This window comes from Antechinus flavipes, chromosome 3 (assembly GCF_016432865.1).
Source record: "Antechinus flavipes isolate AdamAnt ecotype Samford, QLD, Australia chromosome 3, AdamAnt_v2, whole genome shotgun sequence".
Classification (NCBI taxonomy): domain Eukaryota; kingdom Metazoa; phylum Chordata; class Mammalia; order Dasyuromorphia; family Dasyuridae; genus Antechinus; species Antechinus flavipes.
In genome coordinates, this window is record NC_067400.1 from 114203813 (window position 1) to 114347991 (window position 144179).

At 32.9% G+C, this 144179-nt stretch overlaps 1 long non-coding RNA gene across 2 annotated transcripts; it reads right to left on the reverse strand.

The window, feature by feature from the left end:
• Positions 1–30536: 30536 nt before the first annotated feature.
• On the reverse strand, positions 30537–104930 carry LOC127553300 (uncharacterized). Of its 2 annotated transcripts, none has more exons than XR_007951717.1 (3): positions 104825–104930; positions 33780–33863; positions 30537–33229 (listed from the first exon to the last, which is right to left on the reverse strand). It is a non-coding gene; the product is annotated as an uncharacterized LOC127553300 (long non-coding RNA). The 2 variants fall into 2 exon arrangements; XR_007951716.1 differs by lacking the exon at positions 104825–104930 and adding an exon at positions 39314–39381.
• Between the last annotated feature and the right edge of the window lie 39249 nt (positions 104931–144179).

The following is a 144179-nucleotide window of genomic DNA, read 5'->3' on the forward strand; positions in this document are numbered from 1 at the left end:
ATTCATGAATTCTCTAATCTTTGCATGAGAGTCATATTTAGTTAGTGCCTTTTAGAGGCAAAGTGATAAGGCACAGAAAGAGTAGGACAAGGAGAGTAGGGTTTAAGTCCTTTTTTTGTAAACCTTATTATCAGTATGAACCTCAGCAAGTAAATTAACTTCTCAGTGGCTCAGATAACTCTCTAAGATCTGAACTTACATAGAAATTATAAATCTGCACTAGTGGAGGCACAAAGGATCTTCTAAACTTATCTGGCCTCATTTAATAGCTGTGTGAACTTGAGCGAGTCATTTAACCCTATTTATCTTGTCCCCCCATCTATAAATTGGGCTGGAGAAGGAATAACAAACCAGTCCAATACCTTTGCCAAGAAAACTCCAAATAGGGTCACCAAGAGTTGGGCACAGCTAAACTAATGAATAGCTTATACTAGGTGATTTTTGCCCCTAATATAAAAATTGCTAGTCACAGCTCTGCTTTTTTTTTTTTCTGTGAGAGTTGAGATGACATAGATAGGAATACTAGTTTTAAAAAGAATACTTTTTCTTTTATTTTTTTTCCCTTTGGAACAACATTGTAAAATGCAGTCAGAGGATATTTGGCAGGTCTCTGGAGGGAGGGAATATAGAGACACTCATGAAAAAGGAGAGCAGAAAGAGTGTATATTTATGTTATTTCTATCCTTGGTTATATGACCCCATCACAGTCAGACTGAAGAGTCAACCAGCATGAGTGTGTGAAGGAACAAAGGTTATTTGGGTCCCCCAGCACTCTGTCACAGTCTGGTGCCATCAAAGTCTGCAGTAGGAGATTCAATCTCATCTATGGAAAAAAAAAATCAAGCATTCTTCTTTCCAGCATCCTAATATTATGTCTCTTGTTGACTGTAAGTAACCGTGATAGATATACTATTTGATTTCATTTATTTCATTGGTATAAGATGCATGTTACAAGAGAAGATAAATATTGATTTTCATTGTAAGATTGCCTTCATTCATCCATTTTGCACCACGCAATAATAAAAAAATCACATTTAATAGCAATCTAGATGATTTCTGGCACATCATCAAATTTAATAGTGGTAGCATTACATAATATGGTTAGTACTGTTCTGAAATATAAAGAAAAGTTGTTTTCCATAAATGTCAGTCTTCTCTTTCCTACAAGAGACTTTGTGAACAAGGTCTACAACAACAAAGCTTTGCAGGGTAGGTGACTGAACTGAATCTCCATTGAGTTTCTACTCAACTGCATGGTATTCTGATCCATTAAAACTGAGTTTCCAGATTCAGCTGAAGATAAAACATTCCAAGAGGAACACTTGGTAATGTTGCCTAAAAGCAAGAGCAATTTGAATCCTACATCTGTAAATCATTGTTTGCCTATTTTTTCTCCCCAAATCCCCAAATGATATCATTATCAAATCACAGGTGCTACACCATTTGTTATAGACATACTATCTCTATGTTAAAAGGAAATGCTTTGACATTTGGGTGCTTTGACATTTTATCATTGATATTAATAGTGCTCTACAATTGTCATTCAAGATGCCATTTACTCACAGTCATGGTTATTAATTGCAAATGTTATGTGATCTGTTTGGGATATAAAAGGTTATGTGTTCTTTCTATTTCTCATTTTTTATTAAATCTAAATCATCTTGGGTGCAGCCCCATTGTAAACTAAAATGTGAACTTTAAATAGTATTTTAACCCCAAGGATTTGCATGTCAGAAAGAATCTGATGCCCCTAAAAGAGTAAAGCCTGAGATCTAGTCTCTGTAAGCAAGAGTTCTGTGTTGGCAAATTTCATCTCTGCCTATATGGATTGCAGAAACAAATAAAGGTGAAAATGTTCGTTTACTGGCACAGGGAGTTTTTCACTTGCATGTGTGATTTAATTAAATGCAAATAGAAAGAGCTCTCCTACAGGGCAAGAATATGAATATTTAAAGAGCCTCTTTTCAGTGGAGAATTATTTGACATGATGTATTTCAATGGAGACTGACAAACAGGCTCCAGCTGCAAAAATGATGCTATCTAAAAGTGGACAGAAGCACAATGTTGAAAATAACTGCTTTAGAGAACTTTGTAGCATTATACAAATCCCAAAAGGTTTTTTTCTGAAGTCCACATGGCATACTTTCTTTAGTATTCTTTTCACCCTGCATGCATGAACCTCTTAGATATATTTCATATTCATTCATTTCTTCATATATTGAAAAGCCATATTTATCGCAGACTGCTGGACTTTACTATGTTGGCCTGATAAGTATTTCATTCTAATGTTGAAAAATACAGCAGCATCTCTTACAAACTATGGAAAAAGGCCTGCTTCCAGAGATAAGGGCAGGTATACATAAAGGCTTCAAGTTTCCTCAAGTTTTTATGGGGTGTTTTTTAATCTAGGGCTTGCCCCTGAATAAGATGTATTTTCTGTAATAGTTTGTTCTCTTATCACTGTGAACACTTCTGCCACCAATGTAGATTAGCCTCCCCTATCTTATAAAACCCAGTAAAATTAGTGATTTCACCAAAGTCACACAAATAAGTGTCCAAATTGGTATTTGAACCCATTCCCTCTAATTATAGGGTCAGACCTCTTTCTTTTCTATTATATCACCATTTACCCAATGCCAGACCCAACACATTGGCAACCTTCAGTTCTTGAAGCATAGATACATGGATCAGAAAGAGAAAGAAGTGAGAGGGAAATAGACCTCTGTAGATATGCACAAACAGTATATATTATAGTGTGTGTGTGTGTGTGTGTGTGTGTGTGTGTGTGTGTGTATGGAAAAAAATAACGATTCTATTGAGTTCAAATTCTCTTTTATTACTTATCTGATCTTTGTATAAGTCACTTTTCCTGGGTTTCAGTTACTCTTCTGTTTAGTAAGGTTATAAGATCAGATTGACCTCTGAGGTCCTTTTTAGCAGAAGCTTTATGGTCTATTAAACTTCATTGTCTAACTATATTTTGCAATATACGTAATGTATATTTTAAATACTCTTTCATTGGGAAAAAAGCAGAACCAAATTCCAGATTTCAAAGAGGAGATTTTATGGTTTCACATAGGTCAATGCAATTAGCATAATAACTTAAAAGGAATTTTTATTCCTTTTAAATATCCTTTTTATTCCTTAAAATATCCATTTTAAAATGTCTAACAATCTTAGACATTTAGATTTTGCAATTAGAGTTTGCAATTATATATACATATGTAATTCTTGATATAAATTTCATATAAGTATCAAATAATTTCTCTATGACACTAACATCAAGATATTCTTTAAAAACATGTTTAGACATGAATAAGTATTAAATTTAGAGATAGTATTGAAACATTCTTTTTAAAAATCTATATAAAATTTATTTTTAAGTTTGCATAAAATGTTGTTTTTTTTACTTTTAACTTAGCATAGATGTCAGATTTTCAGGCCTTCCTGGAAGTTATCTAGGTTCTACTGTGGGCAAAATTGGTCACTGAGATGTCTGTAAACTCAGCTCATGATTGATTGATTAGGCTTTGACACATCTAGGTTGATTAAGTAGCTAGGCTATGGTGACTGAACTGTGCTGTCTAGTCTTAGATTGATCTGTTTATGATATGGAGAGTGAGGAAAACAGACAATACAATTTTCTGATAATACATTATCATTTTTGGTTTCTCTCAGCAGAAAAGTCAACATTAAGTTATATGAAAATAGCAATAATAATAATGAAAATTTCTCCTATTGCTTCTTGCAGTATCTAGGAAAAAATATACTTTTCCCCTAACAAATTTCATTGTGTCCTGGATGATTCAGTCAAACTGCATCATTTCACCAAACCAATGGTATTATTATATGATGTCTTATTTTTTAGGATGTCCATTTGTAAATTTAATTACTGAATTATCACATATTTCAATGGTTCCATTCATAAATTGGCTCTATTGTGAATCATTTTACTTCTCTTCAATGACAGAAAGAAAAAAAACTTATCACCACCACATGCTGCTTGAGTAATTTTTCTTCTTTGTTGGCACTGGAGGAGAGGGAATTGTCTAGATTGTCTGTCATTGTTTTCAAACACATTTGAAAACATTACTATTTGTCATTTGCACGAAGACATTTGAAAAGACATTTTCTGGTTTGATAGCTTTCAGCATGGAAAATTTTTATTTAAAAGAAAGGAATGCAGAAACTAACTTTATTGTAGTGTCTGTATCCCTAATGCTTTTCATTTCATATGTATGAGTGAAAATTCATAGAATATTGCCTCTTAAAGAACACTTAACATACTGTGATAAATTCATGGAATTGAAAATAGCAACAGAACCTTCTGTTTCATTACTATAGAATACTACTGGTGAGGAATTTCTATTATTAATGCTAGTTGGCACCTTTTATATAGTTTACTCTTTAAAAGCATTGAAAGATTAAGTGATTTGCAAGGGTCACATAGCCAATATAAGTTAAAGACAACTTTGTCATTAGGGAGTTAATAATTTAGGGAGTACAAAGGACTTTAATTTCCAATCCAACTTCCAAAATTTCTACCCTTTTAAAGATGAGCAAAACTGAGACCTAGAGGAAGTACTAGACTTGCCCAGGCTTATAGAAACTAAAGTGATCAAGGTCAGAAAAATAAGTTGTTACATAGAGGATTATGTTAATTATCTTCATAATTCAAGAGAAAAAATAATATTCTAGGTTTTTTTGTCTGTTTCACTCAAAATCCTCATCATCTCTGCCATCTACTTATCTAGATAATTGCTTTGCTTTCCTATCTCAGTTTTGTATACACAGGCACAAACATAGTCATAGCAGGGGAAAATACTTAAAAATAAGGAAGTGTTTTTTAACATGTTCTCATCAATAAATAACTACTTAGTCATAATATGTCTTGCTTCAAGGTAAATAACCTTGTAAAGAAATATTTTTTCTTTCCCTCACTGATGTCTCTATCAATGTATGTGAGACTATTAGCTTTTTCACCTTGGTTAGGGATACTGATGAGGCTTCTAAGTCATTTAATTTATAGCATGCTCAGCTAGTACATGATATCATCTAATCTCATTTGATAAATTTAGTATTCTTGAAGCTTCTGAAGTTGGCCACTTAATGGAAAGTATATAACTTGAAATTGAGCTGGGGAATGGAATTACAAGCTTCAATTTAATTGCTGGTCCATGTTGGGAGGCTCATCTTCTGGAAATTGTCAAAACATAAGGGAAAAACATCAAGACTATATTGCTTTAAGTTTAACATCCTTAATTTCTGGTGCAAAAACAAAGTATTTTACTTAATAAGACAAGTAGATATAGTTTATGGTAAAATCAAATTCAACCAAACACAGAAAAACAAATTGACATCTGTTGGCTCAAAGTTAAATTCTGAAATGCAATTGTTTCTCATTCTTAAGGATCTTAGTCTGTCTCTGTAGATAACAATATTTTGTCCAAAAAAATTTCTGCTCTGAAAATACATATACTCTTTTTGAGTGGGAAGGGTATTGGATAGGGGAAGCAGAATATAGTATCAGTATACTAGAAGACAGATATTAGAGCAAATTGAAACAGAAATGACTTTGAAAAAGCCTAGATGGGCAAGTAGGTAGCACAGTAGATAGAGCACTAGTCCTGAAATCAGGATGACTGGAGTTCAAATTTGAACACTTCCTACCTGTGTGACCCTGGGCAAGTCACTTAACTCCAATTGCCTCAGAAAAAAAAAAAAAGGAAAGAAAAAAAGCTTAGACTCAGAAAGACTTGAATTCAAATATTAACTCAGATATTTAATAACTTAATAACCTTAGGCCATTTATTTAATCACTACCTCAATTTCTTCATCTTTAAAATAAGGATAAAATAGCACCAATTTCCAGGACAACTTATAGGGTTGAAATGAGATAATGCATGTAAATCACCTTTAAATCTATATTTTAATGCTAGTTTATTTTGTTATTATAAATGAATTTTGAGTAATTAGAGGAAAGGAAAATCATCAGCAACTAATGGGAAGAGGAAAAATATAAATGGCAACACATAAGTTGAACATTTGAAGTAAGTGTTTATGTTCTAGGAGGTAGAAGTTAGGAGGGATAACAGAGAGCTTATATAGATACATGGGATAAAACAAGATGTTATGCTGAATTCTAAAACAAAACAAAACAAAACAAAAAAGGCAGTCAATTTTGCTAGACCGTGGCCAGCAGAGCCATTAACCTGCTTGTCCTTCCCCCTTCCCCTCAAAAATGACTTTATGATGTCCCAGAAATTTTGTCATCTATCACCTACACTACCACAACTTTGAAATGAATCAACTTCCCCTGGTGCACAAAGCTGCTATAAACTCTGCAAGGAGATGTGTTGGTGCAACCTGGAAAAAACCTCATGGGTAGGATCATCCTTGCTTGGGTGAGTAATGGGTGGAAGGAGTGAACGGAATCTCTACTGAAGTCCTGAGTAGCATGTATACTCAATACCCATGTGGGCTATGATAGTTCAATAAACTTTCAATCAATAAATATTTATTAATTTTCTACTATGTGCTAGATAGTATGCTAAATGCTGGTGATAAGTAAAGGGAGAAAAGACAGCCCTTTATATATAATACACACACACACACACACGTAAACGAATTAATAATCTAATAGGAGAGAAAACATGTAACTAAAACTATACAAAGCAAGCAATATTCAGGATAAATTGGAAAAAAATAAAAGAGGGAAGTCATTAGAATTATGTAGAGTTGGGCAGTTTCCTGTAGAATTTCAAGATTTTCATTGGGACTATCCATTATATGCATATTGGTATCTTGTTTTCACATGAATTTATTTTTATCCTGTATCTTTCACCCCACCAGTAGCCCAGAATGCCCTCTTTTATAACAAAGCCTTTTTGCCATTTATCCTTCCTAAGATCTACTACTTCCACCTTCCAAATCCCCCAATTAAGAGATATAACTAGATATACCTGAAAATAAACGAACTTTTTTTTTGTCAAGTGTGGGAAAGATTATGGTGACCTTAGAAAGATTAAGTATAATTACATGTTGAGTCAGAAGAAAGATTGTGTAGAATTGAAAAGTTGTGAGAAGTGAGAAAAGGGAGGCAAGGATTACATTTTTTTTGGTTTCTTTTCTTTTGTTTTTTCCCCAAAGAATGTCTAAAAGAAAGAAGAAATAGAGATAGAGCACAATTGCTTGAGGGGGTGGTAGGTCAACTGAAGGGATTTTTTAAAATGATAATGGAGTTCTGCACTGTCAGTTTTTGACAGATGACCTCTTTTATAGGCTCAACCCTTTATAAACAGCTGGTTTTTAAACTCCCTCTTTACCTTTGTCTACTACCAAGAGAATTCATTTATTTGCAATACTGGAAACAGTAGTATCAAAAACCAAAGTGAGAAAATCAAGAAGAGTCAGGGTTATCTACCTATAAGAAGGAAGAATAGATTTCTTTGCATTAAATAAATTCAAATTGGAGAATAGACCATTTGTTGAGAATCATAGTATATCAGTTTTAAAAAGACCTCAGTGTTGTCCTAAAACAACCTGAACAGAAACCTTCAGAAAGGTATCCCTGACAAGTTGTTATGCATCCCCTTTATGAATATTTCCAGTGATAGGGAATTCCTATGGTAGAGAGAATACTCTGGACTGGGAATGAGAAAAAAACTGGGTTGATATCCCTTTTCAGATATTTGTAATGATTCGAGACAAACTGCTGGACCTTTCTTAACCTCACTATAGTCATCTTAAAAATGGAAATAATACTTGCAGTCTGTACCTCATGGCTGTTTTAAGTTCAAATGAGTTAATTGTAGTAATGGGATAAATGCAATATTATTTTTAGTTCTTAAAATTCTACATCAATTCCAATTATTAAATAATTTTAGTAACAAAAGTTATGATGATAATACTATTATTACCTCCTGAAATAACCCATTCTATGTTTTGGAAATTTTTAAGTTAGAGGAAGTGCCTTCTATTTTTGTGTGTATGATACTTGCTAACTGAATGACCTTAGTCAAGACATTTAACATCTCTGGCTGTTAAGTTTGTTTTTACTTAACAAAAATAATGATATTGGATTAAATTATCTTCTAGATATATATATGCATGACCCAGTCAAAATACTAAATAAATATATAAAAATGCTTTTTTAGAATTTTCTCTCCCAATATGAGTCTAAATCTAAATACTTTCTCTCCAGGACCAAAAAGAAGTTGAATCTTCCCCCCCCAAAAAAATCATAACCTTTCAAATACTTAGAGCAAACTACATTGTCTCTCCTTGGTCCCCCCAGTCTTTTCCAGGCTAAGGATCATTACTTTATTCTATCCTTCCATAACATGAACACTTGGCCCCTTGTTACATCGGTCATTCTGCCTGAAACTAGTATAGTTTAAAAGTGTCCATCCTAAAATTTATTACAGGAACAAAAAAAAAAAGTCCTATGGATTTTATATTTAAAGAGGTAGAGTACAGTAAAACTGTTATCTTCCTTATTCTAGACATTATTTGTATTTATGAGGGCTGAGTTCAAATAGCCTTTATGAATATTAAATCTCCCACTTCCCATGAGAAAATATTAGAACTGAAAAGGAGTTTGGAAGACATTTAATATCACCCATTCATGTCTGACTTCCACAGATGAGTTGCCCAGGGTCACATATATAACTTCATGTTCTCTAATTTTAAACTCTTTCTCCTTTGTCATGCTCTTTCATTGAAATTTGTATGTGCCTAAAGCTCAGAGTACTTTTTTCCACATATATTGTTTTCTGTAATAACTGCAATCTAAAATCAGTCCTCCATCATTTGCTTTATAATTTAAATAGTCTCCTAACTAATCTTTCTGTTTCTAATCCCTAGAGTCAACATCCTTTAATGCAGCTTAAGATCACATTAGCTTTTCCACCTGCCATAATATGCTTCTGACTTTCATTAAGTTTACAATTTGCTAAAAATCACATTTTTTCCAGAAAATTACTATCTATCCCTGGCTACCTTGTGTTATAAATGAGATATCCATTTGATTGTACCCAACAGTAAAATTTTATATGCATCCTAGTTAAATTTTATCATAAATAGATTCAACTAAACAAATGTTTGTTTTGGATCCTGGATGGGAAGAATAAGGGGAAAAAAAAAGATGAAGCGCTCATCATGTGACAGACATTTACTTTATAAATATCTTTCCATTAAATCCTCAAAACAATTCTATGAAGTAATTGCAATTATCATTCTGTATTTACAGTCAAGAACATTAAAGTAAATAGAGATTGTGACTTGCTCACCATCTCACACTAAGTATATGAGACTGGATTTTAAACTGAGTTTTCCTGACTCCAGGCCCAGCACTTTATCTGCTATAGCAGCCTCTAGCTGACTGTTAGCTAGTGTATTACCTGTTCCTCCCAGTCTGATGTCATGTACAAATTGATGAGTATGGCACCTGTGCCTTCACATAAGGCATCAATAAAAATGTTAGCTAGCAAGGGCCAAACACAGATCCCTGGAGTATTCCACTGGAGACCTCCTGCTACATTGACATTGAATCATTAATCATTGAATCATTAATTGTAGTGACTCTGTCTTTGGCTGTTCAACAAGTTCTGAAACCATCTGAATTGATTATTATCTAATTAATCCTTTTCCATATTCTTCCCAAATATTATATTAACTAATTTGCTTTTAAAAATTAGATAAATATAATTAAAATTTGACAAATTTAAGCCAATTCTATACACAACATTCTCATCATCTATTTGTATAGTATACAGTCTTTTTGAAAAAGACATGGAGTCTGGCACAACTTTTTCCTTTTGGAAGCCTTCTGGCTCTTTGTAATCATTGCTTCTGTTTCTAAATTTTTGCCAACTATTTACTTAATGATATGTTCTAAAAATAATTTTCAAAAGTCAAAGTCAAACTCAGTGATGTTGTCCACAGACTCTGATTTTCTCTCTTTTTTAATTGCAAAAATCAAGATGTTTGCCTTCCTTCAGTTTTATAGCATTTTCCATATTCTCATTTTCCATGATCTTTGGAATGTCAATGATAGGGATCCAGCAATCACATCTGCCAGTTCTTTCAGGGCCAAGAGATGTAGCTCAACCAGGCCAAATGATGTAAATTCATCAATTGTAACTAAGTGCTTTTTATTATCTCCTAAATTATCTTGAATTATCAACTCTTGTTAAGCATTTTTATTTTGTAATTTCCAGCGCTAAGATGATTGGGAGAGAAAATAGAACTAAGGTGTTGTACAGCTCTAACTATTCTGTATACTCGTTGATGATTTTTTTCATCCACCTCCAAGAAGCAGTCCTAAGCCTTTTTTGATACTGCTTTTTCTTCAAATATAGCTAAAACTAAACAAAATAAAAGACCATTTTTGTTGTCCTTAGCTTCCCATGCCAGCTGCAGTTCATTCTGTGATTTGATTCTGACAATTCTATTTTTATATCACCTTGTCATGGTCATATTGTTTTACTTGGTTTTGCTTTTATCTTTTAGTATATATATATGTTTAAAACAAAGTTGGATGCTAGCTCCCAATGCATCCGTGTTAATTCTCTGACAAATATTTTTTTTTTCCTGTAATCAAAATTGTTGTTCAAAATTTAATTCACAAAGTTCTTCCATTCTTTTTGGGCTGACTTCCCCAGAAGTATTTTAGGCAATGTAATCATATTTATATTTATTCAGAAACTTTTGAAATCTACTATTCCAAAATCCCAGCTTTATTTTGGATTGTTATTACATTTTCTTTCCTTCTGTATCACAAATTCTAGGAGAGAATGATGACTTACTACTGTATGTTTCTATCATTTTTACCCCGTATAACGACTCTCTTCTTGTTAGTGACAATCAGATGCAGAATAAAATCTTTTCTTTTTGTTGCCTTCTCTTTTTGAAGAATTAAATTATCACCAAGAAAAGTCAAAAAATTATTACCCTTCTCAATATATGTGAACAACCCTCAAACAAAAGAAAAAGTAATTGAAACCTTTGAAAAACTTACACTATGAAATTAGGTTATGGGCTTCTAAAACTGAGGTTTGACTTGTAGCTTTTTTTTGTTTTTGTTTGCCACATCTAAAATAAGCAAAATCAATTAGGTCCAATCAACTCATTTAAATTTCTAGAATTAAACAATGTAACTAAAGCATTCCTAAGCAGGTCTTACCTCTTTAATTCTTAGATAATGTGTTTTTTTTTTTTTCCTTTCTAATGATGGGAAATTGTCAACAGTGAAGTCTTTTGTTTCATTTCCAATGTCATCTAGAAAGGAGAACCCTTGAAGAGTGAACTGAGCAGCTGTTGCCTGGCAGGGAGGTAAGTCAATGACTGGGCGCATGACAGTTTCAAATTTGTATAGAATTTAATAGCAAAAAAGCAGTTTACTGGAAAATGATAGTCTTCATGCCCATTGATTTTCAGTTATCAGTATAAAGTGCCTTTGTAACTTAAGACAAGTCAGCTATTTAAAAAAAATATTTTAATCAAAATATATTTCTGACTTTTCATAATAACAACTCTATAATAAAGGATAGAAAATATGGAATTTACTTTGATAGTTTTTGAATGACATGAAACAAATTAAATTCATTAATCATTGATCTCATATAAATTTTACCTTAAAAAACAAAATTAGGTTTCCTCTTTAAGCCTAATTTTAGAGATGAGATTAATTTCTTTTTAGGAAAAAAAGTCAAGCATAAAATATATTTTGAAGACTTCTATTATATGTTTATAACAATTTACATTCTCATTTCTATGTTAATTTAATGTCAAGGTCAAGGCTGATCAACATTAGAAAGAAAATTAAATGCAAAATGAAACTCACTTCCTTAGAAATGTTTTTCTTTGCCCATAAATAAATGTTCATTTCTAATATACAGTTTAGAAAGAGAATTATAAAAGATTCAAAGAATTGTTGGATAGGATTAGTAAAACATAGAGATCCTACCTTGTATGGTTACATTTTGGAAAACGTGACCTACATGAACTTCAAATGCCTTACATTAAATAAATGAGAAATTGTATTTTTCTGTTCTTTTTGGTCCAGTTTAACCACACATCTATGATCACATGACCTTTAGAAATTATGAAAAATATGAGAGGTACCTAGAATTTGAAAAGGGCCCAAAGACTCTTTTTTTCTCAGAAAGGAAGAAAAGTTTTTCCTGAAATGAAATAGGTCAGTAAACTTGACTTGAATTCTTAACAAAATTCTGAAATGTATTATTAAAAGTAGAGTCAGCAAGCATCTAGAAAAGGAGCAGTGATAATAAGTCTCTAAATCTGTCAAGAATCGGTCATATCAGACTAATCTCATTCCCTTTCTTGAAAGTCTTGGGTGGGTCATTAAAAAAAAAAAAAACTATAACATTTACCTAGATGCTAGCAAAGAATAATACATTTTTCCATACAAAAATAAAAGGAAAGTATTGGCTTCAAATAAAATAAATGGGTTTGTTTAATTAAAATATAATTATTAATTTATTCTTTTTAATTGCTTCATTTTATTTTTTATTAAACATCAATCCAAAAATTAGGTTTGCTTTTCAATGACATATTTAAATAAGTAAATTTCAACATTCCCAGGTTATTGAGCTGATTTTCATATGACATGAATTTGAGGCTATTTCCAATCTTGATTTCCTTCCTCTAGTTTCTCTTTACATTATTGTTTTTTCTTTCTTAAAATGTAATGCACCAAACTGAACTTAGAATTCTAAATGAGATCCAAGGTGCAATAAAATTATTATATCCTTCTTCCTGGAACTATGCTTTTCAACACAATCCAAGATCACATTAGCTATTTTTTGGTTGACACCTTGTATTGTTGAATCATATTGAGTTTATAACATTAAAATCTCCAGATCTAAAAAAATTAAAAATCATTTTTGTCTATCCATGGTTTAGGGACAGCTAAGTGCTGTGGTAGATAAAGCACCCAGTCTAGAGTAAGGAAGACCTGAATTCAAATCTGCTCCTCAGAAACTCTGTGACCCTGAGCAATACATGCTTGCCTCAGTTTTCTCATATAAAATGAGCTAAGGAAGGAAATGATAAACCACTCCAGAAGAAAATTCCAAAAAAGGGTCAGAAAGAGTCAGATACTGAAAAATCCCTAAAAACTCTAATGTCTCTCCCATTTTCTAATTGCGAAGTTGAATTTTTAACACCAAATTTTATACCTTTCTCTATTAAAATTTGTCTTAATCATTTTGAGTCAATGGTTTATAGAGGTAGAGAATTATGGTTTATAGAGGTAGAGATAAAATGGAAAAGAATTCCAAGCATGGAGAGATCATCTCTGCAAAGGTACACAGCTAAGTCAGAATGTCAAAGACCAAACAGAAAATAATCAGTTATCTGGAATGAAAAGTTCATGAAAGTAAGTGATTTGAAATTGGTCTGAAAAAAATAGATCAGAGCCACATTTGAAATGCCTTAAATGTCAAAAATATACATTTTAGCCTCACAGCAATAGAAAACTACTAATTCTTTTTTTGAGTAGGGAGATGGTTTGGCCAGAGTTTTGTTTTAGAAATATATATTTGGCAGTTTGGGGTATTGATTGGAAGATGGAAAGACTAGAAATAAGGCTCTTATTGGATATTATTTTAATAATCTAAGTGACAAATATTTAGAGCCTAAATTAAAGTTGAGGCTATGTGGATGAAGAGAAGAGAAGGAATCTGAATGACATTTTGCAGCTACTGTTAACAAGAATGTCACTAATTGGATATGATTTAGTAAGTAAGAAGGAAGTTATTCCTAATAACTGAGATTTTATCCTGAATGACTGAAAGGAAGATGGCATAAGAGATATCGAAATTAGGAACTACCATGGGTTGTTAGGGAATGGGTAAAAGCTCATTAAGATGATTTTAGTCATACAGCATTTTAGAGATTTTTGAAACAACCAGATGGAGATGTCTAGCAGATATCTCCATAATGTAAGATTGCTAGGGCCGGATGTTTAGATTTTGGAATCATCTGTATATATATGATAATTAAACCAATGGAAAGTTGCCTTCATCAAATAGTCAACAAACACTTTTCCTCTTCCTCTCTCTCCTTTATAAATTGAATTTTCATCTTCCAGCAAATGTACATATCTTCCTTTGGAACACAAATACTGCCTTTCTGATAGCATACAGCTTTCTCCTTTTCTTATATCTTATGATATTTATTTTTTAACAGTAACTATTAAAAGGTCTTTTTTTTCCCTCTGTGTGACACTCTACTACCATTTAATGCAATAACATAGTTTTGAATATCTTTTTAGTTTTTGTTTTGTTTTGTTTTTCTCTGATCTTATGTTTCTTTTTCACATTGAAGTATCATTTCCATTTTTTAAAAGCAACCCTTCATAGTTCATGACAACTTAGATATAGAGAAGCGTTCTCTAAGCCTCCTCAGAGGGCTTTTCTGCCTGTTGGGAGACCTGTGTGCTTTTTGAGATGGAAAAGAAGTCACTTGTTTTTGGCAATAAGTAAATAAAGAGACAAGCAAATAAATGGATAGATAATTAAGTAGATGGATAGATAAATTAATGAATAGATGGATGCATGAAAAACAAGAAAATATATACGTAAATAGATGAACCAAGAAAGAAAAAACGAATGAATAAATATTGCATACTAAATACTATATGCATTACAAAATTTCCCCCTTTCCTCCATATTTATAAAAAGTTTTGTAGTCTTGTTTTTAGACTCTTCTATGTGATTACCACTCATCACTTCATCAGGTAGGCAGTCTCTTTTTAACACTCCTTAAAAATTTAATAGCAACACATAACAAACTGTTCCTCAAGTTCTTCCCAATTTATTTTCCCCAAATGCCACTCCTGTACTTTTTCACAATCCTGAAGGCCTGCAAATTTCTTTAACTATTTCATTGTTTTGATTCATCTCATATTATTATTTTTCAATCTCTTCTGCTATGTGGGGTACCTCCTGGAGAATGTAAAAGCAAAATATATTTATCTGTAAAATACACCTATAGCATTACCTAATTAAGGGCAGCTAAGTGGTACAGTAAATAGAACACTGCAATTGGAATCAGAAAGGTTCATTTTCCTAGGTTTCAAATTTAGCCTTAGATACTTATTAACTGTGTGACCTTGGCCATGTCACTTAACCTTCTTTGCCTCTGTTTCCTCATCTATAAAATGAATTAGAGAAAGAGATGGCAAACCACTTCAATCTTTGCCAAGAAAACCTCAAATGGGTCGAGAAGAGTTGGACATAACTGAAAAGGCTGAACAACAACAAATTATTTAATTGATGAATTTCAAGTACTTTGTGCATATAGTATATATGTGTGTATGGTATATGTGTATATATTAATATAGTAAGTTGGTGACTTAAATCCATGCCTCATCAAGTTGCTTATCAACTTCCTCAGTATTTTTTTATTAAAAAACACGTTTTTTTCTAATATTGTTTAATACAGATTTATACCACACTGATTTGGGGAATCTATCATCTGATCCAGATTACAACACATTTATATCTGCCCATTTTATCTGATGCTCATGAGGGTCCTTCCAAAAGTTTGCCATTAGGGAGCCTATCATTATTCTATTCTATCATTATTTCCATAATTTAAAACAATAAGGTTAACTGACTCTTAATATAGAATTATTTTCCCCAACCATTTCTACTCCACTTTTCAGATTTTTTAAACTTGCTCTTCCTAGCACAAGACACTCTGTTTCCTGATTCCTGTATTTTCATTTATTGGTTCCCAAAACTCAAATGATCTTTATCTTCATTTCTGCTTCCTGGCATCCCAGGTTTTGTATGTCTCAGCTAAAATACTTCTACAAGAAGTGTGTTTCAATGCCCCTTTATCTTAGTGCCTTCCCTTTAAGATTACCTCTAATTTATTCTGTTTATATCTTGTTTATATATAGCTTTTTACATGTCATCTCCTATTTTAAACTGCTAGCTTCTTGATGTTACTAGTTTTTTTTTTAATTTTTAAATTTTTTTTGCCTTTTTTTTGAATGCCTGGCATTTAGTATAATGCCTGGCAAAGAGAAGATGCTTCAAAATGGGATGAAATGTAGAGACTTGAAATAATTGCAGTTCTGCAAAACTACAGTTTATTTTGTGAGGCTGAAATAAACTTTGATAATGTCAATATTAGAGGGGTAATAGTATGTAAAGCACTTCATAGTTTAAAGCACTTTCACAGACTTTGTCACAATCTCCAATATAATACTCTTATCATAACAAGAATCTTTATTCCCACTTTGTAGATAAGAAGACTGAGAGTTAGAAAATGAAGGGTTAGAGGAACTGCACATGATTAACACATATTGAGTTGCTTGCCGTCTAGGAGAGAGAGTGGGGGAAGGAAGGGAAGCAATTTCAAACATAATGTTGAACATGGGTGAATGTTGAGGATTATCCATCCATGTGTTTTGGAAAAAAAAAAAAAAAGCCTAAAAATAAATAAATAAATGAACGAATAAATAAATAAATAGATAGATAGATAAATGAATGAATAAGAAAAAATATAAGGAAAAAAGAAAAAGAAAGAAAATGAAGGATTATAAAACTTGCAAAAAGTCTTAAAGGTTAGCATTGGGAGTAGCTGGTCATTCTATAGTACTTGTTTATTCTGAGCCCTCTCCAGACTTCTAAAATCTGGACAATGAGGGGCCTGAGATGAAAGAAGTTAACTGACTTAACTCTATATAACTAAGATTCCTAGTCCCCCATTTGTAACTCATTTATTTTGAAATATTTTCAAAATTCAAGCCACATACTTCTTTACATTTGAATAGAGTATAAGAAAATAATTATTTCACATTGTAATGGAATTATTCATGGAGTCTATCATTGAGATGGTGATAAATTTGCTATGTTTAATAGACAGGGAGGCATGAAGTTCATAAGTCAATTTTGAGAAGATTCTGTAAGCATCTAGGCAAATATAATGAGACAAAATTTATTTCACTTTACTTCCAAACAGAGACCTGCCTCTTGTCTCAGAAAGGTCTAATTCTTCATGAGAGATAGCCAACAGGAAAGTGAAGGTGAAGAAAAAGGAGCTTTAAGGTCACTAAGAAATAGCAGATAGAAATTCCTGAAGTTTCTTTGTGGATGCACTTCTGTCTTTACAAAGATTTATCTTCCCTTCAAAGAATTGGATATTTCTTCCTGACAGTAGTCCCTCAAAAGGTTACAGAATAATTCTCATAAAATCTCTAGAGAATGGGAAAAAATATAAGAATATTTTCCTATATTCTTCAGGCATTGATAGGGAGGGTTATTACTATTTTCTTTAATGCAAAGAGGATACCTAGATCCCATAAATAGGAACTGTTTTATCCAGAAAATAACACAATTTTATAAAAAAGCATAATTGTACTAATAGAGCAGATTTTGGTAGAAAATAAAATAATAAATATGTATGATTTTTGATAAAAACAACAATAAATATGTATTTTCAAGCTATGAAAATTGTAGTTAATTGATAAAATAAGGAAAGGAAATTCATGAAGCATATTCTGAAAGGTCAAATTTTTTTTTTTTAAATCAAGGTCCTTTGTATTTTCTATGCATATTTATGTTAACCTCAGGAAAAAAAATTAAGCAAGGGGATTTGGAGTGGCCCTACTTTTGGACAGAGAGTAGATTAGGATGGCTTTATTTATAATATTTAAATGTAACCTTTATTTCCCTCTTGACTCCAGACATCTTATCGTTTGGAGGAAAGGGAGGGGTGCAAAATATTAGCCCTTATATTTAAAAAGTGAGTGACATTTATTTCTATTGTCTTATTGTACCTTTGCCTAAGGAATTTTTTGCAAACAAAATTTTGAAATGCATGACTAGAGAGCTTCATCTACTTAGATGACTTTGACAAGATTAGAGGATAAGAGCATCTAGAAATGTATTTATTCAAGGACTGATTACCAATAGCTGACATTGTGCATGGAAGTATTAGCACAAAAGATGAGCTACAATAATACATTAATCTTATGCAAAGTCACATATAAAATATATTCCTTGCTGTTTCAAAAAAATTATATGTATTCATCTCAATAATCCTAGGATCTTGCATTGCTTTAACTGACTTCTCAAATTTTAAGCTTTATTATATACGCCCTAATCTTTTGAATAGCCAGTTTCAAGTATTCCTCATACGGGTGCTCTTTGGAAAGATCAAAATGAGTGATGGGTGAAATTTAAAGTATTCTAACAATTGGTTGGTTTACAGAAACAGATGAAAATGTGCATGATTATTCAAATTTGACTATACTCCTTTGGTTCATAATGATGGGTTATAAATATCTCATGAACTGTATTTCAAGGTTTCCTCTTTAATGAAGTTCCATTTAAATTAGGAACATGGTTAGAACTCTCCTTAGAACTAAGAATTGAATTCCCTCACCTGTCATTCTCCTTTTTAAAAAAGAGGGAGAAAAGTTTGAAAAATTAATCAAAGGTGAGAGTTAACATATCTTATCTGAACCCTGACAAATGAACCCTTTATTCTGTAGAAATTCACATCCTATAGAAAAATAAAAACTTACAAATCAGCCCTTCATATATTGTCAGACTAATATGTTGCTTTTTTGTTTAATCAGTAAAATAATGCATTGTTGATATGCAAATGAGTTTCTTCTCACCTCTATATTCTCACCCTTCTAGTCGTTGCAATGTTAAATGATATGTGGTTTGTTTTTATAAAAATAAGATTTGTGAGTGTGAACAGGTAAATTATGATTCAAGTGAAACCATCAATGGCATTTTTAATGATACTTTGCTAATACAACATTAAGTTGTTCACTTCCAGAAAAAGTGGGTTTCTCGCTTACTACCTTCTCTTACCAGCTGTCCTGTCTCCCACTCTTCCCATTAGTAAACTGATGACATAAGGAATATACTCATCAAGACCTGTTTTGCCTGATTATTAATCACTGCCTATTCTGACTCCTGGGACACTAAAACTAAGCCGACATTTGCAAGATGAAGTGGAGAATGGAAGCAATTACTTGAATAATTATAATAGTTCAAGGAGAAGAGGGGAAAAAAAAAAAACAACAACACATGCACACTTTGACCACAAGCTGTGGCTGACACATAAGTGTACAGCTGAATTAAACCGGACAGAAAACCTGATCAAGTTTGGCAAGGTTCACCAAAAAAAAAAAAAAAAAAGAAGGAGAAGAAGAAGAAGCTTCTTGAACAGGGAACACACACACACACACACACACACACACACACACACACACACACAAAATCCCACTGACTATGCATTTGACATCAGACAGCTTTTGGAGACACCTAGAGGCAGAGTGTAATTTCATGTCTCCTTATTATATATCAACCTGATGATAGGTAAATATTTTGAATAAATAAATATGGTATGTGAAATGCAAAATATGTTGTTTTAAAAAACAAAATGAATTTTCTTCAAAAGTGCTAGAGAGGACAAAACATCATTTTAGTGAATTTTTTATACTGAAAAAGTTGGTCATATCAAATGCCAATGCATGTACCTTTGTGACTAGGAAATGAGAATAAAGATCTGGAAAAATTAAAAAAAATATATGATCAAAAAGGTAATCAAAGTAATTGCCTTCAGCATCCTTTCTTCCATTTGTATTATTGGAAATTTAGACTCAGTGGAGGACTTCCTGCATCATATTGATTTTTAAAAGTCCCTCCATATTTTCTCCCTCTAGACTATAAAGAGGAAACTCCATAACTATATTTTTTGATTATTTGAAATCCAATTTCCTAACATCTCAGATATATACTGTTGTTAGCTAGTGTTGTAGTCCTTAGCTATTATAAACTTAAGATGGCATGATTTCATTTTTTTCAAAGGTTTCTTTTACTTTTACAATTAAAGCTGAGAATATCTTCTTAGTCTGAATTAGACTTTGAATAGAATAATTTCCTTAGTGTTTACCTTCCAAGAAATGAAGTTACCAAGAAGATAAATCAAAAATTTTTGTGATGTTCATTTTCTTTAAATGAAACAACTGATCAGCCGAAATATAGTAAATGAAATAACATTGAAACAGGAAGAAAAAGATTCAAAATCATGGGGGAAAAAATAGGAAACTTAATGGCTACTAGTCTTCCTTCTTTGCCTTTTTCTCATGCATGCAACACTTATCTATTTAGCATCCTTCTCTTCTTACTCCTCATGCCTATTAAGTTTTATCAGTCTTTTCCTCCTCCTATTCTTTCCATTTTTTTCTACTATATAATAGTGATGTTTTTATAAAACCCAAATCTGGTTCATAAAAATCACTATTAGACTAAAGAAAATATTTATCTAAAGGTGCATAATAAGGTCCCTTTATGAAATGTGTTTGGTATATTAAAGTATGTATATTTTAGTTGGACAAATTCAATTTATACAAAAAGTATCATCACAAAAAATTACATAAGTATAAACAAATCCTTCATGTCTCTGCTCTAGATGGGTATCAATGGGAAGAAGTTTTTTTTGCTGTTTTAACTTCTCACTGAAAAAAAAATCACTCAAAAGAAGTGGGAAGATATAAAAGAGGAATGAGGAGTAAAAGAGATAATGAGGAGTATTTCCCCATAGTCTTCTACTCCTCCATCCTCACTTATATATTCCTATTCTTTTGTGCCATCCATATTTTGGTTTTATAATAGTGTCATTTAAAGACCTGTTTTTGACACATACTTAGTCTGTGACTTTGGACATTGTACTTAATCTCGCATTGCTCCTGGGCTTAGGCACTTTTCCTACTTAAGAAAAATGTGCAGAGAATGTAGTACCTATATTGACATAAGGTAGAAATTCCCTTTCCAGAAGTAGTGCACTGGTGGACATTTAATAACTGTCTTTCTATGGATGGAGAAGGGGAAAAACTCCAAACACTTAATACAAAGCTTTGTTTGTGATTTTGTTATGTTTTTGTTTCCCTGACCTATGATTTCATGGGCTTGTGAACCTTCTAGTCTTAAAGCACTTTCTATTAATATAGATGAGCAGTTCTCTCGAAGATAATAGTTTTAGACTAGAATCTGGAATGCTATGAGGATAAGTAACTTGCCCGGAATTACCCAGCCACCTACCTGGGTTGAAGCCAATTTGTTTTTATGCAAGGCCATCTCTACTCACTGTGCTTCAATATTTATCTTGTGCATGAACAAAAGTGCATAGAAAACTTCTCATTTATATTATCCAATGCTTAAAATTAACATGGGAACCCTCAAAAGAAATATTACCTATTTCCCTTTTTCTCAGGGTTTATTATTGATGATTAAATTACCTGTAGTGTACTTTTGACAGCCTAGTTGATATAAATACACAAAAAAGAAATGGAAAAACGCCATATACTTCAGTGTAACTATCCATTTATGCCACAAGGTTTTGGTTATTTGGGGCAAAAATAGTGTTTATTTTTGTTGTTGTTGCTTTGTTTGTAATGCCATAATTTTCTCCAAATTTATTTATTTTTATAAATTAAAAAATATATACTACAAAGATATGTTATATATATGTTTTATGGTAGACAATGAGTGTGCATACAAGAAAGGAAAGAAAAATACTCAGAAGAAATTATAATCATGATTTTCAGGGTCCCAATTTGTATAAGGTTTTGAAAAAGATATCATATGTGATTTTCTGTTTATATACTTATTAATTTGTTATGCTCAAGGAAGATAGAGTACGTTTTCAATAAGAATAAAGATCATTCATTTAAAATGATCAGGAGGCATTGACATGTGGAAGTAACCAGGTATCATATTGACTGTTTACAGTGAACATTTACAGCATAATTACACCCCAACTTAAATTCACAATAAGCATTTATGTTGCAGGTTCCCTCTCTGTGTAAAAAGCTAATTAAGTGGAGTATGTTATTTCATGTTCCACATTCAATCCATTTATTTCCCTGTCCCTTGGGGCTTCTAATTTCCTGAGTTGGAATTTTCATTCATCATGTATGATCGTTTTATGTGATGTAGCAAAGTGCCACTTCACTCCATTGTTGGGGTCTGGTGTCTTAAGACATTTGATTGGTTCTGTGCTTCTAAATAAATAAAGGAAGCCTGCTATCTCTCAAGATCACTCATAAAACTGTATTCTTTTAAAGGGAATTCATCCTATAAATCTGTTCAAATCCAATGCAAACATTTATTTGGTTTCAACAAATTGATAACAGTGAATTGTCAATATTAGAGAACAATTCAAATATGCACTTATTAGTAAATGGCAGTATTTTTTGAGTGCTCACTTCTAAAATTTATGTTCCATTCATATAATTCAATAAATGAAATACTCAAAGTATCGTTATCTAGCATCCCAAAATTACCTGGGGAGTTCTTAATAAAGTCAAAATGACAAAAAGGAATCTCCCCCTGAGGTTCACCTGGAGTGTTTAAAGGGAATGCTTTGATCTTATTTTCTATTCCCTCATTTTGGATAGATAGCACTCAAATATATGTTAAGGGATCAAACTTAGAACAAGACACATAGTACAAGTCTTGTCAAGAACCATATCTATACTTTAGGCAATCTATAACTCACACATATAAATAATTGGATAAAAGTACTTTAGCCAAAGTACCACAGAAACTACCATTATTAAAGAACCAAAGAGATCATCTGTTGCCTTTGGGCCATATAAATCTGGGCTTTCAGTTATAATGACAGTATGAAAGAAATTATTAGGGGTTTGGGAAGACCCGGACATTTCTAATTATTGTTTAAGAAAGGTTCAATGTGGTTATGAGAACACATTGACAGTTACCTCAGGGGGCTCTAAGTCATTCTGGTCAAGTGGCTGCTGTACAAGTTCTCTCCCATTAGCACTTTAAAAGAAGTTAAAAACCTAGCCAAAGGAAAGGAAAGCTTCTCAGAGATATCTAATAGAGTTCAGTTCCATCAGCCATTGGAAAGAGTAGTAAAGTGAGAATACCCTGAACAAATAACTCATTGGCACATAGGCTACTACACCTTAGTTGCCTGATTTTCCTACTGAAATATGAACCTTAACTTAAGCTCTCAAATGGATTATTCATTATAACACAAGAGGCTAAGAATTTCAGTGCAGTTTCTGAAGTTAAACTGAGAGTTTAAAATATTATTCATTGTATTGAAGGGAATAATAAAAATGAAACTTATCTGGTCCTTGGATAATAATGAATTAAACCCTAGTATGCTCTATTTCCTTTAGAAAATTCAAATATTAACTATCTATCTTTCTTCTTCAATCTATGGATCAGGTAAAGGAAAATAACTTTTGAGATCTTCAAATAGTGAAATAAGAATTGGAATGACTGACTGAAAGCTTTTTATAATAATGCTGAGAAACTTCTGAAAAGTTCCTCCACAGTAAAACAAGATCTTCCAGAACTTTTGGTAGTGTCAACACTTCCTGGAAATATAAATGAGGTGAATGATGAACATATATGAGGAAACCAGTTCCCATATTCTGCCCTTCCTACCAAAATTAGCCTTCCCCACCCCTTCCATTTACAAAATTGCAATGCATCTGGATACTCTCTATTGAGACTATAAATATGTTAAAACGGCACTCTGAATTCTCAATATAATAAAGATAACCCATTATGATTATAATCCATTTATATAGCATAAATAAAATTTCAGAGATTTCTAGAGAAGGAGAATTATATGAAACCATTAATAAGAGTATAGATCAGTTAAGAAATTCATTTTTTTTTACAATTAAAAGATCATTATTAACATTTGAGAAAATGGTTTCAGTTGGATGATTGACATAGAAACAAGGTTATAATGTGTTTAGAAGAGTGATAGAAGAAATACTGGCAGTAAGTACTGAGGCTTTTAATAGGCATTGGCTAATAAAACAAAGAGAGAGGTAGAGTGATTGCTAACAGGCAGGATAGAATTTAATGAGATTTTTTTTTCTTTAGTTAGTTTGGAGCTAAAGAGAAGGAAAATGCCAGGGAGAGATTGAAAATTAGAGAGACAGGGGATATGATAATGTGGGCAGACTTCTATGCATATTATGTCAGAACAACAGGGAGCTCACTGTTAAATGACCTTTAGTTAGATATCAAATAATGTCTTCCAATCAAAAATGGAGAAAGTGTGAGCTTTATCATTGTAACTTCTACTTGTGAATCATCCAAATTGCTTATTTTACCAAACTTCTGTATGAATTCTAATTCTGAAACATAAATATGTGACATTGGCCTAGTCGGTTGAGCTCTATGAACTTGTTTCCTTACTAAAAAGGAGGAGGTGGAGCTCTGATTTCCCTTCTAGTTTGAGATCTATGATTCCATGGTCCTTGCAAAGATAGCATCTAACTGTTCTCTGTAACTGAAGAATCATCAACTTGTGTTGAGACAGAGTGTGACAAAGACCAGATTGGAGCAGCATTGCCCCCTCCTGTCCATCGGCTATGTCAATAAAGTAATATGAAGATAAAATGAGAAAATGAGAAACGGAACTTTATAGAACTTATATAGAATATATATATATATATATATATATATATACACATATATATATACACATATATATGCATATGCATATATATGTATATAATTTAATCAATTTTACACAGTTTTACTATTATACATTCTACAGTACTTCCTATTTTTGAACTTTCATATTTGGAAATATAAAACTATCGAATAATAGTATAGATCAATTTAGAAATCCTATTTCTAAGCTTATTTGAGTATAAGGGAAATGAAACATCTGAAATACAAAAGATCTACCTTTACTACTCAGCATTTTACAGAAAAGTATTAAATATACTCCAGTAATTTCTGAATATTTCATTGAGTCTGTAGTTTTCCTCATTATGAGAGATTTGGACGAAATTGACAAATGAATGAACTGAAAGATCTATTTTTTATCATGTGTAAGGCACTGGGCCAAGATATATAGGTACAAATGCAAATATTTACATGAAACCTAAGGTTGTTTCCATCATATTATAATATGATCTTGTGGATGTGGGTTTCTATGTAGACCCTCTAATAATTCCACTCTGCATTGTAGTTCATTCTTGCCTCCTTTTTATCAGGACTTTGGACAGTACCTAGCACATAGTAAGTACTAAATAAATTGCTGATTGACTTCCACCATTTTATGTGTATTCATAAAAATTTGTGCAAAAGGGTTCAACTCAAAGTGTTTTGAGTCAGTTTTCCTCTTGTTTTCTTGACATTGCATAGGAAGATTCCATTTAACTAGGAATGCTGCCCATCAGTTATTCCTTACTATCACTAAAGACAAATATAAACAAAAATTCTGCTGGGCATATTCAATAAACATGAATAAATAGAATTTAGTGTCTGGGATGATGGTACCAAATATCTAAAAGAAAGCTAAAGATTTCAATTAAAAATCTGGTTGTTTGATATTTCAAAGCTGCCCAGCAGACAGTAAAAGAGTAGTAAAGAACTAGTTGATGAAAACATGATTTAAATGTGTTACCTGAGAATTCTTCATGCACTGCAAATTATTGCTATTTCAAAGGTATTTCAGAGCTTTGAATCTCAATTGTGGTCTTTGAAATCAGGGGATGTTGCCAGTTTTAATAATAATAGTATAAAGATAGCTTTCCTTTAACTAACTCATTACAAAAAAAAGAAAAATCAATTGTAAAATAAATTGTACTTTACAATGTCATTCACTGTAGTAGTTACAGTATTGCTTTCTGTATATAGAAACATTGATGATTCATCATCTCTTTCTAGGTTATATACATCTAATTCCTTATTCATCATTTCCTAAGGTTCTATTGAGTTTCAGCAGGATCAAGGCACTTCACAATTATTGTTTTTTTCCCTTAATATGCAAGCAAAAGAGAACTGTCTATACTGTCAGTTAAGCCTAATAAGTTGGTAATTCTTAGAAATTCTATAAAATAAGCCAGCCATGATATTTTTTTCTAAAATTATTTCCACTTCTACTCAAGGAGGGTTTAGATAATCTTTTGGAAATGACTCAGAAAATTTCAGAAAGAAAATAGCTTTCTTTTTACTTCATGGATTGTCTGCTTTACAAGCAAAGTTGTCTTAGAGCTTAGATTATATATTTATATCTAAAATTAGACACCATTATTTTCTTTTGCTGCATAGCTAATATGCAAATGTTTTGCATGGATAAATTTGTATAATTTATATCAAATTGCTAAACTTCTCAAGGAGGAGGAAGTGGAAAGACACACACACACACACACACAGACACACACACACAGAGAGAAAGAGAGAGAGAGAGAGAGAGAATTCAGAGCTCACAACTTTATTTTTTCTGAGGCAATGGAGGTTAATAATAAATAATAAATAATAATAAAATGAGGAAACAAAAATAATAAAATTAAACTTTGTTATATAGTCAATTTGGAATGAAGTTCCCAGGGTACTAACGCCAACATTTATGCTAACTAATATTTTATCAATAATTTAGATAAAATATATAGTTGATATGCTTGTCAAATTTGCACAAAGACACAAAGACAGAAAATAATAACTAATCAAAATTCCCATATACCTTGATATTTAATAATGTAAGGCAAATTTTGTTGGCAGACATTTCATTAAGATCAACACAGTCATCTCCTCAAAAAAAATGTATTTCATAATTATAATTGGGAAGCAATGGTTAACAAATTCTACTGAAAAATATCTGAGATTTTTATTAGAATTGATATTTATTAATAAAATGATATGACATCTAAAAAAACATTAGTATCTTCTTAGGATGCATTAAAATAGGTATGGTATTAATTAGGGAGATGATAGCTCTTTTTTGTTCTGCTAGAACTGTATTTAGAACACTGTGATCAGTATTGACTGCTATATTAAATGACATTGTCAGATTGGTGAACATCCATAAGAATGAAGTTAAAATGATGAAAACCTTTGAATCATGTCACCTAAGAATCAATGAAGAGGACTTCTGAAATTTTGTCTGGAGAATGGACAACATGGAATAGTTGGAATGTTAGCTGACTTCAGGTATCAAAAAGGCAACCATGTGAAAAAAAAAAAAAAAGGCATGAGACTTATTCTGACTGGCCCTGGAGAGAATTAGGAATGATAGAATTACAAAGAGAAAAATTTAGGTTAATGGAAGAAAAAAAGGTATTAATAATTAAAGCTCTTCAGAAATATATATATATATATATTGCCTGAGACCATAGTGGATTTTTCCTCAGTGAATGTTTCTTTTCTTTTTTCTTTATTTACTATTTTATTTTTTCCCAGTTACATGCTAAAATAATTTTTAGCATTCATTTTTAAAACTTTGAGTTCTTATGTTCAAAGAGTTATCAAACTGTGCATACCTTTTGATCTAGCAGTGTTTCTATTGGGTTTATATCCCAAAGAGATAATAAAGGAGGGAAAGGAACCCACATGTGTAAAAATATTTCTGGCAGCCCTTTTTGTACTAGCAAGAAACTGGAAACTGAGTGGATGCCCATCAGTTGGTGAATGGCTGAATAAATTATGGTATATAAATATTATGGAATATTATTGTTCTGTTAGAAACGACCAGCAGGGTGATGTCAAGAAGGCTTGGAGAGACCTACATGAACTGATGCTAAGTGAAGTGAGTAGAACCAGGGATCATTGTACACAGCAACAACAAGATTATATGACAATCAGTTCTAATGAACGTGACTCTTTGCAACAATGAGATGACTGATGCCAGTTCCAATGATCTTGTAATGAAGAGAGTCATCTACCCTTAGAGAGAGGATTGTGGGGACTGAATGTGGATCACAACATAACATTCTCACTCTGTTGTTGTTCGCTTGCATTTGTTTTCTTACTCATTTACTTTCTTTTATTTATCTGCTTTTTCTTGTGTAGCAGAGAATTGTATATTATGTTTATACATATTGGATTTAACATATTTTAACACATTTAACATAAAAAAAAACTTTGAGTTTTAAGTTTTCGCCTTTCCCCCCCTTCCCAGACCACTTTCATTATGAAGGCAAGCAGTTTGATGTAGTTTACCAAGTGTAGTCATGTAAAAGAAAACATATGTCAAAAAAAAGTTTAAAAGCTTCAAGAAAAATAAAGTTAAAAATATTCCTTAATCTAAAAATCAGACACCTTCAGTTGTTTCTCTGGGGATGGATACCATTTTTCATCATTAGTCCTTTAGAGTTATCTTGGATCATTTGTACTGCTGAGAAAACAAGTCATTCATAGCTAATCATCATACCGTATTTCTGTTATTTAATCTATATAACATTTCACTTTGCATTAACTCATGTGAATATTTCCAGGTTTTTTTGTGAGAGCAAACTGCTCCCATTTCTTTTAACACAATAGTGTTCCATCATAATTTCACAATTTTTAAGCTGTTCCCCAATAGAAGGCATCTTCACAATTTCTAATTTTTTGACTCCAAAAAAAGAGCTGATATAAGAATTTTTGTATACATAGAGCCTTTTTCTTTTGTTTTCTCTTTGGGAATATAGTCTTAGTAGTGATATTGCTGGGTCAAAGCTTATGGCTGATTTGATAGCCCTTTGGGCATAGTTGCCAATTGCTTTACAAAATGATTGAATCAGTTCACAATAGTGTATTAATGCTTCATTTTTTTTTTCACATCCAGCATTTGCCATTTTCCTTTTTATACCTATTAGTCAATCCAATAGCTATGAGGTAGGAAAATTGTTTTCATGTTCATTTCTCTAATCAATAACAACTTAGAGAATTTTTTCATATGACTATATTAGCTTTGATTACTTCATTTGAAAACTGTTACAATTTTTACTTATCAATTGGTGTATAGAAACCATTTTTTTATAAATTTGATTCTGTTCTCTATATTTCAGAAATAAGGTGTTTAAAAGAAATTTGCTTATTTTTGTTAACTATGTTTCTTTTCATCCTATTTTTCTGCTAGGAAATATTTTATTTTCTCTCTCCTTTTACCTTGCCTATACTCAAAAATGTTTTGCTTCTGACTTCTGCCTCTTCAAGTCTGCTCTCCCTTCTATAATCACCATTTTCTTTTCCTCTTCACCTAAATTTTTCCTGTAGGGCAAGATAGATTTCTCTACTCAAAGTCAAATAAGTGAAACTGAGCCAATTTTACTCACCCACCATCCCTTACCTTCCTCCTTTACCTCTCCAATCTAAAAGTTTTTCACCTTTTTTATATGAGGTGATTTACCCTCATTCTACATCTCCCTTTCCCTTTTTTCCAGTACATTCTTCTTTTTCAATCATTAAGTTTATTTTTAATATTCAGCTTACTCCTGTGACCTCTGCCAAATATATTCTAACTGCCCCAATAAAGGGAAAGTTATTATGAGTTACAAGTATCATTTGCTCATGTAAGTGTCTAAAAAGTTTAACTTTATTGAGGTCCTTATAATTTCCATTTTCTATTTACCTTTTTGTGCTTCTCTTGAGTCTTGTATTTGAAAGACAAATTTTCTATTCAGCTATGGTCTTTCTTGTAACAAAAATATTTGAAAATTCTTTATTTCATTGAATTTCCATTTGCTCCCAAAGGATTACACTCAGTTTTTCTGAGAAGGTGATTCTTGGATATAATTCTCACTCCTTTGCTCTTTGGAATATCATATCCTTATCCTACACCCTATAATCTTTCAGTGTGGAAGCTGCTAAATCTGGTGTTTTCGTGACTATGGTTCCATGATACTGGGATTGTTTCTTTCTGACTATTTGCAATGTTGTCTCCTTGACTGTAAGCTCAGGAATTTGGCTATAAGATTCCTGGGAGTTTTTATTTGGGGCTCTTGTTAAAGAGGTGATTAGTTGATTCTTTCAATTTTTATTTTACCCTCTGGCTCTAGAATATCAGCACAGTTTTTCTTCATAATTTCTTGAAAGATTATGTCTAGATTTTTTTTTTTTGATCATGACTTTCAGTTAATCCAGTATTTTAAATTATCTCTCTTGGATCTACTATCCAAGTCATTTTTCCAATGAGATATTTACATTGTCTTTTATTTTCTTTTTTTTTATATAGTTACTTGATTTTTCACAACGTCATTAGCTTCTGTTTGCTTAAATCTAATTTTTAAGGAATTATTTTCTTCATTGAACTTTTGTACTTTCTGTCCAATTTGACCAATTTTACTTTTTAAACAATTCTTTTCTTCAATGAATTTTTGTGCCTCTCTTTCCATTTTGTCAATTATGCTTTTTAAAGCATTCTTCTGCTCATAGTCAGGATCTATTAAATTTACTGACATATGGTGTTATGCTTCTAGGAAAAGTAAATGACACTAACCTGGAATGACTGACTTGTTCTTAATGAAGTCATGTATTTTCACTGGCTATCCTTATACCTGGAATTAACTCCCTTTTTATGTTATACATATATTTTGGCCTATTTATTCCTTTCTTTTCCTTCTTAATCTCTCTTGATAAAAAATCTCATGCAATCTCATAAATGTTATAATTTGTTTGTATACAGTTTTTGTATGTTGTTTAACAGAAACTAATTTTTCTCTATTTTCTAGGCCCAATACTTAGGAACAAACAAGATCTATTCTTTTTTTTTTTTTTTTAATTTTTTATTTAATAATTACATTATATTGACACTCGTTTCTGTTCCGATTTTTTTCCCCTCCCTCCCTCCACCCCCTCCCCTAGATGGCAAGCAGTCCTTTATATGTTGGATATGTTGCAGTATATCCTAGATACAATATATGTTTGCAGAACCGAACAGTTCTCTTGTTGCGTAGGGAGAATTGGATTCAGAAGGTATAAATAATCCGGGAAGAAAAACAAAAATGCAGATAGTTTACATTCGTTTCCCAGTGTTCTTTCTTTGGGTGTAGCTGCTTTTGTCCGTCATTTATCAATTGAAACTCAGGTCTCTTTGTCAAAGAAATCCACTTCCATCAAAATATGTCCTCATACAATATCGTTGTCGAAGTGTATAATGATCTCCTGGTTCTGCTCATTTCACTTAGCATCAGTTCATGTAAGTCTCGCCAGTCCTCTCTGTATTCATCCTGCTGGTCATTTCTTACAGAACAATAATATTCCATAACATTCATATACCACAATTTACCCAGCCATTCTCCAATTGATGGGCATCCATTCATTTTCCAGTTTCTAGCCACTACAAACAGGGCTGCTACAAACATTTTGGCACATACAGGTCCCTTTCCCTTCTTTAGTATTTCTTTGGGATATAAGCCCAATAGAAACACTGCTGGATCAAAGGGTATGCACAATTTGATAATTTTTTGGGCATAATTCCAGATTGCTCTCCAGAATGGTTGGATTCGTTCACAACTCCACCAACAATGCATTAGTGTCCCAGTTTTCCCGCATCCCCTCCAACATTCATCATTATTTTTTCCTGTCATCTTAGCCAATCTGACAGGTGTGTAGTGGTATCTCAGAGTTGTCTTAATTTGCATTTCTCTGATCAATAATGATTTGGAACACTCTTTCATATGAGTGGTAATAGTTTCAATCTCATCCTCTGAAAATTGTCTGTTCATATCCTTTGACCATTTATCAATTGGAGAATGGCTTGATTTCTTATAAATTTGAGTCAGTTCTCTATATATTTTGGAAATGAGGCCTTTATCAGAACCTTTAACTGTGAAAATGTTTTCCCAGTTTGTTGCTTCCCTTCTAATCTAAACAAGATCTATTCTTATTGAATGTTTATTATTATATTCTTTAACTTCACTATACTTTTCTAAATATTGAATGTTTATTGAATATTCATTATTGAATTTTTTATTGAATGTTAACTTGACTAAACTTTTCTAAATATTCAAAAAAAAAAAAAACTTCCTTCTTCTAACATGTTGTGTCAAACAGAATTCAAATACATTGTCTAATCATTTGCAATCTCCTTCCAATTCTTTCTTTCCCCTCTGCACTCTCTCTCTGTCTCTCTGGGTCTCTGGGTCTCTCCCTCCCTCTCCTTCCTTTCCCTCTCTCTATCTCTCTATCTCTCTGTCTCTGTCTGTCTGTCTCTTTCTCTCTCTCTCTGTTTATGTGTCTCTTTGTTTATCTGTAGGTCTTTTGTCTATCTCTCTCCCTGTCTCTGCCTGTCTCCCCTGTGTGTGTCTTTATTTCTCTCTCTCTGTCTCTCTCTATCTGCCTCTGTTACTGTCTTTGTCTCTTTTTCTTTTTCTCTGTCTCTGTATTTCTGCCTCTCTCTGTTTCTCTCTTTGTGTCTGTCTATTTCTCTGTGTGTGTGTGTATCTGTCTAGGTCTTTCTGTCTCTTTCTCATTCTTTGTCGCTCCTTATGCCTGTCTGTTACTCCCCCTCTCTCCCTATCTCTCTCTAGATAGATATAAATTAATATTATCTATGTGCATGATAAAACACAAATGTAAAACAGAGAGACAAAGTATATATCAATAGATACATTGCCCTTTCTATTAAAATGTAAGATCGAAGATCCTATAAAATCAGTTTTTAAAGAGTGGTCCAGGAGAATAAGAACATCACATAAAGGCCTTTGGCTTTACCAATTTTAAAAATATGGTAATCATTAAAAATGCAGCAATAGGCAGAAAATATTCAGGGAAAGTGAGATTATAAAGGATGAAAAAAATAGTGTCTGGTGCCAGAGACAAGAGGATGTATTTGAGCCAATCATTCATGCAGTTTCAGAGTAAAAATACATTAAGGGAAAATATTCAAATTAATTTTCAAAGTTGGGGGGAGCCAAGTTCTACTAGAGGGGTTTAGAGATAGCAACAAGTCTCTGATTCTAGATTGGAATAATTAGAAAATGAGATTATTAAAATTAGAATATTAGAAAATTTAGAAATTAGAAAAAAATAGAAAAATGCCTTTTCATTCTTCCTTTGAACACATTTGCATAAAAGTGACACCAAATTAAATAAATAACAAGAAATAAAAAGTCACAAATGGAAAATTAGAACATCCTTTAATATGTGTGTGGAAGAGATAAAACACTATTTTTATCTTGAATAACCATAAATAAAAATTCAAAAAGGGAAAGTTAGAACATCCTTTAATATGTGTGTGAAAGAGGTAAAAAACTTCTTTTATATCAATAATAGTAGAAGTTTTAATTGGGTGTCTGTATGCATATGAAATTCAGCTTGGGATCCACTTCTTTCTTGTCTTATTGCTGTTTCTCCAAATCATGGCCCAGATCACAGTAGTATGGTATCCAAAATTCAGGACCAAGGATCATCAATCACAATTCATCTTATCTTATGGATAGCTTTAAGGAAGATATCTGTATCTTTGAAAGGATAAAGGAAAAAGTCAGTGAAGAAGAAGGAGACATGAAAGACATTCAAAAGAGAGAAAGAGAACAGGACTTATCTTTTGCACATTTTATCAAACAACAAGGGGGGAAAGTCTCCAGTGGAGTCTGAAATAAGTTTGCAACAAGCATGGCCATGCAGGACACATTGATTGCAGCTGAAACTAGTGGTGCAGCCTGTATAACAATAATACATGGTAGCAGTATTTCAAAGCAGTTATTGTATGAAGGGCAGCCATATGCGAAGTATACAGAAGAAAATCAGTAGGGTTCCACTGAAGCAAAACTTGAGGGAAACAAACAAACAAAACTAACACTGATTTTGTTATCACTGGGGAATTGAGCTGGGCAGAATGAGTTCTTGTGGAGAAGCCTTCTTCCTAAGCAAGGAGCAAAAACAAATTGCAAGTATCAATACTATAATCATACAGCAAAAGTCATAATCAGTGTGCAAACAATGGTATTTAGGCCTCCATATGTCAATGTGTTTTTGATAAAATGAGCTTATTCTCCGTTTTTCTCTTACCTTCCCTCTCTTCATTTGTTTCAAATTACTATTATTTTTCACTTTGATTTCAACAGCCATCAATAGATACACATAATTCATTACCTAAAAAAGAACAAAAGAATCATAAGAGAAACTGTAATATTATTATATGTAGAATATAAGAAGTATATATAAAAATCTGTTAGTATGTGTAAAATATGCATGTATATGTATGCAAACATATGTGTATTCACATACATGTATGTGTGTATGCCCATCTAATCTATTCAAACAGCAATCTATTTATATGAAATATGAAGTAACTAGATGACTCAGTATATAGAGTACTGGTACTGGAATCAGGAAGACCCAACTTCAAATCTGGTCTTGGATACTTGCTAGCTAGAAAACCATAGACAAATTACTTAGCACTATTTACCTCAGTTTCTTCATCTATAAAAAAAGTTGGAGAAGAAAATGGCAAACCCCAACAATATTTTTTACCAAGAAAATCCCAGATTAAATCACAGTCAGATATCGTTGAAATTATTGACTGAACAACAATAAAAATAACAATAACAATAAAGAAAATAGCCCTAAGAATTTATATTACTATTAATAGAATTTATCTATGGATTGGGGACATTCGTTTTCAGACAATTATTGTTGTCTGTTTTGCTTAATTTTCTGCTTCTCTTCTAATCTTGGCTACATTGGTTTTATTTGTATAAAAGCATTTTTGTTTATTTATTCATAAGGGGTTAATTATTTGGGGCTATGGAAGAATTTGTGATGTAATAGCATCTCTTAGACAAATATCAATAAAACCATAAAACAGGAAAATAAAGGCAGTCATCATTTGTATCATTTTCATTGTATATTACAACTTGTCATCTGCATTTGAAGTATTTGAAGATAATACAGCTTTCAAATGAACAGGATTCCCTGATGTACTCCTACATGTTTTTGTATAAATGCACAAGAAAACCTGACTCACAAACCTAGAAAACCCCACTCTTACCAGCTTCTTCCAATGTATGATTTAACATTTGTTCCTTGAGATCTTCAATATTAACCACTCAAAGCAAAGCAAAAGTAAAGACTTCATTTTATCCTAGTGTTACCTATCACCTCTTCATCTCATTTTCATCACTGATACATGTGTATAAAAAGGTGAATGATGTGAAATTGTGAATTTGCTATATTTGTTTATAATAACAGTCATGAGATGAATGCAAGAAAACCTAAAAAAGGCATTTATTAATATCTTACTATGATAGGCACAAGATTACAGATTTGAGTATGAAGGACCTCTGATACTGATTAGTCCAAAGCCATCTTAAAAACCAATCTTCCACAGAATTCTATTGGATACCTACTATTACTGGATATGCCTTGAATAAAGATCCATCAAAGGAAAATAAGAAAGAACAATTAGGTATAATGAGAACAGGGAAAGATTAGTATCACAAAATCCTACTAGTCAAGTATATGTGATTACTGAAATAATGTCAAGAAAAAGAGAGCAATCCAATAGTCAATAATTATAGTAATCTAGTGTTTGATAAACCCAAAGAGTCATGCTTCTGGGACATGAACTCACTATTTGACAAAAAATTGCTGAGGAAATTGGAAAAAGTATGGCAGAAACTAGGCACTGACCAATCCCTAACACCTATGCTAAGGTGTGGTCAAAATGAGTTCATGATTTAAACATGAAGGATCATATTATAAGAAAATTAGGAGAACAAGGGGTAGTTTACCACTTAGATATGTGAAAAGTGAATTTAGGGACAAAGAAAACCTAGAGAAATGCAATATGGATAATTTTGATTATATTAAGTTAAAAAGTTTTTGTAAAAACAAAATCAATGTAGTCAAGATTAGAAGAAAAGCAGAAAATTGGTGAAAAAATTTTACATCCAAAGTTTCTGGTAAAGGTTTCATTTCTAAAATATATAGAGAATTGACTCAAATTGATAAGAATTCAAGTCATTCTCCAATTGATAAATGGTCAAAGGATATGAACAGACAATTTTTATATGAAGAAATTAAAGTCATTTCTAGTCATATAAAAAATGCTCTGAAGCTTTTAGAATTAGAATTCTAATTAGAATTATGCAATTCTAGACTATACTCTCTACCTGTCTCCAACTAGATCATTTGGTGAATCAGTTCAACTATAAACCATCTTCTTTTGAGTCCCTTGATCCCTTTATTATATTGCCATCTTGCCCTGCCAAACCTCAGCCTTGGATTACTCCCATCTGTAATGGCTTTGTTTTTATAGGTGTGCTGCTGAACCAAACTGGAGAAAATCCAATTAGATTTTGCAATTAGAAAATTAGAAATTTTCTAAGAAAAATGCAAATTAAGCCAACACTGAGGTACCACTTCACACCTTTCTAATTGTTTATAATGACAAGAAAAGATAATGAATATTGGAGGAGTTGTGGAAAAACTGGGACACTAATACTTTTTTGGTGAAGTTGTGAACTGATCCTTCCATTCTGTATAGCAATTACGAACTGTGTCTAAAGGCCTTTAAAATTGTGTAAACCCTTTAATCCAGCAGTGTCTGCACTGAGCCTATATTTCAAAGGGATCATAATAAAGGGAAAAGAACTCGCATATGCAAAAATGTTTGTAACAGCCCTTTTTGTAGTAGCAAGGAATTAAAAACAGAAGGGGTGCCTACCAGCTGTGTAATGGCTGAATAAATTGTGGTATATGAATATAATGGAATATTATTATTCTAAAAAAACGATCAGCGGACTGATTTCAAAAAGGCCTGGAGAGACTTACATGAACTGATGCTAAGTAAAGTGAGTAGAACCAAAAAAACATTGTATATAGCAATAATAAAATTATGTAATGATCAGATGTGAAGGGTTTGACTCTTTTCAGCAATAAGTTGATTTAAACCAGTTCCATTAGACTTGTGATGGAGATAGCCATCTGCATTTTGGATCACAACATGGTATTTTCACCTTTGTTGTTGTGGCTTGCTTGTTTTTTTTTTGTTTGTTTGTTTGTTTGTTTGTTTTTTATCTTTTTTCCATTTTTCCTTCCTTTTAATTTGATTTTTCTTGTGCAGCATAATAGATGTGGAAATATGTTTAGAAAAATTGCAGCTGTTTAACTTGTATTGAATTGCTTGCTGTCTAGAGGAGGTGGAAGGAAAAGAGAGAGAGAGGGAGGAAGGGAGGGAGGGAGAAAAATTTGGAACACAAGTTTTTGCAAGGGTAAATGTTGAAAACTATCTTTGCATGTAGTTTAAAAATGAAAAGCTATTGTTATTTTAAAAAAGGAAAATAGAGCATTGTCACAGAACAATGTCACAGGTTACAAAGAGGTCAAGAAGAATGAAAAAGATTGAAAATAGTCCATTAGATTTTACAATAAAATCATTATAAGTAATTTTGTGGAGAGCAGTTTAATTTGAATGATGATGTCAGAATACTAAGAAATGAGGGAGAGGAAAGGAAGTAGAAACAGCAAAAATAACCTTCTCTCGGAGATTAGATATTTAAAAAAAGAGAGAAAGATAGACAACAGTTAGTAAGGATGGATGAATCAAGTGAGGGCTTTTCCAGGAAATGTTTATAGGCATTAAATGGTAAGTAGGCAATAGATGTAGAAAATTAGATTAAAAAAGGCAATCTATTCCAATCTACTGGAGAAGATAAGATAGAAGGGAATTACTTATGCATATGGAAGGTTTTGTCTTAGCAAGAAAAAGAGATATCTCTTATGTGAGACAAGAGTATAGGAGGAAAAAGGGACACAAGGCATCTAGGTTATTGATGTGAAATGGGAAATAGGGATAAATACAGAGCTTTCAGTGAACAGTCTTGATTTTTTCAGTAACATATGAGGTAAATTTTTCTTCCGAGAAGGTGGGAGAAGCAGGAGCAATGAGAACTTTGAAAAATGATGAAAAGTTTTAGAATAGCCTCTGTGGTAAGTGGGATAATGAATCAATCAAAAAAATTGCCTTGAGGAGGTAAAGATTCAGTTGAGATTATTAAATATACATTTGTAACAGACTCAGTCATCATAATTTAGTGATTTTCTCCAGTTTGGTTCAGCAGCACACCTATAAAAACAAAGCCATTACAGATGGGAGTAATCCAAGGCTGCGGTTTGGCAGGGCAAGATGGCAATATAATAAAGGGATTAAGGGACTCAAAAGAAGACAGTTTACAGTTGAACTGATTCACCAAATGATCTAGTTGGAGACTGGTGGAGAGTACAGCTAGAGCAGGAGTGATAGCTTTTCAAATAACAGGGGAATTGGATATCAAGGAATAAATGAAGAAACAGGATTTGAGATTGAAAGGCAGAGATAGATGGGGGGATATCATATTATAAGAGAATTTAATATTTCATGAATATGAATTTCTTAATAATGATCAAGGATAACTCTATTTTTGTGTGGCTGAGAAAGTGTAGGAGTACATCATCTAAATGTGTAAGAGAAACTGTGAGATTAGGTTTCTTGAGAGACTAGTAGTATGTATGTTGAACTCCCCTAGCTTCAGGGCAGGAATTGAGAGGGAGAGAAAAATTGTGATCCAGTTATTGAATTCATTGAGGAAAGAAAAGGTGCATCCTAGAGCTTGATAATCAGGAGGTACTATAATTTTGCTTGGTAAATATAGATTTATTGAAGCTCAAAGGAGAAGAGACTAATGAGTGAAGGTGGCAGGAGTACCAAGAGTGGCACTGGGTACTGAGAAGAAATCCAACTTACCCACCTCAATCAGTGAGTCAGGGAAAACGACTGAAAGTGCTAATAGAAGAGGAAGGGTATGTCTTTAGGTATGTCGCAGTGAGATTTAGGAGAAGAAAGTGATGTTGAAAAGAAAAAAAAAATTAGAAAAAGATGTGGTGTCTCTGAAGCAAACATTCAAGAGGGCACAGTAAAAATAGGTGGATAACTTTTGGTTGGGACTCTGGATAGGGGAGATTGAATTGATGGAAATGGGAACAAGAGATTAGGTAGTAGGAAATAGGATTTGATTTATGATGGCATGTACAAAACTACTAAGACAGGTAGAGTTTGTCCAGAGCAGTTTGTTAATCTTTGAAGAATGAGTTCAGATAATTTTTTGTCATTCAAAGGTTTGGCTTAAACGAGTTTGGGAGGAATCATAGATATTATTGCTGGGGAGGGGATAAAGGAGAAGAAAGGATGTTACTTCTTACCAAGGCAGGAGACTTAGTATGGTAGAGTCTGTAACTTTAAAGGAAGATGAGTGGTGATCCATGGCATTTCACCTTTCCATGTAGGAAGCTGAATATCTTTTTGCTCATGGATGACAATAGGAGGGTGGTAAGAAGTCAGACAAAAAGCTTCAATTTCTGTGAGTCAGCACAAAATATAACTTGAAATACATTCAAATCTTAGGAAGGAGGCCATCCCCCTTTCTCCCTTGATTTTGGAAATTAAATTGGTCTTTCACCCTCCTTTCTCTTCAATTCTCAAGAAAATTATATGACATTTGTGTGAAAATTCACTGTAGCACTATATATGTTATAGTCATCAAAGCATATTTAAAAATACATACCTGGAAACTTCCAAGAAATAAAATCAATAATTAACTTCTTTCTTTTTATATTTTTATTCCAAAACTCTGTCAAGAAAAAGAAGGGCTAAATTAGAACAAAAACAGCAGGTAGTCCCTTTCCTGTTGGAGCACAGGTGTTATAATACTCAATATGATGAAAAAAAAACTCTATTTGCTGTCCACTTTGACTAAGTTACTAGACTTTTTTGCAGTATAAAGTCTGAAAAAAAAGCTTGACATGTATAGCTACAGATTTAGCCAATTAGACTGAGTCCCATCATTACAGACTCCTGCTTTTGGTCCCAGAGGTAAGGCAATAAGGCAAGAGTCTGAAAGTATCTTGGGGATCATTAAGGATGTAAGCAATGAAGTTTCCAGGAGGATTATTTTTAAGCTGAGTTTACTCAGCTGGAAAGTACTGTTGGAATAGATGATCTCTAATATTCTTCTCAGGTCTAAGAGTATAAGAAGGGAGATCATTAGCATTTCATTATTAAAGTCACTGCAAGAGAAAAAGAAAAAGAGAAACAATTTAACAAATATCAAGAGTCCAGAAGTTGTATTCTTTTATATTTTTGTTTCAGAGTTAGGGTGGGACAGTTTATTTGGGCATTTTTGGTGATAAAAATAATATCAATAATATCTACATTTCTGAAAATAAAGAAGTTTGTATAAACCCATTAAATATTAGCTGTATGAGGAATGGATGCTTTTGTAATATCATTAAAGCTTATAAGGCTTTGACAAGCAGGTGGCTTAATTCGATGGTGAATCTGGGGATGATAACCTTTTACCATTATGAAAACTAGTGCCCCATGGCAGAAGCTAGAGTAACAAGTGTGTGAATATGTCAGAGTTTTTATGTGGGTAATATTTATTGATAACTACCACATTGGAAATTAAAGTTTATACATTTTAAAATATTTCTTTGATAAGCCATTTAAAATAAAATAAACCAGTTGTAGTAACACAACATTTCATCAAAATAACCATATTTTTTCAAAACAAATATTTAGTGAACATGACTTGGTTTTACATATTTTTGCAAATTTCTTTCACATCTAGTTTAATGGAAGATAGGTAAATCCTTACATACGCTTCTGTATTTCGTCTTTTGTAATGTTATTTTGGTTGAAGGATATTTAGCTTTATACAGATAAGTGTATTTCCCAGCTCTGGGCTTTTTCTTTGGCTTTCTCATATGCCTGAAATGTTCTCCCTCCTCTTGTCCTATTAACTTTCCTGCTTCCTTGCAGTGTCAAATAAAATGTCATTTTCTACAGGATGCATAATTCTAGCTTTCTGTTTGTAACTTATTTTTATTTATTCTGCATATGCTACATATTATCGTGTATATATAAAACTATATAGAGGTTTGAACATTGTCTCCTCCATTACATAGTAAGCAATTCGAGTGTAAGGACCATCTTTGCCTCTTTTTGACTTGTATATATGTAATATATAACATATATATTACATATATACCCATGCATATATTCTATATACAAATATATGTCTGTGTGTATAGGATATAAATATATATGTGTGTGTGTGTGTGTGTGTGTGTATCTGTAAATATGATATATGTGTGTGTATATATATATATATGTGTGTATATATATATATATATATATATATATATATATATAGGTATATTGTGTGTGTATGATAGAGAATATTAAATTTTATGTTAGGGAGATCTCAGTTCGAATCTCTCTTAGGCAGTTATTTGGGACATATCTTTAAGGAAGTCACCTAAGGAAATTCCCAAAGACAAAGCTTCAGATGGATTTGGGAATAAATAAGTCTGAGTCTTTCCAAAGTCTTAGTTGCAAAAGAGAATATATGTGTGACTGTTAAAGGAGGGATAAATGATAGACAAAGGACACGTAGCAAGCCGATAAGCATAATTTCTTTTTTTTTTTTCCTTTCTGCACAGAGGAGAACTAGCTCATAGGACATTAGTTTAATCTGTCTGAACATCCTCACAGTTCAATTACCACAATACAGTGTCCCTTTGTTATTCTTGACTATTTGGGAACATCTTCCGGTGTCCTTCAATTTCTGTTTCCCCAGTTTTTCAAAGTTAAGCACTTGTGGGGTGTTCTATTTATTTGTGGTTTTGTTTTGTTCTTTTTTAGCTTTTTTTTTTTTTACTTAGTGCTACATAATATTTAGATTGATAAATTTAAGTTCATTATCTTTAAACAAGATGAAGAAGGATAATAATTTAGCCATCTGTAGAGCATGCACACACGCACCTACTTAGATATATGCAGCTCATGTGGATGGCTTTGATATAATTTCTAACTCCATATCTACTATTTAAAAATGCATCCTCCAGAAAAAAAGATTTATTTATACAAATAGACTGCGAGTAACTCATTCCACTTGCTGTCTTAACTTCTCATCATGCCACAGTAAATCTTAGTATTCTGCAGGGATCCATTTTTCTCTTGCTCTTCCTCATTTACATCAATATACTTTCAAATTCCTGCCGATCTGTTCACGGACTCCAGTTGCAGACAAGACATTTCTTATTTTTGCTGAGAAGAGTGTAAGAAGGATTAATAGAGTCCTGAATTCATGATTAATGTATCCACGCACCAAAAACTGGCTAGAAGTGCAACTTGGCTTTTCAAAAACCACTTATCATTGCACTTGGACAACACGATATTCACATAAATATTTTCAAGCAACATAATATACATGGTTGCTCATGAATTTACAATTTTCTTGGCTATAATCATATGTATCCTTTAAGCAACTGGAGCTTTCTATTTATCTCAGAGGCTCTCTTAACGATCATATTTCATGCATGATAGAGTATTCACCATGTTGCTAAATTGGCACTTTGATTTCCACTTTTATACAGTGCCACAAATGCACATGTTTATGGTATTTTCAGCCTGATATTAGACAGGTAAGTATTCTTATCCACCTGGTTACTGTGGATGCTTAGACTAAAATGTATGACTGAGCTCTTTTCAGGTAACTAAGTATTTTGACTCTTTAATTTTTTTCTCTCAAATACAAAAAAAAAAAAAAAAAAAAAAAAAACTTCAATTATTTCCAGGAAAATACTTCCCAAAAAAAACCAACAAAATTATTTTATTTTACATAGAGCAATAAGATATAATTTGGCTACTTTGGTTTTATTTAACTTTGCGATTATTTCTTGATATTATTATTATTTCTTGTCATTCACATTAGAGAAGGACACTATCTTTCAACAAAATTGCCACAATATAGGGTAATTTGTAACTGCCTACTATCTATTTTTCACATGCCATTTCTATGAGAAGGCATTTAAACCCACAGTTTCTTCAGTTTGATAATATGTGAGACACACATAGACTTTTGCCATAATGTAATTCTCTCTAGAAACAGAACAAAATAAGAGATCTAGGGCCTTCAATTATAAATATATGATGTCATTATACTTTCAGTAAATATAACTATAAGCAAATCCATTGATGGTTAAATCATTCAAGTTGTATTGTGTGGATCTTAGTGCAATCAACTGTTGATTTTTAGTCTTTCACATATGTGCAAATTAGAAATTAAGATAAGTTGTAAAAGACTCATAGAATTTATAAACTGTTAGAATCTTTGTGTTAACTCAATGGAATTGATAGAAACAGTGCTTATGTGCTTGGGTTTACACCTCTGGAGTTCACACCTTTGGGAGAATTCACACATTAGAGCTCACACATTTAAGAGAGTTTACACATTGGCTCACACATTGGAGTTCACAAGTCAGGAGATATCCAAGTTTACACCTCCCACAATCCCCTCTCGGAGGAGGATTCAACCTTTGAGTTTACACCTCTAAAAGAGCATAAAAAGGAGCTGAGTCAGTGGAGTCAGTTCAGTTTGGAAGATTGACAGAGCCAGAAGTGAGTTAGAGATTGAGAAGCTAATAGAGTTGAGCTAGAGGCAAAAGCTGGAAGAGCTAAAAGACAAGCTGCAAGAGCTCTTGGAACTGAGGAGGGAGATAGGCTTCTAAGAAAACTAACCAGGCTATTTTGGAAGAAACAATAAAAGATTGGATTTTAACTCCTGGCTGTATTTGAGGTGATTATTACACGGAACTGAAACTAAAGCTGTCTCCAGAAAACCTCCCCAAGAAACCTGCTTCCCAGAGAACCATCATATTATACAAAAGAAGAGAGCAGTAAAAATTTATTGTTATTAATTAGGCACTAAAAGAGAGGCAAAAGACAGTCCCTACTTTCAAAGTGTTTATAATCTAAAGGGGAAGATATTATGAAAACAAATTTGTTCATATTTATATTTAACATAACTATATCTATGTCTATATAGATCTATATCTATATATGTACATTCTAAGTAGGAAATAATTAAAAGAGGGAAGGCAAGTAGAAATAAGAGCAGTGAGGAAGATTTCTTATAGAAGACAGAATTTTTCTTGAGACTTATAGAAAGCCAGAGAAGTTCGAAATTAGAGAAGAGGAGGAAGATCATTCCAGGCCTGGAGAGACTTACACGAACTGATGCTGAGTGAAATGAGCAGGACCAGGAGATCATTATATACTTCAACAACAATACAACAATACTATATGATGATCAATTCTGATGGGCCTTGCCCTCCTCAGCAATGAGATGAACCAAATCAGTTCCAATGGAGCAGTAATGAACTGAACCAGCTGTACCCAGAGAAAGAACTCTGGGAAATGACTAAGACCCATTACATTGAATTCCCAATCCCTATATTTTTGCCACCTGCATTTTTGATTTCCATCACAGGCTAATTGTACAATATTTCAGAGTCCAATTCTTTTTGTACAGCAAAATAACCGTTTGGTCATGTATAATTATTTTGTATTTAATTTATACTTTAACATATTTAACATGAATTGATCATCCTACCATCTGCGGGAGGGGGCAGGAAGAAGGAGGAGAAAAATTGGAACAAAAGGCTTGACAATTGTCAATGCTGTAAAATTACCCATGCATATAACTTGTAAATAAAAAGCTATTAAATTTTTTTTAATATGCCATGTATCAGGGCATAAAAACCTCACAATCAAATGCAGAAAGGCAGAAAGAGTAAATGCTTTCTTTCCAGATCTTGATGTAATAAAAATTATATTCAATAAAGGGTCAGGGAAAGATAAACTAAAAACCAATTGGAAATTAAATAATCTAATTCTAAAGAATGATTGTGTTAACATTGCAGAAATAATCCATAATTTCATCCAAGAAAATGACAATAATGAGACAACCAACCAAAACTTAAGGGAGGCAGTCAAAGTAGATCTTAGGGGAAATTTCATATCTTTAAATATTTCCTAAATAAAATAGAGATGCATGCAATTAAAAAGCTAGAAATAACAAATTAAAAACTCCTAACTAAATACCAAATTCAAAATTCTGAAACTCAAAGGAGAGATAAATAAAATTGAAACTAGGAAAACAATTGAACTGATTAAGAATACTAAGAACTGGGTTTATGAAAATTAAAAAAAAAAAAAAACTAACAAAAGAGATAAACTTTTGGTTAATTTGTTTAAAAAAGAAAGAAAGAAAAAAATTACCAACCTCCAAAATGACAAGGGTGAACTTACCACCAATGAAAAACAAATTACAGCAATAATTAGGAGCTATTTTGTCCAACTTCAAACAATGACAAAACACTTCTCATACAAATAAAATCAGATCCCAACATGTGGAAAAATATTGATTACTGATGAGTAGGTCAAGTTAATAAAATAAAAATGATAATTGTGCCTAAATTGGCATACTTGTTCAGTGCCATAGCAATCAAACTGTCAAAAATTATTTTATACGGGTAAGAAAATAATAACAAAATTCATCTGGAAGAACAAAAAATTAAGAATAGCATGGAAATTAATGAACAACAACAACAAAAAAAAAAAAAAAAACTGATGACTTAGCAGTATCAGACCTAAAACTCTACTATAATGAAGCAATAATCAAAACTATTTGATACTGGATTAAAAATAGAATGATGGATTAGTGGAATAGATTAAATAAATATGACACAATAATCAGGGTCTATAGTAATCTATTATTTGACAAATCCCTAAACTCCAGCTTCTGGAATGTGAATTCACTATTTCATAAAAATTGCTGGGAAAACTGGAAAATAATATGTCAGAAACTCAACATAGGCCTACATCTCACACCCCATGTCAAAGTAAGGTAAACATGGGTAAATGATTTGGGCATAAAGGGAGATACCTTAAGCAAATTAAGAAAGCAAGGGATAATTTACCTATATGATCTTTAGAGAGGTAGAAATTTATTACCAAAGAAGAACTAGAGAACGTTATTTAAGGCAAAATGGACAAATTTGATTACATTAAGAGGGCTTTTTACAAATGAAAAACAAAAACAAGATTAAAAGGGAAGTACAAAACTAGGAAAAATTTTGGTCTCAATAAAACATATAAAAATGGTGTCAAATTTACAAGAAGTCATTCTCCAATTGAAAATTGGTCAAAGGATATGAACAGATAATTTTTAGATGACAAAATTAAACCATCTATTGTTAAAGAAAAAAAAATGCTCTACATCACAATTGATTAGAGAAATGTAAATTAAAATGACTCTGGGGTACCACCTCACACCTCTCAGATTGGCTAAAATGACAGGAAAAGATAATGATAAATTATAGAGGAGATGTGGGGAAAATTGGCATACTAATGCATTGCTGTTGGAGTTGTGAAATATTCCAATTATTTTGGACAGCATCTTAGAAGTGTGTCCAAAAAAGTATAAAACTGTGTATACTCTTTGACCAGCAGTACCACTACTGTGTCTGTGTCCCAAGAATATCATAAAGGAGGGGAAAGGATCCACATGTGCAAAAAATTCTGTAGCAATACTTTTTGTAGTAGAAAAGATTTGGAAAAGGTGTGGATACTCATCAATTAGGTAATCGCTGAATAAGTTGTGATATATGAAGGTAATGGAATAGTATTGTTCTATAAAATTGATGAATATGCTGATTTTAGAAAAGCCTGTAAAAATTTACATAAACTGATGCTGAGTCAAACAAGCCAAACCAGAAATACGTTTTACACAATAACAGCAAGGATGTGTGGTGATCATTTATGAAAACATGGTTCTTCTCAGTGTTTCAAAGACTCAAGGTAATCCCAATAGACTTTGTAAACTAATTCCATATTCACAAACCTATGAATTCTTTATAAGGTTGTTTCTCTTCTCTTACTAGACCACCAAAAACAACATCACTGGTAGTCAGATAGTCTTTTGATTATATGTCCAGCTCTTACTATGTCAGAACCATTTACCAAATGTTTAGGCATATTGTAAAATCCTTTCAAGATACTTTGATTACACATAATTTTGATACCTATAGCAGGTTCCCCACCTCTTTAATATAGAGTATTACATCATAGAAACTCTGTACATTGTCTTAAGTCCTGCAATCATCCATTACAATACCAAGAGAGATGTTGTACATGCATTTATCACACATTAAACATATTTATATGCCTTTAGCTTCCTGCATGGAGTATCCTGTTTAAACAAAAGATTCAATTATATTAATCTTTTACCACTTTTATGATACTGCTCATAAGTGTGAAATTTTTGCTAAGCATCTTTTGCTCATGTTAGGAAGAAAAATACAATGACTTTCTTGGGAATACAACCTAATAGAATACAGGATAATCAGTTAGGCATTAACATTAATCTCACTTGAAGTATTTTATGTAGGGGGTAGGGAGGGAAAATAAACATTTTTATAGAAGGCAACCTCAAAAAAACCACACACTATAAAACATATACTACAGAATGAATAGAGTAGTAAAACCTTCATTGATTGCCACAGCAATTTAACAGAGTCCCATTTTAGGTTTATCAGGGGATAAGACATATTATATTCTAACACATGTTGTATTAGACTTTTTGATTTAATACAGGTATTATTTGTGGTGAGCTTAAAAAACCTTAGCTTCCTGAATCCATATAATAATAAGTTTTGTAGTAACAAGAATGATGTATTTCAATAGTATCTAGTACCTAGGCCTTGAACACAGAAATTGCTTAATAAATATTTATTGAATTGAGTTTATTTTATTTTTAACACAAGAATTTAGTTTCTTTCACCAGTAGAGATCATATGACTTCCCATCAATTAATGAGTTGACAATCATTTTTAAGTGACTGTCAGTTCTGAACTACAAATAAAAAGACAACAGGTTCTAAGCTCAGGTAGCTTACATACAAGTACCTTATGAGAAAGTCTTTGAATAATTTCCATGTCTTCAAAAGAACCAACACCTAATATTGAACTTTGTGGCTGAGTTTTTCTATTCACACGGCATCATCAGTACTGGATTCCTATCTGAAACCTTTGCTTGGAATGATCTGTCAAAGTGATATCAGTTCTATTTTCTGTTAAAATATGTGAAATAACCTATATTGCAGTTTTCCAAACTAATCTGGGCACAGAACACTTGATTCTTCCCTCCTTTTACTCAGGAAACTATAGCAAAGATCTTATAATAGACACTTGATTGAGTTATATTAAAAAGACTGGTAATTCTGAAATAAAGAGGAAGCCAAAATTTTGAGTTTGTGGTTCTTTTTATTTGTAACATTTCTGACATTCTGCTTGTATTGGGCCCTTTAGAAAACCATGGCAAATCTGCTGTAATTGATAGAAAATATGAGAGATCACTTATATCGCCATGCCTGGTCTCTCTCTTGCCTTTTTTCTTCATCCTGTTACAAATACATGGAATTTTTAATTTAAAAGTTATTAGGACAAACTTCTCACAGAACACCAAAGGGGACACATAGTTCACATCCATTGCAAATCACAAGTTCTGGGCATTAAAGATGGATTGAGAGCAGTATGGAGTGCCTTTAAGAACTACCAGACTAGAAACTGAGTTCCTTTTGCTGAATATACTTCTGTTTTTTGTTGTTGTTGTTGTTGTTGTTGTTTGTTTTTTTGTTTTGTTTTTTGTTTTTTTTTTTCCTGCCATCTGGGAATGAGAGTGTGAGACTGACATCAAACCTTAGTCTAATCTCACTGGGATCACAAACCACTTATTTACCTATCCAGACACCCAAATGAACCGTTGCCTTATTTTCCAATTTCACAGTATTGGAATGATCAGCCAAAAAACCTGAAACTATTCCACATTCAGTCATCAAAGGACATTAAAGATAAGGGTCTTGATCAAATATCTCATAATTTCTACCTCAAGTTTATTGCCTTGAAATGCATATGTTTCTCAGAACTCCTTTTCTATCATGTCCTCTGCAATCACTTATCTGTTGTTCATAAAGTCCACAGTCATAGAAGATCTCATTATGTCATGCTCTTTTCCTCTTGCTTTAATAAGAGAAACTTGTCTTTTTCTAAGACACTGCATTCCTAGACACCTATTTCAGGATGAGTTATCCTATCTCACATAGGATCACATAAGATTTAGGATGAGAAAGAAAACCTTAGAAGTCATTTATTACAAACTCTTTATTCTATGGTTGAGTAACTGAGTCCCAGAGCTAATAAATGACTTGCCTGTGGTTCCCAGATATAAAGGGCAAAGCTAAGATTTGAATCAAGGTCCTCTGACTCCGAATCTAGCACTCTATCCATTATTCGATGATGTTTCCTAATATACTAGATCAGAAAATAAATAGCCATATTTATTTCTTTTCACTTCCAACTTAAATCCTCCTTTATTACCATTAGTCAGCAACATCTGCTCTTTTGAGTTCATCTTCTTATTCTACATCATCTGATGCATTTCCCTTTTATCAATATTTCTCAGTTAATGGGTATACTGTTTTCCTTGAGGAATTCAATATCTGCATCATAATTTTCATTTTTATTCTAATATATGTATATATATATATATATATATATTACATTGTATATATATATATATATGTATGTATGTGTAGATAAACCTTACCTTGAATGCCTGGGTTTCTTTGTTTATTAATCTCTTTAAATTCTAAATCCCTAAAAAATTTAGCATCATCAATTGATTATCTCTCTGTCAGGAAGCAGATAGTATGCTTTATGACTGGTCCTCCAGAATGCTGGATTATTGCTTTCATCAGAATTCTTGTAGTTTTCAAAGTTGCTTGGTTTTATAATATTGTTATATCCTTATTCTGCTAGTTTCACTTTGTCAGTTTATAAAACTTGACAAAATAATATTTTATAATATTAATGTCATGTTATAATTTCTTTGTTTTTCTCACTTTCCTCTGCATTACTTCATACAATTTGTTGCCTGTCTCTATGGCTTCTTTCTGTTTCTGTCTCTGTCTCTCCACTTCCTATTGGTAAATAACATTTCATTCAATTCATATGCCACAGTTTTTGAGTTTTGAGTTTTTCTCCATTTTCTAGGCATTCTCTTACCTTTTGCATATAATTCCAAATTGCTTTCCAGAATTTATAACTTTAGCAATATTGCAATTAATCTGATGGGTATGAGGCAGGTCCTCATAAATGCAAAAGTCAAATCATAAACAAAAGGGCAATTAACTATCAAGGGAGAGTTCATAGCCAGACAAATGTTAGAAAAGACCAAACAAAAGAAAATGACTAATTTTGATTACACAAAATTTATTTTTTTTGCAGAATTAATTGCAAGTAATTTTTTTTTAAATTGGAAAAAAAAATTACAATCATATTTTTTGATTAAGGCCTCATTTCCAAGATATATAAGAAAATTTATCAAATTTTAAAGTTAAGAATAAATCTCTGGATGGTAGTGGTGGAATAAAGACAGCAGCTTGCCCAAACTGTCCTGCAAACTGCTTCAAATGCCTTTAAATAATGACTCTAAACAAATTTTAGAGTCAGAACACTAGGGTAGAGGCTACAGAGCACAGACTGCAGAGTAGGGAGCCTGGGGCAGGGAGCTGGAGTGGGGAGCTAGCGTATTGAGGCTACTGTACATTGACTCCCTCTTGCTTGCAAGTGGGTAGTTTAACAGATTTGCTGTAAGACACCCAAAAGCAAATACAAAAGGTTCACAAAATTGTAAACCGCTGAGCCCTGGAAGAATTACTCAGACTGGGAAGTCAGTCAGAAACACTGGACCCAGAGCAAACTAAAGTAGTGTCACCCTTTTGCCTTAAAATCAAACCTCAACCTTTAAAAATGAGCAAAAAGCAAAAAGAACTCTGACTATAGACAGCTTTTATGGAGAGAGAGAGAGAGAGAACCTGCAGGAGATTCCTAAAGGCAAACCCAGATAAATCCCCAAAGGGTGTTATGAGCTGGTTCCCATTTCACAAAGTTTTCTTGGAAGAATTTTAAAAGGATCTTTAAAGAGAATTAGGAGAAAAATGGGGAAAGGAAATGAGATCTTTGCAAGAGGGTATGGAAAAAGAAAACCAGAAATTATCTGAAGAAAACCCCTTGAAAATTAGATATGATGAAATGGAAAAAAGCACATAACACCTTACAAAAAAAGAAAAATTAGGCAATTGAGAAAAGAGGTACAAAAGTTCACTGAGGAAAATAATACCTTAAAATCAGAATTGAGCTAATGGAAGCTAATTACCTTACAAGAAATCAAGGTAAAATAAATCAAAACCAAAAAAAGTGAACAAGTAGAAAAAAATGCAATATCTCATTGGAAAAATTGACCTGGGATATAGATTCAGGAGAGATAATTTAAAAATTAATGGTCTACCTGAAATTCATTATCAAAAAAAGAGTCTGGACATCATTTTTCAAGGAATTATCCAGAAAAACTGTCCTGATATTCTAAGACCAATGGATAAAATATAAATTGAGGAAATTCACCAATCACCTTCTGCAAGAAATCCCAAGCTAAAAATTCTCAGGCATATTTTAACCAAATTCTGAAACTCCCAGGTCAAGTAGAAAATATTTCAAACATCCAAACAGAAACAATTCAAATATAGTGGAGTCATAGTAAGGATAGTAAGGATAGCACAAGAGTAGCATCTTTTACATTAAAGAACTGGAGGTCTAGGAATATGTTTTTCTGGAGAGCAATGAAACTAAGATTACACCAAGAATCATCGGCAAAGGAAAGGGACACTTTTCAAAAGGATTGCAAACTAAATGACAGCATAAAAACATTTTCCTAGTCAGTAATAGAAATGATAATTTAAAAGACTTTGGAGTTTCTCCTAACAATCTCCAAATTGATTATGGGTGTTTGAAAGAATATGAATATATATGTACATATGTATGTGTGTGTATGTATATATATATATATGTATATATATATATAATTTTGATAAAAGTCATGTTATGAAGGAAAACACAGATCTCTTATTCTAATAAAAAACCCTCAAGAAAAATAAAATTGACAGAGAGAGAGAGAGAGAGAAAGAGAGAGAGAGAGAGAGGAAAGTGAGAGAGACAGAGACAGAGAGTATGATTTAATCTATATTCAGACATGATCAGATCCTTATCTGGATGCAGATAAAATTTTTCATTAGTCCTGCAGATCATTGTGCCGATAGCAAAATCATTTACATTTGATTATCCCAGAACTCTGTATTACTTTGTATACAGTACATTTCACTTTGCTTAAGTTCATGGAGGACTTTCCAGGGATTTTTTGAGAGCTTCCTGTTCATCATTTCCCATAGAACAACAATATTCCATGAATTTATTCACCCGTTCCACAATTGATGGTCATCCTCTCAATTTCTAAGTCTTTTCCTTGGGAAGGAAGTTGTTACAAATATTTTTGTACATTATAGGTTCTTTTCTTTTTTCCTTCTTTTTAAAATCCTTTTTGGTATCCATGCCTAATGTTAATAATAGCCTATTGTTAGGTCACAGGATATAGATAGATTTATAGCCTTTTGAGCATAGATCATATCTTTTCATCATTTATCAACTGGGTAATGGGTCTTATTTTTTTTTAAATAAATTTCCGTCAGTTCTCTCTGCTTGAGAAATGAGGCCTCATCTCTCTGTTCCCCTATCAGGGCTCTCTTCTTCCTAGCAACTTTTTACATTATCCTTAATTAGAATATAATGTCCTTGAAGGCAGGAAGGGATGTTTGCTTTTGTGTAGCATAGTGTCTGACAAGAATGTTAATAAATATTCTATTTATGCCTGTCTGTCTTTATGTCTGTATCTTTCTATCCCTATTATCCACGTTTTTATACTTCTCCATACACACCACCACCAGTAAAATATAGCTGCTTAAAGAAATCTCTTGATTTATTTTGGGATTGTATCCCAACACTGATCCCAGAGTAGTAAGTAGTCATTTAATAAATGTTTGTTGACTTTGACTTTAAATTTTATACACTTTACAATTAAAGTCTCTTGTAACACTTTATTGAAAAATGGACTTCTGTAATTAAAAATCTTTTAAAAATTTTTTTGATCTGATAAACAGAGATAACAAAATTTTGACTTTAAAAATGGGTGCCATCAATGTATATAAAGACAGAATAAGAATATGACTTGAGATTTCAAAAGCTTTGGATGAGATTTACTTCAACTCACGTCAGCAACTTATCTAAAAATTTTAGTCTTAGAGAACACTGAAAAGATGTCTGACTTTCACAGAGTCACAAAGCTAGTAGATATCAAAAGAGTGAACTGGCATATGTATCAAAGTCAGCATATATCAAAGAACCAAATACAGTTCTTTCTTGTTTCAAGACCAACTCCCTACTAACTAGAGAACATTGCACATAAAAATCCTACTATTTATTTTTATTTCTAATAAAAATGTCAAATATTAGTGAAAATTTCAGTCTGCTAACTGAATGTTTTAGTACTTCTTAGGGGAAAAGGGAACATTTTTGACTGAAATACAGTTTTAAATTTTTCAAATAATTTAATTTCAACTAAAATAGCAACATAAAATAAGTACTTATATTTTGATAAAGGGCAGCTAGCTGGCACTGTGGATAGATTGCTGGCCCTGGAGTTAGGAAGACTCCTCTTTCTGAGTTCATCTCTGTCCTGACACACTTGCTAGGTGTGTGACTTTTACCAAATCACTTAATTCTCTTTGCTTCAGTTTCCTTATCTGTAAAATAAACTGGAGAAGCAGATGCCAAATCATTCCAGTGTCTTCACCAAAAACAAAAACAAAACAAACAAACATAATAACAAAACGGAGTCAGGAATACTTGAACATGCCTGAAAAACAATTGAACAACAATTACAACATTTTAACAAAGCCTTAAGTTGGACTTTTAATTTATTTGGAAGGTGTTCAACACTTAATAGCTGTGACTTGCAAATTTCCAAGATTTTCCAGGATTGAGAGAAAACATTAAAAGAAAAAAGTAATATAACCTTAAAAGATAAAAATTTCTAGGGAAGTTATTATATTGACTTGAAATAGGAAAGAAAAATATAATCATAACATTATGGATAGTCCTAATTGTGGCTCCTTGATATGTGAAGTGTTTCTTTCTGGCTACTTGAAATATTTTCTCCTTGATTTGATAATTCTGAAATTTAGCTATGACATTCCTTGAAGTTTTCATTTTAGGGTCTCTTTCTGGAAGTAATGGATGAATTCTTTCAATGGCTATTTTACCCTCTGGTTCTAAGATATCAGAGTAGTTTTCCTTGATGATTTCCTGAAAGATGTTTTGTTGTTGTTGTTGTTGTTGTTGTTTTTTAATCATGGTTTTCAGGAAGTCCAATAATTCTTAGATTATCTCTCCTGGATCTATTTTTCAAGTCACTTGTTTTTGCCAATGAGTAATTTTATACTTTCTTCTATTTTTTTCTTTTTTGTTTTGTTTGATTCATGATGTATTGAGTCATTCACTTCTATTTGTTCAATTCCAATTTTTAGTAAATAATTTTCTTTTCTTAACTTTTTTACCTTCTTTTGTATGTGCCAGTTGAACTTTCAAATTAATTATTTTGTTCATTATTTTTTCATTTCACAAATTCTGTTGTTGGTTTCTTTTTCCATTTTGTCAAATCTATTTTGTAAGAAGCTTTTTTTCAGATAATTTCTGTTTCCTTTTCCAAACTCTCCTGCAAAGTTCCCATTTTCTTTCCTCATTTTTATTCTCTCTTTTAAGATCCCTTTCGAATTCTTCCAAGAGAGACTTGTGATGAGATGGAGACCAACTCATATCATCCTTTGGGGCTTCATCTGGAAATGATTTACCTTTAATGTCCTCAGGGCTTCATCTGGAAATGATTTACCTTTAATGTCTTCAGGGTTTGAAGTCCTTTCTTCGTTGTTTCCATATAAAAGCTCTTTTGTTTATTTGTTCCTTGTATAAGTTGAAGCCTGCTTTTAGGGCAAATGGGGAGATTCTCCTATGCTTCCTCTACAGGCAACAGTGACTTTTTGCTGTCATGGGCCAGTGCTGCTGACTTCCTTCATGTTGGGTGTATATGACCAAGTTCAGGGGATCTCTATTTTCCTTCTTAGTTGCTTTGGAGGTCCCCCAGCTGGTCTGCTGATCCACTGGCTTCTGAACCAGAACAGAGTGTCCAATGCTCCTGTATTTTGTCTAAGAGTCTCCCACTAGACTCCCTGGCATGCAGACACCACATTGCCCTGGGTCCCTGCACTTTGCCTGTGTTCAGCTACTTCCCCCAAACCCAAGTGAAATAGAGCTTTTCTGAAGTTCTTTCAAAATATCTTGTGCTGAAAATTTATTACACTCCAAATATTTGTGGGTTCTGTCACTCCAAAACCAGTTCAAAGGCTTAATCTACTATTGATTGAGGGAAGCCAGGAGGAGTTCAGACTAAGATCTGCCTACTCACCACCATCTTGGTTTCCATTCTGATCATTCTGTAGAGAACAGAACACATCATTTATTTATAGGGTTTCTGGAAAACATTTCAAGAATGAAATTCCCTTATAAGTATTTTTCACTAGTAATGTTTCTCCTTTGTAATTTGATTAACTATAATATATGAATATATCATATTCCACATAAATATGCAGGTACCCACATAAAAGTGAGTATTCCTGTGAAATATTAAAAGTTTCCTAAATGTTACATGTGCAAATATTATTATTATTAATTCCAGCTCCTTTGAACGTTGTCCTTATCTTTTGTTTTACGTCTTGTGCTTTGTGACTTTTCCTTTGTTATTTCTGAATATACCCCTCTAGAGTATCCACTGCTCCTGTCCCCTAGACTGGGAAGCCATAACTTGTCTCAAATCAATTGATGTAGAAATAATTTTGGACAGAATAACCAATATTCCATAACCATAAGTCCCCAACTCCCTCATGAAAAGAGAATGGTGCATTTCTTCCAGTGGATTAGAATTGGTCATTATAATTAGGCAGCATTATCCTTTGATTAACTTTGTTCTCTCAATTTCTTAAAAATTAATTGGTGATTCTTGATAAATAATGTTCATCAGGATCATTTGGGTTTTCATTTTTTACATTTACCTATCAGGGAAAATGCTTTATACAGATGGTACTCATTATCAATATCCTTAAATTTTCTGTTCCTCTTTACTTTGAGGCTTCACTCATTTTTAAATCTTGACTATGGAATTGTGTTTCCTCTTGTATTTTCTGTTTACAGTATAATTTTTTTCTTGTCCTCTAGTTCTTTGGTTATTCTTTTGTAAAAGTACTGTTTGTTTCTTTTGTATTATACTACTTCATGGAAATTGTAATATGCTATTTCTTAATTATATAGTACCTGTCAGAAATTCCAGCCTTCTTTTATGCTGATGGATATTAGCATCTCTTCCCTCTGTCACAACAATGATGAGAGAGCTATTCATTTCCTCAAATTTAGCTTCTTCAAATTTAACTCATTATTTATTATAGCATTTAAAAATATACCTATTAATTTTATCTCATAAGTGACATTGATGTTTTAATAGAAGTTTTGAAATGTTAGAAATGGGATGTTAACATCTGGAATAAAGCAATGCAATAAAGTTAAAAGAACATTGATTAGAAGGTGTAGACAGAATAAGAAAGCAGAAGTTTACTTCTCCTCCTCTAAATGTCTTTCAAGCTAAGTGTACACAGCTGTATGCTGAAAAAAGCACTTGTTTCTTTTCCCACATTATTTTTCTTTCACCACAGAAATTAAAATGAAAATTATGATATATGCTTTTATTCAATGAATATCCAATTAGATTTAACAAATATTTATTTAAGTGCCTACTACAGGGCATTTTGTTAAGAACTGGGCACAAGAAGATAAGGATGAAACAGTCCAGAATCTGAAGGAATAAACATTTTTTAATCATTATCATGAACACTAGTGAAATCCTTCAAGAATGAGCTTCTCGAGAATAGAGCCTGAATTTTTTTAAATCTTCTGTGCTCATCACAGTGCCTGGCACACAATAGGCACTTAATAAATGTTTATTGACAGACTAACTGAACAAATTTAGGTAATAGATACACATTTTGACCCCTTGTCTGTACTCAGAATGGGGCCTATCATAATCACATCAATTGCTTATCTACTCATATCTTACTTAGAATCTGCCTTTTAAAATAGAAAAGGACTAAGATTAAATAATACCATCTATTTCAAATATTTTTAAACTGGAATCTGGGAATTATGAGTGGTGTATGTGTGTGCATACGCATGTATTAATATATACATATATACAGATGTATTTGGGCCCACATATATATGTTGATAATTGTTGTTTAATTATTTATTTGTGTCTAACTACATAACCCCATGGATATTGTCCATAAACTTTTCTTAGCAAAGATATCAGAATAATTTAGCATTTCCTTTTTCAATGTCCCTATTTTGCAGATGATGAGCTAAGCAAATTAAAAATAAGTAACTTTCTCAGGATCACACAGCAAATAAGTGTCTGAGGCAGAATTTGAACTCAGATCTTCCAGATTCCAGCCAGGGTTCCCTATCCAACTATACCACCTAACTGTCCTATCATTTTATTTCAATGTAGTTAATTTTCTGTGTAATTCTATGATTATCATTTTATGCATTCAAAACCACTATTCTACAAAATCCCAGCTAAGGGGACTTCACCAATGTGCTAAATGGATCTATAATAGAAAAAAAAAGAATCTTTGATAAAGTTTAATAGCTTTCATTTTACAGAATAGCCAAGAGTGATTTAGTACCTTCTATAAGGACATATATTTAGTAAATAATATAGCATGTGGGCTCTAACCTAAGTTGACTGACTCCAAATTCAGCACTATTTCAGCTATACCATGCAAACTCTTACCTACATGCGAATTTCAATGATCTAGGAAATCTCTTAGGATAAAACACTGTTATGAAACATGAAAAAGTTGATGCCAAGGGTCTGTTATTTCTGGCTGGCAAAGAATGCCATTCTGCTACAATATTGAAAAAGAAAATGATTCTACCTCAATAACCCCCTTTTTATCCCAGATTATAACATCACTTTAAGAGAAGGTAACTAGCCAGCTATTTTTCTGTCACTTATCCATTTATTCTTCTATTGATTTTATGATTTATGTATTTTTTATTTATCTAACCATTCACATATGTGCTTGTTTATTTGGATTTTTGTTTGTATGTTTGCATGTATATCAAAGCTCTGGTATTTTTCCAGGAAGGATTTTGTTCCCCCAAACCTGTAGATGTGATATGAAGGATATCCTTCATTCTCAAACGTTATTCTAGAAGAACACAAACTTCATTCCTCTAAGTGGAATTTTCAAGGATGGATTAATCGTGAGCTGCACCAATGAAGGAAATGACAAAATTCCAAGTCTTCTGAAGTGTTAAGTAGTGAGTAGTGATGCAAGGCCTGGAATTCATTTAAAATGGCATATCAAATTATCTATTGTGGACTCATACTAATAGAAGTCATTTATATTTTCATAATATTTTATAGGTTAAAATGAAAGTATTCTTATTCCTGCTTTATCAAAGAAGAAACTTCATCAAAGGAAGACTAAGGAATAACATTATTGATCTGCTATAGACATGAGAGTCATGAAGAAATTTGGAATCAATGTAACGGCCTACTCTAGAATTCTATGAACTAATGTAATTGGTAAAAATTGTAATTTATCTAATATTGTCTAACTACAAATTTAGTGAAATACCCAATTATATCCAAATTAAAATCTGCTGATTACATTCATAGAGCCACAAATTCCATAATTATAAATGTTGTGATCATAGAAGTCCAATTATATTTATATTCATGGGATTAGTTATAATGATCATATTTTATGAAATAAAAATCATGACTCAAGGTTTGGAAAAAATGTTTATTTTATGACATCTCATTAAAAGTTGGTTTTATTTGCCTGAAATGGGGATTGTCATTGAATATCCAGAATATATGATTTCTATGTGTGTAGTGTTGTTGACTGATACATATAATACAGTATTGCAAAATGGGGCATAAAATGTTCAAGATAGTTCCTACAAGAAGTATCATGATTTAGAAAAAGTTCTGGATGATAGTCTTACAACAAATTAGAGAAATAGACCAGAGAGAATAAAAGTGAAGAGGAGCTATGAAAAATACTCAGGAACAAGATGACTAGATTTGCTGGTAGAATAAGAAGGAACATATACCTATATTTTAGATAAAAGTTCCTCTACTGCTATACAAGAAATTCATTATGAGTTATTATTTTAGCACTTATAATAGTAATTCCTAATCTTTGTTGTCTATGAAACATCTGCCTTGAATATTCAAGTATGTAATGAGCTAGAGATGAAGCCCTTAACTACTTAAGAAATACTGATATAATTAATGTGTATTTTGAGATACTTATTTTTAAATATAATTATCTACACAGTATGTTATCAATATGAGATTAAAATAAAAGAGTCTTGCATTTAGAAAGAATCTTGGAGATTCAACCTACTCATTTTATGGATAAGGAAACTGAGGTACATAAAAGTAAAGTGACTGAATTTAAAATTTAGTTAAATTTACCACATACTTCTGAATGCCTACTATGTCCTAGGCATATGTGCTAGAGATATGAAGACAAAAATAAACAGTTATTGTGTCTAAGAAGTTCACACACTCTCTTGTATACCAAAAAAGATAGGGGGAAAAGTATTGATCTATAAGAAGGAACCAAGATGGTAGAATAGACGCAGAGATCTAGCTAAATTCTCCAAACATGTCCCCCCAGACAACTTTAGAATAACATTCAAAAATCTAATTCTGGACAAAGGTCAAAGTGAGACAACTTTCCAGCCAAAATCAATTTAAAAGGTCAATAGAAGAGTCTGTGACATTGGGCGGTAGATGGGGAGGAATGGGAGGAGGGAAGGAAGATGTCATGATTGCACATAGTGGCAATAGCAGCAAAAAGATTTGAAAGCAGTAATGACAGAAATAGCAGTAGCATCCAAAGCTTTCAGCCAAGAGACAGTAAGGGATTTAAACAACTGGTCAGAAAGAGATTACAAGGGATTTAGCACTATTTGGTATCTCTATTGCTCATAGCACAGAAAGTAGCCCTTGTATTTGGTCACAAGGGAGTAGGGGCTCTGGTTGCAATATCAGAGCTGAGAAACACTAGTATTTACAAGTGTAAGAGTATAGAGGTCCTTCCTGGAAAAATACAAAAACACTGACTATGGAATCAATGAATACATCTTTGCAGGATCATAGAAATCAGTAAATACTTGCAATTTGCATATCCCCAGAACTAGTTCTGAAAACAGCAGCAAAACAAAATAAAATAATAATAATAATAAAACAAACAAAAACACTGAATCTTGGGACAGTTCCTTGCTACTCCAAAGTAAATAGAGCCCAATTTTTATATAAGATTCAAAGTCAAGAAATAGGCTAGAAAAAAAATGATCAATTAAACAAACAAACAAAAAAACAACTCGATGATAAAGTGTTACTATGATGGCAGAGAAATTCAAAATACAAACTTAGAAGAAGGCAAGACTGTGAAAAAGGTACAAACAAAGCCTCAAATAAATAAAATGAAAACTTGACACATGAACAAGAATTCCTGGAAGAGTTAAATAAAGTTAAAGGGGAGGAAAATGGGGGAAAAATGAGAGTGATACAAAAAATATGAAAAGAGCATTTAACAACTTGGTGAAAGAGTTAGAAAAAATACTGAAGAAAATATTAATTTAAATTCCACAGTTGGCTAATTGTTTAAAATGACTCAAAGATTCGACAAAGATTCCCTCATTCAGAGGGAATTAAAGGGCGGAGGAAGAAGAATAGGCCAAATGGGAAAAGGGGGTATAAAAGCTTGCTGAAGAAAATAATTCCTTAATTGGACAAGTACAAGCTAATAATTCCATGATACACCAAAAAGCAACAAAACAAAATTAAAATTATGAAAAAAATAGAAAAAGTGAAAAACCTGGTCTGAAAGACAAATGTTCTGGAAAATAGGTTGAAGAGAGATAATTGTAAAGTTATAGGAATACATGAACATCATGATCAAAGCAAGATCCAAGATTATACTTCAAGAAATTGTAAAGAAAAGCTACACTAATATCTTGTGTCCGGGGGTAAAATAAAAATTGAAAGAATCTACACAGCTCCTCCTAAAAAAGATACCAAAATTAAAACATTTAGAAATATTATAACTAAATTTCAAAGTTGCTAGATCAAGGAGAAAATAATATAATCTGCCACAAAGAAACAATTCAAATATTGTGGAGCCACAGGCAGGATTACACAAGATTTAGTAACTTTTACATTAAAGGAGAAGATAACTCAGAATATGGTATTCCAAAGGCAAAAAAACTGGGATTACAGTCATTAATAATTTACCCAACAAACACTGAGTATACTTTAAACATAAACAAATACACACGCGTGCACACACATACACACACACACACACACACACACACACACACACACACACACACCAGACACACAGAGATAAAATAAAAGCCTGGAGAAAAATCTAATATGCTTCAGCTGAATTTAACAAGTTGAAGGAAGCCCTCATGAGGGTAGCTAAGTGATCCAGAGAATAAACTATAAGGTCGGGGATCAGAAAGACCTGAGTTCAAATAGAGCTTCAGACACTTATCTGTGTGACCTTGGTCAAGTCAATTAACCCTGTTTGTCTCAGTCTTTTCATCTATAAAAAGAACTAAAAAAAGAAATGGAAAACCAATTAACTTTCAATCTTTGGTAAGAAGACCCCAAGTATAGGTGTGAAGAGCCAGACAAGTGAAAGGACCAAACAAAATAGCAATCATGATCACACACAAAGTAAAAACAAAAATACCCCTAATTAAAAGAGACTATCAGGGGAAATATAGTTTATATGAAGGTACTATAGACAATGAAGGGATATTTTTTTCAATGCAGTAAGTTCTTTAATAGACTTTTCAGTCTATATGTACATATATATAGAACTGTATCAAATTTATATTAAGAGAAGCCTTTTCCTTAAAAGATAAATGATCTATATTGTATTTAACATGTACTTTAATATATGTAACATATGTGGAACTACCTGAAATCTAGGAGAGGGAGTGAAGGGAAGGAGGGGAAAAGTTGGAACAGAAATTTTTGCAAGGGTCAATGTTGAAAAATTACCCATCATTATGTTTTGTCAATAAAAAGCTATAATGAAAAAAAGATAAATGATCAAAACATATAAAGAGGAAGTTTTCAAAAGAAATCAGAGTTATCGCCCGTCATATTTAAAAAGTGCTCTAAATCATTATTAATTAGAGAAATGCAAATTAAAATGACTCTGAAGTAATACCTCACACCTCTTAGAAATAGCAAAACCTAATGTGGATTTAAGAAATAGATGGGGTACTGGCTAAGAAATGGAGTAGTGGATCAATGGAATAGGTTAGATTCATTAAAACACAGAAGTCAATGACCATAGTAATCTAGTGTCTGATAACCCCAAAGAGTCCCAGCTCTTGGATTAGAACTCACTATTTGACAAAAAATTTCCAGGAAACTGAAAAATAATATGGCAGAAATCAGGTACTGACCAATATTTAACACCTTATACCAAGATAAGTCTTAATTTAGATATAAAAGGTGATACTATAAGCACATTAGGAAAGCTAGAAATAGTTTACCTGTCAGAATTGTGGAGGAGTGAAATTTATGGCCCAAAAATACTAAATAACATTATGAAATACAAAATGGAGAATTTCTATTATATTAAATTAAAAAGGGTTTGCACAAACAAAACGAATGCAGTCAAGATTAGAAGGAAACCTGAAAACTGGAGATGGGTGGGAATTTTACAGCCAATGATTCTAATAAGATCTCATTTCTAAAATATATAGAGAACTGACTCAAATTTTTAAGAATACAAGTCATTCCTCAATTGATAAATGGTCAAAGGGTACGAACAGATAATTTTCAGAAGAAGAAATTAAAAGCCAATTGTAGTCAAGTGAAAAAATGCTTTCAATCACTATTGATTAGAGCATTGCAAAGTAAGATAATTCTGAGATGCCACTTCACATCTCTCAAATTGACTAAGATGATAGGAAAAGGTAATGATGAATGTTGAAGGAAATGGGGGAATATGGGACACTAGTACATTGATGGTGGAATTATGAGTTGATCCTACCATTCTGGAGAGCACCTTTGGAGGAGTTATTAAATGACCCAACCATTCTGGAGAACAATTTTGAACTATGCCCAAAGGGGTATCAAATTATGCATATTCTTTGATCCAGCAGTCTCACTACAAGTTCTGTATCCCAAAGAAATAATAAAAATGGGAAAAGGATCTACATGTACAAAAATGTTTGTAACAGCTCTTTTTTATGGTGGCAAGGAACTGAAAACTGAGTGGTTGTCCATCAATTGGAGAATGACTGAATAAGTTATGGTATATGAATGTAATGGAATAATATTTTCCTATAAGATTTGATGAGCAGGCTGATATCAGAAAAGCCTAGAAAGACTTAACACGAACCGATATTGAGTGAATCTAGCAAAACCAAGAGAAATAACACATAATATTATGTGATAATCAACTATGATGGACTTGGCTTTTCTCATCAATGCAGTTTTGCAAGGCAATTCAAATAGACGGGATGAATCCAGAGAAAGAACTACAGATATTGAATATGAATCAAAATATAGTATTTTCAGCTTTTTTGTTTGTTATTTCCTTGCTTTTTCTCTTTCCATTTTTTTTCCTTTTTGGTCTGATTTTTTCTTGCAGAATATGACAAACAAAAGAATTATACATATTTAACATATATCAGTTCAACTTGCTGTCTTAAGATGATTCCCCCCATTGTAAGGAAGGAAGAAAGAAAAAAATTGGAACACAAAGTCTTAAAAATCAATATTGAAAACTATCTTTATATGTATTTGGAAAAATAAAATACTATGAAAAATTTAAAAAGAGAGAGAGTAGATAGATATACTAATGAACCATTAGTGAAGTTGTGACCTAGTTCAACCATTCTGGAAAACAAATTGGAATTACTCCCAAAAGGCTATATACATTTTGATCCAACTATGACTATATATATAAACCAAAGAAAACAAAGGGAAAAAAGAAAAGGACTTATATGTACAAAAATATTTATTTAAGTTCTCTTTGTGTTGGAAAAGAACTGGAAATTGAGGTTTTTGGCCATCAACTTGGGAATGTTTAAATATGTTGTGGTATATGTTTGTGATGGAGTTACTATTGTACTATAAGAAATGATAAGCAGGATAGTTTTCTGAAACTGGGAAAATACAGTGAAGTGAGCAGACTTAGTTATGGACTGTGAATTAAAAATAATATAAAATAAATGTGGAAGGATAAATTAAAGCCAAATTATAAAAAGCTAACAAGAAACTATGAAGGAAAGAGAACAAAAGAAACTATGGGGTCTTTACCTTTTCTAGAACAAGTGATATGAAGAAACATTACTTCAGCAGTTTTCATTTGAGATCCTTCAATTCATCTAGGACAGAAGGGCTCATGGTAATGTGATCAGAATGTGGAGTAAAAGAGTCAAGTGTAATCTAACAAGTCTTCCTTAATAGCATGCAAGAGGGATGCTCTTTGTTCCTCATCTACATTTATCTTACATAGTCTACTCTAGATCCTTCATATTACATTATTTAGCTCTTCCCTTAGACCTCTGAAAAGGTGTTTTTAGTTTGTTTGTTTGTTTTTAAAAAGGACAGTCTTCTAATAAAACTGTATTCAATTCAAGTGAATGTAAAGAAGCTTATTACAAGAGCATTGATTAATAAATGTGTTTTGTGTTTTTGTTATTTGCAGTTTTGTTTTGTTTTGTTTTGTTTTGTTTTTTCTCCATGGCAATCCATAGCATATGGGGGAAAAATCATGAAGGATCTTTCAAGTCCATGCATCCTAGTTCTGTTTCTAAACTGGAAAAATGAATCATAGGAAGTGTGAGGGAATGAGGAAGAGAAGAGAAAGGATATATTTAGTGGTGTTGCTTTATAACTTTTGTGTTACCTAGGTTCTTTACTGACATAAACTTCTCAAGTATTTTCTAATGACTTCTCACATGTCTAGCTTTGTTCCCATTATTGAGGTCATCAGGGAACATTTTATTAGGTACCATTATTTATTCATTGATTAATGATTAATTGATCCAGTTTACCATCAGTAACTCCCTTTGCAACCAGTTCACAAGATTCAAAGAATTAAGAGTTTTATTTAAATGTCTGTGAGAAAAAATAGGACCTCTAGGTTCCAGAAGATGCTGTCTCACATATTCATTTTTTATTTCTCAACTTCTTGAATCCATTCTAGCCTCTCCATGAAGAAATGCTGAACACTATCAGCCAGAGATATCAAGGAGAATCATCCAACAAGTAACACTTTACCTCAAAATTGAATTGTTGTAGAACTCTCTTATCCTGTAATATGAGTATCCAACTCCTTGAAGATGTCAACAAAGATCACTGCTCCAAGTTTTCCACTATATATACAATTCTTCTAAAGCCTTATCTTTTAGGATAGTAAATCCAATATTCAATAGCATTTAATTTTTTTTTCTTCCAGAGAGTCATTAGAATCTCTGATTCTGAACTCTAATTTTACATTTTTTTAAAAATATCTCTTCATATAACTTTGGATGAAGTCACAAAAGTGAGGTTTTTTTCTCTCTAATATCTATTATACCAGGACCAAATGAGAAAAGAAGGAATAATTCCCTCATTCCCATTTTCTGGTGAAGTTACAATTTTCTGTTTGTACTATTAATTATCTGAATATAGCATTGACATGCTGTGACAAAAACTGAATCAAGTGCATATTGCTATCACTACTGTGAATGAAAACAAAAATCAAAGAAATTACAGGAAATGGGATGGATCAATCAGACTTCCTCTCTCAAAATATAATTGCAAGAATTTATGATATTGGGTTCATTGTGATTCAAAGGTACAAGGAATATCATTTTTATAAAACACTTGGGTCATATCATTTTTCAATGTTCTCTAAAATAATAAAGTCAATAAACTATTATTAAATATGGCACATGTGCCAGCATCTGGTATAAAGGAAGAATATATGAATAAATTCAATGAAAAACTTGATCTGATCATTAAAATTGAGTCAAGTAAATCGTTACTCAATTTCAGTTCAAAGTTAGAGTTAAGGAAGAATACAGAAAATTAGGTTGAAATGAAAGAGGTCAATGTCTTTATATCATCAAATTATATATTTTTATATCAAGAAAATAGCAAGGTGCTAAGAGTGTAAGTACCAAAGAATATATGTGTTAATATAATTATTGTAACAAATTGATATTGTTTTTTACCTTTATAGTTTCCTCATGGTAGACAAAAGGTCTTGAACACCTTGAACATTTTAACAACAACAATAACAATTCACCCACCCCATAGAAAACTCATATAACAATTCTGTTTTTAAATTTTGTATTCCTACTTAAATTTCTTTCTCCCTCCCCCCAAATTAGAATCTCTTAGCATAAGATTTTCCCAAAAGAAATAGAATAAGTTTGTGCAGCTATCACCAGTTTATTCATCTTGGTTTTGCTTTCATTTTTTATTTTTGCTTTTTGTAGAAATCTTCTACACGGTCAACTAGACAGGATTTCATTTTGAAATAGTAATAAAACACCAAGGAGAGAATTATAGTAGTATTCTTCTACCTCTTGGGAACTACCCTTAAAGTAAAACCTTAATTGAGCCCATCCTTTGCCATCTAGTTACTGTGAAGTATAAAAACTTCTACCCTAAGGGTAGCCTTGAGACATTCCAAGCTTGTGAAAATGATCCAATCTGTTGCCATGCATTCCTAGTTGCAGATTGACAGAGTCTACCATCTTCCAAGTAATAAAAAAGCACCTAGTTAGCCTTGATAAGTTCAAATCATCAGACTGAGATGAATGAAAGCCCAGGGCACTGGAAAAAAAAAAAAAAACAGGCAGATGTGGTTGTTGAAGGGAGTCAAGACATCTTTGATACATTATGGATAATAGGATAGATCCCACAGAAATGATGTTTTGATTTTCAAATGAGACTAGTAAACTTGAGTTTAATTTTTGAAAAAATCATAGAACATATTATTAAAAAGGTGATTAATAAACATTGAGAAAAGTAAATATTGAATACACAAAGTCAGTACAGATTAATCAAGAACAATATTGAATTATATTTATTTTCATTTCAGAAAAGAAATGGCATTGATAGATCAAAATAATGTTCCAAATATGATTTATATTGATTTTTTTGTGGGGGGCATTTTTTCAAAGTCACTTGTTATGTCAGTGGACAAGGTAGAGATATGTGAACCATATATAATAGTGGGTTTAGAATTTAATGAGAAAATACCAACAATACTTATGAATAGCTTCTTGTCAACTTAGAGGAAGGTTTCTAGTTAAGTTACCTAGTAATTAATCTTAGGACTATTTAACATTTTTCTACTTGTCTAAAGAAATAGCTGGCTTGAATATAGAAATTGCAAATTTTCCAGAGTTGGAATGCTTACCACACAGATGAGATAGCCAGAATCTAAAAACAGATCAAAAATCCTGAATAATGAACCAAAATAAAATTTTATAAGGACAAATCTAATGCCTTAACTTTGGATGAAAAGATCAACTACATAATACAAAATAGAGAAGACACAATAAGAAATTCATTGGGTAAAAAAATCTAGAGATTTTAATACTCTTTCAGATTAATATGAGTCAATAATATAGTAATATGTCACCAAAAATACTAATGTATTGTTTACCTTTATGTAAGAGAAACATGGTACTATTTGATAGTCTTCCTGGATTTTGCAGCTTTGTCAATTCACATTTGGAATACGGAGATCAATTTTTATTGCTTCATCTCTGGATTGATAAGCTTGAGATTGTATAAAAGAGAAGGACAAAGATGGTGAAGGACATCAATTATATGTTATTTGAGAATTAGGCTAACATCATATGGCTATAGTAATATTATACATTTATGATGAGAGGGACCTTAGAGGTAATCTAATCCATTTTATTAGTGATCTAAGGTCCTGTAAATTTCAATGACTTGACCAAGATCACAAAAAAGAAACTCAGCCTGCTTAGTCTGACAAAGAGAGGACTTTTGGGTAGGTGGGGAGGCATATAAGAATTTTCTTTATGTTTTCCAAAGATTATCATGTATAAGAAGAATTAAAAATGTTCTTGTTCAGATTGGGGTGGGGGGGAAGAAAGGTAAAATGAGAATTAGCAGCAATCCCTGCAAACTTTAGAGATGCAAATTTAGGCTTGTTATAACAAAACTTTCTGAGGAATTTGTGTTATTCATAACTTGAATGGACTCATTCATATTGTGGCTAACTGGGTGTTCACTTATTAGGTATATTGTGGAGAAAATAATTAGAAAGATTAATTTAAAGTATATGGTCTCTGATTGCCCTTTCATCTCTGGGATTCTATGTAGTAGTGTTGTTTCAGTTTGGATTTTGGGGGGAGGTTATTTTTTTTTCAGAATTAATTCTCTCTGTGCAATCAGAAAACTTATTGAAAAATCCAAAGCAAATCTAAATTACAAAGGGAAAATAATATGAAGATAGCCTGCAGTGGACTTAATTACACAATCTTTTTTTCTCTTTTTTTTTTTTTTCCTAAAGAAATATACATCTTCATTTGGATAAATGTTGTGAGTAGGATTTTTGGCAGCGCAGTGTCCAGAATAATTAAACAGTCCATGAGAGATTATTACACAGTCTGGCTAAATGGCACAGTATCACCAAGATCAGTGAACATAATTTAAAGCCAATGTAGTCCTTGCTGGGAGTACTGACCTAGGTGATCCATACTGCAATACAGGATGAGGAGCCCCAGCAGCAAATCCAGATCATTAGAGAACTCTTTGTTCTCTTTGGCAAGGTTGTTAGCCATCTCCCAGTAGTCATAGCTGTGCAGAATGTTAGTGATGCTGATATGGTTGGCTGCTGCCTGATGGATTTGATGTGGATTGCTAATTATGGATGATGGGGAAGATGGTGCTAGTGCTTGGGAGACTCCCCTGAGATCCTATTGAGCTGACAGGAACAGGGCTGGGAAACATGGGGGATGGAGTTCCTGTGCTCTTTTCACTGGCACCCCATGGAGATGAGACCTGGACAGCTTAAAATGGATTCTTGAAATTGTCAATTAATGCTTTTGAATACTTTATAGCATGGTCCATTTTGAGGTGAAGCATCCAACAATATATGAGAGCCAGACAATAGTAATATAATGCAGCAAACTGTAAATAATTTGTCCATCTGGAAAAAAAAATTAGTAACTGACAAAAAAGCTCTCTATTATGATGAACTCCACTGAAATAGAGAATGGAGAGGATTTTTTGTTTGTTTTTTATAAGTTTAGTTTAGTATAAGCTTAGTTGAATTTTTTGTTGTTTGTCTTTGATTTTCAAAGATGACCATGAATCAGAGAGGTAATACAACTAAAAGTGAATTGGATTTAAATGAGGAAGGGCTGGGCTAGGTCACCTGCCTCCATTTTCCCTCTAGAGCCATCTGGGTCCAGTGGCAAGATATAGATCAAGACAACTGGAGATGGCCTAGATAAAATGGGAGACCTTGGCCTTTTTAAGCAGGCTTCAACAGAGTTCGGCTGAAGCTACACAGATTCAGTTATTAAGCCTAAGTAAAAATTGAGGCAAAAAAAAATCGCTTTTCAACTAGACCAAAAAAAAAAAAATCTAAATAAATCTAAGAGAAGAAGATTCCCAGGGTTTGGGCCAAAGTAAAAATGACTGCTACTTTTATTCAATCTGAGTCAATCCAGACTCAAACAATGATCAAACAGGGCTTGGCCCAGGACCTAGTGGTGGCCAATGAGTTTAAGGCATGATCCTTAAGAGAGAGGTGATATAGGAATAGACAGTAGCAAATAAAATAAAGACATTGAAATCTGAAGGACATGACTCCCATCACAAAGTTAAAGAAGCATAAGAGTAATGAATTGGGAAAGTGCTAAATAGCAGTAATAAATTATGTCCATATATCATTTTCCTCAGAACAACTTTGAGATACAGACAACATAATTAAGGTATTCATAATTACCATTTCATACACAAGGAACCCGAGGTTCTTTGCAATTAAATGATTTACTCAAAGTCACATAAGTATGTAGAACTCAGGGCAAGCTTCACATCCAGATTTTGTGATTGCAAGTCCAATAACACATGGGCTTTTATATTTCAAAACTGTGCATAAAAAATTGGCTGCTAGGATGAATACAAAGAGAGGCCTGGAGAGACTCACATGAACTGATGCTAAGTGAAATGAGCAGAATCAGGGGATCATTATACATGGCAACAATAATACTATATGATAATCAATCTGATGGACGTGGCCCTCTTCAACAATGAGAGGATCCAAATCAGTTCCAATTGATCAGTAATGAACAGAACCAGTTACACCCAGGAAAGAATACTGGAAAATGACTATGGACCACAACATAGCATTTGCACTATTTCTGTTATTGTTTGCTTTGCATTTTTGATATTTTTCCCAGGTTATTTTTACTTTTTTTCTAAATTCAATTTTTTTTGTGCAACAAGATAACTAACTAACTAACTAACTATCTATCTATCTATATATATATATATATCTATATATATATATATATATACACACATATGTTGTATTTAACATATACTTTAAAATGTTTAACATGTATGGGGCTAATATCTGCCATCTAGGAGAGGCAGTGGGGGGAAGGAGAGGAAAAGTTGGAACAGAAGTTTTTGCAAGGGTCAGTGTTGAAAATTACCCATGCATATATTTTTCCAATAAAAAAGAAGAAAAATCGGCTGCTATTGCTAAATATGGGCATGTTATTTTGATTGAACATTGTCTTTATTTATCATGACTTCAGAAAACTCTTGCTTTATATATTCTTCTGGAGTTAGTTAAGTACATAACAATTTTCACAAAACTATGTAACAGGATTGTTGGGCTTTGGCGGGGAGAGGGGCTTAAATGTGTAATTTTGTTTTTATTGCATTTCAAGTATCTGTGGATTTATGATGTTTTGATTTGGGGATTCCGTGAGAAGGAAACTGGAGACTAAGAAAACTTTAAAATTTGTTGGCATAAAACAACTCAAATTGAAAACAAAAGTAAAGCTTGTATTGAAAATGGAAACATAGTTGTGCTTAAATAGAATAACTGAAAACCATTGATGCTAAACCAGATTCCCATTGCTACTAACTGTGCAAGGAATGCGCAAATTGAATAAGAGTGGGGGAAGCTTAAAACATATTTGAAGAGTGTGAAAATGGTACATGGGCAACAATGGAGAATGCAGAAAAATATGGAGCAAGATAACTGACATGCTGTATTGAATTCTAATTATTTACATTTTCAATTTTCCATTTCCTGTGTTAAGACCCACGGTATATTTTCTGCAATATGAGAGGAAGGGTGAAAGAAAGGAGACCCATTGTCTCATTGTCCTTTTTACTCCATGGCAGGGAGTCTAACAATAAAATCTATCACCCTTCCTTTCCATAATAGAGCCTGAACAACCCCTCATTTTTCCCACCTACAAGCTATAATGACTGTAACTTTCTATTTATTTCAGCGGGAGAGTAGAAGGCTGATGATCTTTAGATTTCCCATGATAACCTGTAGAGCAGTGATTTTTAACCTTTTTCGTTGTGTTATGGATCCTTTGGCAGTCTGGTTAAATCTATGGGACCCCCTTCTTATAATCACACATTTCAAATGTATAAAACACATAGCATCACAAAGGAATTTAATGCTACTGGACACACACACACACACACACACACACACACACACTCACACACACACAGAGACATGTTCACAAATCTCAGGTCAAGAACTGCTGAGGAGAGGAGAGTACAGAGCTATGCTGATAAGATACACAATTCTCTTTGATTAAAAAAAAAAAAAGGGACTCACTGCACTCTTTTAAGTCTAATCTGCTTTAATAGTTTCTTAATTCTAGACAATGTTCCAAGCAAAGGGAACTGATAAAATATGGGTAAAATCAGATGTATTATGAAGTTTTTAGTTTTATTGTACCATGTTATGGAAATACTTATTTTATTCAATAAGTAAAAATAAAATTAAAAAATAAAGTAACCATAGTTTAAAAAAAACTTTTTTTAAGTAAAAGATAAATCTTATGGATATAGATTCTACAACTGACTTTTCTCTGAGAGGAAGACTACAGTTTATAGATCTGAGAGAGTCAAATTGAATGTCAAAAACATCTTAACATTGATGCCTTAACAATAATTTGGTAATTTCAGTATTTTTATCTATTTTCCTTCATGTCATTTATATACTGAGACACATATATTCCATATATTGTAAAGTTCAACTATCTATAATAATGCATGGACTCTTTCAGCATATTAGGATTTTGTTAAGTTGAATACATTGAGTTGATTTACTATTACATTACTTCTAAATGATATATAATGGAGAACTAAACTACAATTCATTCAATACAAACATCAAAGTTACTAAGTTATAAAAAGTTTAATTCTCTCTTTTGTATAGCTACTAAGGGATAAGGGTAAGTTGCCTTTTTTGGAAGGTTCCATGGTCTAGTTCTGAGTAAGAAGCTTGGAAACAAGGACATTGCCAATAAATACTTCCAAAGAGCTTAGGATATCCACTCTCTTGGAGACAAAAATCTATTATGAAGCCAAAACTCATTTCTTCTCTTTAAGAATAAAAGAAAATAATTAGGCTGAACATCTATTGAAAAGCCAATTATAGTAATCAACTTACAATGCAAATCAAAAACATTTCTAAAATGGTATTAGGTACTGAATATCATGCTAGATCTATGTATTTTTCAGCTAGGTGAAATGGAAATGTATAAAGATACTTAAAAGAAATGGAATCAGTAATTCTACCTAGCAATATTACCAAAATAAAAAGAAATGAAGGAATCTGGCTGTTGGAGTTTTAGTTTGCCCTCTGCTGGCACATAGCATCAATACATATGGTACTTAGTCAATTATGATGTGATTTGTAGTTTTCATCATTTTCCCATACCATTTAAACCCAGATATAGATTTGGTTAAATATAATCATGATAGGCCAAGTCCCAGATCTCTGTGAAAGAATAAATACACACAAACACACAAAGACACGCATATATTACTAGATACATTCAAATTTATAATACTAAATCAGGGAGTAAGGGGATAGAATTGCAGCCTATTTTTATATCACCCTAATAAGTAGTCTTAAATGTAGTGCTATATATTCTTAAAAAGGTCTAACAACACACAATATCACCCATAAGTGTCAGTCCCCAAATATTAACTCTTTCAATAAAGTCTTAGCATGCTGATCACAGCCCTATGTGAATAAAATGCTCTGTTATCCCTAGATACTACTCTGACAAAGATTTGGATGCTGACCTAGAAAAAGGGGGTGGGGGGAATCTTGCTTTTTGCTGAAAATGAAAGGTTATCATTTAATCTCTGAAAGCTTAAGGTATGATGCTCAATCAGGTGGGCCTACCTGAGACAGGAGTAATGGTCTACCTCCAACACCTTTATTAGAAAATAGCAGGGAAAATAAACTCATATTTACTAGAAGGTTTAGGGTTCAGAGATGTGTTTACCCCAGTGCCCTTGAAAATCTGGGGATAGCACTTCTTGTATTCAGATACCACATTTGTGACTTGTCTTCATTCTATACACAATTTAATTGGATGTGATTTATAGTTACTATTTTCCTATGTGCTAACTGAGCATGAAATTCAACAAAAGATTGAAGCTCATATCTTTTGAATGAACGTAGTGATAGGATCTGGACCAGTGATTGTATTAGTAAAGGAAACTACCAGGGAATTAAATTCCCTTTATAGGTCAGCGTCTCTGGGTAATTCAGTCAACAAGCATTTTTAAGTACTTGTTATGTTCTAGGAACTGTGCTAAATGGTGGGGATGCAAAGAAAGACTAGAAGGTAAAAAAAAAAAAAAAAAGATGCTTGTTCTCAAAGATTTCAGAGTCTGATGAGAAAAACAGCAGGTAAATATATAAAAACAAACATATACATACATATATATGTGTATATATATGTATATATATACACATATATAATGTAAATGGTGTAGGAACGGCAAAGAGGCTCATGTCAATTATGTGGTGGGGAGTGGGAATGAAGAGGAAATGAAGGGGTATCTTTTTTCCATTTACTGCTAATTCAGAAACAAGTTTTTACTTTATTTTATTTTCCCCATTTATTGCATAGTGGAATGATCATATTTAAAATGTCTGACTCAACACCTGTGAGGCTTATTGCTATTGCTGTTGCATTCTTAATTGAATGTCTTCTTTACTCACACTTTACAGTATTGAGGGAATACCTGAAGAACCTTAATATTCCTTTCTGTCCTCTAGGTTATAAGACTTGGAGAAATGAGTCTGAAATGTTAGCTTTTTTATTTACTCTTTTTTCCCCTAATTTCAGGAATGAAGTGTATGACTATGCAAGGGTTTGTAATCCATGGGGTTCAGGAGTTTAAAAATCAATAAAAGTGCAGCACTCAATCCAGTGGGAACAGTAGGAACCAGATAGAGATATAATTTGTAAATATTTAACAAGATAAATGAAAACACAATACAAAAAATGTTGATTTGTGGCTTTCTAAGTCAATATGTGGTCATAGCAATAGAATTTATACTTGAGTTTTATAACAACCACGCAAGCACCCAGGACACCCCAGAATCAGCTGGAGTCAGGATAAGCAAAAGTCCTTAATCTTTATTATTGGTCCCCACTACTCAGGATTGAACAGGATGGAAGGAGATTTTCCACAACTGCTTTCTCCCTCGTCTACTGCCCAGATTGTGTCCCTCGCTTGTCTTACTCCATCCCCTAGTCCCTCCTACCATCCTCTATACACCAATCATTGATCCAGAAATGTATCTATTGGATGTGTATCCCAAAGAGACCACAAAAGAGGAAAAAGGACCTACATGTGCAAAAATGTGTGTGGCAGCCTTTTTTGTAGTGTCAATGAACTGAAAATTTAGTGGATGCTCATTTGGGGAATTGCTGAATAAGTAATGGTATATAAAAGTAATGGAATATTATTGTTCAATAAAAAATAATGAGCTGGTTGATTTCAGAAAAGCTTGAAAAGATTTACATGGACTTATGCTTAGTGAACCAAATAGAACCAAGAGAACATTGTACCCTTAAACAACAAGATTATGTGATGATCAACTGTGATGCACTTGGTTCTTTTCAACAATGAGATGATTCGAAGCAATTCCAGTAGATTTGTGATGGAAAGAATCAGAAAGAGAGTCCATCCAGTTCATCCAGAACTGTATGAGAAGTATGGAGACTGAACATGGATCAAAGTGTAGTATTTTCATTTTTTGGTAATTGTTTGCTTTTTTTTTTCTTTCTTGTGTTTTTTTTCTTTTAGTCTAATTTTCTTGTACAGCATGACAAATATGGAAATATGTTTTGAAGATTTCATATGTTTAACCTATTCCACATTGCTAGCTATTTAGGGAAGGGGCAGAGGGAAGGGGAGAAAAAAACTAGAAGAAAAGGTTTTACAAAGTTCAGTGTTGAAAACTATCTTTATACTGTTCGGTTCTGCACACATATATTGTATCTAGGATATACTGTGACATATTTAACATGTATAGGACTGCTTGCCATCTGGAGGAGAGGGTGGAGAGAGGGAGGGGAAAAATCAAAACAGAAGTGAGTGCAAGGGATAATGCTGTAAAAAATTACTCTGGCAAGGGTTCTGTCAGTAAAAAGTTATAATTATTAAAAAAAAAGAAAAGAAAACTATATAATTTATATATAAATAAAATGCTATTTAAAAGTTCCTGACATATGTCTAAATTAATAAAAATATTTGTAGGAATTTTCCTCTGAAGCTTTTTTCCATCATGTTTCCATATGTTTGGGAGCATGGTGACATCACAGAAAGGACAATGATAAAAGGTTGGAGGAACAAATATGTCTGATAATCAAACTAAGTATAAATCTTCTTCTAAATATTTGATGGGGGTGGGTGAGAAAGCAGGAGCCAGGGTTGATGATCAAGACTAGAATGGCCCATGACTATGGGCCACGAAGCAGACTAGAAATAATAGTCAATGAGTACAAAATCTGCATGCAAAGCTATCTCTCCTTCATTTCCCACAGTTTTTCTCTTTATCAGTGATTGGCAAAGTAGAAAATCATTGGAAATTTCTTTATCTATGATTGCTTGAATTTTTATGTTATTATAACCACAGTTACTTGTTAAATTATCCTCTAGGGCTAAGTGCAGCATTAAATTGATCTGGAAAAACTCAGAACAGAGATTTTTCCCAGTATATACTGGCTTAAGCTTTCTACTTAAAGAAGATAAAGTCATCAATTTCTTTTAACAATTTTCTAGAGATGGTACTTTCACCAAGATGTCTTGTAGATCAAAATAGATCAGAAATAGTCCAAAAGCTATTAAGCAGGCAGTAAGTCAGGCACCTAGAATTAATCTATATTTTGTATGTATTCAGACTTGAAAGGAAATTGCTTCATCAGAAGGGAGACAGGATGAAGAGTGGAATACCATGAAATAAAGGGAGAAATTAATTCTGGGTAACCAAGAATTCACAAAAGTAACTGACAGCTCTGCCTGTTAGTGAAAACCAGTATTGTTATCCTATTATTATATTTGTATTGCCAACATTGAGCATACTTCCTCAAGGAGTGGAAGAGTTGAATCTGGAGCTATCATGACCTGAATTCAAATGACTCTAGGAACATCCCTTAATCTTTCAGCACCTCATATAATAAGTTATAGAACTATTTCAGGTCATCATTGGTAGAGGGAGATTCTTTAATGTGAACTCTCTAAAACATGAAATAATAGATGTGTACTAAAATTTTCCTTTGAAATATTGATTAATTTTATAATTTTTCCTAGGATATGAAAGTACTTCTAATTTTTGTTTTTTGTTTTCTCCTGAGATGCTCCAAAATATTTCTACTTGACAGGATTGTGTAAGTTTGAATAAAGTGTATAAAATAGCTAGTGTGCTACCATGTTTGGGAGACTTAAAAAGTGACATATAGTTAATAATAAGATCAATGATTATTTTAAATTTTCTTTAATTATATTATTCTTTTTACAATTAGAGACATTGAGACAATTTGAGATCTTTTAGACAAAGCAAAATCTACTTGGGGGTTTAGTAGTGATAAATGTACCTTTTAATTTGGATGAAGCATAAGGTGGGTAGTCAGATATAACAATATAAAATACATTTATCTGAGTCTCCTTCCGTCCCTGTTTTTCCTGTCTGGGAAGGAAAAAGAGATAAGTATTTTCAGGGACTGCATGTCATAGTGAACAGGTGCTAAATGGAACAATAATTCCTAAAGAGAAATTATTGTTATATTTGGCTCCAATATTTCTCTCCTGCTTTGTTTTCACAATACCACCCTTACTATCTATACCCTTTGACCACCATATTGTGGCTGAACTAGAATATGTTGCCTGCCCTTAATCTGTTTGCTTTTTCTCCTAGACAATTGTTTAGGGCATCTTCCAGTAGTAAAAGTGTACATCTTGCTCTATTCTGTTGGTTTGATTTTTCAAAGCAAAATTCAGGTTCCATTTCTTCCATGAAGCTTTCCCTAATGGCTCCATCTGAAAATGATCTATCTTAATTCAATCTTCCTAGAGCATTTTGTCTTCCTTTAAATCTATTTGATTTGTCAGTTTCTTAAGGAGAAAAATTGTGCTCTTTTAAATAAATATCTGTGCCTTCAATAGTTTGTACAGTGTCTTACATATGCTAGATATTTATTTGATGTTTTCAGAATTGTTGAATAACCCATGATAAAAGAGTGGACAAATTAAGAGTCAAATGCTTCATGAGTGTGGAATACTGTCTGACATAGTGTCAGATGAAAATAAAAGATGAGAGGCACAAAACCATACAAAAGGATCCCTGCAGACTGCATATTGACCTAGAAATCCACATACTCATGTTTGTGCTACTGTATTTTTTATTTGTCAACTCTTTGCCCATTACATTTTAATTGGTTTCCTACTGCAATGGGGACTATTATGAGTGCAATGCAACCTGCTGGCTTCATATTTGGTTTGTTTGGAAGGAACCTACCAAACTAGTGTTGTGTCTTTGTCCAACCAGACATCCATGATTGTATCCATGAGGATATAATCAACACTTCATCCTATATTTTTATACTACATATATATGAATATACATACATACATACACACCTGTATGTATATCTGTAGGATGTAATATACCTTGAAGAAAGGTGCTATATCTTCAACTATCTCTCTATATACATAAATATATATATATATATTTAATATATTTACACTATGCTCATATATTGTGTTGTATAATATATAATATTTTAATAAATAACATTTATTGGTATTTCATAAATGTGGTTTATTTGAACTAACATTTTCACTCTCCTTAACACTAACTTTCTTTCCTTGTAAGGTTTAAGCTTCTTTGTGATGCTGGTCAAGCCCCAACTACTCCTGCCTTGTTGTGGTTCCTTTCTTTTGTTAATAATAATTTCTGGGGCAGCTAGGTGGTGCGGTGGATAGAGCACCAGCCCTGAAGCCAGGAGGATCTCAGTTCAAATATGGCTTCAGAAACTTAATAGTTTCTGGCTGTGTGACCCTGGGCAAGTCACTTAACCCCCATTACCTCAACAAAAAATAAATAATAGTTTCTTCATTTTATGATATTCTAGTGATATTTTCCTCAAAAACTAATATATCCAAGGTGATTCAAATATTTTGATCACTCTAATTCAATAAGCTACCCAGAAATATTCAGCTAGAGTTGGCCTGGGATATACTCACAGCCTTTTGTTTTGACTTTGAGAGGATAAACAATGGAAATATTCAGAAAGCCAAGAGTGTTTGTTTTATTCACAAGAATCAAATGAGAGAGTGGGCAGAGTGATCCACTGGGGACAAAGGGTTTCATCTGTGTAAAAAAAATTTCTGTTAATACAACAAAAACCAAATGAGTAGGAGAATGGGGAGTGGGTGGGCTGGGTATAGTATGGGGGAGAGGGGGTAATGGTGCTATTTGGATTCACTGAAACACATGACTCTTGATTTCAAATGTAAACTTTGTTCTAAAATACTGTACAAATTGGAAGTTTAAATAAAAATGTATTATGTTTCTTGTAAATTACTGAGGAAAATAATCAAAAATCCAGGGGATAGAAAGCAAAAGGGTAGCTACAAAATCCAAAAGTTTCATTTATTTTCTATAATACGTTCTGTTATTCACTAATTGGAAGTTAGGAAACATATTTTCTCACTTCTTATACACATATATGTACATATACATATCTATAAATACAGATAACAAACACATACATATGTTAGTATATATTTACACACATACATACATATTTATATAGAGATAAAATATGTTTTTATATACACATATACCACTGTATATATGTTTGTGTCTATCTAGGTATTGTGTGTGTGTGTGTATATGTATACATACATACACACACACACACATACACAAATACATATATCCACAAGCACATAGCCTTCATACATATCCATATGTATGTGTGTGTATGTGTATTTCTGTATGGTATGTTTATATGTATGAATGCACATGTATGAATGGAATCTTGGACTAGTCACTCCCTAGACCTCAGTCTCCTTATCTGTAAGAACAGAGGATTCATCTAGGTGATCTTTGAGACATATTTCAGCATTAAAATTTCATGACTATTCTAAAGCTTTGCTAGATATATTTGGTAATTCTATTAGGGAGCTAAGTGATTTTGCAAGGTTCAGAGGGACCATAATGTGCATACAAATCATTTTGCACCACTACTTTCATGTGGCAGCATAATAGGGACATGGGTAATGTAGAATGACCTAATTATGTCTTTCATTATTCCTGTCCTACACGTCACAGGTCAGCCATAATAGACTGAAGGTTCTCTAATTATTAGGTGACTCTCTACTTGTCTGGACAGTCAAAAGGCAAATTTAAGCCCAAGAAAAGTTTCCCCATCTTCCTTTGATTTTAGCCAGTTTTCCAAAATTATATTCATATGCATTCATTTATAATTGAATAATCAATTACACATTTAAGCTTAAACAAGATTAGAGTTGTCTCTAAACCTTTACTTAATTTGATATGAATGACTATAGTCCTATATTGCCTCTGAATAGATGATACACACATATCTTGGTTTTTTCCTTTTCTTTTTTTTTTTTTTTTTTTATTTAATGGTAGCACCATTAATGGAATGAGATTCATCCTGAACAAATCATTTAACAATATCAATTTAAAATACACAGTCATTTTTATATTACTCCATTATACACACACAAATGCACTTATGTATCTTCATCTTACAGGGAATAAATTATAGGTCTAGGAATTGTGGAAAATGCACACTTTGAAGTATAACTGCCTTGAATGACTACAGGGAAAAGATTCATGCCTTGTCCAAGGTCATATCATTTATACATAATAACCATAACCCACTATCTAGTCACAAAGCCCCTATCATAGTATCATTTGGCTGTTAGCCCATTTGTAATATTGTTCCACTTGAACTAACTACTCCCTGAAATGCCATTTCACTTGTAGTCTAGTTTTAGTGGGGCCAATTAATGATGTTAGGCAAGGTATGACTGGAGTTGTGTTATCTAACCTCTCACAGGAGTCCTAACATGTAATCACTGAGGCCATTATGTAAAAAAGAAAAGCTGGGCCATTTCTAACTTTTCAGCTGTTTAAATGATTTATTTCTTGGTTCAAAACATAATGTCATAATGTTCATTCTTCTATTGCATTAAGGGCAATAATCATCCATACATCAACTTAAATAAGTTGATGGAAGAATGGAAGAATAATCAATTTATTATAAAATTTTTATATTTTATTTTATTTTATTTTTATTATTATATTTATAATTTATATATAAAAGTTCATTTATTATGAAATGAACTTGTCACATACTTACTGTTAAAACAAGGCAGCAAAAGCTAACAAAACTATGCATAACCTTTGGCTCTGTGACATTACTACCAGGTCTAGACCCCCAAAAAAATTAAATAAAGCAGAAATGGGCCCATGTTAAAAAAAAAAATGCAATGGCATTTCTTCTTGTGGTATCAAATAACTGGAAATTGAGATAGTTTCAATTAATTGGCAAATTTCTGAATGAATTCTGGCATAATAATAGAGGAAATTGTGGAAGAAATGGTTTCCAAGAAATCAGGGAAGGGCTATATGAAATGAAGTGGAATGAAATAATAACTTTTATAGAATAATAACATTGTAAAGACAAACAGCTTTGAAAGATTTAACAATTCAGACTCATGGCAACAACCAACCAAAAAGAGTATCAAAGATGGATCATGCTACCCTAATATTAATTAATAAGCATAAATTAAATATACATTTTGTGTCAGGAACTATGCTATGTATTGAGAGTACAAGAACAAGCATGAATGACTCCTGTTCTTGAAGAGTTTATATTATATCATGAGAGAAGAAATTTATGTATTAAATATGTTCACTGAAGCCTGGGTCACCCATATGGAACTTGATCATAAAATTAGAGCTGGAAGGAATTCTAGAGGTCATTTGGGATGATTATTTTTAAACTGAAGAAGGGATATTTAGAAAGTTTTCATGACTTGTCCAAAGAACATACAACGGACACTGAGTGGCATTTGAGTACTTGAAACTAGATTTTTTTTTTAACTCTAATTCCAACCTTATTTTCATGGTGGCTAATTTGTATGGTGGCTAACTGAAAATCTTTTCTTCTCATCACTTACATCATTCAGTTTCTACTATTTAGAATACACAATCATTGTTGTTTATATAGCAGAAACAATATTCAAGTTCTTGGGTTCAGGCACCTTAGATAAGACCTTAATAACTCAGATATGCTGAGAATAAGTTCTAGCTACCACCCTTGGGATACAAGATTAGTAATGAAAAGGATTGTCCCTATGATTATATGGCTACTCCAATTGTTGCGTTCTTCTGTTCATTCACCAGAATTCTTTGGACAGAATGCCCTCCTTCATCAAGTCAGTTCAGCCAGCTGTGTCCATCATAGTATTAACTACTTGAGTGGTGAAGGATAAAACTGGCATTCTAAAGACAACCTGAATCTGCGAAGTTACCTCTCAGAATCACAATCTGAAATGGCCACCAGAGAAATTGTGGGTACAAAAGATGGTCCATCAGTTTAAGAAAATAAATGCATACCATTCAAAGGACTCATCTAAGTGGCAATGAAAAAAGAAGGGACAGAGAAGAAACAAAAGTATTAATTGAGCTGAGAGTAAATATGAGTCCAATGTTTTCCTGCTAAACAGCCATAGTGATCTTTCTTTTGGAGATCCAGAATGTCATTCCATAGACATTCTGGTCAGGAGATAGTGGTGAAAAGAAGCCTTTCAAAGAGTCCTTTAAAAAAGACAGAGCTCTGAAGTTAAATAAATGGGGACACAAGTACTAACTTATCTATGAAGATAATCTCTTTACTTTACTCTTATGTCTCTACCCACCTAATTCAGCTTTTCTTATTTTGTTATTCAAGATGTTTATTAAGTGGGTAATAAAACAGAGTCAGCATTTTGAACTTTTTAGTCCCCTGTGCTTCCCCTTGTTTTATTTCCTCAGTTTCAAATCTGTTTTTCTTCCCTTTAAATTGATTTTAGGAAAAAATAAATATTGGCAAGTTCTCTTAATACAGAAGCAAGATTTGGTTGGCCCCTTTCTCTGTGGTATGGATGCATGTGCTATTTTATTCTATTTTTAGAGTTAAAGAATAAGCTAAGTAGAATTTCATTAATGATTATGTTATAGTTTTTTTATTTTGCAGAATATTCAAAAATTTATAACTAACAAATATTATTAGTCAACTTTTAAAAGATTTTTCTTTCACTTCCCCAATTTCCTCTCTTTAATTAGATTTCCAAAAGTAATTATATATGTAGAACACTGTAAATTTTTAACTAAAAAAAAAAATCAGTCACATACAAAATAGGTTTATTTTCCTAATTTAATGGACAACATCTTTAAAAATAGTGTAACTTGGGCACATAATGTAGCATCACTAAATGGTTCCATATGTCTCTTTCCTCATTATGGCATCTTGGCTGTTGATAGGAAGCATTTCTGGTAGTTAATGTTTATTGGTTTCCTCTAAATCATCAGTTCAAGGAATAATACAGGTGAAAGAAAATTGTATTCTATTAAATTAGTGTATAATGCTCAATTATGTCTTCTAATTTGAATTATTCATAATCCAAATCTGAATGTCTTAATTTCATGCCAAACATTCACAGGGGAACCTGCTTTGCTTGCCAAATTCACATTTGGTCAGTTTAATGTATTAGCAGGTTATGGAGCACTCTGATTTAGGAAACCCACATAATATTACTGTGACAAATATGTTTAATGATTATTTTGCAGATGTTCCATTATAAAATTCCACGGATGCTATTAATCTTCTGAAACCTACTACCATTTCTTTAGACAAGACCATCAACTATCCTAATGTTGTTAATTGTCTAATGCCAGTCGTCTTGAAAATAGAGAGGTAGGAACAGCCTAAGGTGAAGCCAAGGAGCCTGGCAATACCCTTAATGGAAAACTGTAAATTATAAACTCTTAGAAAGTACAAAAACATAATAGAGACTTCTTTTTAAATTATTTCTTCCAGTGTTATATAATATGCATGCTTGACTGGCACTTTTGTTATTGTTGTATAGTTGTTTCAGTCATGTCTGATTCTTTGTGAGCCCATTTGGGTCACATTCTTGGCAGAGATACTAGAGTGATTTGCCATTTCCTTCTCTAGCTCATTTTACAGATGAGGAAATGAAGCAAACACGTATTAAGTGACTTAGTGTCACACAACTGTCAAATCTGAAGCCAGTTTAGAACTCATGAACATGAATCTTCCTGATCTAAGGTCTGGCACTTTATCCACAGCATCACCTAGCCGCCCTGACTGGGATTAATTACAGCAAAATCATTAAGTAATAAGGATGCCTGTAGTAAACTTCAAAAAAAAAAAGTTTAATAAAATTTACAAGAATAAATGCTCTGAATGAAAATAATGTCATCTGAATATAATTTTAAAAACATATTTGATGATAAAGTTTGTTTCCTAAAAGACAAAAATATATTTTATTCCCTTATCTTAAAGCAGTGTGGCTTTTTACTTATACATGTCTTCAAATTCAGGAGGAGATAAAGAAAAGAAAAGAGATTCCATCTCTTAGAATGGCATAATATGCTCCCAAAGACTGTCCAAATAGTCTTTATTCTTGGTGTAGATCTTTCCTCTACAGAGCAGTAAATAATATTGTTAGAATTTTTCAGAAAACTAGCAACTTCTGGTTTAGCTGTACCAGCTCTCCAGCTATATTACAAAGTTGTATTCATTAAAACAGTCTGGTACTGGCTAAGAAATAGAAGGATGGATCAGTAATATACATTGGTAAATGACCATAGTAGTATAATGCTTGATAAATACAAATATGAAAGCTCTGAGGGGGGCAAGAATTCACTATTTAACAAAAACTGCTAGGAAAACTAGAAAGAAGACCAATGTTTCATTCCATATACAAATAAGGTCAAAATGTATATACAATTTAGTAATAGTGATACTATAAATAAATTTATGGGAACATGAAAATGTGAGATCTATAATAAAGGGGAAAATTTATGACCGAATAAGTGAAAGAGAACATTACTAGGTATAAAATAGATAATTTATATCACATTAAATTTAAAAAGGGTTTGCACAAACAAAATCAGTGCAAGCAAAATTAGAAGAAAAGCAGAAAATGGGGACAAGGTGGGGAGTTTATACCAAATGTCTCTGAAACAGGCCTCATTGTTCAAATATATAGAGAATTTATAATACAGTCACTTCCCAATTAATAAATGATCAAAGGATATGAACATGCAATGTTCAGAAGAAGAAATTAAAGCCATCTATTGCCATATGAAAAATAAATGCTCTAAATCACTATTGATTAGAGAAGAAGAAATTAAAACAACTTTGAAATCACCTCATATCTATCTCACTGGCTAATATAATGAAAAAGAAAAATAACAAATATTGGTGAGGATGTGGGGAAATTGGGGCACTAATGCACTATTGGTAGAATGATGACTGCTCCATCCATTCAGGAGAGCAATTTAGACCTATGTCCACAAGGCTTAAAACTATGCATTCTCTTTGATCCAGCAACATCATTACTAGGTGCGTATCACAAACAAACTAATAAATAAATAAACCACAACAAAATGAATATTGACCTATATGTACAAAAACATTTATAGCAACTTTTTGGTGACAAAGAACTGGAAATTGAGCACATGCCCATCAATTGGGAAATAGTTGAACAAATAATGTTATATTATTATGATGTAATGCTATTGTACTATAAGAAAGGCTAAGAACAGGATGCTTTTAGAATACCTTTGAAAGACTTATATGAACTGATGTTAAGTGAAGTGAGCAGAACCAGCACTATTATATAAAGATTAACAGTGAATGACTTCCTTCCTTTTCTCCTTCCTCTCTCTCTCTCTCTCTCTCTCTCTCTAACAAGTTGAAGCTACCTTCACCAAGTCTTGTCCGTCTTGTCCTTTCCTTTTCTTTAAGACTTGCTCTACATTCATTACTTTGTTTACTTCCAAGTAAGGGAACTAAGTTTAACAGTTGCTCAATTCTGATCATATCTTAGTTTTATGAGAAATAATTCTATTTATGTTTCTAATTAAGAGATTTCTCCACAAAGATGGTGAAGGTAAAAGTAAATAAAGAGGTACCAAGATTATAAACATGAATCTGGTATCAATAGATAACTTGATTCCCACATAGAAAGTGGAATGCCAAGAAATAAAGAATTATAGACTAATCAAAATGGAATCTAGTAATTTATCAATACTAATACAATCAACTTATGTACTAATATTTATAACACCTTGAGACATTCACAGCTTCTCTCTGGAGTGACTAATTAACCATTTTTTTTATATTTTGCCTTCACTGAGTATTAATAAAGACCATGTGAGCTCTTTTTCTCATAGTCTCTCTCTTTGAGCATCTCTTTCTCTTCCCTTCCTCTTCTGTTGCCTTCTTCTGCCTCCTGCAGCCACTACTTGCTAAGTTGCTTGGAAAAGGAATGGCCCCAGCTTCTTTTGGGTTTCTTTTAAAGTTCGTGCCAAAGGAAAGAAGAAAGAAATAGGAATGGTTCCCTTCCAGGCTGCTAAACCTGAACTTTCAGGGCACACAAAAGGAATAGTCCCTGTTCCTGAGGCCTCTGTTTTCTGTCAGACTTGAATTATGTGATTTATTTATTTATTTTTTTTTTTTTAGGTTCTCTAGAGGGCTAGATAGGGAATGTATTTCCCCAACGATGAGCTCATGGGTTCCCAATCAAGCCAGAATGGAATTTCTACGAGATACAAAATCCTGGCTGATCATATCCAACCGGAAACAATTAAAGAATAGCTTCACCTGCTTTGAAATGACAAGTGGATTAGCAGGGATCCTCTCTCACACATACCTGAAAGAATGCCCACCCCAAGTTTCCATTCATTTTACTGTAATATTAAATTATTCAATAAGGGAAAAGGGAATACAAACTAAAAAGACTATGTTCCTACACAGGATATTTCTGATTCTAGAGTTTTTCATCTATAAAATGAGGGAGTTGGAACAGAAGTTTGATTATATTAAATCCATTACAACTTTAAAATCCTAAGGCTAAATGACATTTTAAACAATTTTTATGTTTTTTGCAAGCCAATGTTACAAATTCCTCTTTTTCTAATATTCTCCATAAAGATATTCTGAATAGGAATATGGAAGAATTTAAAGGATGAATATTGTCAACTAAGACTTTTGTTTAGGGAGAAGAAAAAGAGTGAAAGCCAGGGCTTCAATGCTTTATAAAAAATTTACTTAGTTATAAAAAAGTGTATGACTTAGTAACTTCTCCAAACAAAATAAAACAAAGAAGATATCTGAAATCCCATGAGAATCGGTTCAATTTAAGTACCTAAAAGCAAAACCTTTACTATTTTAAATTAATGAATGAGGGTTAGTTTTGTCCCTGAACTTTTTTTTAATCTTAGAAATGTTATCTCCATTCAAGCATACAAACACCTTCTGTTTTAGAGATAGTGATTCCAGACTTAATGTATCAGCAAAGCCAGGAAAAGCTGAAATAAAACTTTAAGGAAAACTACTTAAGCTAGCAAAGATTTTGATATGCATCTCGCTGTAATATATCATAAAAATGCTTTTATCGCTTGGGAGCATCATATAGAGAATATAGTGCAAAAAGTTCTAATGAAATGTTAAAAGGTTTAGTATGCTCATTTCAAAGCCAAGACCCTCCTTGAGTATGCACTTTCTATGCTAATATAGGATCAGAAGGTCAGTAAATGAACAGAGTTAAATGGCTTTTGTTTTGAGACCCCACAGAGCCTACTATAGTTCTGTTTATTTCATTTTTAACTTTGCATCTCAGTTATGGGAGCCACCCTGTTAGGAACGTCTGGGTGGTAAGACAAGAGAAGTCAAATGTAAAGAAACAAAGCAAGCTTAAGAAAAATATTTTTTAAAAATCATATATATGTATATACATATATATGATTTGCATGTGTGAATGTGTGTGCACGTATTAGGCAAATGAATCAGTCTCTCCCTGGTTGTGAAGAAAATAAAACTATAAGTTATAACATAAATATAAATGGTGTAGATAATAGGTCTTTTTTTCTTTCTTTCTGTCTAGTGTTCATCAGTTTGCCATAGATAGAAAACTATAATGACAGACTTTTGTGGCAAAAAGTTAGACACTATATATAACTGTATATATATATACAGTTTGGTAATTCAGGGGATCTCAAAAATCTTAATACACTTTGAAGTCATTAAAAATTATATAATATGAGATATCCCGATATTCACTAGAATCTCAAATCTCATTAATTTGGAAATATCTCTCCAACATCAGAGATCATAGTCCTTCTGCGTCCATTCACCATGTCCCACTGCTGTTCATGTCCTAACCATAATTTTACCAAAAAGAGAGTCTACCCCATATGCCAAAAGACTTCAATACTTTTCCTGACATTGAAAGAATACCAGTGAAGCCCTCTGTCTGTCATTTGTCAATGTTACCATATATGTAACGAGTCCACCTTCTCTTCTTTTTGTGATGTTCTCTGATAGCACAGTTTACTCTTATTCTTTGGAATACCTTGTTGGTTAAATGCCCATACCCATCAAAAGCCTCTTCATTTATCTCTCTGAGATAATAATTGTTAATTCTATAGAGAATATTGTATTGTCTCATTGGGATACAACCTCTTTATAATGTATAAATTTATAAAAATATAAAGTCAGCTTTTGCATTCAGTCAAAGGTGTCCTTGATAAAATTTCATACTCGATTGTATAGATCTTCCTCACTTTAAAGGAAAATAAACTGAAAAGCTATCCCCAACTTTTGGTTCTACCCTAGAGGACTTTAAAATTGAGTCATTACTATTGGAACATCAATAGTTCTGATATTTCATATACACGAAAGAATAGTTTGAGGGAAAAGAAGAACCTTGATCTTAAAACAGGATGGATCTTATCATTAAGCCAAATAACTTGAGTGACGGATCAAAAAAAGAGAAAGCTTTGACCAGCTAAATATATCTACAACCTAAGAATAAAATCCTTGTTTCATCTTTATTGTTATAGACCAGGACTTTATAATCTGTTTTATAACATGGATCTCTTTGGCAATCTGGTGGAATCTATGGATCCCTACTACGAATAAAATTTGTTGCTTGACAAAAATTATAAAATTCAGTTGTTTGGTGATAATGAAGTTGGCGTTTTTTTTCTTTTCTGTCTAGGTGCACAGATCTCTTGAAATCTATAAATAAACTCCCAGGCCCTTTGCCTTCACCACAAGGACTTCCATCATGTTTATCTTCTAAATGACAAGAGTATGAAGATTAGAATCAGATGATTCTAATTGCCACACCAAATTTAGGCCATCTTTTCCCATCTGAGAAACCTGTCTAGGTACATAGATCTCTTGAAATGTATAAATAAACTCACCAGGCCCTTTGCCTTCACCACAAGGACTTCCATCATGTTTATCTTCTAAATGGCAAGAGTATGAAGATTAGAATCAGATGATTCTAATTGCCACACCAAATGTAAGTCATCTTTTCCAATCTGAGAAGCCTGAAATTGCCATATAAATCAACTTTCATGGACACATGATTTTCTTGCCTACCCAATGGTATCCTCACTTCTTAGTTCAAAATCCACTTCTTCAAAATATTATATATGTTCTCAGACACTGTTGATTGGATGATTTTACTTAACTACTTTTTTAATTTCTAAAAAATAACTTTGGTTAAAATATATATATATAATTCATTAGATTTAGAATGGAATGGAAATATATTTCAAAATAAAGTTGATGTGAAAAAAGATATCAATAAAATAAAATTTGAAAACCTAACCACTTTTCTGTCCATCTGTCAGGTTATCAGAAGAGAGGCACCTTGCCAACAAATCAAGCAGCTCATCATTTAAAACAAACAAAAACTCTATTAGCACACTCTGTCTCCAGTCCCAAAGAGCATTAATTGGCAAAATTCATTGAATGAGCTCATCTACTGTATTTCCAACTATGAAGACACAACATAACTGTCTATGAGGAAACTCATACACAATAAAGAATTCAACTTAAAATCTCTCTGCTACATAAAAAAACAAAACCAAAAATTTTGATATAGGAAACCCCCATAAAATTTGACAAAATATATAACTTAAAAAATTTCATCATGAAAGATCATACCTAGACAGTAATGTCACCTTACAACTACCTAGGAAAGCCATGTTCACTCCTGCTTCTGAAATTCTGAAATATAAATGAGAATAAAAGCATGTTGTCACAGCTTACAAGGATTGATGAAGCTGTGATTATCACCTCTGCAGGCTGATATTGCTATTCTACTAGCTGAGAAACCCCACTGAAATTTGTGTAGAAATGAAATCATTTTCATCTATGTGAAAAGGAAGGGTATTTCCAGAATATTAGTATAACTTTCAGGATTCTATGAGTTCTGAAAATAAGAATCCAGTGATGACTTCTGCGGGCCAAAGGTAATGGAGAAAAGATAAGCCATTGATCTGGGGCTGGGTGGATCTGAGAGGGTGAGCAGCAATATTTGCACTATGGAACATGATTTTCCCCAAGGTTTAGGGAATATGAACAGGATGACACATCTGTTGAAAGGTAATACCCCTTCAATACTGGTATCTAGACAATCAACAAAATGATAAACCAAACCTTGATTTGTAGGTTTCTTTGATTTCCTAGGGATAAGAAACAGAAAATTTAATAATCATTTCTCCTGCTCTGAATCAAATCTTACACCTCCCTCCCTCCATATAACCCTTAAATTGCCACTGTCACTCATACCGCTTCATAGATCATTAGAATAAGCCCTACTCTTAATCTTAGGAGAGGAACTCTAGCTCTATCCACCTTGCCCCAGATTCCTAAACGGGCTAGAGCGGTCCCTTCTGCATGAAGCACTTATAGACCTGTACACTAACTTGATACCAGTGCAAGGATCTGAATACTACATGGGGGAATCACACACACACACACATCTCTTTAAGCAGACATGAAATCAAGTAATTATCTCATCTGCCACCATGGCTCGGAGCAACACACAATCCTGATCATATCATCTGGCCAAAAATGGATAATCATCATTTGCACTGAATAGATAATAATAGGAAGTACCTCTTTTCAAACGATTTTTATAAATCTTCATTGATAAATCAATATATCTCACATGGGTCTATGAAATCTGCAATGCAATTTTAATCCAACTATTTATAGAGAAAACTCAACTATCTCCTTCTTTCAATTTTTTTAAAAAGATTTAAAACATTTTATATATTGCTTTATAAATCACCTTGGGAAAGAAAAAATCAGAACAATAAGGAGAAACAAATGGGAAAGAAAAAAAGTGAATACAATGTGTGTTGATTTATATTAAATCTTCAGAATTCTTTTTCAGGATGCAAATGGCATTTTCTATCCAAAGTTTATTGGTATTGCTTTGGATTACTGAACCACTGAGAAGAACCAAGTTCATCACACATTGAAAAGATTTTTTTTAATTTTTAACACATTGCTTTATGAATCATGTTAGAAATGAAAAATCATAGCAAAGAGGAAAATCACATAAGAGATTAAAAAAAAAACAGAAACAAGAAGTGACTTAGCATGCATTGATTTATATTCAATCTCCTCAGTTCTTTTTCTGGATGCAGATGGCATTTTCTGTCCAAGTTTATTGGAATTCCTTTGCATGAATGAATGGCTGAGAAGAAGCAAATCTTTCATAATTGATCATCACACATTCTTACTTTTATTGTGTACAATGTATTCCTGGTTCTGCTTGTTTTGCTCAGCATCAATTCATGTACAACTTTCCAGGCCTTTCTATAATCAGCTTGTTTATCATTTTTATAGAACAATAATATTCCATTACCTTCATGTACCATAACTTATTCAATATTCCCCTATTGATAAGCATTTATTCATATTCCAATTCTTTGCTACCACAAAAAGAGCTGTAATGACACTTCAAGGTGATAGGATGCACAGCTTTATAGCCCTTTGGGCACAGTTCCAAACTGCTCTCCAGAATGGTTGCATCATTTCACAACTCCACAAACAATGCATTACTGTCCCAGTTTCCCACATCCCCTCCAACATTTGTCATTAACATTTCCTGTCATTTTAGCCAATCTGAGAGGTGTGAGATGATATGGTACTTCAGAGTTGTATTAATTTGCATTTCTCTAATCAATAGTGATTTAAAGCTTTTTAAAATGTGATAATAGATGGGTTTAATTGATTCATCTGAAAACAGTCTCTTCATATCCTTTAACCACTTCTCAATTGAGGAATGACTTGTATTCTCATAAATTTGATAGAGTTCTTTATATATTATAGAAATAAGACCTTTATCAGAAATATTGATTATGAAAATTCTTCCAAGTTTGGTACTTCCATTTTATTTTTGTTTCTATTTATTTTATTTGTGTAAATTTTTTTTTAATTTAATGTAATCAGAGTTGTCCCTTTTACTTTTCATAGTATTTTTTAGATTCTCTTTGGTCATAAATTCCTCCATTCTCCAAAGATCAGATTGGTAAGTTATTCCTTTCTCTCAGAATTTAGCTATGTTAACATCCTTTATGCCCAAATCATGTACCCATTGTAACCTTATTTTGGTATGAGATATGAGATGTAGGTCTATGGCAAGTTTCTGGCATATTATTTTCTAGTTTTCCAAGCAATTTTTGTGAAATAGTGAGGTCTTATCCCAACAGTTGGAGTTTGGTGGTTTGTCAAATTACTATTTGACTATTACTATAGTCATTGATTACTGTGTTATGTGTATCTAACCTATTCTCCTGATTTAACAGTTCCAAGTAGTTTTGGTGACTGTTGCTTTTATTATAGTTTTAGGTCTGGTACTGTAAAGCCACCGACCTTTGTATTTTTCCTATTATTCCTCTTGATATTCTTCTAGATGAATTTTATTTTTATTCTTCCTAGTTTTTAAAATAATTTTTAGCAGTTTGATTGGTATGGCACTGAATAAGTAGGCCACTTTAGGCAAAATTGTTATTTTTATTATATTAGCTTAGTCTACCCATGAGCAATTGATATTTTCCCATTTGTTAATTCTAACTTTATTTATATGAGAAGTTTTTGTTTTTGTTTTTTTGTAATTGTGTTCATATGGTTCCTGAGTTTGTTTTGGCAGGTAGATAGCCAGATACTTTATTTTGTCTACAATTATTTTAAATGGAATTTTTCTTTCTATCTCTTGCTGCTGAGCTTTGTCAATTACATACAGAAATGCTTAATATTTGTGTGGGTTTATTTTATCTCGAAACTCTGCTAAAGTTGTGAATTGTTTCAAATAGGTTTTTGGATTTTTTTCTAGGATTCTCTAAGTATATCATCATATAATCTGCAAAGAGTGATGGTTTTTATCTCCTCATTTTTATTCTAATTCCTTTAATTTATTTTTCTTTTCTTATTGCTAAAGCCAACATTTCTACTACTATAATGAATAATGGTGGTGATAATGTGTATTCTTTCACCCCAATCTTATGAGGAATGCATCCCAATTCTCTTCATTAGTTGGTTTTAGATAGATAACACTTATTACTGTAAGGAAAATTCCTTTTATCTCTATGCTCTCTAATGTTTTTTATAGGATTGGGTACTATATTCTGTCAAAAACTTTCCTCTGCATCTCTTATCATATGATTTCTGTTGTCATTGATATGCTCAATTATGGCAATAGTTTTCATGATATTGAACCAGCCCTGCATTCCTGATATAAATCCCACTTAGTCATGCTGTATTATCCTATTATTATATATAAAATGTATATATATGCACACACACATATATATGTATTCTATTTGCTAATATTTCATTTTAATTTTTTGCATCAATGTTCATTGATTGGTCTGTAATATTCTTCCTCTGTTTTGTCTCTTCCTGGTTAGATATTAGTACCATGTTTGCATCATAGAAGAAACTTGGCAGGACTCCTCTAATTTTTCCAAATACTTTATATAGTAAAGGAATTAATTATTCCTTAAACATTTGGTAGAATTCACGTTTAAATCAATCTGGCTCTGGAGATTTTTTTTTCCTGAGGGAGTTCATTAATGACTTTTTCAATATCTTTTCCTAAAATAGGGACTATTTAAATAATTTATTCCCTCTTTTATTAATCTGAGCAATTTATCTATCTATATTTTTTTCAGCTGAAGGATAATAAATTCTGCTCCAGCCCTTACTCTATATGTATCTCTCTGTGTCAAATGTATTTTTTATTATAGTTTTTTTTAATTGACAGAAGATATGCATGGGTAATTTTTTAATATTGTCTCTTGCAATCACATCTGATCCAACTTTTCCCTTCCCTCCCTCCACCCCCTCCCCTAGATAGCAGGCAGTCTCATACATGTTAAACATGTTAAAGTATATCTTAAATACAATATATGTGTACAGATCCATACAGTTTTCTTGTTGTACAAGAAAAATAGGATTCAGAAGGTAAAAATAACCTGGGAAGAAAAACAAAAATGCAAGTAATCCATATTCATTTTGAAATGTTCTTTCTCTGGGTGTAGCTGGTTCTGTCCATCATTGATCAATTGGAACTGAATTAGATCTTCTCATTCTTGAAGATAAACACTTCCATCAGAATATATCCTCATATAGTGTTGTTGTTGAATTTGTATAATGATCTCCTGGTTCTGCTCATTTCACTTACATCAGTTCATATAAATCTCTCCAAGCCTCTCTATATTCATCCTGCTGGTCATTTCTTACAGAACATTAATATTCCATAACATTATACACAATTTACCCAACCATTCTCTAATTGAGGGATATCCATTCAATTTTCAGTTTCTAGACACTAGGAAAAGGGCTGGCACAAACATTCTTGCACATACAAGTCTCTTTCCCTTCTTTAAAATCTCTTTGGGATATAAGCCCAATAGTAACACTGCTGGATCAAAGGGTATGCACAGTTTGATAACTTTTTGATCATAATTCCAAATTGTTGTCCAGAATGGTTGGATGCATTCACAACTCCACACCAACAATGCATTAGTGTCCCAGTTTTCCCACATCCCCTCCAGCATCCATCATTATGTTTTCCTGTCATCTTAGCCAGTCTGACAGGTATGTCCTGGTATCTCAGAGTTGTCTTAATTTGTATTTCTCTAATCAATAGTGATTTGGAACACCCTTTCATATAAGTAGAAATAGTTTCAATTTCATCATCTAAAAATTGTCTGTTTATATTATTTGACCATTTATCAATTGGAGAATGGCTTGATTTCTTATGAATTAGCATCAATTCTCTATATATTTTAGAAATGAGGCCTTTATCAGAACCTTTAACTGTAAAAAAATGTTTTCCCAGCTTATTGCTTCCCTTCTAATCTTGTTTACATTAGTTTTGTTTGTACAAAAGCTTTTTAACTTGATATAATCAAAGTTTTCTTTTTTGTGATCAATAATGATCTCTAGTTCTTCTTTGGTTACAAATTCCTTCCTCCTCCACAAGTCTGAGAGGTAAACTATCCTATATTCTTCTAATTTATTTATAATCTCATTATTTATGCCTAAATCACAAACACATTTTGATCTTATCTTGGTGTATGGTGTTAAGTGTGGGTCCATGCCTAGTTTCTGCTCTATTAATTTCATCAAATGTATTTTTTGTAAAGAACATATTGTAGGATTTGGCTATTTAGTCCACTCTGCTATTTGCTTCCATTTTGTGTGAGAGTTCATCCCATTCACATTCACATTTATGATTACCAACTTTATGTTTCCCTCCATCCTATTTTCTCCCCTGAATATACTTTTGTTTTCTCTTTTCACCCTGTCCCTCTGTAGTAGTGTATTGTTTTTAAGCTCACCCCAACCACTACCTCCCCTATCTTCCCTCTTCCTTTCACTTTTCCCCTAATCTTCCTGCCCTTATATCAAGCCTCTCAATTTTCTTTCCTCTTTTTTCTCCTACTTCCTTATAGGGTAAGATAAATTTCTGTACCCAAATGAATTATTCAATTATTCCCTTTTTGCACCAAAACTGGTGAAATCAAGCTTCAGATAATATTCATCCCACTTCTTTCTTTCCCTCAATTGTAATAGGTATTCTGTGTCTATTTCTATCCTCTTCTCTTAGTACAATTCTTTTTCCACCCCGATAATGCTTTTTTTATATCATCATATCAGAGTCCATTCAAAATCATCTCTTTCTATGATGCCCCCTTCTAAATTCCCCAATAACAGATACAGTTCGAGTTACAGATATCATTTTCCCATCTAGGAATGTGAACAGTTAAACTTTTGCCTGTTTAATTTTATATGCATTCTTTTAGTCTGATATCTGGAGATTAAATTTTCTGTTTAGTTCTGGTTTTTTCAATAGATATGATTGAAAGTCTTTTATTTCATTGAAGATCCATCACCTGCCTTGAAAGATGATTCTAAATCTCACTGGACAGTTGATTATTGATTGTAACCCCAGGTTCTTTGCTTTCTGGGATACAGTATTCCAGACCTTCTGATCCTGTATTGTAGATGCTGCCAGATCCTGGGTAATCCTGACTGTTACTCCTTGATATTTGAATTGCTTTTGTCTGGCAGCTTGTAGCATTTTTTTTTCCTTGAGATCTTAGGTATGGAGTTTCCCAACAATGTTTCTTGGGGTTTTCCTTGTGGGATCTCTTTCTGAAGGTGATTAATGAAGTCTCTCAATGATTATTCCCCTCTCTGTGTCTAGAATATTAGGGCAATTTTCCTTGATGATATCTTGAAGAATGCTCCTCAGGATCTATTTTCCAAGTCATTTATTTTTCCAATGAGGTATTTTACATTTTCTTCCATTTTTCATTCTTTTTAGTTTGTTTGACTGATTTTGTATCTCAAAAAGAAATTAGCTCCCATTTTCCCTGTTCTAGTTTTTTGATGTTTGATTTTCTCCAGATAGCTTTTGTATCTCTTTTTTCATTTGATTAATTCAGGTGGCATTTTCTTCAGTGGGCTTTTTTTTTTTTTTTTTTTTTTTTTTTTTTGCATTTGGCCAATTGTATTTTTTCTAAGGGATTGCCTTCCTTTTCCAAGCTGTTGACTCCCTCTTGCATACCTCTCATTTGTTTTCTCATTTTTTTTCTTCTACCTCCCTTATTTGCCTTTTAAAGAACTCTTTTATGTGTACTTCCAAGAAGCTATTTGGGCTTGAGACCAATTCATATCACTCTTGGAGATTACCTTTCTGGACATTTTGTTCTTCTCTGAGGTGGTGTTTTGGTCTTTCCTGTCACCATAGTAGCTCTCTATGATGAAGGTGCTTTTCTGTTTCTTAATTATTTTCTTTTGATATTTTTTCTTTTTTTAATTTTATGATTGAACTCTGCTTCTAGGGTATATGGGACATTATCACAAGCTTGTTATGCTGCTTTGAGTCTTGGCTTTGAGCATAGGGATCTGTTGTATTTTCAGTGAGGTAGCTTTCCTGATCTTTCAAGGAAATAGCCTGCTTTCCCAGAATTTGTCTTCTGAGCTAGGACTGTCCCAATGGTCTGCTTTGCTATTCAGCCAGGATGGAAGGTCTCAGTTGTTAATCTGCTATGTTTAAGATTCTCTAACTAGCTTTCCCAGGCTCCATCAGACCTGGACTGAACATCTTTTCACCCCAATGAAACTAAGCTTTATTGAAGTTTTCCTAATCTATCTTGAGCTGGAGAGTGATTTAATTCTTTCAGACTGTTTGGAGGCTTGATTTCATGTGGTTTTGGGGGGAAACTGGAAAAGCTGAAGCAGCATCCTGACTTTAATCTGCCAGCTTGGATCTACCCATGTGCCCTTCCAAAAATTGCTGAGACTTAAGTGGTTTTCAAGTTGTTGTTGTTGTTGTTGTTGTTGTTGTTATTGTTGTTGTTGTTTTCCCTAGCATAAAATTATGAGACTCTGATTCTACTCTCCCATTTTCATCTATTGGTCTACATGGCATCAAATTCAGACAAAAAGATGCTCCTTACAGGTTAAACTCATTATCTCTAATCTTCTCACTAAATTAAGCTTCAATTACCTTTACCACCCTTAGTCTCCTGTCCTTTCTATTACATTGCAAACTCGTTGAGGGCAGGGACTGTCTTTTTTATTAATTTTCTTTCCAGTGCTTCATATAATGCCTAACCTATAGCACTTAAATTTTTCTCAGGTTGTCCCATTAGATGTAGACTGTTTAAAAAGAAAAAAACAAAAAGAAAAAAAATCCCACAAAAATCTCATGTAAATCAGGATACAAGCACTAGCCAATTTTTTTCCTGTAGTTATCTTTCTCAGACATATTTAATTTTAATCCCTTCCTTCAGATAAAAATTTCCTTTTTACCACATTTTATCTGTTAACTCAATCTCCTTTATTCCCATATCCCCAGGGAAAAAAATACTGTTCTTAGTTTATTTATTTACTCTCTTTCTCCAGTGATCTGATAAATCCCATTTCTGGCCAGCCCAAAACATGATTTGGATAATGAACTTGCCTTTTTTCCTTCCATTCAAATATGCCAAAAATTCCAAATTATGGGAAAAATTAGATGTCTTTCAAAGAAATGGATGTCTCATTTGCAACTGCATGTAATAATTTCAGAAGAAAAACAGTAGATTGATAACAGCTATCAAAAAAAATTTAAGGTTACTCAGTATGAATATGAGAAATGATTTTCATTGTTACTTTCTACCACATGGGGAAAAATGAATGAATATCACTGAACTTTCTATTTTCTATTTGTTATAAACAATTCACAAAGGTATGGAGAAAGGTATAGGATATGGTAATAAGATGAATATATGAATCATATATTACACCATGTACTTTCAGTGAGCCTATCTTTAAATAAGTGCAGATGTACAATTTGTATGTGTGAGTTTAAAACTCCACATAGAGTAAAAACTGAATTAATTTTTATTCTTTGAATGTCATGATGCTCTATACAAAAAATGTATTATTAATACATATTTGATAACCTTAGTCAATATATAGTGATAAAGTATGATGTAGTAGAAAGTAGATAACGATTTTTCATGAGATTACTTGGGTTAAAGTTTTTCCTCTGATATTAAATTTGGCCAGGTCACATAAAACTCTATGAATCTCAGTTTCTTAATCTATAAAATGGGACTAGTAATTCTTTTATTGCCTAGGAAAATGCTTTGTGATCCTTAAATTGCTGTATTGAAGTTCATGAATATTTTGAGGCTAAGAGAAAAGGCAGTGAGGTTTTTTCTTTGTAGCATAGATCAAAGTAGACATTAACGGATATCCATCCATATTACATTACCAACTAGGTAATCAAGTTCAAAAATCCACCTTACAATAACATGCTATTTAATTATGAATTTATATTTGAGTTTTATCATCAATATTTATCATATTGACTTGATAGTTATCATTAGTTGTGTGTGACTTCTTAGAGTCTAGATCAGTGGTTCTCAAACTTTTGTTTTCAGTATCTTTATCCTATTAAAAATTATTTTTGTGTATCTGGGTTATATTTATAGACATTTACCATATTGGAAATAAAAACTATTTTTGAATTTGTAGACTCTCTAAAAGGGTTTCAGAGATCCCCAGGATTCTCTAGACCATACTTTGAGAACCACTGGTCTAGATGGTTAATTTTACAAATATAAGGAATTATAATTCATAGGGCAGCTAGATAGCACAGTGGATATAGTAGTAAGTGTGGAGTCAGAAAGACTCCTCTTCCCAAATTCAAATCTGTCTTCAGACACTTGCTAGATCTGTGACTCTGGGCAAGTCACTTAACTCTATTTGCCTCAGTTTATTCATCAATAAAATGGGATGGAGGAAGAAAAATAAGAGACCACTCCAATATTCTTACCAGGAGAATTCCAAATAGGATAAGAATGAGTCAGATATAACTGAAAAAATGACTCAACAACATCAACAATATAGTGCACAGTAACAAATAGAAAGCATAGCAATAAAAAGGAAGTCATAGGTCTTTCAGATTGTGCACATGCACAAATATTCAAACAACACATATACACAGATATATTATGCATGAATATTGTGTATATATCTTATGAATTAAAAAGTTTGGGGTTATGGAAAAGAAAGCCCTCTTTCATCCTAGATTATGCTTTGGTTTAAACTAGTGAACATCAAAAAATGACTCATTTCAGTCTGCCTGACAATTTCTCTACATGGCATCAAAATAAGTATATTATTAAGAAATGACATTTTCTTCCTTGCTCATTTTGGAGCTGTTATTCCTGGTATCTGTTTCTTAAACAAAAGAATTTCTACCATTTCAATGAAAGAAAATGATAACGCAAGGTCAACACTATAGATTGGATGAGTAGACAGCCAGCTGTGTGCTAGAATTTGAGGGTCATTGGAGAAGCTATGTTCTGTTTAAAAACAAAGAAGAAAACAAAAAAACAAATTCCTTGTCAGTCTGCAAATGGACCATTTTTTGTCAGATAAAGTTAGCTGGAAGAAATTATTCTTCCTTATATGTTAATATATCCCAATGTGTTAAGGAATGCCTCTTGACCTTTATCCAGATAACACATATTGTTCAGGAAGGACTAGCATTGCTCTGGTGAAGGCTTGCCAAATCCTTTTCAGGGCTGCTCATTCATCTTTAGTACCTACCTGTCTTCCAGCTCTCACCTATAGTGCACAGAATGGTCACACCCCACTAAAACAGACTCAGAAGAGGAGCTAAACCGGGCTGACTAACCAACAGACCTCAAACCCATCAGTAAAGGGGATGTCTACCCCAAGTATGTGAAAACTTCCCCCAGTGAAATGATTGGAAGGTCTGGGAAGCAGTTTCTATGGAATACTGAAAGCTTGATCAGACACTGAAGATGCCAAAGTCATCCACTGCATCATAGTGTTTTCACTTTTATCTCATCACTGGCTTTTAGCTACTGGAAGACAGAATGTGTTTGACAGATTTGTGCAACTCTGCCTTACTTAAATCCAATTCACAGGTAAGTCAGGAAGACATCACCCCATGATATCATTGATCCTCTTCAAAAATGAAGGATGAACAATAACATAAAGGAGTGACTTCTTCCAACCAATTAGCTGTCACCTTGGAGAAGAAAAATTGTTGTAAGAAAATAACATATAAGAAAGCTAATCCAGGTTGCAGTGAGAGATGAATTTTGAGGAGGAGAAATTTAGAGCATAGGATACTATTTGGAATGTAACAGACACTTGAGCAACAGAAAGAGTTTTGTTTGTTTGTTTCTACTATACAGAAAATAGGAAATTGAAGAATAGCAGGAGAAAACTGAAAAGCAGGATATAACAGAGGGAGGGATGGTAAGCATTCAAACTAATACAATCAGAAGATGATCTTTAATTTTTTTAATCTTTTTATAGCCTAGCCCTTTTCTATAATTCCAGTTTTCTGTCTTATTCTCCTTATATTGTGTAATACAGTGACATTGATGTTCTTGTGGTTCTTGGAACCTGACCCAGAATCACTTCCCAATTTTAAATATTTTCACTGACTCTTGCCAATGCTGAGACATCTTTCTCTCTTTGTTTTGCATAACTTTATATGTGGGAGAGTGGTTGAGGGAAGAAGGAGCAAGGGAGTGGGTGGAGAAGAAGGGAGAGAACCTGAAACTCAAAATTTTAAAGACAAATGTAAAAATATGTTTCACATATAATTAGGGAAAAAATACATTAAAACAAGAAACATTTCTCTCCTTCATTTCTGCCTCCTGCTTCTCTGGCTTTTTTTTTTCAAATCTCAAATAAAACCCCACCTTCTGCAAAAAATGTGCTGTTCAGTCTTCTTTAATTGTAGATCCTTCTGATATTATCCCCCATTTCTCCTACATATATTTTATTTGTACATAGTTATTTGCTTGTTTTCCTCCATTAAACTCTGAGCACTTTGAAAATAGTCTTTTTTTCCTCCTTTTATGTATCCCCTTCACTTAACACAGTATCTAGCACCAAGTAGGTGTTTAACAGATGCTTATTGAATTTATAAACATAAATATCATTTTTTATAGTTTTTCCTATGATGGACTCTAAAATCACAGTTTAAAAAAGTAGATTCAATTTATAGGTTATGTCAATTATCTAAATCACTGGGGAATGACATAATTGTCAAAGTAGGGAAACAAGGTTTTAGTAAACTAAAGAAAACCTTTTTATAAAATAAATACAATGTTATTGTTGTTCACACTCCTGCTCTCAGCATCTTGGACTTGGAAGGGATCCCAAAGGCAATCTATTGTGACACATACCTCAAAAAAAATACCATTAAAACACACAGATTCCAGCGGCTTTCTCTAACACTCACTGAGTTAATTACACTGTATAAACATAGACTTCCTGCTGCATTGAGAGGACTCTACATACACCAACAGAAAAGTCCCTGTTAAAGGGTATTGTATGTAGCTATATATAACCATTCGAATATTCCACTTTTCATTTGAAAGAACCTCCCTTTATTTCAATTATAATATGAGTCTCAAGGTCATCCAATCCCAATAACCAATTTTGTCAAATGATAGGGATGGAGTTGAATTGGGCTGATATTCTCTTAGTTTAAAAAGAAATATTAGTGTTAAAAAGAAATAAAATACTTGAGCTTATTCTACAATTACAAAAAATAGATTAACTTCTAGAACACAAAGATTTTTCAACAAGTATAGTATAGGACTAAGCTTGGGGAATAAAAGCTTCCCCTTTCCTGATCTTGGTACATCTGCCAATTCTGAAGTACTTCAACTCAACATTATCCGACTCTCTACAACATTAGGTAACCAGAAACCTATGTATATGTGCACTGGCCAGTCTTATAATAGAGACAGCTTGTTCCTTTTTAGGTAAAAAAAAATAATCTAACTTGTGTGGCTGGGGAGAAGAATGAACTCTTGTAATCAGCAATCCTATCATACACAAGATACCGTATACTTTCAGTATTTTAAAGATACATTTTGCATGTTTTCCTTGGTCAATTTAAATTTTTTCCTTATATCTCCTTCTCTATAAAATTAACTTCCTCAAAGTTATTTAGAGTACCATAGCTATATGGGGAAAGGGATATGTGTTCCTTTTTAATTTGAGAAAACCTCAACCCAAGTTTATTGTTGTTGTTGTTGTTTTTTGCCACCAGCTTCCAGATTTGCATTATTAAATGTTCAATAACTAGAGACTGAAGTTGACAACATTATCTTAGATATTTGTCTTACAAATGAGAAAATATTTGTAATTTCTGGCTTTTGTGAAAGGGATTAGAAACAAAATAAAGAATGTCAAAAAAATTTTATAGAATAGAGTATATTAAAATTTACTTTTATGCAATATACTTACACTATCTTAGTTGTAAGCTTACAGTATTTCTAGATGGATATTTAGCTTCACAGATATAGGTATGGAGCCTACATCTTTATTTCACTACACTAGAGAGATATTAGATAAGGGAATTCCCTCTAATTAAGGTACATATCCCTGAAATGAAAAGGTTTTTCTTGATCTGACATGAGAAAGAACCTGGCCAGGTTAACACAACTAGTATGTGACATGCATGGTTTGAACTTTGAACTTGACCTCTAAGGTCTTCTGCCTCAAAATCCTCAACTTTTTATTGTACCATACTACTATCTTTCATCATGTTGATTGCTACAAGAAAAATTTTTGACATATAAATAAACCATAGCATCAAACTAGTGCATAACTGTTTCTACAAAGTTTAAATAGATGCTTTCAAGTGTTTATGAAATGAGATATTATTAAAAATGTAGATTAAATTGATTTATTTGATACTAGAAAATAATTTCATTATTAACACAATGCAGTACATCCATGTTTCGTGTCATACCACCAATGTTTTCCTTAGAAGATGTTTCTAAATTCAATTTTTGAATACAAAAATTGAACTTTGAAACTTCTTTTTAGGAAAATGTTTATTGATCTTACAAAGACATTTCCTCTACAATGGTCTAGATCTCCTCAAAACAACTCCTTAAAACAAACAAATGAAAACAATAACAAAAACAAACATGCAAAAATAATAAAAACATAAGCAAAAAAAGTAGGCAGTTATTAGAATTTAGCTACTTGTTTTGTGCTTGAGAAACTATAGATGTAGAAATGTTAATTGAAAAAATGTTTAACAGTAATGTTTTCTTATTAATAAAATAACAATTGGCTGATACTTGTAAAACACTTTGTGCCAGGTACTATGCTAAGCAGTTAACAATTATCTCATTTGGTCCTCATAACAAGCCTGGATTGTTGTTCAGTTATTTTATCCTGTGTAACTCTTTGTAACCCCATTTGGGATTTTCTTGGCAAAGATACTAGAGTAGTTGCCAGTTTCTTCTCCATCTCACTTTACAGATGAGGAAACTGAGGCAAACAGGTTAGTGACTTTCCCAGAGTATGAGTCCAGATTTGAACTTATTTATAAATGAGTATTTCTGAGTTCAGATCTGGACCTATTCACTGAATCCCCTGGTTGACATTTGTTATATCATTTGATCCTCACAAAAACCCTGGAGTTATATGCTATTATCATCATCATCCCTATTTTACAGATGAAAAAAAATCAAGACAAAAGTTAAGCTATTTGTCCTAGGTCACAGAAACTTTGAATTTACACAGAATGTTTGAGAATAGAATTGAACTCAGGTCTTCCCAAATGCGGGTCTTTGAAATATAGAATCATCATCAATGTATTCAATCACATTTTCTTAGAATAGGAAGTTCTTTAATTCTCCTCTTCCTATATAATTTCTCCAGGAATATGTCATCCAGCATATATGCATTGATACCTCTTCCTTTTTAAATATAGTTTTATGATAAACTTGATAACTTTCAACAAAAAAAATCAAATATACAAAAAGATTGCACATAAAATTGCATATTTCTATATTTTTTCAAGTAAAATATGTAAGTTAATTTTAACAAAGTAATATCTAGATCTTTCTATTCACTTGCATCTCAACTATTTCCACTCAAGATATTTTTCCATATTTTGTTACTATGGTTGCTATTATTTAAATAACTACTGTTAAGTATAGCTTTCTTTATATCAGTTTCTATTCCCTGATTCTATTTTCTTCATTCTGGTTTCTATTTTCATCAGATTCTATTCTGTTTCTATTTTCTTCACTCTGTCATTAAATATATATCCTTATTTATTTATATTATCAATGCATCTACACATATAGCAATCATATTCCATTACATTCATTTGCTTAATTTCTTCAGGCATCAAGTAAATTTTCAAATCCTTTATATTAAAGATAATGCTCAAGTATTTTTATATAAATTTAATTTTTTCCTTCCAAATCCATTCTTGAAAGTAGCTTCAATAATGAGATCACAGAGTCAAAGGGCATGAGTACCTTTGTACCTTCTGTCATGTTCCTTACTGTTTTCCACAAAGATCTTCTGAATTCACTGTTCTAACAATGTTGTAGTTTGTCAGATTTTCCAAAGCAATTTAGCAAGTTCCTGTATGTTCTGCATATAAGGACTATTTTTTTTTTTAAAGTGGAGATCTCAGTAGAAATTTTGTTGCTCCTGAGCATGTTGCATAACAGTGGAAAAACACAGATTACGCCAACACCCTTGAAGAGATAAACAACCCATGCAGAACAGAACTCAAGCTGTTTGTGGAACTGTGCCTAATCGACATCCACAGAGGAGTTTGACAATGGGATTCAATATCCCTCAAACCATTTCCAATTACCTTGGAAGCATTGTTCCAACACACTGATTGGAAAAAATGGAAGATACATCAATGAATATCTCACACATTTGCTTTCTTGAAGATGATTAAGTTTTGTTTTGTTTAGTTTAGTTTTTTCCCCCCTGGTTTTTGTTAAAGATTCTATCCTTGAGTGCCAAATATAGCAAGAATAATACTGATTAGTGTAGAAATTAAACAGGAGGGCAGATAGGTGGTATAGTAGATAGAATATCGTGCCTGGACTCAGCAAGACTCATCTTTCTGATCAAATCTAGTTTCTGAAACTTACTAGCTGTGTGACATTGGGCAAGTTATTTAAGCCCATTTGCCTCAGTTTTTTCATCTGTAAAATGAACTGGAGAAGGAAATGGCAAACTAGCCCAGTTTACCAAGAAAACCCCCAAATGGGATCATGAAGAATTAGACAAGATTCAAAAACAACTAGACAACAAAGAAATTAGATAAAGTGGATATATAACATGACTAATCAATAAATGATTCAATCAAAAAGCATGTGTCATGTACTTAATATGTTCCAGGCATTGTGATAAGCTTTATAACTTCTGTCTTCAAGAAGCTCATATTCTAAAGGAGGTGATAACACATAAAAATGATGGGAAACAGCTGCAAAATAGCCAGGATGGAAAAGCTGTAGGCTGTTGAAAGAAATAGGTTCCTTCAGAAGATGATGCTAAAGAAATCTTTAAAAAAATAAATAAATAAACAACAGCAACAATAGGTATGCTAAGAGACAAAGGTAAGGAAAGAATGGTAGAAAAGGAAAGGGAGAAGAAGAAATGATACAGGTTTATTTGATCCATCAATTTTAACAGGTTAATAATGTGGAATAAATAGAAATTAGCTTTAATTTGTTTCAGCCATGACTTGCTATGACTTAGAAAGATCACATATGAATGAAACAGAAATATTCAATTTTACAATGTCTTTGCCCTCCCATGACTCAATATAATTCTACTCATTGATCCTGATGTTTTCACTGATAAATTTCCATTCATCTTGAATTTTTTCCTTTTGTGCTCCCTTTATCTTCTGACAAGAAGACTAGGTTTCCCCTGAGGGTGATACTGAAGCCCTGGCCACCCATAATGCTAAATGCACTTTGTTTTATCCTGTACTCTGCTAAGGATAGTAAATATAGAGGAAGAGTTCCTTCCCACTGAAATTTATAGAGCTCCCTCTACCACAATCCTTCAGCAACTTCTCTTTGTAGTTTATTCTCTCCAGCTATACCATCCTATCCAGATTCTGGTTATAGTTATTTACCAGAATCTAGACATTCTCTCTTTCAAGAGATTCAGGTTCTTAATGGCAGTCTTACTCTTCCACTGATCCCCTCAACTTATATATAATTGGGATCTTTGACAGATACTTTGAGTTTTCCTTAAACATGATTGCCATGTAATCCCTCAATCTTCTCAGTTCCAAACACCTATTTCTTCATGCTTCACGCAGGGAAGGCTATACCCTTAACTTTATCATCACTTACAAGTGTTCCACTTGTAATTATATATAATTCATTCATAATCAAGATTATGAAATATCTTTATCTTCCTATTACCTCCTATAATTCTCTTTTCCTGTTTCACTTCTTTTTAACCCATTCTTTGTCATTTCCACAATGTCTACTCCTTTTGCCTCAATATTCTTTCAGCATTCCACTTTCATCCCATATCAGTCATTACCTTTACCAGTTCAGGATTGTACTATATTCTTCTCCCAAACTGCATGTCTCCATTTACTCTTTCTACATATATTTTGTCAGTGATACTGGGTAAGTCATAGAACTTTGCTGACCTGATTCCCTATAAATCTCAGCTAGAATCTCTTTGAAGCACAAGGCAATCCTTATTCCTAAACTGATTCTGTATTGCCCTCCTACATCACCTAAACCTTCTTATCCTTCCTGAGACCTCCTAAAACAGTTCACCCCTCCCTACACCCACATAAGAGTACACTACCCCCCCATTTTACTGAGAAAATAGAAGTCATTCTTGAGTTTTCTCTTCTCCCAATTCACCTTATCCAAACTTCTTGACATCATTTCTTAATTTTACTTTTTTTTCCCCTAGTAATGAAAAACTGGCTTTCTTAAGGATAACCTCTTTTCTTGTACTCTTAATTGCATCCCAGTAGTATCTCCAGCCAAGTTCCACAATCATTCTCAAACATTTTCAGTTTCACCATAGCTACTGCCTCACTCTTTGTTGTTTAAAATCATGACGAGACTTTCTAATCCATAAAAAGAAAATAAAAGCCCTCAATCTTTTGTCCCTATAATAATCTCCTTTCTTTCATAATCTATAAGATGTGTTCTATTCTCTTTGCCTGTCAAGAATTTCTCAATCCCTTGTAATCTGACAATTTCTCAATTAAAATTTATTTTCACAGTTACTAAAAATCACATATTGCCAAATTTGATGGATTTAATTCAAATCAGAACCTTTTTCTACTATCTTTCTGTAGTATTTGATTCTACTATCCACTCTCTTCTTATTTCAAGATAGGGTAAGGGAAGAGGTTGATGGGAAACCGTCCTCTTTTAGACATCCTGACTATTTGAATGTTATTTCTTAATTTCACTGCTGCATTATTATTCATTTTCCACTTTCTAATTGTGAGAGTATCATCTGTCCTGAATGCTCTTTTCTTCTCTGTTTCATCTAATCTCCTTGTGACTTTATAAATCCCTATGGATTAATTACCATTTCTATATTAATGATTCTTAGATCTACTACTCTAGTTCTAGTCTCTACTATGTTCCATTCCATATAACTATTTACAAAATTGATATTTTGAAATGGATTACCCATAAGCAGCACAAATTCACCTATTCAAAACAGAACTCATTTTCTTTCAACCCAAACCTATCCATATTCTAAACCTCTCCATTTCTGTCAAAATCACTACCATACTTCAATTGACCCAGATTACAAATTTTGGAGTCCTCCTGGACTCTTCAGTCTCACTTACATTGTATAACTATACATATATAACTATATACATTTTATATCTCTTTTATCTGTCCTCTTCTTGACACATGCAGGTAGTTAAGTCTTAGTCAATTCTCACTTGCACTGTTGGAATAATTTCCTTCTTTATTGCTCTCTCTGATTTATTTCACCCTTTCTATTCCACCCTGTATAAACTGGCAAAGTAAACTTTCTAACTCAGAGACCATGAGACTCCTCTACTCAATAAACTCCAAATGGTAAGCTTTTATCTCTAGGGTCAAATAAAAACCTTTCATGAGCTACTTCCAACTTGTTCTTTCAAATTTATTACACATTCTTCACTTTCACATATTCTATGCTTCAGGTAAGCTGGATTTCTTTTTGTTCCTTATACAGAACAGTTGATGTCCTAACTCTGTATTTTTGCCCAGGTTTTTACCATACTTGGAATATTCTCTCTTCACTTTCTCTTAATCCCCATGCTTTCAAAGGTTAAATTTCACCACTCATATGAGGTTTTTTCCTATGCACTAAAATATCAGACCTCCTGTAACTTTATATTTAGCTGTTTGTGGCTTTTGTATGTATGTGTATATACACATATTATATATGCATATACACATATTTGTATATTCATATGCATATGTAAGTAAACACACAAATATGTTGTGTGAATGTAAACTTGAGAATATAATTTCATTTTTGTCTTTGAATCCTAAATGCCTAGGTCATGTGTAGTGGGTACTTAATATATTATTTCAGATTGATCATAATGGAAACCGGTAAAATTGACCTCATATATCTATAACTGAGATGTTGTAAAATTTAACTTTTTCTATCATTTTCAAAAGTGGATAAATAGTTAAATATATCATGACATAACAAATACAGAAGTAAATACTAAAACCCAGAATGGGGATTGTTGATAATAATAAAGACCAAAAGAAGAGCTAACAAAAGGTAAATTATCATGGAAATATATTAAAGGCCCCTGACACAAGAAGAAGGCATTGTATGAGGAGGGGCACAAGCAATCTGTCACAGAAAGGTGCTAGAGTATTTCAGTTATGTTAGATTTTAACTATCTGGGAATCTGGAAGAGTTATGCTCTTGGTCTGTCTGTGTCTATGTCTGTGTCTGTGTGTGTCTGTTTGTCTGTCTCCCTCTCCCTCTCCCTCTTTCACTCCCTCTTTCTCCCTTCCTCTTTTCTCCCTCTCCTTTCCTCTGTCTCCCCTCCCTCTTTCTCTCTCTCTCTCTCCCTTCCTCTGTCTGTCTCTGTCTCTCTCTCTCTCTCTCTCACATTCCTTTCACTAAGTGTCAAAAGCTAAACATCTTCAAATGTAGAATAACTGACAAGTGGCACTATCAGATTTGATCTTATTCCATAAGTGAGAAATTACTTTCTAGAGTGGAAATGATGAGAAAAATAAGGAATTATAAAGGCAGCTAAGTTTCACCAGAGAGCCCTGGACCAGAAGTTTACCTGAGTTTAAATTTTCCCTCAGAAAACTTTTTAGTTGTGTGGTTTTGAACAAGTAATATAACATCTTCCTGCTTCAGTTTTCTCAGCTGTAAAATGGGAATATTAAGAGCATATACAACCCAGAGTTATTTTGAAAATAAAATAATAATATTTATAAATATTTAGCACAGTCTATGGCATCAATAAGTGTTATATAAATATAGCTATATAAATATATAGCTATATAAATATATAAATATAAATAAGTGCTATTGTAATAATCACTCCACAGACTCCAGATGTTTTAGATTCCCTATATCTGAAAGTCTTCAAAAAGAATGGATGGCTATTTTTCAAGTGTATTACATATCTCATTAGATGTTGAATATCCTCTTTTAGCTGAATCCCTATCTTCTTCTGACAGAGAACTTCTAATTTCTCTTCTTCTGACAGAGACACTCCAGAACCCTGTTCTATTCTAAGCTTTATATACATTACCCTCCAGAACAATCTAACCTGCCATCTTTCCTCAAGTCATGAGGATATAAAATAATAAAAGCTAGCACTTATAAAGCTCTTTAAGATTACCAAAGTGCTTTACAAATATTATCTCATTTGTCTTTATCATAATCCTGAGAGATAAGTGGTATCATAATTACTGGGTTATATGAGGTTTTCAGGGAAGGCTAGCATCTCTTGTAAGTTGGTTTGCCAAGCCCTTTTTAGGCTTTTGCTATCCATCTGCCACCCAGCACTCATTTGTGCCTCCAAGAAATTGTAGTTTTTGCTCTGGCTATTGCCTTATAAAATCATCTCAGCAGATGAACTAAACCAAATTGAAGGTAACCAAACAGGCCTCAAACCTGTGAGTTAGGGGGATACCTACCTCAATCATGTGAAAACTTTTCCCAGCAGAATAGCAGATTAGAACAATTTGTTCTGATATACAGGTAGCTGAAGCTATGGAATACTTAAGCAGGGGTCCTCAAACTACAGCCAGCGGGCTAGATGCAGATAATCATCCCCCCTCACCCAGGACTATGAAGTTTCTTTATTTAAAGGCCCACAAAACAAAGTTTTTGTTTTTACTATAGTCCAGTCCTCCAACAGTTTGAGGGACAGTGAACTGGCCCCCTATTTAAAAAGTTTGAGGACCCCTGCTAAGAGTTTGCTCAGTCCTCAAAGATGCTGTGGTTGTCCATGGAATCCTGGTATCTTCCCAATATCTTAACCTTTTTTTGCCACTGAACTTCAGGGGATGCAAGAGCGAGACTGATGACTTTGTGCAATGTCTTACTCAACTGACTTACACACAAGTCAAGACATCATTCATGATATTATTGATCTTCTCAGAATATGAAAGATTAACAACAGTTATTATTACATTTTATAGTTAAGACAAGCAAAATTTGAATTACTTGCTCAGAGTCATACTTACTAAGTATTTGAGGCCAGTTTTGAAGTCAAGTCTTCCTGTGTCCAGTTTCAGTGCTCTATCCATTGCTCCACCTAGCTATCATGACTACTATTTCATTACTTTGCTTTTTAGGAAATAATTATCTTCTGGAAGTTTCATCTGCCCTGTCATGGAAAACACCTTTATGTACTGTCTCCCCTTGTTCTCTCCTTTGGAGCAAGAATTATCCCAATTTTCTTTTGTAACCTCAGCATTTAGCAGAGTATTTAACACATTGGAAGTCATTAATAAATGTTTTGTTGCTCTTACTGTTATTGCTATTGTCCATTCTCTGTTGTAGAAGGGATTCTTGTTTAGATACTGGTTGAACTAGAATGAGTAATCAATAGAGAACTCTCGAAGTCGTTGGCCTATATGTTCTTCATGGGAGAGTTTCACCCACCCCTACCCCTGCAGTTTGAGAGAATCTCTTAAACACCTTCTACTAACATAAACTACACAAAAAGAATAGCAAATTTCTCTAAAGGTCAAGGTAAGTCATCAGGAGACTAGCATAAAGATGGTTTAATAGTACAAAAATGGCTAGAACAGTGAGGTACAGTTAGCTATTAATTTTAGCTTTAGCCAAGGGGAATTTGGCGTTGCCCCCAAAATAACCTGTGTCTTTCTGGGAACATTCTTGGGCACAAAATTTATATGTCATATACATATGATTAACTCACATTAATGTCAATGAAGTATTATGATGCTTATTTGCATAAAAATTAATGGCTTAAAAACATTCCATTTTATTCTTACATCAGCCTGTGAAGTTAGGTTTATTATTATTATTATTGTTGTTGTTGTTGCTATTGTTATCATTATGATTATTATGGCTATTTGACAAGTGAGAAACAAAAAGATGTGACTTATAAGAGATCACAAAATAAGTGACAAAAATCTGAATCAAAGACTTTGGGTTCAGATCTATCGTTGGAAGGGAACTAAAAATCCATATAAGAACTATGGAACACCAGGCTTAAGTAGCTTGCTCAATTCAAATAGATTCTATTTGTCAGAGGAAGGAACTGAATGAACACAGATCATCATATTTAAGAGTTAGTATTCTTTCAATTGTGTCTCTACCTTGTCCTCTTCAGATCTGTACAAGAAGCACACAATTCTTTATAGGGCTTTAAAGTTGTGAAATAGACAACTGTTGACAAACTTGATGCCTGTTAATTTAGAACTAGCCTATATAAAAGCATACACTAATAAAAGAAAAATGACTGCTTTGTGATGAATTGATAATTGCCAGGACAAATTATGACAACTCTTCATTACCCAACATTACTGAAAAGAGCATATTTCTTACTTACAAAGTACTTTTCTATTAGACAAAAATGTCATTTTACTTACATTTATTTATTTACACTATTTGCTTGTGTTGGTCACAATTTGAAGATTTTACTTTAAATTCCAAACAACTTCAATAATATGTACATTTTTAGGAAAAACAATACATTTAACGGTACACAAGAGAATTAAATCCTATTTAAAATGGATTCAACAGGATGAAAGGCAAAGAAAAGTTCAGACTCCAAAAGTAGAGACAGCCTCTAAGATGTCAAATGTTAGCCGATCCATTTCCGCCATCTTGTGGACAATCTTAAGAACAACACTTCTTAGGAAATACATGAAGACTCGGTTTTTAAAATAGTTTGACAAAACATAATATACACTTTTTCTCGTTAAATTTATGTTCTTTACAAATACTTAACTTATGACTAATGATATATTTGAAAGAAAACTTTTTAATGGACAAAGATTTAGTAAGATGTATTTATATAAAATTAAAATTTCTTTTGTATCAGTTAATTTTATGTATAAAAGCATAAACACATATAATGTAAATAAACAAACATATTATAAATAAAGATATCCTTGAATATTAAGAAATTTTGAGTTATACACTTAAACATGCTTTTACTCTGTAATGAAAAAATTAATAATATATTTAAAGTTAAGTGATTTTACGTAATTTATTTTCATTTTACAAACTATTGTTTAATTTAAAATTTTGAATTCTGAATTTTCTGTCCCTTACTCCCAAAATTCACCTACCCAATGAGAAGGAAAGAAAAATGATATTGACAAGAAAATACTTGAAATCATGCAAAATATTTTTATATAAGGAATATTAAGAAAGAATATTAAGGAAGGGAGGAGGGAAGAAAGGAAAGAAGAAGGAAGGAAGAGAAGAAAGGAAGGAGGGAGGTAGGAAGGAAGGAAGAAAGGGAAGAAGGAACGAATGAACGAAGGAACAAGGAATAAAGGAATGAAGGAACGAAGGAAAGAGAAAAGGAAAAAGAGAAGAAAGGTGGGAAGGAAGTAAAGAAGAAAAGAAGGATGGAAGGAAGAAGGGAATGAGGGAAAGAAGGAAGGAAAGAAGAAAGGAAGGAAGGAAGGAAGAAGGAAAGAAGGAAGGGAAGGGAAGGAAAAGAGTGAGGAAAGAGAGAGGGAGGGAAGGAAGAAAGGACAGAAGGAAGGAAGCAGGGAAAGAAAGGGAGAAAGGAAGAAAGGAGGGAGCAAAGGAAGAAGGAAAGGACGGAGGTAGGGAAGAAGAATGGAAGGAAGATGGAAAGGAGAGAAGGAAGGGAGAGAGGGAGGGAAGAAAGAAGAGTGGGAAGGAGAAAGCAGGGAAGGAAGAAAGGAAGGGAGAAGTAAGTAGAGGAGGAAGAAAGGGAGAAAGCAAAGAAGGGAAGAAGGAGGGAAGAAAAGAGGAAAGAAGGAAGGAGGAAAGAAAGAAGGAGGGAAGGAAAGTAGGAAAGAAGAAAGAAAAGAAGGAAGAAAGAAGGGAATCAAGGAGGGAGGGAAGAAGGAGGGAGGGAGGGAAGGAAGAATAGAAATGAAAAAGGAAGGAAGGTAGAAAAGGAGGGAGGAATGGAGGAAAGAAGGAAGGAAGTAGGGAGGAAAGAAGGAAGTAGGTAGAGAAGGAAGAAAGGACAGAAGGAAGGAAGAAAGGAAAGAAGGAATGAAGAAAGGAAGGAAGGAAGGGAAAGGAGGAAGGAGGAAGGAAGCAGGGAGAAAGGAAAAAGGAAGGAGGGAGGGAAGGAGGAAAGGAAAGAAGGTAGAAAAGAAGGATGGAAGAAGAAGAAAAGGAGAGAGGGAAGGAAGAAAGGGAAGAAGGAAGGAAAGAAGGAATGAAGAAAGGAAGGGAGAGAGGGAGGGAAGGAAGGAGAGAAGTCAGGAGGGAAGGAAGAAGGAGGGAGGAAAGAAGGAAGGATGGAAGGAAGGGAAGAAGCAGGGAAAGAAAGGGAAAATGGAAGGAAGGCTGAAGGGAGGTAGGAAAGAAGGATGAAAGGAAGAAGAAAGAAAAGAAGAAAGGGAGAGAGGGAGGGAGAAAGAAGAGAGAAAAAAGGGGAGAAGGAACCAGGGAAAGAAGAAAGGAAGGGAGAAGGAATTAAGGAAGGAAAGAGGGAGGGAGAAAGAGAACAAAGGAGAGAGGGAAGGAAGAATGAAGGGATGGAAGGAAGGAAGAAGGAAGGAAGAAGGAAGGAAGAGAAGAAAGGAAGGAGGGAGGTAGGAAGGAAGGAAGAAAGGGAAGAAGGAACGAATGAACGAAGGAACAAGGAATAAAGGAATGAAGGAACGAAGGAAAGAGAAAAGGAAAAAGAGAAGAAAGGTGGGAAGGAAGTAAAGAAGAAAAGAAGGATGGAAGGAAGAAGGGAATGAGGGAAAGAAGGAAGGAAAAAGAAAGGAAGGAAGGAAGGAAGGAAGGAAAGAAGGAAGGAAGGAAGGAAAAGAGTGAGGAAAGAGAGAGGGAGGGAAGGAAGAAAGGACAGAAGGAAGGAAGCAGGGAAAGAAAGGGAGAAAGGAAGAAGGAGGGAGCAAAGGAAGAAGGAAAGGACGGAGGGTAGGGAAGAAGAATGGAAGGAAGATGGAAAGGAGAGAAGGAAGGGAGAGAGGGAGGGAAGAAAGAAGAGTGGGAAGGAGAAAGCAGGGAAGGAAGAAAGGAAGGGAGAAGTAAGTAGAGGAGGAAGAAAAGGAGAAAGCAAAGAAGGGAAGAAGGAGGGAAGAAAAGAGGAAAGAAGGAAGGAGGAAAGAAAGAAGGAGGGAAGAAAGAAGGAAAGAAGAAAGAAAAGAAGGAAGAAAGAAGGGAATCAAGGAGGGAGGGAAGAAGGAGGGAGGGAGGGAAGGAAGAATAGAAATGAAAAAGGAAGGAAGGTAGAAAAGAAGGATGGAGGAAGGAAGGAAAGAAGGAAGGAAGTAGGGAGGAAAGAAGGAAGTAGGTAGAGAAGGAAGAAAGGACAGAAGGAAGGAAGAAAGGAAAGAAGGAATGAAGAAAGGAAGGAAGGAAGGAAGGAGGAAGGAGGAAGGAAGCAGGGAGAAAGGAAAAAGGAAGGAGGGAGGGAAGGAGGAAAGGAAAGAAGGTAGAAAAGAAGGATGGAAGAAGAAGGAAGAAGGAAAGGAGAGAAGGAAGGAAGGAGAGAGGGAAGGAAGAAGGAAGGAAGGAAGAATGGAAGGAAGATGGAAAGGAGAAGGAAAGGAGAGAAGGAAGGAGGAAGGAAGGAAGAAAGGAAGGAAGAAAGGAAGAAAGGATGGAAGGAAGGAAGAAGGAGGGAAGGAAAGAAGGAAGAAGGAAAGAAGGAAGAAGGAGGGAAGGAAAGAAGGATGAAAGGAAGAAGAAAGAAAAGAAAAGAAGAAAAGGAGAGAGGGAGGGAGAAAGAAGAGAGAAAAAAGGGGAGAAGGAACCAGGGAAAGAAGAAAGGAAGGGAGAAGGAATTAAGGAAGGAAAGAGGGAGGGAGAAAGAGAACAAAGGAGAGAGGGAAAGGAAATAGGGAAGGAAGGGAGGAAGGAAAGAAGAAAAGAAGGAAGAAAAAAAGAAAGGGGAGAAGGAAGGAGGGAATGAAGGAAGAAAAAAAGAAGGAGGTTAGGAAGAAAAGGAGGGAGGAAGGAAGGAGGGAAGAAAGGAAGGAAGGAAGGAAAGAAGGAAGGAAGGAAAGAAAGAAGGAAGGAGGAAAGAAGGAAGGAAGCGAGGGAAGAAGGGGGAAGCGAACAAAGGAGGGAGGAGAAGAGACTAGGGAAGGAAGAAATAAGGAGAGAAGGAAGGAAGCAGAGAAGGAGGGAAGGAGGAAGGAAGAAAGGATGGAAGGAAGGAAGGAGTGAGGGAAGGAAGGAGAGAAGGAAGGGAAAAGGGGAAGGAGGGAGGAAAGAAGCAGGGGGAAGGGAGAAAGGGAGAAAGAAAGAAGGATGGAGGAAGGAAGGAAGAATGGAAGGAGAATAGGAAGGTGTGTAGGAAAGAAGGATGGAAGAAGAAGAAAGGAAGGAAGGAAGGAAGGAAGGAAGGAAGGAAGGAAGGAAGGAAGGAAGGAAGGAAGGAAGGAAGAAAGTAGGGAGGGAAAGAAGGAGGGATGTAGAGAAGGAACAAAGGAAGGAAGGAGGAAGAGAGGGAGGGAGGGAGAGAGGGAAGGAAAGAAGGAAGGAGGGGAGGGAGGAAGGAAGGAGGGAGGCAGGAAGGAAGGAAGGAAGGAAGGAAGGAAGGAAGGAAGGAAGGAAGGAAGGAAGGAAGGAAGGAAAGAAGAAAGGAAGGGACTATGTCAGGAAGGGAAGAAGAAGGGAAGAAAAGGAGTGAGAAACAGAATTTCATATGAACAATAGATTTGAAAAAAATACCAGCTATACTCCCTACCTTCAAAGGGTTCTTCCTATTCTCCTTCTGACTACTTGTCTGGCCCTCTTATTTTCTCTAAGCTGATAGTTCCTGAAACTATTGCTGGTTTTACTGCTATTGCTATTTCCATTCTGTGGATAAATATCAGACAGGTAATCACCCTCATGATACAAGCTTCTTCTTCTGAACTCTTTTCTTAGGCCAGAAAAATATCTCACTAAACTCTTCGTTGCCTCTGTCACTCCACAATTTGATTTGAGGGATTATTTTAAAGTTCATTAGAGGGAAATGTGAGAAATGTGAGAATAATTCCAGCCTTTTGGCTCCACCTCTGGAATTTTCTAAATCTCAGAAAATAATATGTATTAAAAGAATGATATTACAGTGGTAACTTTTCAGTGCATTTGCTTCTTTTTTTCTAAGTCATCTTCAGGGGTCTGGGTGTTTCTACTAAAATCTTTTGCAAAACAGTTCTCAATACAATTTAATTGTTTTTATTGTTTTAAAAAATAACATTAACTTCCAATTGTCTCAAAAAGACAGAAGCAAAAAAAAAAAATAAAAATAAACAAACAAAAAAACAACAACAGACTAAAGATATTGCTCTCTTATTACATAATTAATATGTCCCCCTTTTGGCACACAGGGGAAAATTGACTTTTAGCTTAAGTTGTAGCTCTTTTCTAGGAGCCTTCGTAAATGAGAGAAAGGAGTAAAAGGTTACTTAAATTACAATATAAATTGGATCTCTGCTCATGTCCAACATAATTATCTCTTAGAAGATAAATTCTGAGTCTAAAATTGTAGTCATTGAGAAAGACTATTCCCTGAACCTCCTTGCTCTTAAACACACACACACACACACACACACACACACACACACACAGTAGATTGAATGAATTAGTCTTAGATTTTCCCTCAAAACTACCCCAGTTCTGAACTTTCCTATTCCTATTTTCATTCCATTGAAATTGTTTTCAGAGTTACCAGTAATCTATTATTTTGCTAAATCAGATGGTCTTTTTTCGATCCTTTTCCTTCTTGACATATGTACAGCATATGAAACTCTACCACCTTCTCCTTATGGAAATTTTCCTCTCAGTTTTTATTACTGTTCTCTCTTTGTAGTCTTCTTACCTATTTATTTCTCATTTTCTTTTGAAATATCATTTTTTCATATTCCTTTTAATTTTGCTTTATTTCCCCCAACTCTGTCTTTTTTCTTTTTTATCTCAATAATCTTCATTTTGTGATTTCATTGGCTCAGATAAGTTCAGTTATCATCTATATCACAATGAATCTCAGATCTATATATTTAGTCTGAGTTTCTTGTATTCTATAGTTCCATACCATCAACTTGGTATTTGACATTTTAAATTTCATATCTTACAAACATCTCAAAAATAAGATATCTAAAACAAAATTCATTATCTTTCCCCAAAAACATACCCTACCTTTTGACTTTAAATATTACTATTGAGAGAACACTATCCTTCCAATCACCAAAATTGTTACCCCAAGCATTATTTTTGACTTCTTACTTTATCTCACTACACATATCTAATCAAGGACCAATCTTTCCACTTCTACCCCTATAGCATTTTTGGTCTTTATCACCTATTGTTATGGGCCAGAACTCTGAAACAAGGATTCTTACAAGATGTTAAGTTAGTGGAATTGATGAGACAATGGTTATCTAGTTTAGCATGGTGCTTAATAGTTCTCTAAATTTAGCATGATTGATTTAATCTTACCACAAATAATGATTTCCTAGTGATATAATGACTGGTTTATACTCAATGTAGAACATAAAAGCTAGGAGCCTCAGCCAGATTCATTGAGAGCCAGAGAAGACAATGGACTGGAGGTGGGAGCTCCAGCTTTAAGATCCAAGGAAAGAGATTAACTCCATCTTTGGTCAGGCTCCTGGTGGTTCTCCTGGGGGACTGAGAGATAGATTCATTCATTCCACCTTCATCAGCACCATGGCTGGCCTGTCCTCCTGCATTTTCTCCACTGAGACCAAGGCGGGTCTGAAAGGCTCTCCAGAAAGCTAGCTGAGCACCAGGGGAAGGAGACAATAAAGACTTTCGGACTTTAACACCTGGCTATTCCTGTGGTGATTACTCTACTGAAAATAATTCTGACCCAAAGGCCTCCAGAAAACCAAATCACCACGAACATTACAACCTATTATCTCAATTAATTATAATATCATTTATAAAGAATTAAAGTTTGCAAAAGGCAAAAGTTTAATACTCACAATAATTTTCTAAGATAGATGCAACTATCACTCCCACTGTGTGACTCAGAAACTAAGAGTGATTTGCCTGGATCCACTTAACAAGTGTCTGACTCAGGTTTCAAATTCCAAACTAATGCAATAGCCTTCTAATTGGTGTCTCCAATCATCGGTGGGCTTCTTAATTGGTGCTGTTCTTACTATAAGCTGAGCAGCTCTATTTACTCTAGAATCAAATATTATTTCATTTTTACCTCATCCTTTTAAAAAAATCTATATTATAATCATTGTATTATGCACATTTTTATCATAACAGTACATATTTATAACATATATATTCAAAAAGTTTTTCTAACGAGGCACCTAATTTAAAAAGTTTAAAGATCACTATCTTAGGGACTAGAATGATGTTTCTCAAATATTTGTCATAAGTCCTCAAATTCCTTTTTTTTTTTTTTTTTTTTTTGATGAGGCAATTAGCATTAAGTGACTTGCCCAGGGTCACACAGCTAGGAAGTATTAAGTGTCTGAGGCCAGATTTGAACTCAGGTCCTCCTGACTTCAGGGCTGGCGCTCAATACACTGCACCACCTAGCTGTCCCACCTCCTCAAATTCTTCAATCTTTCTCTTTCCAGAAATGTTAAGGTCTTGAGAAACAAGAATTTAAAATGAAAGGGAAAAGTCTGTAGAAATGTAAAGCTGAATAAGAAATCTTCATTTAAAGTAACTGTGTGGTTGTGGGGGGACTAGGTGGTGCAATGAACAAATCCTGAAGTCAAAAGGCCTAAAACATAAGTTTTAGTTAACACTTGCTAGCTGTTAACTCTGTGCAAGTCACTTAAACCCAACTGCCTCAGCAAATAAAAAAAATGTTATTGGTTACTTAAGAGAAAAAACTGGACTCATTTCTATTTCTGCTTTAATCCACATTTGGCCTAGATAAGGTAGAAATAAAGTTCTCCTTTTTCTAATCATGTCTTCAGAAATAAGTGGCCACCAGAAGAAACAAGTCTACAAAAAACACAGAGAAGAGCTGCCCTTTATCATCCTCTGCCTTTTATTACATATTAAAAATGCAAAAAATCCAACTCGAGAGCTTTCAACACACTCTATTAGCATTTCTCTGAATTGGTACTCTTGCTGGTGCTGGTACCATATTGGGTCACATTCCCTTTTAATAATACTTGACCCTTAGTACTGGTTAGAGGCCCCACTTCTAATCTCCCTACAATCTGTGCATAACACAAACTATGCCTTTTATTTCATTTCCTTTGCCCTAGTATGGGAATTCTGAATATAATGAAGATTTAATAAATGCTATTTTTAGTAAAGTCAGTTTTGTCAACAATATTTTTGAAATTCTAGTAATCCATCCTTTTTTCAAACTCTTCCAGAATTTAAATAGAATTGGCATAGATGCATTCTTTCTCATGGCATTTTTAATTTTAACATGCTTTAAAACTTATTTTGAGTTGGTCTGAGAGATTGGCAAACATGGTGCAATGGGAAGAAGTAGTGTAGCTTAACTCTCCCTCACAATTATACCCCCTAAAATATGAGAAAAGCACAAGGATAAGAATAATGACCAGGAAACCCAAGATGAAACTATAGTATATTGTTTTTCCAGCCCTTATCAACATAAGAATACAGTCCACGGTCCATAGTAGGGCAATGAGAGGGGATGCAGCCAGTATGATTGCAGCATGAGGACTAAATCTGTGCTCATGGCAATGGACCAGATCAAGGAGCGGCAGCAGATTCCTAAGGCACTGTCCCTGGTATTGAGTCTTTTGAGGGAATAGGAACAGAAGCTACCTGGCTGCTGTTTGATTTGACTCCAAAAATACAGCCTGGACTGAAGAAGGGACCTGAAGCTAAACAGATGCAGAGCCCGCTTCAGGCTGTGTACCAGCACCAAGACAAGAAGGCCACCTTTGAATAGCTTACTGACTACAGTGTGAGCATAAACAAGTGAATTGTTCTCTTAGATTCAGTTTTTTTCATCTATAAAATTCACAAAATATCACCTGTACAACTTTCCTTATATGGTTGTTACAAGGTTTAAATAAAATAAAAACTACGTATAAAGCAGTTGGCAAACTTTAAAAAACCATGGACAAAACCCTTGGTATCCAATTGCACCTGGGACATTCTGTTTGTCTTTTTTTTTAATGCAAAAGGTGAGTTTGCAGGATGACAAAGGGAATACTGTGGTGATCCCATTTACCTGTGTACAGGGCTCCAGAGATTTTGGGGAGACAGAGAGATGCTTAGGGCACAAAAGACTCTTTGGAAGAGATGTACACAAAGACTGTGAACACAACAGATGTGTAAATAAAACTGTATTCTCAACATGCCTCTGTTCAGCCACCCTCTTAGAGAAACATCAGAGGTCTTTCTTCAGGTGAGTTAGAATTGCATTTTCAGTCTGACCTCAATTCTTATCTCAGTCCCAGCTCTTAGCTGAAAAGCTCGTGATTTAAAAAAAAACAAAAACAAAAACTCATGATTTAAAAAAAAAAGCCATTAAAATTTAACTTTCCCCCCCAATTATTAAAAATTTATTTTTCTCTTCCTCCACTTGCCATCCCTCAAAACTCTCACAATAGCCTTGCAAAAACACATAGATGCCATACACATAATGACCATATTGACCACATAGATTAGATTGGAATGAAAACACAAATCATACAACATATACACACACAAATGTATATACACACATATTGATCTATATGACATGTGTATGTTGTTCTTTCAGTATAAATCCTGAGGTTTATCACCACTCTGCCAGGAAATCTATAGCAATGTTTCATTATGAGTTTTCTGGAATCATAACTAGTAATTGTATTAAATGATGTTATTACATGTTCCATAGTTGTTTATTCTATAAAATATGATTTCATAAATTGTTTTTACTGGTTGTACTTACTTCACTCTATATAAATTTACATGTTTTTTCTCTAGATTCCACCCCCCCCTTTTCTCCATGTCACAAATATATATATATGTGTGTGTGTGTGTGTGTGTGTGTAATATATATACACACACACATACACTTATATACATATGCATATACACATATATGTATACACACATAATATATATATACTGTATTTCATTACATTCTCATGCAATAATTTGGTACTCATTCCTCAATTGATGGGCATTCCCTTAGTTTCTAGTTATTTGTCACCACAAAAAAAGTGGCTGTAATCATATTTGTATAGTTCTTTTCTTCCTTCTTTGACCTCTTTCAGGTATTAATCTATTAAATGATTATATACAGTATAATCATTTTTGGGGCATAGGCTCAAATAGCTTTCCAGAATAACTGGACTGGTTAAATACTTCATCAGTATGTAAAGTTTCTCTCAAATCTCCCAGAATTTTTCATTTTCCCTTTTTTAAACTGTGCTACTCTGTGGATGTGAAGTAAAATCTGAATTAATTTAATTTTAATTTTTCAATTATTAGTGATTTAATATGCCTATAGGAAGCTTAGTTTCCTCCTCTTAAAAATGGCTATTAATATCCTTTGACTATCATTTGGGGAATATCTCCTTTTCATTAATTACAATCAGTCTTCTATATATCCTGAAAATGATACTTTTATCAGAGGAACTTGCTGCAAAGATTTATTTTCCCAGTTATCTGCTTCAATTCCAGTTTTACTGATACTGATGATGTCTCTGTAAAACTTTTTAAATTTCACATCATCCATTTTATCTTCTGTGAGCTTCTTTATCTTTTTTTTTGGGGGGGAGGGGTTACAAACTCTCCCCATCCATATAATTAAATGTATCCTCTCCAAAGTTCACAACAATCTCTTGATTCACAAATCTAATAAGCTTTTTTTTTTCAATTCTCCTTTTCCTTGACTTTTTTACAGCCTTCTTCGATATCAATAGCCTTTTCTCTCACTCTAGGTTTCTGGAACATCACTCTCTCCTGCTTCTCCTTTTGCCTATCGATATCTCCTTCTGAGTTTCCTTCACTGATTCTTCATCCAGATAATCCTCCAAATTTCACAGTTTGGGTGGTGTGGTATGGCATTTCCACAGGGTTTTGTTCTTGGGTCTCTTTTCTTCTTCCTTTATACTATTTCACTGGAACATTTTATCAGCTCCCATGGATTTAAATATGATCTCTACACTAATAATTCTCAAAGCTATTTATTCAGCTCTAACTTCTCAGCCAACCCCCAGTTTCACATCTCCATTTGTTTATTAGATATTTCAAGGTAGATGTCCAGTAGGCATCTTAAATTCAAAATAGTGGCAGCTAGGTGATAGAGTGGAAGGAGCACCAGCCCTGAAGTTAGGAGGACTTGAGTTCAAATCTGGCCTGAGACATTTTAAGCTTCCTAGTTGTGTGACCTTGGGCAAGTCACTTAACCCCAATTGCCTCAGCAAAAAAAAAAAAAATTCAAAATAGCTAAAATTCAGCTGATCTTTACCCCCAAATTCTCCCATGATCCCACTTTCAAATGACCCTGGTCCTGTTGAGGACATTACCATTCATGCAATCCACAAGGTTCACAGCCTCAGTGTCATTTTTGACTCCTTATTTTGTTTCCCATTTTAAATCTGTTGTCAATGCATGTTGAGTTCACCTTTACAATAGATAAAAATCCTATATTTTACAAGAAAACCCCAACAAACAAACAACAAAAAACACCCCCAAATGCTTTCCTAAACTTTTTTAATTTTAGAAGTCTTTCATCTGATTATTTCCTATTTATATTGAATGGAGCTTGTTGGTGCTTAGTTGTTTAAATTTTGAATCCTCCATTAGACTGGAAGCTCCTCAAGGGAAGGAATTTTTTTTTGTTTTTTTAATTAATTTATTTAATTTTAATACATATTTCTTAATGGATAAGTTGGGAGAAAAAAGTTGGGAAAAAAGGTAAAAATGATGGGAAAGGAAAAAACTGAAAAAAGAAATGAACATAACATGTATTGCTTTATATTCAATTTCCACAGTTCTTTTTCTGGATGCAGGTAGTATTTTCATTCTAAAATCCACCAAACCACTGAGAAGAACCAAAACTTTCATAGTTGATCATTGTACATTTTTGTTATTATTGTGTACACAATATATTCCTGGTTCTGCTAATTTTGCTCAGCATCAATTTATGTAAACCTTTTCAGGCCTTTCTAAAATCAGTTTGTTCATTTTTTATAGAGTGATAATTTCCCATTACTTTCATATACCACATTTTACTCAGCCATCTCCCAATTGATGGACATCTACTTATTTTCCAATTCTTTGCTAACACAAAAAAAGGTTGTTACAAACATTTTTGCACATATGGTCCTTTTCCCTCCTTTATTATTTCATTAGGATATAAACCCAATAGTGACACTGCTGGGTCAAAGGGTATGATAACCCTTTGGATATAGCTCCAAATTGCTCTCCATAATGATTGAATCATTTCACAACTCCATTAACAATGAATTAGTATCACAGTTTTCCTGCATCCCCTCTAATATTTATCATTATCTTTTCCTGTCATTTTAGCCAATTTAAGAGATATGTAGTAGTCTCTCAGAGTTGTTTTAATTTGCATTTCTCTAATCAGTGGTGATTCATGCTTTTTTTTTTATATGATTATAGATGGCTTTAATTTCACCAAATGAAAATTGTCTGTTCATATCCTTTGACCATTTATCAGTTGGAGAATGACTTGTATTCTTAAAAATTTGACACAATTCTTTATGTATTTTAGAAACAGGACCTTTATCAAAAATATTGGCTGTAAAAATGTTTTCTCATCTTTGTATTTCCCTTTTAATATTGTTTCTGTTGGTTTTGTTTGTGCAAAAACTTTTTTAATTTAATATAATCAAAAGTTGTCCATTTTATTTTTCATAATGTTCTCTAGTTTCTCTTTGGTCATAAATTCTTCCTTTCTCCAAATGTATGATAGGTAAGTCATCCCTTGCTTTTCTAATTTGCTTATGGCATTATCATTTATTCCCAAAGCATGTATCCTTTTTGACTTTATTTTGGTATGGGGTGTGAGATGTAGACATATGACGAGGCTTATTAATTTCCCATTTTCCCAGCATTTTTTGTCAAATAGTGAGTTCTTATCCCAGAAATTGGAGTTTAGGGGGATTATTATAGATTATTATAGGTCTTGAATATTGTGTCATGTGTATCTAGTCTATACCAATGATCTACCACTGTACTTCTTAGCCAGTACCAAATGGTTTGATTTCTGCTGCTTTATAATATAGATTTAGGTCTGGTACTGCTAAGCTATCAGTCTTTTTCATTTTTTCAGTAATTCCTCTGATATTCTTGAACTTTTGTTCCTCCAGATGAATTTTGTTATTATTTTTTCTAGTTCTGAAAAATAATTTTTGGTAGTTAATTGGTATGGTATTGAGCAAGTAGACCACTTTAGGTATAAAGAATAGTTTTTTGCCTTTTTTTGTAACCCCAGAACTTAGCACAGTGCCGGATATATTGTAGAACTTTACTAAAAGCCTATTGGCTAACTGATCTTTTTATTTTTTTTTTTTGAGCTCTTAATTTATTATCCTACTTTTTATGTCTAATTTATTTATCCATTGATAGCTTATCTTGATAGATGTCATGAGATAATGATCTATACCTCCTTTCTACCAGATTGTTTTCCTGGTATTTTTTATTTTTCAAATAATGAGCTTTTACCCAAATATTTGGGTTTGGAGATTTATCAAATACCAGATTATCATTTTTGTTTGCTTCTATATATTATGTATGCTTCTTTTATCTTATTTTCATAAAAGCAGTCGAATTTTAATCATTACTGACTGATTATTGATCAGTTAGAGATCTGATAGTATCTTCTTTCCTCATTTTTTTTATTATTTCCCTTAAGGCTTTTGAGTTTTTATTCCTCAGGTTGAATAACCTTTTAGTAGATCGAATGATATGACACAAATAAATAAATTAACTTGTACTATTATCTTAATCTGTTCAGTCATTTTTAGATCTTGTCTGACTCTTCATAACTCTATTTGGGGTTTTCTTGATAAAGATAGTGTAGTGCTTTGTTTTTCCTTTTCTAGCTCATTTTACAGATGAGGGAACTGAGGCAAATAGGACTAATTGATTTGTCCAAGGTTATACAGCTAGTATCTGAGACTAGATTTGAATTCAACAAGATGAGTCTTCCTGACCAGGTGCAACACTCAATCTGTTGTACTACTTTAGATCAATCTACCATATAAAAAATTACTATTTCTCCAGTTATTTAGATCCATCTTATTTGTTTCAATAAAGTTTTTTAGTTGTATTAATGCAGTGTGTCTGCCTGTGAAGAAGCACAGGGCTATGTATTTTCAAAGACAGATTCCCAAGTAGTTCATATATTCTGAAGGTGTTTTAAACAGAATATATTTTCCTACTGTGTTTTGTTAGTAATATATATATACATATATATATAGGAATTCTGATAATGTTTATTGGTTTATTATATAGCCTACAATACTACTTTGCTATATTTATTTATTATTTCAATTAATTTTAGCTGTGTCTGTAGGGTTCTCATGTCATCTGAAAAAAAAATAATTGATTTTCCTTTTAGTCTAAATTTATTCTCTCAGTATTTTCACTATAGCCATGATTTATTTTTATTATATCAATGAGTAGTGGTGACTATAGATAAATATCTTTAACTATCATTTTATTGAAAAAGCCTCAGTTTATCACCATTAACATAAATATTTGCTTTTGGTTTTAGAAAGAAAGATACCCTTATTTCTATGTTTACCCAGAGAAGATACCCTAAATGTCTCCTCAAATGAAAGAATGAAGGCCACTACATGCCAGAGAAATGGGGAGTATAGGTTTCAGGAAGGAAGAAAAACTTTTAATACAGAAAAGATCTTACTTTTAAGGAGGGAAGCATTAATATAGCTTTGTATAGAGGTGAATGTGTGTACATACATTGGTTAATAATTAATTACAATTCATTTTTCATTCAAAATAGAAAGATGTTTCTTGGAATTACAATTATTCATAGCAACTACGGAAGTTACCCCAAAATTGATTTCTGGTTTATCTGACTCTGGTGCAGGTACTGATAATCTGAAGGGTATCTAGCAGAGAGCAACCAATGAAATGAATGACCCTAAAAATCATAAATCAGGTAAAGGAGATGTGATTGCTTAGCCCAGATCAGAGAAAGCTTACTGGGGAAATGCTAGGTTCTCAAGAATTTGAAGGTCTATTACATAGTTGATTTAACTGATATGTTCTGATCAAATCTAGAATGTGGAACTAGGATTAACAAGTAGAAATAACAAAAAGGAAAACAACAAGTAAACAAAAAAAAAAAAGGAAGAAGAAGAAGAAGAAGAAGAACACACCTTAATGATTTGAGCAATGCAGTAGAGTATTGTGATGCTGAAGACATAGTGAATTATCTTTTAATGCAGAGCAGTCTATTTCAGGCAAAAGTCTGATAAATACTTGATGAGTATAAGGGAGTGCACAGCTTCTGGATTAAACAATATTTCTCAAGTCTCTTATTTACATGAGATTTTGAGATTCTGGGTTTTTTGATATTTTATTTTTTCAAATACACACAGTTAGTTTTCAATATTCACTTCTTCAAAAGCTTGTGTAACAAATTTTTCTTTCACTCTTCTCCCTTCTCCCCTCACCAAGATAGCAAACAATGTGACATAGATTAAAGGATTCGGTTGTTCTAAATATATTTCCATATTTATCATGCTGCAGAAGAAAAATAGGAAAAAAATGAGGAAAAAGAAAAAGAAAAGAAAGCAAATAAACATCAACAGCAACAAAAAGGCAAAGATATTGTTCTGTGATCCACATTCTGTCTCCATAACTCTCTCAAAATGTGTAGGACACTTTCTATCAAAAGTAAACTAAAATTGCCTTGAATCTCCTCATTGTTGAAAAGAGTCAAGTCCATCACAGCGGATAATTACATAATTTTGTTGTTGCTGTGTACAATGTTCTCTTGGTTCTGCTCATTTCACTTAACATCAATTCATGTAAACCTTTTCAGGCTTTTCTGAAATGCGATGCTGTTTTATAGGGAATTGATTTTTGGGAGGGGGTTGTCACCCACAGTAGTTCCTATATAGTTTAATAAATATTTTTGATTGAGAATCTTCTTACTCCAAAACAACACTGCTTCTTTTTATCATTAGATAGTATATCATTTTTCTTTTGTATCCTTGAAAAAAAGAATGACCCATTTTAACCAGATTTGAAAATGTTATTCAAATCATTCTGGCAAAAACTCTTATTTTTTTCTGGACTGTTAGGATTCTTACAAAGTACTAAGACAGTGGAATTGATAGAGACAATAATTATCTAATTTAGCATGGTTCAATATGATTGATCTGATCCTACAAGGAGATGTTATGGGCCAGAACTTGAAACAAGGTACTAAGTGGAATTGATGAGATAATGATTCTCTAATTTACATGTACTTAGTACTTAGTATAATTCCACAAGATTCACACTTTTAAGAGAGCATATATAAGGAGGAACTCTCAGGGCTAAAGAGGACAAGCCCACTAGAGGACAAGCCCACTAGAGGACAAGCCCACTAGGACAGAAGCCCACTAGAAGGTCTTGGAGGAGGAGACAGAGTCATTCCATCTTCCACCTTTGTGCTGGCTGGAAACTGAAGCAGAAACCTCTGGACTCCGGGAGATTCAGAGGCCAGGATTCAGTTGAGGAGATTCACAAGCCAGAGAAGGCAGCTTAAGCTCTCAGAACCAATCCTACAGAAAGCCTCTAAAAAAAACTAGCAGAGTCCCAAATGAAGGAGAAAAGATTTTGAAGGAGGCAATAAAGGATTTGAACTTCAACTCCTGGCTGCATTTGGGGTGATTAAATTGAACTAAAATGAAGGCTGCTCCCAGAAGACCCCCAAGAAACCTGCTCCCAGAGAATATTATATTTTAGAGAAGAACATTACACTGGACATTTAAATTAAAACATTTTAAAAATAAATTGAATAGTTTTGTAGTTAAGTATATAAAGGGGAAAGTCTGTGAGAATTCTTTGGGTATTTTTTCCTGGTGAGGGAAGACAACAGTCATTTTTTCATTACATTTTGTGTAAATCTCAAATCTCAGCAAGTCAGAAAACTACAGAATTTCAAGTTGGAAATTAATATAAAACTTACATAAATATACATTTATATATAAAAATAAAAGTTATATAAAACAACCCATATGAATTAATCAAACATTTCTAAAACAGACATCTAGTTGTCACCAAAAGACAATAATGGGAAATCAACTTTCTCCTTAGGCTTTATAGTCAATGTTTGGATAGTTGGGGGGGGGGTTGGATTTTTTTCTTTTTTCTCTCATAGCCATCTTAAATATAAATGACTATAACTTCTATATATTGTTCCTCCTCCTTCTAGGGATGATAAGACCAAGCCTAATTCTTTTTATATAACAGTTTTTGAAAAAAAAAAAAGAAAGAAAGAAAAGAAAGTAGATCCCATGCTCCACAAAGTGTTCTTTCACACCTACTGTAATCTAAGTCCCTTTAGCTTTCTTCCTATACCATAGTATTAAATCCCTCCACCATCTAGATTATCTGCATATAGAATCCTCTAGCTTGCCAATATCCTGGAACGTCATATCATATGGATGCTCTATTTCAAGTGTAGTTTGATCAGAAAAGATTTAAATGGGATTATAAATCCTCTAGTCCTAGGCACTATATATTCCCTTCAATGCAAACTAATTTCTAATTTTTTGGTACAAAGCACAATAGTCAACTGATATCAAGCATCAAAACTCCACGTATTTTTCACGTAATTGTTTATGTATGCTTTTCCATCTTGCACAGATACAGTTGGTTTTAATCTAAATACAATATTTTGTAGTTATAGCATTTTGTACCTAAAATTTGAGTTTTTCACATGAATAAAGGAAAATTTATGTTTCATCTTGAAATAGTACATTGTATAGTTGATAGATATTGTTGAATTCTGGAAAAAAGTGATCAAAACTTATTTCTTACTTTTACTGGCTGTGTGACTTTAAGACGAGTCATTTAATTTCTCAGTGGGTCAGCCAACTTTCAAAACCCATGCATTACAAATTAATTTTGTTTTTGTAGAATTTCTTCACCAGAGATAAAATTATGTCAGTTTAAAAAAGTATTAATTTATATTAACATTATATGTTGAAAAACTTTTTAGCTCTTGGTTTTATCAATTTTGTTAGTTGCATCTTATAGCTCTGTTTAATTTCTATGTAATTGGTTGTCTGGACTTATATCACCGATTTTCATTCCAATTTTCAGGACAGATTCCAGAAGATCAATTATTACTATTCTTTTGAGCTTGGGAAGAGGAATAACCTCATGGGCTTCTTATATTTTCTTGTATCATTGTCCAAGAGCCCTAACTACTATATACCATTCATCACCAGGATTGGTTTTAGAAATGGTAGTGATTAAGTATGACAAAACAAAAGATGTTATCAAAAAATCTCTCTCCAAACCAGAGAGGGGACATTCTTTTCCATTGAACCTACAAGCTCCCTCAGGTACATGGGCTTGAAATGTGTAGTAAAAGAAAAAACTTAAATGTGCAAATATTTCTTTAGCATCTCTTTTTATAGTGGCAAAGAAATGAAAATTGAATCAATGCTCACAATTTGGGAATGGTTGATGAATTTGTGATTTATGATTGTAATGGAATACTATTATACATTAAAAATGATGAGCCAGATGGTTTCAGAAAAAGCTAGGAAGATTTTTGTGAATCGGTTGCAGAGAGAACTTGGCAAAACTAGAAGATCATTGTAAATATACTTAACTGTGAAATATTTAGCATCACTGGTAATCACTGCTCAATAAAATGAACAGACAATTCCAAAAGACTCATGATGAAAAATGTTATCCATCTCTATAGAGTGCTAATTGAAGTATAATTTTTTCACTGTCCTTTCCTTGCTGATATTTAAATATATTTTGCATGATTTCACAAGCATAATTGCTAAGATATTGTATGCCTTCTCAACCCATAGTGAAGGGGCTGGTGGAAGGAAGAGAATTTGGAACACAATTTTAAAAAATGTTAAAAATAAATTAACGCCTAAGTTTTATTCATCTGCTTTAAATAAAAACAAACAAATAAAAAAAACTTGTAGCAAAATCATAGTAAAGCATGCATGCAGAAAATATATGTAATAAAGAACTAATTCATAACTTATAATCACAGCAATCTTTATCTCCCCTTTAAAGAGACCTCATGGCATTCCCCTTAAATATATCTCTGCTATGCTTCAAGGATTTATAGACTCCAGAAGCTGTCTTTCTTTGGTGTGTCTGCTTGGTTTTCATTGTTTCTTTTGACTACTCATGAAGAAGAAAATACTGTGAGCTACTCCTCCTCCACCAATGCTGTTGCAAGCTCTAATAAGAACTCTAAATCATACAAGTCTTTGAACCTTAAGAGAATATAATGTGTAATTCCAAGTTAACTAGCTGTATTATACAGTTCTAGAGATACACATGATTATTTTAGTCAATAAAAAGTTTTTCCTGCATGAAATTATCTATTTTAGGCTTTTATTTACTGACTTATAGTTCTTAAGATCCTTTGAAACAGATTAAAATTTATTTACACCTAATTTCCTTTTGATTGCTGGATCAATTCAACTACAATGCCTAAGTTTTCTGTGGTTACATTAATTGATATCCTTAAACATACATTTTAAAAGCAATATCTCCATCTGTAACAAACATATTGGACCATGTAGGAGCCAGGAAGGATCTCCAGAGCCATTCTCTTCAATTATATGTGTATATTATATGTATACATATTTATATGTATATATAACAAAAATATATGCATATATGTATGTAGATATATAGATATATAGATATATATTGATATACACATATATAGCAGTTGCTAGAGCCATTATCTTCTAACTTACATCACTTTATATTGTCCAGCAGAATAAGAAGCAAGATTTTTCTAAATCTTTTATTGAAATCTGTCTATATTTTCTCTCTCTAAAGTACTTCTCTGATCTAAAAGTCTAATAAGTCTGTTAAATAAAGGAAAGGAAGAAATGAGTTTGATCTCTGTAACCAGATGTTGTTGATAAGTTCATACTGCCTTAAATAACAACTGCTTCATATAGTTCATATATGAAATTTCATTAATACATTTTAGAATTTTTCCAGGAATGTAATTGAAATACACTGCCACTTATTTGTAAGACTTCGTTGCTTTTGACTTTTTTAAAAATCCACATAACATTTATTTATTTCAAGTTTCATGACTCCTCTTCCATTTACCTCAGAATGGAAAAGAAATCCAAATATCCCAATTCCTATCCAACTTTAACATACAGATTTGTTTAGATTTTATGCCTAGAATTCTTTTCAACTACTTTTAACGATTATTATTTCCAGTCTGAAGAATATTTCCCTTGATCAAAGATGAGCACAAAGAAAATTAGAGCTCAGAAGTTTTATCTTCTTTCAACTCAATATCATATAAATCTGTAAAAGTAATCCTTGAAGCAACACAGTATAGTGGTAAGAGCACTGTGGTTGGAATTAGAACCCTTGGATATTAAAGAATAGCTTTGCCATCCCACCTTTGTGAGAAGTGTGTATGTGTTTCAATTAGTAAGCATTACACTTTACCTTTAATTTCTAATTTTCTTATTTGTGAAATAAAGAGGTGAGATCAACTCCAAAGTCATTCTGATTCTATCATCTTATATCAATGAGTCCATCCTGGAGAATGTCCTATCATAAAATTGTAGTCCTAGGACCTGATCTATCAAGTTTGAAGTGAGATTGGAGAAACCATTGTATACCAGTGTGACAATAATTAATAATTTTGAATTTATTTACATATCATTTTGTATTATTTTAAGCTTGGTTTGAAATCAGTGTTGTAATCACAATCTAAGTAGTATTGATACTCAGAGAAAGTATCTGTTACTAACATATACCACCACCGTTAATAATAAAAATAAATATCTGGAAGGAAGAAGGGTTTTTAAAAGCAAGTGATAGCTTCTGTGATCACTGGCCTAACAGTTTCAAAGACTTCAATTCTCACTCTAAATAGGAGGCTGTTTTGGAAGAATGTGGGTTTTTTAATTTACAGGATTTTTTTTTATTTTTTAAAACATTGTTTAATCTTGTTTTGTTTTAAATAATTTTCCCTATACCTAATGCTCTGATTAAAACTAATAAATGACATTTTCCTTAGTTTTAGCAAAATCTCAAATTTGGGGCATTATGATGCTTAGATATGCAAGATACCATAATGGATCAAGTACTGGACTTGGTGTCCTGAACACCTGGGTTCATAGTCTAGCTCTAATTCTCACTTTCGGTATAATCTTGCGTAAGACAGTCATATTATCAGCCATATTTTTCCCATGCAATAAAAAGAAGACAGTAATACTTGCACTAAATAGTGATAGGGTTGTTGCAATGTTCCAATTAACTGGTATAAAGAGGCTTTGACAACTTTAACCAACTAGATAAATGTTAGATATTAGTGAGCTTTCATTTCTATGTTTCTCTGATTTCTCAAGGAAAGGGTTAACGACTGGGGGATAGAGAAATTTCATTTCCTTTTTTTCATTTTAGTTTGCAAATTACTTTTGCTTACAATTACTATTATTTTTATGTAGTTAGCAAATACAATAATAGAGTGTCACCACCTAAATAAATCAGGGTTATATGGTAATTGATTTTATTTGATTACTTGTGCTTTTTTATTTTTGACAAGATGCTGGTTCTGTGCTTTTAATTTGCTTGCTCATTTTCATATTATTGATTGAGAGAGCTGAAAAAACTGGAATCGTGCAGCCATTGTTTTATGGTATTAATTACTTTGATTTATATATGGATTACATTTTGAGTAATTACATTATGACAAAGTAACACTAATGCAGATAAATCATTTACTTTGACTAAACTACTATTGGTGTTTACATTAAGTTAACCTCTCATTCCATAAAGAAGCTGTGTGATTAGAACAAAATCAATACATTTTTTCATCTACACTCTATACGACAAAGTACTCCTATTTCACAAAGCAGTTTATCAGTGCCAACCCAAGGGAACATACAAAAGTAGTGTTCTTCTGGGACATAGGTTAGGCACACTCTTTAACATTTCTGTTTGGGATTATGATTATAAAGAGCATCCTTCTTGGTCTCAGATGACACAAGATTGAAGGTGACAAGAAATGTACTTTGCAAAATATCTGGGTAAATTAGAGCAGTGAAAAGAGCAAAGTATTCAAGAAAGACAAAGGCAGTGCTGGTCATTTGTAGAGGAAAATATAGACTGCATAAATATTAAATGGGAAAGGATTGGTAATCTGCAAATAGAGCAGGATAAAAGGGCCAAGAATTTCAATGTTCATAAGTCATTTTTATGCCCTTGCTATTGGGAATGAAAATAAGCCACCGGGATGCATTAACAGGGAAACAAGTATGCAAGAATCTATAGTTAATATTATTATTATCTACTCCCTCCATCTAATTACGAATTCTGCATTTAAAAACTCTTGGAGAGAGTACTGAGAACTCTAAGAATGCTTAATGGTTTGGTCAATAAGACTTAATAGAGGGGAGATTTCAGGAATTAAATTAGAATATGTGGATTCAATGCCCTCCTCCAAATAGTGGGAATGGGACGAGGAAGTCACAGACAAAAGTGAGTTTTTCAATTTCTCCTAAGAACATAAGAAGATGAGTAAAATTGGATTTCACTGAAGTATTTAACTAAATCTCTCATAAAGTAACTGTGGATAAGATGGACAGATATGTAGTAAATGATATTAACCATAGTTAGAATTAACTGAAAATTTTGATTAAGAGACTGATAGTAATAAGGAAGAAGGATCCTTGGTGAGGGATATGGGTGAAGTAAGTGCTCTATAAGGTCTCCTTAACTCTAATGTGCAACAATTTTAGCAACAATAGAGAATGGAGGCATAAACAAGTTTATCCAGTTTGAAAATGACAAAGTTGAGAGGAAGATTTAATACATTAAATGATAGAATTCGACCTTGAAATCAGTAGATTTTTACTTACCTCAACAAGATCCTTTCATCTTACCATATCAGATGGGGATAAACAAAATTCACATTTCTGTAGATGAAACTATAAGTAGGTTAATGTGATTTTTAAAATTTCTGCAGTTCTCAGATATCATCTTCAAAGTACTCTTCTCTATCATATGCACTTTAAATTCTGGAAAGAAGGAGGATGTATCCTGAGCCTCGTGATTGTAGATGGATTCCACATTATTTCTTTTTTTTCCCCTTGAAAGAGTAGAACTGCGGATCACATTCAATAAAAATTTAAAAGGGATAAATATAGGTTCATTCATTTAGGTTAGAATCAGCATCAGAACTAAAACTATTAGAATATACTCTTGGCTTGTACTTGACAGCTGTATCTATATAAGCAAAGTAAACTTTTTTTTAATAATTCCTTAAGTGGGTCAAGTCATTCATTTCTATCACCCTAACCCTAAATTTAGGAGGATTGTGCAGTTGCCTGGCATAAACATATGCTTCTCATTGGTTGATTTGTTAGTTCATCCATTTATTTACTCATTCAACAAGTATTTTTTAATTGTTTACTATATGTCAGGAATGATGCTGGATACTTAAGGTACAAAGGTAAGGATGAAGTTCCTTCTGGATAGTCTAATGTGAAGTTAAACAGACAAAACATTGAATTAAACTATTTATATATACAAATATACACATATATACAAAAATGCATTTTTAAAAAATCCTTATTCATTATTTAAATCTTTTAGATCCTACTCATGTCTGAGTTGCAGAAAATAAATTCTGATTCTGTTTTCCAACTCAAATTGTGTAATCCATAGTGTAGAAAAATGTCCTTTTCAGACTGTGATAATCTAATTTAGGATTTTACTTATCAAAGTGGGCAAAGTACCCACAAAGGTGAGACTTAAGAAATATCCACAGCTAGGTGGTGCAGTAGATAGAGCATTTGCCCTGAAGTCAGGAGGACCTCAGTTCAAAACCTCAGACACAACACATTTTAACTTTGTGATTTTGCCAAGTCACTTAACTCTAATTGCAAAGAGAGAAAGAAAGAAGGGGAAAAAAAGAAATAATGTGGAATCCATCTACAATCACAAGGCTCAGGATACATCCTCCTTCTTTCCAGAATTTAAAGTGCATATGATAGAGAAGAGTACTTTGAAGATGATATCTGAGAACTGCAGAAATTTTAAAAATCACATTAACCTACTTATAGTTTCATCTACAGAAATGTGAATTTTGTTTATCCCACCTGATATGGTAAGAGGAAAGGATCTTGTTGAGGTAAGTAAAATGGAATCTAAGAAAAAAGCCATAGGGATAAATGGTGGAAGAAAGAAATTTCTTTTCTCTACACTTTCATCCGCCCCCTGGAAGAACAAAGTGGTCACAAAGAGGCTTTACTTCTCTCTCTTACGTGCTTTCTGATAGTAAGATATCCCTCAGTGCCTGGCTAATGGATCAGAAGTGGGGAAACACTGCAGATCTCAGGATAAAACATCTCTACTCATTTTGAAATAGCATAGAATTATGTTGTCAGAGAAAGGAGTGACCCAATCCAACAGAGGATTAAATAAATCAAAAGAAAAGCCCTTATCAAGGGAAAATCAGAACAACCCAAAAAAGGACCTGCCTGGCTTGGCAACAGAATGAATCATCTATAAAGTAGCCCAGGCTAACTGGGCCAACAAGACCAATGCTCTTTGAACTTTTGTGTGGATTGTTTCTAAGCAAAAGAATGGTCATATTTGACTACAGTTACACACACACACACACACACACACACACACACATATATACATATATACATACACATATATATATGTATATTTTAGGAAGCCCCAAGGCACATAAATTTATATGTGCCTCACTGAAATGTTACTTCAAATGCATACCTATTCTCCTTAGGGACACTGTATATTCATGAAAGAAAATAACATATCTATGACAGGAATGTTGCCTTCTATTTAGTAGAATAGTGGAATCAGTTGGCTGATTTGTGGGATATAAATGATACTGATGGGGACTAGGCAGTTAAATGTATGTAATCAATCAATCAATCCTCCTATACTATTTCTTTCTTTCCCCTCTAGACAAACTTTCCTGATGTAAAGTGCTCCCAAGGGTTCAATTATTATTTCATTGTTGATTCTTCTTATATCTATATAGTCAGGACTAATCTTTCTCATAAACTCAACTTTCGTATTGCCTTTTAAATATCTCAATTTCAGTATGTCATAAATAGATCCCAAATCTCCCCCCTTTCAAACTTCTCACCATCATAACACCAGTTACTCAGATTTACAACCTTAGTGTCATTCCCAATTCCTTACCCACAAGAAATCCTCACATATTGATCTTCACAAAATTTCCTGTCATGACTTCTCAATTTATTTAGCCATCATTTTGTTCCAAATACCTTCTGCCCACAATGTTTAAATAACATTCTCTTTGGTCTCCCATGCTCAAGTCTTTCCTTCTTTCAATCCATCCTCATTCATTAGTGAAATTGTTTTTTCTAAAGCACAAATACAGTCATTTAAACTCATTACTCCCAAAACTCCAGTCATTCCTACATAAAAAGGAAACTGATAATTAAAGATGATTGAATAATTAGAATTAATTTGAAAGGTGGGTGTAAAAGTTTCTCTAGGATATTTGCAAAATATCTGTTCATTAGCTAGTTTGTTTTTCACTTGCCCTGAATTTATCCCAATCACTACCAAGTAGATTTGTTCTGGGAACAAAGACAAATGAATATCCTTGCTCTCAAAAATGGATAGTCTAATTGAGGAAATAGCATGCAAAACAACTGTATACAATTAAAGAAGGTATTAATATTAAATTAATGTGGAAAACTTTTTCATAGAAGGTCACATGTTAGGCATCAAATATCAAAGTAACAACAAATGACAAAATTCCAGAGCTCTGAGATCATGTAAAAAAATATTGCAAGCAACCAAAACGAAACAATTCAAATATCATGAAATCACAATTAGAATTGCAAAATTCTCAGCATCCATATAAAAGGATCATTAGAATATTATATTCTGAAAGTCAAAGAAGCTAGAATGACAACTAAGAATAATCAATCCAGCAAAACCAAATATAATCCTTCAGTGGGAAAAATGGATATATAATGAAATAGGAAGACTTCTATACATGCCTGATGAAAAGACCAGAGCTGAATAGAAAATTTGATATTCAAATAGAAAACTCAAAAGAAAAATTAAAAAGCAATCATGAGGGGCAGCTAGGAGACTCAGTGGATAGAACACCAGCCCTAAAGTCAGGAGGACATGAGTTCAAATTTGACTTCAGACACTTAATACTTCCTAGCTGTGTCACCCTGGGCAAGTCACTTAACCCCAATTGCCTCAGGGGGAAAAAGTAAACATGAAACATGAAAAGTAAACTTAAAGGACATGAAAACATTAAAGAGTTTACATTCATATGTGAGAAGATGATGAATGTAATTCCCAAGAATCTTAATATTATTGTGGCTGAAGGAGATTTAAGTAGGATGCATGAGTGAGAGTCAATTTTGTTGAGATAATACCCTCCTACTCCCTCCTCCAAAAATGAAGGAGTGGGGAAAAAAAGGATGCACTGGGTGAAATGGGAAGAAAAGGTAAAATGGGAGGGATTTTTCACATTAAAGAGACACTCAAGGAAGAATTTAGAGGAGAAAATGGCTTGAACCTCACTTTCATGGACTTGTTTCAAAGATGGATGACATGCACTCAGTTGGGTATAGAAATCTATATTAGTAAAAATAGAGGAGAGTAAGTCATTAAGAGATGTTGGGTGATGGTGAAAAGAAAGGTGAATTAAGGGAGGCAATTATCAAAAGCAAAACAGACTTTTGAAAAGAACAGGATGAAAAGAGAGAGAAGGATAAACAGAAGAAAATTGGATGGCAAGGAGTACACAGTTTACAATTGTAACTATGAATGGGAATAGGATGAAGTAACCCATAAAATGAGTGTATAGAAATATGAATTAGTATACAGAATCTAACAACACGTTCTGCATAAGAGACACATTTAAACCAGAAATAAACCATAAAAGAGTCAAGCCAAAGGGCAGGACCAGAATCAATTTTGGTTCAGCAGAAGAAAAAAAAAAAGTAGAAATAGCAATCAAGATCTCAAAAAAAGCAAAAGCAAAGTAGACTTAATTAAAAAGATAATCAAGGAAACTAAATTTTGCTAAAAAAAAAAAAAGTTGCTGCTCTTTCTGTTGTTTGTTCTTCATTTTGGAAGACAACCATGACATCAGGAAAGCAATGACATAATATGGAGATGGATTGGATTTAAGTGAGGAAGAGGTGTACACAGTCATAATTTCTCCTACAGAGCCATTTGTGTCCAATGGATATAGATAGATAGATTAATAAGATGGATAGATAGATATAGATATAGATAGATAAATAGAGCAGGATGATTGGAAATGACACTGATTATAAGTTCAGACCTTAGCCTTTTTATGCTAAGGTCTTTAACAGATCTTAGTTTGATTTGCATTTAGTGATTAAGTTTAGGTAAGAAAGAAATGAGGCAAATAATGATTTTTTTTTTTTTAGCCTAGACAAAAACAAAATCAACCTAAGAGAGAAAGACTCTCAAGGTTTCTAGTCAAAATGGAAACAATTGCTATTTTAGTTTTACTTTGTGGTTATCAGAGCCCAAAGAAAGACCCCAAGGAAGTTGGCCCTATTGTTGGCCATTCAATGAGAGCCAGAGTGATTTGGTTTAAGTCATCATCCTTAAAAAAGAAATATAGCCTGAGAACTCCAAGTTATTTTGCAAGACTTATGAAATTCTTTTCTGCTTAAAAGTACTATGGTCAATGAAGTAATAACAAGGTCAAAAATTATAATAAATTCATCTGAGAAAGGCCTCATTTGTCAAATATATAAAGAATTGGTTGACATTTATGAAAACAGGAGCCATTTCCCAATTGTTCAGTGATCAAAGAATAACAGGTAGTTTTCAGAAAAAAAATTCAAAGTTGTCTATTGTCATATAAAATACTCTGAGTCACTATTGATTAAGGAAAGCAAAGTAAAACAATTCTTAGGTACCACGTCAAGTCTATTAGAAATGACAGTTGTTTATAGGACAAGCAAAAATAGGTATAGTCATGAATTGTTGATTGCATGGTAAAAGAGTACAATTATTTCGGGGAAAATATAAAACTATAACAATAGGGCTATAAAAGTATTCCTTTCATCCAGCAATACCAGTTATAACTCAAAGCAATCAAAATTTTTTTAAAAAGGATTATTATGACATGAATGTGAGGAGACAGTGTTATGCTATAAGAAACAACAAAAGAGTGGTTTCAGAAGAACATGACAAGAATTATATAACTGATGCAAAGTGAAGTGAAAAGAACTGGGAGACCACTGTGCATGGTAACAACAATGTTGTAATGATGATCAACTGTGAAAGACTTAGCTATTCTGATCAATATGATAATCAAAGACAATTCCAAAGGATTCATAACGAATGTCATCCACCTCCAGAGAGAGGAGTGATGAACTCTGAGTGTAAAGTGAAATATAATTTTCTTATTTTTGTGCTTTTTTATGACATGACCAATATAGAAATATATTTTAGATGATTTCACATGAAATTTGATTCTTTCTCAGTAGGATAGGCAAGGTATAGAAGGGATGGAGAGAATCTGGATCTCAAAGAAAAATATTAATAATGATAAAAATGTTTCTGTCTTCATAATTGGATATATTAAGAAGCTCATGGGAGTTGTATATTGCTATTTTCAGATATATAGATATTTAAAATTGATATGATAAATAAACTACTTGTGCCTTCAAATTATTCATATGGAGCAAATATACCAAATGATTGCCAAGTCTCAAATCATCCCCTTTGTTATAAACATAATTCTACTGAGATTACCTTTGTTATTCTCTACAAAAAAACAAACAAAACAAAAACAAATCTATCATTCACTTGTTTAATGAAATGGATAAATTGTTCATTCATTCCTCAAAGGAAATTTTTAAGTATTCTAAAAGCAATTTCTGAAACATGATCCTTTGACTATAGAAATAGGTCTGTACTTTATCACCCTGCTAAATAGGACAGGAATAAAACAGCCACTTGTTTCTAGCACTTAGATGCCCATGATGGATGAGTTGATACTAAGATCATTACAGAGATAGGAAAGGCCCACGCAAGAAATTATAAAGGGAGAATGGTTCTTCCCTCTTTGAAGGACATTGTTTTTGTAATCTTCCAGTTCTCTTTTGGACTTGACTCTGGGGAAAAGGGAATTTATTTCACATTACTTTATGAACAGTAATGATGGCTATCACACATAGTGACAACTGTGCTAATCTGAACCTGAAATTAGACCTCAAAGTCTTTATTTGTTTTGTTTTGTTTTTTTCTTCCTATATTATATTCCTTTCCTTGATCACATCGACCCTAATAGCAGTCTTAAAGAAAAGAAATCATAGCCTCCTAAACTTCACAACTCCAGTTCCCCAGTACATTTTAGATACCCAGCAAGAAATGCTTATTGTAACTTCATTTTAAAAGTGTTTTAAATTCAGAGAGTCTTAGGAAAGTTTTAACCCCCAAAGAGATTATAAGACTTTTTCTTTTGCTCTTTAGTTCATTCTCCTCATCCTAGAATTCTATAAGAAAGTTTTTAAATTAGTTATGATTCCTATTTAAATTGTTTTTCAAAAGGTTCATTCTAGGAAAGGTCTTAAAAATAAATATCAAAAATGCAACACTTTAATTATTTTCTTTATCACAAAAGAAATACTAAAAGGTTAAAAAAAAAATTATTCTAGTTTTCCAAGATTCTCTGCATCTGTAGAAATGGAAATTAGCCTGAGTGCATACTAAGCATATATTAAGCCTTTGTGAATTAGATGCCCTTTTTTTGTTTCATTCTCCAGTCTTTGTTTTTGCTCTTGTTCCTTCACGCATACAGCTAACTTCTCCTACTGGTAAGTTCTTCCTGGAACCTCCATTTTGAAGAACAGCACAGAGAAGTCATTCTTCATCTTCTGGATTTTACATAATTTTCAGCTCCCTTTTAAGTGTTTTCTGCCCTCCACTAGAAAGCTTTCTTCAGGACAGGGATTGTCTTCCTTGCATTTATATACCCAGTACTGGGCACCTGGCACAGAATAAGAGCTTACTATATCCTGATTGTTTTGCTGATTTGATTTTTGTTTTTATATCACAGATAGTTCAAGATCTATCCCAATTCACTCTACCTTCATTCCACTGGAACTGAACTCTCTCTTCAGACAAAGACAAGCTTTCTAAGAGAAATTTGACCTCTAAAAAACAATAAATAAATAATAACTGTGGAAAACATAAAGAAACTCTCCTGGGGAAAATAAATGGCTATAGGGCAAAATATTTTTTCAAATATACAAAAAGAAAGTTTTTAGCATTCATTTTTGTAAGACTGTTCAAAATTGTTCTCCCATCATCCCTCCCAAAGACAGCAAGCAATCTGATATAGATTAGACATGCATAATCCTTTTAAACATATTTCTGTATTTGTCATATTATGCAAGAAAAACCAGATCAAAAGGAAAAAGAAAAACCACAAGAATGAAAAAGCAAACAAAAGAAAAAGGATGAAAATATTATGCTTAGATCAACATTCAGTCTCCATAGCTCTCTCTCTCTCTCTCTCTCTATGGATGTAGATGATATTTTTATCCCAAGTCTATTGGCATTGTCTTGAATCAAAACATTGCTGAGAATAGCCAAGTATATTTCAATTGATAATCATATAATTTTGCTGAAACCGTGTACAATGTTCTCCTGGTTCTGAATATATTTTCAAGCAGTTTTTTGATCTCATAATCCCTCACCTCTGTCAAGAAAAAAGTTTTTTAGTAATCTTGTCATTTAAAGTATTATCACCAATGTGTATATTTCTCTATGATTTTGTTTTTTTTACTCTATTACTTCATATTATTTTTCTCATGCTTTTCTGAATTTGTCATATTCATCATGTCTTATTGCACTATATTTCATTACATTCACATACCACAATTTCTTTAGATATTCCCCAATCAATGACCCATTTTATCCCAGTTCTTTACTATGAAAAAATTCTGGTAAAATTATTTTTTCGGATATTTGAGACCTGTAACTCTGCCCTTCAACTCATTGAAATATAGAACCCAGTAGTAGGATTGTTGTTTTAAATGTTTTAAAGAGGTTAGTGACCTTTTCACTTAGGTACACATATTTGCCAGATAGTACATTCACAGTTTTACTATATCACAAAGATATGTCATATTTAATTCTCTAAATTTATAACTTTGAATTACTTGGAGCTAGTTAGTCACAGAAATTGTGTAGGGATTTGCTTAGATGTCTTGGGAAGTATCAAATCCTTATTATAAAATGAAGATAATGGTGGTCACTATGTAGTATAGTTTGGAATCTTTAAGACCATATTATGTGACTCTAGAGTATAATATATTCTAAGGTCTTAAATCTGTAGTGTTAATATTTTATGAATATTTTATTTTATAAGTTATAAGTTATGAGTTTTCATAACCCATGAAAAGATCTCAGAGGTACATAATATTGAATGGCTGCTTATGAAGGATTATACACATATTTGAAAATTTTGTAAACAGGAGAGCCTAAAGAGAAAATTGACTTTAAAAAATGCTACACTGAGAGATGGCTTAGCTCTGCCATTAGATAGTTGTGAGATCTCAGGAAATTTACATCATTTTTCTATTGTTTTTGGCTCATATGTCAAAATCCTAAATGATAGTATTCTCTCTGCCTGTTTCTGTCTCTCTGTCTCTGTCTACTTGTCTCTCCCTCTCTGTCTCTCTCTTTCTGTATGTTTGCCTCTTCCTCTTTATCTCTGTCTTTCTTTGTCTCTGTTTGTCTCTGTTTCTCTCTGTCTCTGTCTGCTTGTCTCTCCCTCTCTTTCTTTGTCTTTCTCTACCTCTGTCTCTTGGTTTATCTATCCCTAGACCACATCCTTTATATTTCTATATTTCTTATATTTCTAATCTCAGTTTTCATCAAACCTTAACTTCTAAGATTGAACTTTCTCAATCTGACCCATACTAAAATTGACTAAGATCCAATTAAGATATGTTTAAATTTTGGAGGAATATCTGGTAGATTGGTCAGGGAATCAAT